Below are 134,284 nucleotides of genomic sequence, written 5' to 3'. Positions count from 1 at the left end.
GTACAAGTTCATACTTCCGTGAAAGTGGTGACGCAGGTAGACAGTGTGGTGAAGAAGGCATCTGGCACACTTGCCTTTTTTGGTCAGGGCATTGAGTACAGGAGTTGGGATGTCATGTTACAACTGTACAAGACATTGGTGAGACTGCACTTGGCGTATTGTGGGCAGTTCTGGTCACCCAGCTATCAGGAAGATATCATTAAACTGGAATCAGTGCAGAAAAGGTGCCCAAGGCTGTTACTAGGAGAGGCTGGATAGGCTGGGACTGTTTCCCAGGAGCGAAGGAGCTGAGGTGTAAATTTCTGGAGATTATAAAATCATGAGGCTCATAGATAAGGTGGATGGTCACAGCATTTTCCTAGGGTAGGGGAGTCTAAAGCTAGAAGGCATAGGTTTATGGTGAGAGGGGAAGGACTTAATAGGGATCCGGGGGCAAGTTTTTCACACAGAGGGTGGTGGGTATGTGTAACGAGCTGTCAGAGAAAGTGGTTTAGAGGGATATGGGCCAAACACAGGCAAATGGGACTTGCTCAAGTAGACAACTTGGTCAGCACGAATGAGTTGGGCCAGAGGGCCTGTTTCCATGCTGTATAACTCTATGTGACTGCAGCAGCTCAAGGAGGCAGCTCACTCACCACCGCCTTCTCAAGGGCAATAGGGATGGGCAATAAATGCTGGCTCAGATCCCAAAAATGAATATATTTTTTAAAATTGTAATGATGGTTATTATGCTGATATGATTGGCAAAGCTTATGATAAAATGTGACCAATGAGATTCTAATCACATGAAGTATTTATTAACTGTAAAAAACAAAGGATTTTATACTCTCTCCGTGGTTCAGGCCAGGAATCGTGTGTCATAATCAGGAGCTCGAATCAGACAGTTCTTCCAGGGTAGATAATTTAACCAAATAAGATACAAAATTCAGAACAGAGATCTGATAAAGATAAAGGTGATTTTAACATTTTAATTATATTTCTCAAGAAATGTTAGCAAAAGGATCTTCGTAAAGAGAAATAGAAAGTAACTGAAAAGCAAAAAACAAAATGCTGGAAATCTGAAACAAAAACTGAAAATGCTCAAAAAATGCAGATGTTGGAGCTCTGAGGTAAAAATGCGGAACACTCAGCAGGTCAGGCAGCATCTGTGGAGGGAGGGGCATTGCAAGAGAAAGAGAGATATAGAGAAAGGGACAGTCTTAATGTTTCAGGTCGATGACTTTTCATCGGTTGGCTCATTCACCTGAAGCATTAACGCTGTTTCCCTCCCACAGGTGCCAGGGGCCCTGTTGAGTGTCTCCAGCATTTTCTGTTTATATTTTGGATCACTGACGTGTTTGGCATGGTGGCAAAATGATGGGTGCTGCGTGGATAAACTGTGTAACATCCTGAAGTTGTTGGTATAAAATCCGCAGCAAATCAACAACACTGAACTTGTCAGAACTAAAAGTTCACTAATGTCACGTAAAGTCAGCCTTATTGATGAAGACACTGCTGCATCTTTGGTAACTTGGTAAGTAGGTTTATTATTGTCACAGATACCGAGGTACAGTGAAAAACTTTGTTTTGCTTACATTGTTTCATTAACAGTTCATTGAGGTAGTACAAGGGAAAACAGTAACAGTCACAGTTACAGAGAAAGTGCAGTGCAGGCAGACAATAAGGTGCAAGGCCACAACGAGGTAGATGAATTATGTTTATCAATGACTGCAGGTTTCCAGTAGGAAAGACCTTGCTGCTTGATCAGAGTTATTTGTAGGAACAGTAGAGGAACTGGATTGTGCTGCTTCTGCCTGATACAGGGGAAGAAACTGGGAGTCAGGAGTGATTACTGGAAAAGGATGAGGGTCAAATTGTACTGGCAGATCCCAGTGATTGAAGCTCAGTCATTTCTTACATGGAAGCAGCATTGCATAGATGCGTGAAGGCCAGACACTTTCTTCCCTGTCCTAGTGCCCATTGACTGACCATCTTGACAAGTATATCAAGCTTTTTAAAGCTATTGAGATTCTGAATTATTATTTATACTTTGTCTCTGCAGCATACACCACGAAAGTCCCTTAGTACTGAATATATCCAGCGTTTTCTGTTTTTATTTCACATGTTTGTGATTTGTTTACAATAAATTTATGAAATGTACAATCATCCCTCTCCCAGTAGGATGAATGATCATCATTTGATTTAATATCATAATCTATATTCACACCCCAATGCTTCAATGAGAAACCAGAGTTGATAAGTGTATTGGCCTCACCTCAATTAACATGTGTAGTATCTGTTGTTTCCCCTCAGTGTGAGGCTGCCAACACAACCCAAGGCAGCTGGTCACAGCTGGAATGGGAGCCAATTACTGACAGAAAGCCAACTAACCATCTCCACCAGAGATAATTCTCCAGCAGTAATATCACACTTTAAAGATGTCAGTTAACAACACACCTTTGTAAGAAGGGGAGGGACTTCAGATGATGGTTGAATTGGTATCGGTATTGGTTTATTATTGTCACTTGTACCGAGGTACAATGAAAAATTTATCTTGCATACTGTTCATACAGATCAATTCATTACACAGTGCATTGAGGTATTACAGAGTGCACTGAGGTAGTACAGGGTAAAAGCAATAACAGAATACAGAGTAAAGTGTCACAGTTACAGGGAAGTGCATTGCAGGTAGACAATAAGGTGCAAGGTCAAACAAGGTAGATTGTGAGATCAAGAGTCCATCTCACCGTATAAGGGAACTGTTCAATAGTCTTATCACAGTGGGATAGAAGCTGTCCTTGAGCCTGGTGGTATGTGCCCTCAGGCTCCTGTATCTTCTGCCTGATGGGAGAGGAAAGAAGGGAGAATGACTTGGGTGGGGGGGGTCTTTGATTATGCTGGCTACTTCATCAAGGCAGCGAGAGGTATAGACAGAGTCCATGGAGGGGAGGTTGGTTTCCGTGATGTGCTGAGCTGTGTCTACAACTCTCTGAAGTTTCTTGTGGTCCTTGCCATACCAAGCCATGATGCATCCAGATAGGATGCTTTCTGTGGTGCATTGATAAAAGTTGGTGAGTGTCAAAGAGGATATGCCAAATTTCGTTAGCCTCCTGAGGAAGTAGAGCCTGAATTGAGAGTATGGCTGAAAAGAATGTATCAACCCAAAAAAATGAATTAGAAGTAGGACTATCAGATATAAAACACTTCGGATGTGCAAAGATATGGTGCTGAATAATGTTTATTCTTTCTGATAGTAACCAATTTTTTTTTTAATGAGATGCTCTAAATGTTTAGTGTGCTCCTTGTAGTTACTATTTGGGTGAGAGGAGATCTGTCAGAGATAAAAAGCAGCAGTTAAGCTTGTGAAAAGTTTTGGAACCTAATGTTGATAGTCAATCCGATAGTTATGATCTTACTAACAGAAGTATTTTTGACAAAGTGAACTCCAAGCTGTCAGGTATTATTGGAACTTCCAACATTATTGGATTAACATGATAATTACATCCCTTGATTGCTTGGAATTGTAAAGGAATTCAGCAACTGACTGATGAACCTTGATTGTGTCAGAATCAGTAAAAATAATTTTCTAAAGATGTAGTGAGCTGCAGCTGATAATCTCAATCATTTATTGCAGCTTCAGAATTGTGGGTTTCCGACTGAGAGTAAGTCTTGTTATCTTAAATTGTGGAGTCCAACCAACATTCTAAGAAAATAAGATGAAAGGAAAACGTGAATCTGCTCTTTGCCTTCTCAATAATGGGCTAACTTGGGATCCAGTTGGTTCTATTAAATTGCCATGTTGCCTTAGCAACAATGAAGTATTTATTTTCCCGCTGAATTGTGGGATATTTTCTGCATTAAAGGTGCTGTATAAATGCAAGCCCTTATTGTTGTTGAATATTATTGAATGCTTTAGATCAAGTTTGTGCTACTTGTGCTGATGTGGTAGTCTTTAGGCACCAGAGGCAATTCACATTTTGTGCTTGATTTTCTTACGGTCTTGTTCTCAATTCTTGCCTCTGTGCATCTGACAATTAAAGCAATTTAAACTACACAACCTTTTAAGTTATAACTTTTTTAACTGGCATCTCGAAACTCAGACCAATGGGTTAAACCCAGATATTTGAATGAATTCTGTTTAGATGTCCTTTGTCAGTAGTTCTCTGAAGAAGTACAGAGCAAGATATATTTTACATAGTGTGTTTTGAAATATTCATTGTTGGTTTGTTCACACTGAACTATTCAGGAGCCGGAGTGCTTGTGACATTAAAGTGTATTTAATCTACACAATTAAGCAGCACGGTAGTGTAGCGGTTAGTGTAACGTTGTTACAGCGTCAGCGACCCAAGTTCAATTCTGCTGTTGTCTGTAATGTACGTTCTCCCTGTGTCTGCGTGGGTTTCCTCTGGGTTCTCTGGTTTCCTCCCACGTTCCAAAGATGTACAGGTTTGAAGCTGTGGGCATGCTATGTTGGCGCTGGAAGAGTGGCCACACTTGTGGGCTGTCCCCAACACATTCTCAGTAATGCAAAAAGACGCATTTCACTGTGTGTTTCGATGTACATGTGACTAATAAATAAATATCTAAATAACTAAACATTGTTAACATAGAGTCATAAAGTCACACAGGACAGAAACAGACCCTTCGCCCCAACTGGTCCATCTAAGCTGGTCCCATTTTGCCCATACTCCTCTCAACATCTCCTGTCCATGTACCTGTCCTCGTGCCTTTTAAATGCTGTCCTTGAATGCTTTGCTCTATCTACCTGATAAGCTCTTCCCTTGACAGAGCTTGGAACAGTTTCAGCAAATCTGACAAGGCCTCCCCTGTGTAGCCAACTGAGTATGACCAGGGCCTGAGTATGACAGTTGTGACCTGGCAGAGGTCACTAATGTTGGGTCACTTATCCTTCCACTGAATGTGGATGGTACTTGGGAAGGAATTGCCTGAAAGGTTGAGCAAGGAATCTGTGTATCACTCTAATCCTGAAGAAATCCAGTGTATATCTTGAATCTGGTTACGTCAGAGACTGCATGTGAGCTGGACTAGCAGGAGATCTTCCAATTTGACAGGCAACTGGTGAAGACTTAACCAGAACCTGTTCCTTGATGAAGATCTAGCAACAGATTTGCCGTTGTTTCCAGTATATGATAAAGGCTCTAATCTTGTCCAATTACAATCCTCCAAAACTTGGTTATAAGTCAAGCTCTCAGTTGGTGACATTCTTAAAAATATTAAAAGGAAGTACCAGCAGGAACATGGTACGCCACCCCTTCAACCTGCCCCTCCATTCAAATATCCACCACTTCCCAGCTCAGCAGCAAGCTGTGTCCAGTTAAACGCAGGAATCTGGAAGTTGCTCCACCATTCCCTGCACAATGGGAGAGGATAGGCTCATCCATTCAGCTGCAGTTGATATTTTGACAGTGTGGTAGGTTTCAATTACTGCCAAAGAACCTTGCTGCTACTGAAAATTTACTCTCCCAAATGTGGAGTCTCATTCCAGACACTAATTATTGTTGGAGGTTTAAAAAAGTAAACATTGAATTCATTTATAAGTTTTTTGCTCTCTCTTAATCCCATCTTTCTACATATCCCTTTATTTCATTTCTGCACTTGAATTAGTTACTTTAATGTCTACTTCCCACAGTACTCTTCATATCGCCTTACTACTAAAGACAAGATTCAGTTCTGTAATATCCCAGTACAGCTGGGGGGTGACCACAAAGCTGGTGCAGGAAATCCAAGAAGTCTTTGTGACCAAGATGTCATGAGTCCACATTAACCGTGAGAGCTTGGTGCTGCCCAATACTCTGGCTTTCATTAGCTCACTAATTTGGGATAAACATACATCTCAGTAGCATGCTGTAACATCTGTAAAAAAAACAAGAATAAGAAAAGTCATTAAGCTCATCTGAGGGTACCACTCTTGTACTCTACCTTTACAACATCAATGATTCTGATGTTTATACAGTATTTATTCTCTTAAAGCCTGGCATATTATTCGAAACGTTTATCATTATTTGAGCACAGAGGCTGTTGATAGTTACGGTTCTAAATTATTCAAATTAATTATCTCCTACTTTGTTGGTAAACTTCAGTATAGAACTTCTGCCTTCCAACTTTAACTGCTATTTCTCAATGGCTTGAGATCTCCTTACTGGTGAAATCTTACTGGCAAAACACTGAGGGCAGACCTGATGGAAGTTTATAAGATTAGGAAAAGCATAGAGAGAGTCAACAACCAGTGTTTTTTTCCCAGGGTCGAAATGTTTAATACTAGAGGGCATGCATTTAAGGTGAGAGGGGTAAAGTTAAAAGCTTGCAGGGCAGGTTTTTTTCACAGAGTGGTGGGTGCCTGGAGTGTGCCACCAGGGGTGGGGGCGGATGCAGATACGATAGAGGCATTTAAAAGGCTTTTGATAGGCACATGGATGTGCAGGGAATGGAGGGATGTGGACCGTGTGCAGGCAGAAGGGATTAGTTTAACTAGGTGTTATTAGCTTAATTAGTTTAGCACAACATCACGGGCTGAAGGGTCCGTTCCTGTGTCGTACTGTTCTATGTTCTATGTTCCAAGGGAGATACTGATTATGACCAAAACAATGCTACGGCCTCAATCTTTTCATCATTGAGGGACTATGAGATTAATGGGATTGAGCAGGTCACTAGGTGGCTATAACCAAGAACTAAGAGACTTGCCAAGATGTATTAACTATACATCTTTCCCCAAAGACAATAGAGCTGAAGTCACTTATTCTATTTACCATTAACAGGACAGGGTAATATCCTTGGTCTGGAATATTTTTAAGCAGAATTTGATAAGATGCTCAAGACGAACCCTAGCTGTCTGATCAGGCTCTCATCAGAAAGCTCACTCCTTCCTGTAGAAAATCCTGCAACGTATGCAATAGTTTGAATAACATATGGAAAGGAAAGTTAAGATTTCAGGTGAGACATTTTTATCAAAACAACATTTTTTCTGTTCAAACGTTGATGTTAAATTCCATATTCATTTCAGATTTTTTTATTACTTGGGGATTGGTGGCACAGTAGTGTAGCGGTTAGCATAACGCTATTACAGCGCCAGTGACCCGGGTTCAATTCTGGCCACAGTCTGTAAGGAATTTGTACATTCTCCCCGTGTCTGCGTGGGTTTCCTCCAGGTGCTCCGGTTTCCTCCCACATTCCAAAGATGTACGGGTTAGGAAGTTGTGGGCATGCTACGTTGGTGTCGGAAGTGTGGCGACACTTGTGGGCTGCCCCCAGAACACTCTACGCAAAAAGATACATTTCACGGTGTGTTTTGATGTACATGTGACTACTAAAGAAATCTTATCTTATTCACCCTTTATTGAATGAAGAAGGTTCATCATATCACAAAGGTGATTCAAAGAATGGTAATGACCATTTTCTGAGGAGGTGACAAGGAGGATTGATGAGGGCAGTGTGGTGGATATTATCTACATGGACTTTAGCAAGGACTTTGGCAAGGTCTTGAATGGTAGGCTGGTCCAGAAGTTTAGAATACATGGGATCAAGGGTGAGATAGCAAATTGGATACAAAATTACCCTGTTGGTAGGAGGGAGAGGATGGTGGTGGAGGGTTACTTTTCAGATTGGAGACCCGCAACCAGCGGTGTGCCGCAGGGATTGGTGCTGGGCCCCTTATTGTTCATTAGCTACTTTGATGATTTGGAAGCGAGTTGGTAAGTTTGCAGATGACACCAAAATTAGTGGTGTGGTGGGCAGTGAAGGAAATTGTCTCGGGATCCAGATCAACTGGGCAAGTGGGCAAGGGAATGGCAGACGGAACTTGACTCAGACACGTGCAAAGTGATGCATTTGGGAAGGCCGGGACATACACAGTGAATGTCAGGGCCCTAGCGGGGGTGTTATCAAAGGGCTAGACCTTGGGGTACAAATAGATAGTTCCCTGAAAGTTGCGATGCAGATAGAGAGTGGTGAAGAAGGCACATTATGCTTGTTTTCGTCGGCTAAGGCGTTGAGTATAGAAGTTGGGATATTATATTACAGTTATACAGATCTTTGGTTAGGCCATCCTTGAAATATTGTGTGCAGTTCTGGTCGCCACACTCCGGGAAGGATGTGAGTAAACTCAAGAGGGTGCAGAAAATATTCACAGGAATGTTGCTGGGAAGGGAGGGAATGAGTTATAAGGGAGTGACTGGATCGCCTGGGACTGTTTTCCCTGGAGCGAAGGAGGCTGAGGGATGACCACATCATGGTTTATAAAATTATGTGGGATAAGGATACGGTAGATAATCACAGTCTTTTTCTGAGGGTAGGGAAGTCTAAAACTAGAGGGCATAGGTTTAGGGTGAGAGGGAGAAGATATAAAGGGACCTAAGGGACAAGTTTTTCACACGGAGGGTGGTGGGTGTATGGAGAGAGCTGCTTGGGGAAGTGGTAGAGGTGGGTACAGTTACAGCATTTAAAAATCTCTTGGACAGGTACATGGATAGGAAAAGCTCAGAGGGATGTGGGACACACACAGGCAAATGGAACTCGCTCAATTAGGCAACTCAGTCAGCATGGATGAGTTGGGCCGAAGGGCCTGTTTCTGTGCACTGTGACTCTATGACCCTAAGTGCTGTGTGCATCAATGTCACAGTGCAGACTCTTTCACTGATGTCTTCTTGTCGCTATCTGAGCACTCTGTTCCCAGTCGTTCTGTGACATAACACAATGTCCTGAACTTAGGCAGGAGATGATTCAGTCTACATCCCAGTGTATGTTATGAAAACCAGCAGGGGCAGGTTGAGTGGGAAGTACATGAATGAACACTGCAACAGGACTTGGGGGAGCTACAATTGTTCTAAATAAATCTAAAAAATTCAGAATTAAATTAGACAAATTGTCAGGGGATCTCTGACAATTTGTTTTTTTTTCTGAAAATTAATCATTACAGAGATGGTGTTATTAAATTACATATTTCTGGAGTGTTATTAGGAGTGTGAGGTCTGAAATCTCCGAAGCAGTGGCATCATACCTTGTATAAGATAATCGGGTCTTCGATCAGGCATAAAACTCCGAGTACAGATGGTTTTAAGGATGCAGAATTACTTTTTTTACTTGAAAATCCAAATCATATGAATGGAAATATGTTTTTATGCATGTGCCATGCTGCATTGTGAAATTCTAAGTGTTTTATCAGAAGTGTTGATGCCTGTATTCCCTGCCACTCTAATACCCCATCCCATTCCCAGTCTGACCGATTGGTCTGTGGCCTCCTGCACTGTTACAATGAGGCCCAACACAAGTTTGGGGAACAGGACCTCATCTTCTGTCAGAGCATGTGGCAGCCTTCTGGACTCAATATTGAATTCAATAACTTTAGGTAACAACTTCTTGGTCGATATCAATTGTCCATCTGTGACATTTGCTCAGCTTGTTTTTTCCATTTTTGTTTCCTCGTGGAGTGGAGGCCACGTCTGACCTGAGCTGCCGGGCACATCCTCCTGCTGTGCATTTCACAACTCCAGCATTCTTTTGTCTGTGTTCTCACTCTGTAACTGCTCCCATTTACTCACTGACCAGGTTACTTTGTTTGCACCTTTATCTCTTCCCACATATGCAGCCTGAACTGCTGAGTATTTCCAGCATTTTCTGTTTTTATGTTGATGCTTGTCCAAAGAATTGTTTCAAAGTGACATTATAGGCACAAACATAGATTCTTGCTTTGTCCTACTGTTTCACACAATACTCAAAGCAATCTATGTCATTCTATCTTTAGAAGCCCCTGTTTTCCTCCACCCCAAATACCAAGTGATCATTTCACCTAATTCATTATTTTGCCAACCAAATTTTTCATCTATTAACTTGGTGGGTGATTCAACGTAGTTAGCCTGTAAGGCAAACTTTTGTTTATTTTCATAATGGAAATGAGTTCAGGCAGAGATGTTTTGTTAAGGTCAATTTCTCCACACATCCTTATGTTGTTTCTGTGTTCGTAAACTTAATCCAATGATTTGAAGTGGTCAGGACTGGAATGGCTTCTGAGGTTAACTGCTGATACTGTCAAAATCCATTTTACAAATGACAAAATAGTACACGTCAAATGTTTGGATTCTACCACGTTTTACATGTTAAGAATGATATAAACAGGGTTACTGGGATCGAAACACTGAAAGCAAATATAAAAAATCCTGGGATTGGTGTCAAATTAAATCCAGTTGTTAAAAGTTATAAAACGTCGTGCAGTTACTTGAATAAACACTTCAAATTCAACAGAAAAGGAACTTTATTAAGCGAGTGCCAGAAATAATCATTAATTTTGTTTTATTACTGTTAAAGTTTCCATCAATTGATACTCTGCAAAGTGAAGTTTCATGTCCAGTTGCCCTTGTCGAGGCTGCGTCCCTGAGTGCACCTGAGAAAGGATATCAGGAATGTGTAATTTTACAATCAGCTTTAATACAGTTGATCCTCAGTTGCACGTGATACGTGAAATATACAACTGTTAACCATGGGAGAAATCTATCTATCTTTTGGATAGTGGTTTTCTTCACATATAGTAAATTATTTCAATTAATTAATGCCAAATTTAGTCAGATTATTGGTAATTAAGGATTTAAGCATTCTGATGTGTCTTCATGGTATCGCAATGCATTTAAATACCAATTAAATATAGGACTTTTATGAAATTGAAGCATAAAAAAGAAATGTATTTTCTAAGTAGTGAGAGACTGTAGAGCTGTAAGATGCAGAGGGATCTGGGTGTCTGAGAACATGATTCACAAGAGGCTGGGATGCAGGTACAGCAAGTTATTAGTGAAGCTAACTGAATGTTATTGCTTCTTGTGAGAGGAATTCAGTACAAAAATATAGAGATAATGCTTCAGTTATATAAGGCATTGCTGAGACCACATCTGGAGTACTGTGTACGATATTGGTGCCTGTAAATGAGGAAGGATATCAATGCAGTGGAAGCAGAGAAGTACTTCGAGAGGTTGGTCATGGCTAGAATTAACTCCTGCCTGAGCAAGGACCTGGACCTGCTGCAGTTTGCCTACTGCCACAACAGGTCAACAGCAGATGCAATCTCACTGGCTCTCCACTCTGCTTTGGAGCACCTAGACAGCAGCAAAACATACGTCGGGCTGCTATTTATCGATTACAGCTTGGCGTTCAACACCATCATCCCCACAGTACTAATCACAAAGCTTCAAACCTGGGCCTCTGCAATTGGATCCTCAACTTCCTTATCGGGAGACTACAGTCATTGCGGATCGGTAGTAACATCTCCTCTACACTGACAATCAGCACAGATGCACCTCCAGGATATGTGCTTAGCCCACTGCTCTACTCTCTCTGCACTCATGACTGTGTGGCTAAGCACAGCTCAAACGTCATCTATAAATTTGCTGATGACACCACTGTTGTTGGTAGAGTTTCAGATGACAACGAGGAGGCGTACAGGAGTGAGATATATCGGCTAGTTGAGTGGTGTTGCAACAACAACCTCTCACTCAATGTCAGCAAGACCAGGGAATTGATTGTGGACTTCGGGAAGGGGAAGTCGGGAGAACACACATCAGTTCTCAGTTAAGGGTCAGTGGGTGAGCGGCTTCAAGTTCCTGGGTGTCACCATCTTGGAGGATCTATCTTGGGCCCAACACATTGATACAATCAGGAAGAAGGCATGCCAGTGGCTCTACTTCGTTAGAAGCTTGAGGAGCTTCTTGAGGAGCTTTGGTAAGCACCAAAGTCTCTCATAAATTGCTATAGATGTACGGTGGAGAGCATTCTGACTGGTTGCATCACAGCCTGGTATGGAGGCTCCAATGCACAGGTTACAACCCTCCCCGCCATCAAGGACATCTTCAAAGAGTGATGCCTCAAGAAGGTGGCATCCATCATTAAGGACCTTCACCATCCGGGACATGCCCTCTTCTCGTTACTACCATCAAGGAGGAGGTACAGGAGCCTGAAGACCAGCACTCAACGATTCAGGAACAGCTTCTTCCCCTCTGTCATCAGATTTCTGAACGGTCCATGAACCCATGAACTCTACCTCGTTATTCCTTTTTGCACTATTTATTTATCTTTGTAATTTATAGTAATTTTATGTCTTTGCACTGTACTTTGCTGCGAAACAAATTTCACATCATCTAACTCAGTGATAATAAATCTGATTCTGGTTCTGAAAATGTTTACTAGAATAATACCTAAAATGAGTCAGTTGCCTCATGAGGAAAGATTAGACAAGCTAAGCTTGTATCCCCTAGAGTTTAGAAAAGTCAGGTGGTGGTTGGTTGAAACATGTAAGGTCCTGGGGGATCTTTACAGTGTGTGTGTGGGGAGAGGATGTTTCTTCATGTGGGAGAATCTATAATTAATGGTCACTATTTAAAAATAAGGGGTCGCCCACTTATGACAGATGAGGTGATTTTTCTCTCTCCCTCAGAGGGTGATAAGTCTTTGGAATTGTCTTCCTTTAGGGCAGGGTGGAAGCGGGGTCTTTGAACATGTATAAGGCAGAGGTAGATGGCTTCTTGATAAGGAATGGGTGAAAAGTTACAGCAGGGAGACGAGAATGCCGAGATGAGGCTGCAGTCAGATTAGCCAGGATTGTATTGAATGGAGGAACAGGCTCGAGGGGTGACCCTAGTTCCTAATTCATCTGTTTCCTTATTCATGTGTTTGTAGAAACATGTGTGAAAATAACTTTGCATTCTTGATGGAAAACGAATTATAATTCAAACTTTAAACTTTATTCAGAATCTGTGACATGCAAATGTACATCCCCACTTAGCCACAAGATGCAAACGTTTGTGCAAAAATCCATGTTTTAAAAAAGGGAAATTCTAATATTTTTGTTATCAACCTTTCTCAATCTTTTTATGCATCTCTGATGAATACAATGAGCTGTATGCGCACCCTGAGTATCTTTGGTGTGTGGGGCTTCTTTCAGTGTGCTTGAGGGGGTTCTTTTTGAATAGAGAGGGCTGTTTGTTACATTCCAGTTTCATACATCCATATAAAGATAAAATAAATCCAAATGTTTGCAACTGAACAGAGTCAAATATCATGTAATTCTATTGGTTTCACAGAACAGTTGTTCATCTTGATTATTGGTTGTTTTTACATGATTACTTTTCAATCACAATCAACCAACCTCAGTTTAGACAGGTCCTGATTTTCCATGTATTCTATACAGCAGTGTGAATGAATGCACCCCTATTTCACCAGATATCCTGGACACCAGATAATTGCATTATACTTCTTCTTGTGACAATTAGGTTCAAGAATTTAATTTTCAGTTGATATATGAAAGCATTTGCCTTGTTATTTCTTTACTTGATAAAGATAACATTGATTCGAGCCCCAGATCATCCTTTGCATTGGAACATAACATGCTTTTATTGTAATAGATTACAATGAAAACTTTGTCTAACCTTGGTTCCTGAGTAAAATATCCAGAAGAAATGTATGCTCCATAAATTTCTATTTTAACAACCAAATGTAATGGCAAACATTAATGGAGGTGATGTAACCCTAGCCTACTTCATTCCAACTACTTTTGGTTATTGTGAATTGATCCTGAAACCACATGAATGTGTCAATATATTCAAATCAATACCTGATCAATGCAGGTACACATCAACGGTTAGTGCAACAATGAAGTGCTTGATGGTAGAAAATGACTCATTGAAGCACATTCTCCCTCTACCACCACTGGACCAAAGGTAAGGTTTGACTTAGCCCAGCCTTTTTACTTGAAGAGTGATTCATTTAGCTACTTCCTTTACTTCAACCTGAAAGAACTGATCAAAGCACTGCTAGAATTTTAGTTTCACCTTTGCAGGAACAATTGGCTTTGGAGTGTTAAGGCACAACAGTATTTCACTCTGCAAACTCTCCTGTTACAGAGTTAGTCAGACTGTTTTATAATTTCAGAACTAACTGGGATAATGTTTATGAGCCACAAGGGAGACCGCAGATGCTTGAAATCTGGAGCAACAAACACAACATGCTGGAGAACTCAGCAGGTCAGGAAGTATCTATGGAGGGAAATGAATAGTCAACGTTTCCAGCTGAGACCCTTCGTCAGGACTTCAACACCATTGTCATGTTATGAGTGGCAGACTTAGGGAAACATTGTGGACTATTGGTCCCATGACCTTCTATATTCTCTATGGTTGTCTTATTCAGTCAATCATTGAGGTGTAGAGATATGGTGACCAACAATCTTTCTTGGGATCTCCCTACTACCAAATACATAGCAACTGCTAAGGTAGGTATTGTGGTCTGGCTACAGTGAAACCCCAAGCAATTTCTGAAATGTTCCTGGACTGGGGAGTCAAACAGATTTTACACATTTCAGACATCAGTCTGCTGGACTGAGGGCCTGGAATTTGACTACAAAGAGAAGGAATAAAGCTGTTTTCATTAACTGCTTGCTTTGGAATTTACTGTAGTCCCTTAAGAGTCAAGCTTGTTGGCTCAGATTGAATTTCTAGAATATTTTCGTTTAATTCAAGTAAATCAGCAATAAAACATTTGCTCATTTGAATAATACAGTACTTTGGGCATTATAACATTCTATTGAAGAACTTTTAATCCATAAGAACCTTTGAGGGTATCATTGAAAGTACATTGCAGTGCAAGGAGGCAATAACGAGCCGCTGTGTATAAAAATAAAGCTTTATAATGGAACTTGTCCTCTTATGTTTTGCTCATTAAATTAGGTTGAGAATAGGAGTGAGTAATGCAATTCATGTCCAACTCCTGGACCGATTCTCATAGTGTTTACCTGCAGTGATGTTGATAGATGTGTTAGAAAGTGTGTGAACAGAAATAATTGTTACCAAGAGAATTATGGGAAGTATAGAAACATATGTGCAAAGAGTTTAGAGACATCTCATTTTCATTAGAGAAAAGAAAACTGACGTTGAATATCATACAGATGTTTAAAAAGTGAAAGGTATGGATGCTTGTGCAATAAGCATGGCATGGTGTTCTGGGGAGATAAAAGTATATATTTCACAAGCTCAAGCAAGGTAAGCAATTAAGAAATCTCCTTTATCCTGTTGCACAATTGTGTACATCTGGACCAGATTTTCAGAGATGATAGCTGATTTCGAATCAATCTGAACTGATATCTGTTGAGGAGGAAGGTTTACAGTTACAGACGTCACTTGGTATTTAGCATTGCATTGCCCAGACAGGACAATGAATATAGGATGGATTCCATAATAGAACAATGAAACTATGCGCCTTGATAGAATAGGACTGATGAGTTAAATGGCCTATCCTGATCCAAACATTATAGAGTCATGGAGCAATACAGCATGGATACAGGCCCTTTGGCCCATCCAGTCCATGCCGACCACGGTGCCCACCCATCTAGTTCCAATTTCCCGTGTTCGGCCCATATCCCTCCAAGCCCCGTCCCTCCATGTACCTGTCCAAGTGCTTCTTAAATGATACTGTTGTACCTGCTTCACCCACTTCCTCTGGCAGCTCGTTCCATACACTCACCACCCTCTGGGTGAAAACATTGACCCTCAGGTTCCTTTTAAATCTTTCCCCTTTCACCCTAAATCCATGCCCCTTAGTTTTGGACTCCACTACCCTGGGAAAAAGACTGTTACCGTCCACCTTATCTATGCCTCTCATAATTTTAAACACTTCTATAAGGTCGACCCTCATTCTCCTACATTCCAAGGAATAAAGACCCAGCCTGGCCAACCTCTCCTTATAATCAGAATCAGAATCAGGTTTATTATCACTGACATATGACGTGAAATTTGTTGTTTTGCGGCAGCAGTACAGTGCAAGACATAAGATCTACAAATTACAAAAATAAATAAATAGTGCAAATAAAAGGAATAACGAGGTGGTGTTCATGGGTTCATGGACCGTTCAGAAATCTGATGGCGGAGGGGAAGAAGCTGTTCCTAAATCATTGAGTTTAGGTCTTCAGGCTCCTGTACCTCCTCCCTGATGGTAGTAATGAGAAGAGGGCAAGTCCCGGATGGTGAGGGTCCTTAATGATGGATGCCGCCTTCTTGAGGAACCACCTCTTGAAGATGTTGTCAGGCCCTCTAGTCCTGGCTGCATCCTCGTAAATATTTTCTGCACTCTTTCCAGTTTAACTACGTCTTTCCTATAACAGGGTGACCAAAACTGTGCACAGTGCTCCAAGTGCAGCCTTATCAATGACTTATACAACTGCAACATTATATTAGTATGTAAGAATAATAGAGATGCCACCAGATATTTAAGCAACCCCAGAGATTCATACTGTTGTAACATAAACATATGTTAATATTAGGAGAAAACTCTCTTCACTTTTTTCCCTTTATTTTAAGTAATGGTTCAATATCCTGCAAAATCACTTCAATTCCAAGAGCTTTTGATCAATAGTTTGAATCCACTAATTGTTGTTAATCCCCAGAGAAAGGAACAAACTAAAACACAATCCCTGATATCTAAACATAAATTATTACTATACATTTGGATGCAACGATGGAGAAATCTGCCTTGTGTATAATGAACATGTGATCTAAATGGTGGGGGAAGGGAAGAAGCAAGACAATGAGGAGAAATATGGTCTTCGAAGCAGTTCAGAATAAATAAAATTGTAGGCATAAAGTATTTTAAGTGGAGAGCAATTTTGTTTTTAAGTCTGGCAAGTACAATCAAGGTTCTTGTAATGTGGTGTCTTGTATTAAATAACCAGAGCTTTGACAATGAAAGCCAAGCACTCTCTAGAAAATTAGATAATGGCCACAAACAAGTGAGTTATTTATGAGGCAACTTATAAATGTTTTCTTGGCTAATATTTGATTTCCTAAAGATGTATTTATCATTCATTATAAATCTACACCAACATGGTTGATAAGTAAGATTCCTGAACTCCTACATGAGGCTTGCCAAAGCTTTCTGCGAGGTTCATACAGATACTGCAACCCTTGATGTGTGGACCCTTGAAGAACATCAGGAACAATATGGTGCTTTGCCTAAAATAAAAATAGAAAATGCTGGAAATACTCATCAGGTCAGTCTGCATCTGTGGGAAGAGAAACAGAGTTCATCCAGAAACATTAACTCTGTTTCTCTTCCCACAGAGGTGGCCTGACCTGCTGAGTATTTCCAGCATTTTCTGTTTTTGTTTTATTTAGATTTCTAGCATCTGCAGATTTTTGTTGCATGGTGCTATGCTTGTTCGTTCTCTAAGGTTTAAAGCTGTAGTGAGTCAGTCACATTGCATTAAATGCCTATTGGATGTAGGGTCAGACTCCTGTGGAGTTTGGTACCAAATGTCCTTACAGTCTGTCGTTAATTCCTTCATGTTCTCTAAGATATGTGGACTGTAGCGAAAGTTATCACCATCACTGCCATTTCTGTTCTCAAATGACAATGCTGGAAGATTTGATGAAATGGGTGCCCAGAGGTTCTATAAGCCAGTTTCCTCAGGAGGCTTGTATATCAGAACAATTCTACAGTCATCTTCTGAGTAGTGCCTATCCCCACTCCCTTATTTGCTTCTCACTCCAGTGGATCTGGTTGCAGGAGTTCCTGAAACCATGAGGTGAGCAATGAAGTTAATTGTGAATCGGATGACAACCTCCGGTGCTTTGCCCGGTTGGCTCTGGTCTACTGTAGGGTGTGGATCCTGAAACAACTATTTAGGACTGTACCATAGTTTTCATGCACTGACTTATGCTGAGAATAAATGGGAAAGGAATTGCTCTTAACTAATTTATTAGCCAGTAGTGTGAATGTCAATGACAATACATGTCAGGCCACCAACAGAACAGTCGTAGACACTTAAGTTAAATCCTTTTCTAATGTCTAATGCAGATCCTACTATCTTAAAACTGAGCCTATCCTTGCCGAAGTCCCACACCACCAGGTTCAAGAACAGCTGCTTCCCTTCAACCATTCGGTTCTTGAACCAACCGGCACAACCCTGATCACTGCCTCAGTACAGCAACACTGGGACTACTTTGACCACCTTGCACTACGACAGATTTTGTTTCTTGTGTTCTAATTGTGTTCTTTCTTGTATAGTTTTGTACAATTTTTATTTTATGTTTTTCTTGTGAATATTGTGTCTAATGCTATGTGCCTGTGCTGCTGCTGCAAGTTTTTCATTGCACCTGTGCACACATGAACTTGTGCAAATGACAATAAACTTGACTTTGACTTTGAAATTAAAATTGAGAAGTTCAGGGTTTGGTATATCATTTAGATCAACAAGGACTCGTGGCAATGAGATGTACTCAGGATCTTTAAAGTTCTTAAAAAAGATTGGACATGTCAATTCTTCTGATTAAAATAACACTTCTGGAAATTATCTTCTGTACACGGAGGGAACTAATTGAGATAGGAATTGGTTTATGAAACTCTTGATTTGATCCTTTTAGCAGCAGTTGTAATGAATTATTCTTCCAAGATGAGGAGCTCTTTATCAATGTTCTAGAGCTTTTGTTGGTAGAAGTAACAGAAGGCACCCCATAGTGGCACAGTGTGAAATACCATTGCCACTGTGTCAATGGGAATGAAATGTCATCAATGAACTGACCTGAAACAAATTATCAATGGAATGTAGGTATGAATGGTAAAGCACTCTGCTAGAGATGAACAGGGAGAATATGAAAGGGGAAAAATTAGGCCAACTTTATATTTTAAAAAGTTATTTTAATTTCAGAGAGAGGAAAAGAGAGGCACAAACTGGCTTTCTAGTGTGGATGTACACAGGTGCATTTGTGCTGTTAATTTTTTATGTTGAAAATAAGCTGAGAGAAATCTGTGTGCAATGGCAGAGTACACACTGCTGGCTAATAAATTAGTTAAGAGCTGTTCCTTCCTTTCAGTGAAGTACAATGTAGAGTCATTATAATGTTATTATGTAGTATCAATTTAGTTGAAAATGAGTTGAATAGATCTTCCTGTTAATTAAATTAATAACTTATCTTTTCAAGTTTTTTTATCTAATGCATTTCGTTTAAATACCACATGCAAATTTATTATTGCGCAATAATATCCTTTTGATGAAATCCTTAATATCTTTACCATTTCTTTGTTCTGTCAATTCTGATTGCAGTTTTGTGTCTGGCTATCTGTTCTTCTGGGGTTCAGCTTTAAGTCACAATTTGCATCTGGATTTTAAGCCAAAGTTAGATGTCATTCACCCCATGTACAAGGTATATTTTCACCTGCTTTGTGCCACTTCTGTGTAACGTCATTGTGGCTCTGTTGTCTCTGAGCCGGAAGGTAAAAGGAGGCACAAATCCCACTCCAGAGATAAAAATCTGAGTTGACTCGCCAGGGGTGTCCTGCTCAAATTGCCAGGGTGTTAGAAGTGATGTCTTTTAGATAGATGTTAAACCAAGCCTCTGCCTGCTCTCTCAGATGGGTGTAACTATGTTGTGGAATGTACCCATGCCTCACCAATTCTATCTCAAGAAAACATCACTAAAATCAGCTTATTGTTTGTGGGAGTTTCTTCTTGTGTTTTTTACATTACAGCAGAGTCTAAACTTTACTACCACTTCATTGCGTTTAAAGGTTTTGTCCCAATGTCATGGGAGGTGTTGTAGAAAAGTAAGGCTTTTGCTTTGCTTTAGAGCCACAGTTCACCATTTCTCATTCAAGTTATGAGTCAACTTTTCATTAACCAGCAATACAATTAAGTCATTTTAAACAGTGTTTTACTCTTCATGGATAAATCATACACCTCCGATATGTTCTGTTGACATTAAGCTCTTAATTCCCATGGTCACTAAGGGAAGTAACAAAGCTTTAAATCATGAAAAACAAGATAGACATGAATAAATCCACTCTTTAAAAGACCGTGATTTGATTAGTCATATCCATAATTAATTAAGCACTAATGGATGTGTATGTACTATATTACCAGACTGAAGATAGCATGGGTAGTTTAAAAATGAATTCAAGGCCTTTTCTGCCCAGTGGTATCCTCCACTTGACAATGCCAAAACCCTATCAATCTTGACATAAGTATTATTTTCCATATTTAACATCTCCCAATATTACAGCATGTTAGTAATTACAATACAGCAAATAACATTGCATTTCCATCAATGATACTCACAGTGAAGAACATGTGCCCACTGTCTGTGAACTTGCTTTAACATGGATGTGGCAACAAATGTTTTTGATGACCATTATTGGTGGTATCTGTCTTTCATTGGAAGGAACCACTTTGACTTACAGGAGATATTCTCAGAGCTACTTATGATACAGAAGGAGGCCACTCAGCCCATTGAGTCTATGCCAGCTCTCAAGGCAATCCCATACCCCCACATTTCCCTATAACCTATTCTCTCACACTTATCCACTAACACTCCTCCTACCACCCACCTGTGCTGGGAGCACTTTACAGTGGCTAATTAACTAACCAGCAGCACATCTTCTGGACGTGGGGGAAACCAGAGCACTCAGGGGAAACCCAAGCAGTCACAGTGAGACCGTGCAAACTCCACCCAGACGGCGCCAGAGGTCAGGATTGAACGTGGTTGGTGGATCAGTGGGACCACTGCTCTACCTGAACTACAACAGCACGTCCTCTAAGTAAACTCTATAATATATTTGCTGAAGGTAAGTATTTAAAATTATGAGAAGCTGGATAGGGTAGATAGAGTCTTTTCCCTGGGTGGAAATATCAAATAATACAGAGCATATGTTTAAAATGAGAGGGGGAGCTTTGTGAGGCAAGTTTCTCATGCAGAGAGTGCCGGGTAAAGTTGTGGAAGCAGATATTACAGCAAAGTTTAAAAGGAATTTAAACAGACACATGAATAGGCAGGGAATGGAGGGATATGGACCATAGGCAGGCAGATGGGATTCGTTTTGGCAGCATGGTTGGCACAGACATGGTGGGCCAAAGGGCCTGTTCCATAGAGTGTACTGTTCTACGTTCTATGTAATGTGCACACCATCTGAACTTGACGTAGCTGAAGACACAACAAGCCTGTATTTGGTTTGACGCACTGCAGTGTTAAGTAGAACTGAGCCCTGTGAAAACAGACATTTTCAGCAACTAACCACTTGTGCAGATCCTCCCACAGTTAGTCACTTCACTTCAGGTATGTGTAACCCTACATTTACAGCAGAAGTATAAGCACATCCAAGTAAGGCGCTTCTCTCCGTGGTTCCCAACGTAAATAAGTTGGTCAGTTGAAGGGATTCTTCTCTTACTTCAAGCAGTTGCATTGCCACATCCTGCACTCCTTGAAATCACTATGTGTTACTTGAGTTCAAAACTGGCCTCTATAGCATGAGTTAAATTCCAGTGAACATAGAATGTAGAACACTGTAGCTCAGGAACAGGCCCTTTGGCCTGCACTGTCTGTGCTGACGTGATGCCAATTGAAACTGCACATCTGTCTGCACATGGTCTATATCCCTCAGTTCCCCCCTCATGTGTCTGTCTAAATGCCTCTTAAACATTGCCGTCATACCTGCTCCCATCACTTTCCCCCAGCAACACATTACAGGCACCCACCACTCTCTGTGTTAAAAAAAACGTGCCATGTAAATCTGCTTTAAACTTTCCCCCTCTCACCTTAAATACATGTCTTCTGGTATTTGACATTTCCATCCTGGAAAAAAGACTCTGAATGTCTACCCTATCTATGCCTCTCATAATTTTATATACTCCCATCAGGTCTCCCCTCAGCCTCCGAGGCTCCAAAGAGAACAGTCCAAGTTTGTCTAATCTCTCATTACAGTTAATACCCTCTAATCCAGGCAACATCCTGGTGAACCTCTTCTGTACCCTCTCCAAAGCCTCCACATCCTTCCTGTAATGGGGCGACCAGGACTGCACACAATGTGGCCTGACCAAAGTTTTACACAGCTGCTTCTGGCTATGCCCCTCATTCATGTAGTTATGTGACAGCCCATGATTCTGTGATAGCCATATCCTTGCACCCTTATGAATCCACTTCAAACTTACTGGATTCCCCATGACTGCCTAACTCTTTCACAACTTACATATTAGAGTACTTCACACAAGTAAATGCAACCTGGGGGCAGCTGTGGATGTGAGGACAGTGGATTCACACATCAGCCAATAGCTAATGATACAGTAGTGCAGAAGGGCATGTTTCTGTCTTACAGAATCAGTTTATTCTCTGAAGGGTAAGAACTCTACTTGCCAAGAACAGCCACATTTCAAAAAAGACCAAAGAGGTAAAGGGCAACAATAAACTAAAAATAAAAAAAAATACAAATCGGCAGAAACTAACAGATCCTGGTGTTTGGCAGAAATAAAACCAGCAGCAAAAGGTAATGAAACAACTGGTAACGTCTGCAAAAACATGAAGAACTTGCAAGGAATATTGAAAGCAAAAAACTTCATCCATATTAAAAAGAAAAGGACTCAGAAGCAAATGGATACTAAAACTGGATAATGTCACCCGTAACTTGCAACTATATCTCACATTTGCTGAGTCACAACAGAGCTTTGCAAAGGTGACTGGGCACTTACTTATAGGCACATTCCCCATTTAAAGCAGCACAGTGAGTAATGTTTGTCTGCCAGGCGATCCAGAGGATTGCTTGGAGGTTATAAATGTGATTTCACTCTAGACTGGAATTACATTCTGCCTGGGACAAACTGCAGTGTGAAAGCTTGATTCAGAAGGGTATTAGGGAATCATAGACTCCTGCATTTCAGTGCTTCAGAATTGGCTTCAGACCTGATGCCTGGGTCTTCCCTCAGTAGGCTTTGAAAATTGTTGGGCATTGAGATGACTGCGGAGGTGTACCTGTAGCTGGTATATACCAGCAACTTCATCTTCAAATTCCACAGCAATTGTGCATTGTTATCCAACGGCCCATTCTGTTTGTGGATGTGCCATCCCAGGGGTGTGGTGTTGAAGTCAGCCTGGCCGAGTGGGTGTGAAACAAACCTCAGCATTATTTGAAGAACAGTGGTGCCATGGACTGGTATCCTGTACACAGTTCACCCCATGAGAAAAACATACATGCAAATGAACTGTGTTGTTAATCTCATTGCCATATTTGGATCTTGCTATGCATTGCACAACTATTGTTCAGCTTTATAAGAAACCTGACTGCATTCAAAGCAAGTCCTTGCATGCGAGGAGCTTTGGGGGATTTTGAACTGGGACAAAGAGATACAACACATTCCTGTCTCCATTTTAGAGCAGGCGCTCTTCAACTTCAGACCCAACAGAGTGCTGTGTAACCATTGTAAACATCTGGGTGCTTTCAGATGATTCTGTTCTGATGGGCTGAAGGGTCTGTTTCCATGCTGTGTGACTCTAAGACTTAGAGGGAGATCATTTGGCCCATTGTGTCTGTACCTGCTCTCAGGAAATTCCCATCAATCCCATTCCCCGTTCATTTCCCTGTGACCTGTTCTCTCTCACGTGCCCGTCCCTCCATTTTCCCTCCTTTCACCCTCTCTCGACCTTTTCATTTCCAACTGCCGACCTTCCCACCATCCCTCCCTCATCTGGTTCCACTCACCTGCCTTTCCTATCAGCTTCCATCATCTGCACCCCTTTGTTGTCTCCACCAGTCACCTCCCAGCCTCCGTCACAAGCTCCACCATTCCCCCCCCCCCACCACCTGCCCATCATCCCCCTCCCCAGCTGGTTCCACCTATCACTTGCCAGCTCCTGCCTCACCCCTCCCCCTCACCTCTTTATACTGCCCATCTCCCCTTTTCACTCTCAGTCCTGATGCAGGAGATTGACCTGAAACATCTGCATCCCTCTGCCCTCTGCCTCCACAGATGCTGCCTGACCCGCTGAGTTCCTCCAGCACTTTGCTTTTTGCTCCAGATCCCAGCATCTGCAATCTCTTGTGTCACCTCAGTTTTCAGAATCAGGTCTATTATCACTGACGTATGTCATGAAATGTGTTGTTTTGCGGCAGCAGTACAGTGCAAGACATAAAAATTACTATAAATTACAAAATAAATAGTGCAAAAAAAAGGAATAACGAGGTAGTGTTCATGGTTCATGCACTGTTCAGAAATCTGATGGTGGAGGGGAAGAAGCTGTTCCTGAATCATTGAGTGTGGGTCTTCAGGCTCCAGTACCTCCTCCCCGATGGTAGTAACGAGTAGAGGGCATGTCCTGGATGGCGGGGAGGGTTGTGTCCGTGATGGAGCTGGCTGAGTCACAACCCTCTGCAGCCTCTTGTGATCCTGCACATTGGAAGCTCCACACCAGGCGGTGATGCGACCCGTCAGAATGCTGTCCTACCATCCCACTGACTAGGGGTAACTCAGTGGCCAGAGAACATATAACATGTCTCTGGGATGTTGGGGGAGACCAGAGCACCTGGGAGAAGCTAACACAGTCACAGGCGCAAATGCAATCTGCACACAGACAGCACCGGCGGTCAGAACAGAGCCTGGGTCACTGGAGCTGTGGGGCAGCAGCTCAGCTGCACTACCCCCTTTTTTAAGAGCAGGACCAGAGCCTGAGTGTCCTGTCGTGAGTAACACTCCAAGGCCTTCCACTTCTTAATATCCTGCTGATATGGAAGCAGCCTGTTCCCCTGCCCTTCCCCTCACCTCCATAGTTCATCCGAAGCCCCATGGGGAGAGGATGCAATGCACGGAGATCACAGTCCATCCCAGACACAACCCTCCCTACCATCCAGGACATCTTCAAGAGGTGGTGCCTTAAGAAGGCGGCATCCATCACTAAGGACCATCACCACCCGGGACATGGCCTCTCCTCATTACTACCATCGGGGAGGAGGTGCAGGAGCCTGAAGACCCACACTCAATGATCCAGAAACAGCTGCTTCCCCTCCGCCATCAGATTTCTGAACAGTCCATGACCCCATGAACACTACCTCTTTATTCCTTCATTTATTTTGTAATTTATAGTAATTTTATGTCTCTGCACTGTACGGCTGCCGCAAAACAACACATTTCACAACATATAAGTCAGTGATAATAAACCCGATTCTGATTCTGAGATGTAGTGTAAAACCTCTGTGCCATCCGGTGAGATCACGCCATAAGTACATGGAAGTAGTGAACAGAATGTCACAGCTGCAGAGAAAGTGCAGTGCAGGTCACTGTGTGTGGGTCTGATGTGTTCCCCGGTGGTCAGTGGGACAACGATGCTGCCGCTGAGAGCTCCGAGTGCAGCTGCCGCCCTGTCCATTTCATTTTGCCCGATGTCATGATTTTTTGCAGGTGCGTCGAGTAGGTGTTAACGCTAAATGCGCCGCATGTTTAATGCACCAACACAGGGTGACATTCGGTGTCTGGGAGTCCGTGTACAGCAGGAACTGTCATACACTTCCCGGTAAACAAGCTCTGGTGTACAGGAATACACCAGGCATGTTAGGAATACAAATTCCATTTAAATCACACCGCTACTATTTAATCCAATCTATTGCAGCAGTCGGTGCGCTTGTAAAGTTAAACAAACTCATGAAATTCACATATTAAACAAAGAAAAATAAATATTAATGGGTCTTACAGGAGCCCGGGCAATGACAATGACGGGAGCTCGGAAGGTTTGCTCTGAGACTGTGGCTTGGGCATTTGGCAGTAGAATTCCAGTAAAGTTTGGAGTACCAAACATGAGCTGAATATTTAAGAATCACAAAGCAATGGAAACTGCTCATGGAATTTTATTTTCCTTCCTTAATATGAATGAATTTATATTTCGCGCGGAAATCATCCCGGTCCAGGACTAATAAGTGAACTTCCGCGGGTAAAAGGAAATCTGTTGGGTCCAAACATCTTTCTGCTGGAGATAAGTTCCCCGACACTGAGATGACCAATCCAGTGATAATTCCCGGACAAAGTGTTTTTGTCTCAACCACCAATACTGACGATATAGGCACAAGGTGAAGTCCTGAACCATTTCACTCTGAACTGGATCGCACTAAACCGAAATCCACCGGCGACGACTCCTGCCCAGAGATTGTGTTGTGATCTGTAATCCTGCGGCTGTGTAAACTGGGAGACTGCCTGCGTTCATATACAGCTGCTGTCATTTGAACATTTGAATCTTTTGTTGTTGCATGGAATCCTTACTGTGCTGAACCGGCCGCGGTGAACCGTCCACACATCCTCAGGGAGGCGATCCCGTCCCGTCTGACGACCAAACCGCCGATTCTCTGGGTTTTGGGAATATTCATAGACTTGGATCCATATCCCCAAACGTGACAAAAACGGAAAGACTCAGCGGGCCAAGCCACGACCGGGAAAAGAACCAGAGATAACGGTTCATGAAAGGTTGACTCTTTTCTCTTCCCACAGATGCTGCCCGACCTGCTGAGTGTTTCTGGCCTTTTGTTTTCAGTTCAGATTTCCAGCATCTGCAGTTGTTTTTTTTAAATGAATTTTCCACAAACGTGAGCCTCGCCCTCACCCTCATACTTATCGTTTTCTGGCATTTTAAGTATTGGAAGTTTTTTTAAACCAATTTTTTTTTTGCATTTTGTTTTTTATCCGTCATACAACCTGGGCCCTGTTTGCAGCTACATTCCCATTTCATCACCTTTGGATTGTGATCGAGTTCCGGTGAAACGGGGAGCATTTATTCATTATTTCAAACTTTCCAAAAGCCGATGTTTTATTGCACAGAGCAGATCAACGCTTCACGGTCTCGTTCACCTAGTCTGACGGGCGCAGCCACAATGCGGTTATAATTTAAAACAACACAATAGTTTTTGAGACCCAAGAGACGGCAGATGCAGGGATCTGGAGTAACACACAATCTGCTGGAGGAACTCAGCGGGTCGAGCAGCATCTGTGGCAGGAAAGGAATTTTCGACGTTTGGGGTCCAGAACCTGCATCAGTCCTGACGTCTACAATTCCTTTCCCTCCACGGATGCTGCCCGACACAATGAGATTTGACTTTGATAATTTTTTCTCCGTTGTCAGCTCAGGGCAATGATGGTTCTGGAACAGAGACGGCGGATGCAGTTAAAATACAACCAACGAAGCTGAAGAACCCGAACGAGCTCTTGCCATTGGTATATTTCTGGGGAACAAGTTCCCCCACTGGGGGTGTGAGGGGAGGGGCAGAATGTGGACGTGTCGAAAGTTACTAACTATTAAATACAACCGCCTTTCACTCCTGAGACACAAGATGCTTGGAATCTGGAGCAAGACACACAAAATGCTGGAGGACCTCAGCGGGTCGGCAGCATCTGTGGAGGGAAATGAACAGGAAGGGTCTCGACCAGAAACGTTGAGTGTTCATTTCCCTCCACAGATGCTGCCCGACCTACTGAGTTCCTGCGGCACTTCGTGCGGCGCCTTTCACTCCTCCCATTCATGTGGGGTTGACTCTTCCAATCTGTCACCTCAGTGTGATCCAAGCCAGCAGCCCCCTGCCCTTGGGCGGAGGTCAGGGCAGCCCTTCCATCCGCGGGAAATCAACCCTTCGCCGACAGCAATATTGGACAAAGCCGACCGGTGTTCACCCAGTGTCCAGTGTTGGAAGGGGCCGGGGTCAGGACGTAAGCCCCCCATCGTTGCAGCCCCCGGCTGGCGAGAGGGAGGGACAGCGGCCGCCCAACGGGAAGGAAACCCGGCGCAGCCCCTGGAGTCAACCGTCCGGAGCTCACAGAGTGATCCAGGGAGAGGTCGAATTTACTCCATCGTCCTTAATGTGCAGGCTTTAAAATAACCTCAGCTCTAAATACCCGTTCACTGTTTTAAATGTCTTCATGTTTAGCCAACAATCCAGAGGGATTATGCAGCTAACAGAATGGAAACCCGTGACCCAGAGTCCAGGCGGCTGTAGAGGCGCGGGAGATGACAGATGCTGGAATCTGGAGCAAAAATCGGGCTGCTGGAGGACTTCAGCGGGTCGGGCAGCAACTGCGGGGGGGGGGGGGGGAAGTTGGGGGAGTGGGCAGTCCAGGTGAAGGGTCTCAACTGTCCACCTCCCTCCACAGACGCTGCCCGACCCGCTGAGTTCCTCCAGCAGCCCGATTTTTGCTCCATGACAATTACGTCGCCTTCCGTTGCCAGGTTCCCTCGCTTTGCGCATCCTTCCGTAAGTGCGTCTTCTGCCCACTTCTTGCAGTTGATAAACTACAAATTATGTGTTTTTTAAAAAAAAAATCCATAGATAATCGAATGCAATGCCCGATGCTCTCCATTAGCGGAACCAGCACAGCACTTTAACATAGTGTTGGATACAACTCTATTTCGAACCCACTGCGTATCCATTTCACAATGAATTATCAATAGACACAGTTTGTAAAGCATCGAATGCAGTCTGTCCGTATGGGAAAGTTGGCAGAAAGGTCCATTTCATCGCCTGGCGCGGGTTAATTACAATTCCAAGACGGTACTAACTTTGCGACAAAAGCAACAGAGGATTTATTTGCTGAGGTTAATTGCTGATCCGTGTACTTCGAGCCAATTGACATCATGAGTCTTGAGGGCATCAACACTAAAGAGGCCAGAAGAAATTAAAGCCAGTCACCTTGACTAATTTGGCATTTACGTGAAGGGAATGGAAGTTTGAAGGGAGGCGAGGTCTCGCCAACAGAAGTAATTCACGCCGAGCTGATGTATTGATGAGATGATTTCGGTGCTTTGCTGCGTGACAACTTTTCGCTGCTACATGATGCACTTGGCGTCAGAAAACGTTCTGTTTGATCTTCACTGTTGCCTTAAGAAAACGAACGCACGGTGACGAACGATGCGTTTTCCGGGGCGATTTATCATTGCTCGCGCCTTCCCAATCGAGTTAAATTTGCGCCTCGTTTCCTGGAGTGGGAGGACGGAGAATCCTCGGGAGCGGCCGGTCCGGAGCGGCCGGTCATTATCTTCACTTCATTATCACCACCAGCAAACATTATTTTCCTCGTTAGGCCATCAGAATTAAGCTGTAAATCATGCCATCTTTCTCGTTAAGGCTGGCTGATCGATAAGTCAATGTAGCGAGGATCAGGTGAAGATTCATGAGGATGCGCATCAGCCCCGCCCCGAGTACACGTCCCGCCCGGGTACACCCACCCCGCCCCGTTATAACAGCCCCGGGTACGTCTTCACACCCCAAATTCATCAATCTTGCCCCGGGTTCACCCTCCCCACTCCAACAGTCTCTCCTCACTAACGCACCAGCCCCGCCCCGGGTACAGCCCACCCGAGTGCACCCTGCCGTCCTACATACACCAAACCCACCCGTGGTACACCCCGTCCCGTTATAAAAGCCCCTTTCCCTGGAAAGACCAATCACGCCCAGGTATATCAGCCCCGCCCGGGCTAAACCAGCCCCGCCCCGGGTACACCAGCCCCGCCCCGGGCACAACGCCCCCGATCCGGGTACACCCCCCTCTCCGGGTATACCCCCCCCCCCGGGTACACCACACACCCGCCCCGGGTACACCAGCCCCTCCCCGGGTACACAACCCCCTCCCCGGGTACACCAGCCCCGTCCCGGGTACAACGCCCCCGACCCAGGTACACCCCCCCTCCCGGGTACACCAGCCCCGACCCGGGTACACCATACCCCCGACCCGGGTACACCCCCCCCCCCCGGGTACACCCCCTCCCCGGGTACACCACACCCCCGCCCCGGGCACACAAGCCCCTCCCCGGGAACACCCTGTTGTTAATTCGAATCTTTCACCTGCATCGGCACTTTCCAACAGTGAGACAACAATTAGGTAACTGAATCTTGTAATTCTGAGCCATCAGCCTTCAGATAAACCGCAGTAAACAAAGTGGACGGACGAGAGAGAGAAAACTTCTCAACAGTTGTCTGACTTGCAGCTCACAGACTCTCCATCTGAACATCTTGCAGAGGTCATAAAGCAACTTTATTTTCAGTGGTGCATAAATTAATTACGCGCATTTAATAACCAAAATATCATTATATTCCCCCCCTAATATCATAAAGGCTTTACGCTAGGGAAACGCTTAATAGTGCAGGGGGCTCTAACAGGCTATTATCTTTGCGTAATGCTATTACAGAACCAATTATGCACCATTATACTTGCTTTTTTTTTGCAGTTTATATGATTTAGCCCAATCCCGCGCCCCGACTTGAAATTTTCAGCGAGTGCTTAAAGCGCAAATTGCAGGAGGCGGGAACCGCGCGGTGTCTGCTCCCGACTCTAATGCGTTTTAGAAATAATTTCATAGCGTCCCCTGCACATCATTTACTGAGGGAAGCGGCGTAAATCGATGCACCCCTTGCTGTGAGTATCATGGAAATGCGTTGATGTGACAGCGACGGACCCGCGGTTTGTGCGCGGCAGCAGGTCGCCAAAGTGCCTCATCGTGGGATTGTGCAGTGAAAGTGGAACGGCGCCGTGAGGGGGAACTGTCACAAGAAGTCGTTCCATCTTCCCCTTGTAGGGAAGGTGTTGCAGGCGGGAGAACGAGGGAGAGGGATGCGTAACTAGCGAAGGGTATTTCAGATTTTTGTCTTTTACAAATGTCAGGCGAATGTGTGCAGCTCAGAAATGACGTTCCGGACCACGTGCGCATTTTGCCAAAACCCAGAGGACCTATCTAAGTTACTCACAGAAGACAATGCTGGAAATAATTAGATTAAGGCCAATTATGCGTGAGATTATAAAGGCAGAGCCTGCCGCAGACAGATAGTGGCATCTGGTCAGTCGCTCGCTGAGGGTCGGCCGCTCGCTGCCGAGAAGGGTTCGCAGCCGCCCTCCGCCCGGATCCAGGTAGCGGCCACTTGCCTCGCCTGTGACAGGAGGCTCTCCCGCCGGGCCGCCCCTCTCCTTCCCGCAGACGGAAACTTTACCGTGGAAACCAGCTGGAGATCATTATCACTATTTCCCGTTTCTTTCTCTCTCAGATACAAAGCCAATTTCGACCAGTCTGGTGTGACACGATGTTCTATTTCCACTGCCCGCCGCAGTTAGACGGGGAGTGTTGTCGGACCAATTCCTGTAAGTACGTTCGGCCGATTCTGTCTGGAACTTGCCGTAAATTATCCGTGTGCAGAAAGAGCGACGGTCCAACTGGACACTGGAGTTGTCAGAAGCACAGTCTGCCAGTGGCCGCCGAGATGTAATAATGTTGTGTTATCTAAATAACGGAATTTTCGCGTTTTATAACGAACGGTTCAGATCCGTGTGTTCCTTTAGAACGTTTCTGTTTTTAAAAAATCATATGGGATGGTCTGCGGTTTTCCGCTCCTGGGCGGTGCGAGAACGCGCATCCAGTGCGCGGTGCCGGATGTCCGCCGGAGACCAAACTCGACCTGCTTTTTATCCAACTGAACAATACTTTGGAGATGGTCAAATGTAACGGCTCACTAACGAGTAACATAAATAAAGATTATGGCAATGCTGAGTGTGGTCTTATCCCGTGTATATATCTGACTTGACGTTTGCTGTGTATTCTTTTCACACTCTTAAAGGTTTGTTGTAAATTATTTATATTTTACAGAATTATTGAAGCTCTGTGGTGCAGTCACCGATATCCATTTAAGACGTGTGCCCTTTCCAGCGCCCGTGTGTCGGGGCCAAGCCTGGTCTGGCGAGAAGCGGGCCACCTGCTTCTGTCGCTGAGGCTACAAAGAAGCCTCCCTTTTAGCCTGAGGGCTAAATTAGGCTTTTCCCATCGCAGATGTTCGGTGTCATGCTTCCAATCAACGCTTTAAAATGTGGTCACGCTCCTCCCTTTGCCTTGCGGCCCTGCATGAATCTTTTATGCTGTTTTGCAAACAAATTATAAACGGGATGGGGTGGGGAATAGATTTATTGGAAGCCTTCACTCCTTGACCGAACGCCGGACTTGGAGCTTCCGATTGGAATTGACGGTCACTGGAATCATTGTCGAGAGGTTCAGGAGATCGGTGTTGAGAGAAACATTTTTTTGATAATCTCAACAATATGCCCTCTCGCTGGATGCTTTTCACACCTCTATTTCAATGGAAATCTGTCATTTGCAAATTATAAACTAAGCAAAACATTCTCCAAGCGAGAGACCTCCTGCACATTTCTCCGACCTGTGGGGATTCTCTCCTGTAACTGTGACTGAACAGACCACAATCTGACCAAGCGAACACTGGAGTGCGATTTTTAAAGCTAATCTTACTTCCTCATGAGATAAAACGTCCCCCCCCCCCCCTCTCTTTAGTAACCTAACCTCACAAGCTTTCCTCAGTGTTTAAAGTCAGTTCTGTTTCTGCTTTCTCAGTGAATTCCAGCGGTTTTGGGGGTCACAGCACCAGCGATTTCGATGACGGTTTCCTCCGGAGAAAGCAACGTCGGAACAGAACAACGTTCACCCTTCAGCAGGTCAGTCCTGCCTCGAGAGGGCTGCTGGTGAAATGCGATTAAAGTACACGCAACCTGTGTGATATTGTTCACCGGGGCTCTCGCCGGTTATAACTTTGCTTCACATCAAACCCATTTTGGAATTATTGCAAATTTAACCATTCACTCGCACACAAATAAAATCAGCAGCATCGGCTGGCAGAGGTTTTGACTGAATTAAGACCAAAAGCAATCCGTCGAAACAAACTACAATTATCTTGAAATCTGACCATTTACAAAGTGTGCGAAATTTGATGACACTTTGCAAATTTATTGCAAATCGCAATCTAACGGGGCAAATTCCGAATCACGATTCTGTCAGTGGTATATGGGAAGATTTGTTTATCAAAAGATGCATTTTCTCCCTCCATTTCAGTTAGAAGCTTTAGAAGCCGTCTTTGCACAGACACACTATCCAGACGTATTCACCAGGGAGGAACTCGCAATGAAGATAAATCTCACTGAAGCAAGAGTCCAGGTAAACGGGCTTTAAAGGAGAGCTCAGACTTTTTGAAGCCGTCAGTGTAAAGTGCATATTTGGCTGGAGATAAAGCAATGAAAGACTATCTGTCATTTATGTGATGCACTTTAATAACGTCAACATAATGTGGAATATTAGATTAGGTTGATTAATCGGTCATTCATAATTAACTAGTGATAATGTTCTACACTAATTTGTCCGTGTCTCTAAGGCACTAAATTACATCAATGCACATCCATTTCCTTGCCTTGAAAAAAGCTCCAAACTATCTCCTAAATTGTGAGCCGAAACTGATTTTCATCTTCTGCTGAATAAGAGCTGGAAGCTGCCTTGTCAATGGAGTTTTAAATTCTCTGGCCGCATGCAATTTAACACAAAGCCAGCAAAATAAAAACTCGTCCCATTTTTAATAAGGGATTGCACAGACTGCATTTATAAAGTCTTTCAGACTGTTGTAGGTGAGATCTATGAGCGAATGTAATTGTAAAGAATTATAACAGTTTGTCTCTGGGTCACGGCCCTATCGTTTTAAACTCAATGAATGCAGCGAGATAATGGAATTCGCTGGCTCTAAATTAGGGATTGTAAACATATTATTCTTCCATAAACGGATTAAGAGATCCTGCTTATTAAATCTAGACATGATTCGTTGTTCACTTGGAGGCATATGATTATTTTTCAATGGAATCCTATTTTAGGTGTGTTTTAAGTGTTTCTCCAACGTCTCCTGCTCCCCTACTGTCTAAAAAGAAACTGCAAATTAAGATAAATGTAGCAATTAGGGACATTCAGGACGGGCAGCCCGCGACTTTGTGCGGGAAGGTGCAGGGGTGAGATAGCAAATGGAGACAATTACCCTGCAAACTGGAGCTTGAGCTTTTCAATCGTCGTTTTATTTTCTTGAGACAAAAGGGGACTAGAAAAACAAAGCCACTAAAAACACGCGATGTGGAATCTGTAGGCCACTAAAATATGATTAATGCGTTAGGAAGCCCAGCCTTAATCGAAGCTGATGTTGTCAAACAATCACTAAATAGGATATAAACGACTTCATCATGCATGTTACTCTGTCGCAGACTGTCAGTGGAAAGTCATTAAAATATGATAATGAAAAATTGCTCAATTAAATGTTGTTATAAGCCAATGACCTTCATTCAATTATGATGCAAGAAGTTGTCTGCATCTGGTCCACACTTAACTGACCCAAGTTTACATGATTATAAAGTCATTAATATCTTTGTGAATCTAACAGCAATTTAAACCGCGCATACATAATAGCGGAAGGACTGCGATCCACTCTTCTCCAAGTATCGGTCGCCAAATTTAGCGAAAACGGACTAAATTAATGATTTTTTTTTACAAAAAAACCTCCGAACTATATTTATTGCCTTTTGATCGAACGTATATCGGACGGTCATCAACAAGGCGATATTGTCCTTCAGAAAAATTGAGAGAGAAGCAGTCGGGGTTTCGGGGCTGGGAGTGTTTGTGAGTGCGGTGGGGTCGGGGTGGGTGTTTCCCGCAGCAGGGAAAGTCCTCGCATTTCACCTTGTTAACAGAATCGTAGAATTCCAGAATAGCTGCTGAGTGTATGCGGGAATTCGGGAACAGGCCAGTGTCCTCGGAGCTCAGCCAGACTTTCGTTTGAACGAAAGTCTCGCGGTCCCAATCGACAACCCGACCAGTTGTCACCGGGCGAGGAAAGCGCAGGCGGTGGATGCTGGAACGCGGGCTCAGTCCCCGACCTTGTGTTGGCAGGTGTGGTTCCAAAACCGAAGAGCGAAGTGGAGGAAGACGGAGAGAGGGAGTGCGGAGCAGGAGGCGGCGAAGGAGATTTCAGGAGAAGCATCGCCGCCCATGAGGAACATGAACTCTCCCTCCCAAATGGAGCAAAGCAGGAACAAGAAGGAGTCTTTAGAAATGCAACAAAAGTAAGAGCAAAGTCTGAACCAGCTGCTGGTGCCTTGCTTGTCGCATCAGAGACGTTCATGTTTGAGGTGTTTGTGATGGTCCCGCTAACGCTGCGTTTCTTTCAGCCTCAGCAGGGCGGTGGGTCCGGCCGGGCCCTTCTTCCCTTCGTGTCTGCCCACCACACTCCTCAACACCGCCACCTACGCCCAAGCTCTCACCCAAGTTGCAACGTTGAAAGGTGAGCTTTGATCATTTCCAGATCAAATCTGCAGCCCCACCCTCCCCCCGCCCCGGGGGGCGGGTCAGGAGGGAGAGGGAGGAATTGGTTCCGACATTTGGGGATAGAGCGAAAGCCAAGGCCGGTGTTCAGCGGGACACCCACTCCAAATACTGAGCCAGTGAGGCTGCCCAGCCCCAGATTATGGGTGGCGCCTTGTTCCTCCTTCCTGCACCCCAGGAGGCCAGTGGGAACCCCGCCGGCAGAGCGGCCGAGGCTGTGGTGTTGCCCGCACTGGGGTGGCAGAGACCGAGCGGTGCCAATGGTTTCCTGCTGCTAAAACCGTCCCAGGTCTGAGCCCCAAGTGTCTTCAATGAAGAGAATCTTGAAATAAGGTTTTTAATAACTTGTTGGGCTTCTGTGAACTCTCTGGACCAGTGACAGGGAGACCTGGCTTTGGACAGTTCCACCTGATCACAAAAGTGGGTGGAATTTTCCACGTTATCGCAACCTCGTGCGAATAATCCAGAAATATTCAGAAGTAGGATCCAAAGGTGTCATTAGTTGGGAGGACGGAGTGTGTCCGTCCGCAGAGCCAAAGGCCGGTTGTTGGATTAAATACTTCCAAGTACGAGAAAAGTGCTTTGTAATTCGCGCTGTGGACTTTGTTTTCTCAGCACAGAAACTCCGAGCAGGCGGTGGGACTGCCTCCGTCCCTTCACGCCCGCTGATTCCCCCCCATCGATGCCCCGAAGAAACATCACATCGCCCATTCGGTGTAAAGCGAATCGTTGGCGGCTGCAGTAACTGCACCGACTCGCTCGCAGAGCAGCCTCCGGGCGCGGGGTTGTTTTCAGACACCACTGATGCTGTCTCCTTGCTGATCCAACCGAGCTCTGATTTTAAAATATTAAATGCGGCTAGGAATAAAGTGAAGATCAGGTACGACCTGTTACTCACCCGGAGAGGAGTGGAGCGGTGTGCGCAGATTGGACAGGTGGTCCCGTGAAAAAAATAACTGATTTGATTCCGTTTTAATTATTGATCAACAAAAGTGCACTAGAGTTAGTGGTAACACATAAAGTGTGAGCCATTGTATGGGCGGTGAGAGTTCATTCGTCCTTGTCTGAACTGTAGCATTCCCTATCTGCTCACGGCCTTTGATAGCAAAACAGACTAGAACCTGTACTTGGCTTATCGTGTATTAGTTGTTACTTCCAATATTTGTAGTACAAACTAACGAATGTGTTGGAGACGGAGAACAATCTGAAATGATTGTATTTGAATCAGACTGACCAAATATAATTGTTTCTCTTCGGTTATAGCATCAGTAGAAACAGAGTTAGAGTTATTCTTGGCATTTTATCATGTGTTCTCGTTAGCTGGTGCAGAGTGAAGCAAAGCACGATAGATTTTCCCTGTTGCTTCAGGTTTGATGTTGGTTTACTGCAAATGACGTGTTTATAGCGTGGAGATACACTACAAACCAAGCTACACTAAAGTACCAACAGATCTGTAAATCAGTCACAGATGGAGCCACTGGAGAAATTATGTACAGGTACACGTGTTTACCATAACAATAGCATTGTTCCTCCCAGTTACTGTGGTAGCTAATGAACAGCTCTGTTGCCAGTTACACAATCCTCAAGCCTCTTTGGCCACAGATAGTTATCAGGAAATACGAAGCAAATTTCTCTCCAGATAATCCCAATAGGTTGATCGAGTCTTCAGAAGTTTTGTGAGCCAGACTTGGTAGGGTTCAACGTCCAGACCAGATTATGTTTATTGAATTGACAAAGTAAGCAAAATGTCATAACGTCATTAGTAGTAATTGGTTAAATTCACAAGCTGGACTCTGAACAAAAATTAGACATAAAGAGTCATACAGCAATTCATGAATCAATTTAATACAAATTACTGTTCTGGGCAGTTGACTATATTGCAGTACAGGTGATGTGATAATTCTGTGCAACTCCAGAGCACTCAGTCCAAACAGGCGGGGTGAAACACCAGTGCTCAGATATATCCCTCCAGTCTGGACTAATCAGTGGGGTGAACTGTCTGAGATCAGGCTTGTTTATAACACTGAGGAATCTCGGTGAAAAGGAAGGTTCCCTTGTGCAAGTCACAGCCTGTTGTTGAAGAACCCAATGGCACGATTAGACAACCAAAGTGGCACTCAGTATATGGTGCTCATATTCGATCAACGATGCAAATTGGGGTTGAACATTTAAAGTCATTCCTGTACAGTACAACCCTATTCATTTCAGAGTATATCAAACAACTTTCAGACTTTTTATTGATATTTAAGCCTTCCTACATTTTTTATTAATGGAAATTTAGGCATAAGTTTAGATCAAAATCCAGAATTCTTTCAAAAGTAGCCATTTGCAGCCATTGAGGTTTGAACTTCAGTTTTTAAGTACAACAGCATTGATGTACTGAGGGTAGTGTCACTTTGGAATGAGGCAGAGGATTACATGCAATGAGCTGTGGATTTGCCAGACTCATTACATGACGGGAAAGAATTCTATTTTGAAGAAGCTGATATTTAATCCATTAGATGTTGATAAATATCATAATAACTAATAATGTTTGGAATGCACATCCTAATGTTGTATCTGGGTTTGATTGCCAGTCTGGTAATATTATGACTTCTCATATCTTCAACAAATATTGAGCATAATTTGGGTGTAACATAGTGAGAACATAAATTAATTACCATCAGGATGTTGCAGTTCCCTGGATGGCACAGAAAAGTTTCTTTGAATTTGTGCATGTTTTCTGTTTATTACTGCACATGTTTGCTTATACTGGTCAGGTTGATGTTCATGCTATGGAGCGTGTGCTGCCATGAGGTTCAAGCAACCTGGTTCTTTCCATGTTTATAATTGATATTGCAGAGTTTTTTAGATCTATTATTACTTCAGAATGTCAGTTATATTGGTAACTAATGTTTGAGATCAATGGAAATTACTGACAGAATTTGCTGAAGTTTTTGTGGCCTGTGAAAAGCTTGGATATTATGGCATTTAACATGCACACAAGTTATTAAAACTCTGCAAAATGGAGAAATAAGTATTTGTATATAATTCTGAAAGATACTTGAGAATTTTGTGTAAAACAATAATATTTTTATTAATAGTACAAAAGAGAATGGTTTTACCTGTTATACCTCAATATACTTGAAATTTGAGGAAAAGCAAAAAAATCCTAAAGGAAACTATCTCCATTGGACAAATGGATTTTTTTTTAAAAAAATGCCTTAACTACTTTTATATTGGGCCTTGGTAAGACCATGGAGAACTGTTCACAGTTATGGATATACTTGCCCCAGAGGGACTGCAATGATTGTTCCCAGACTGATTCCAATGATAGAAGGACTGTTGTATGAGGAGAAATGGGCTCAGCTCAGCCTGTATTCACTGGAGTTTAGTAGAATGGTGCAGAAACTCTCATTGAAACATATAATGTTCTGACAGGCTCAACACATCATATGCAGGGAGGATGTTCCCCTTGACTGGGGGTAGTCTAGAACCAAGTATCACAGTCACAGGACAAGGGATAAGACATTGAGGATGGAAATAAGAAGTTTCTTTACTCAGAAGCTGGTGGAGCTGTGGAATTCATTTCCAAAGAGGTCAATGGAGCCCAAGTCACTGCATATATTTAAGAAGGCAATGGATAGGTTTCTAGACATAAAGCCTCAAGGAGCAGAGAGAGAGAACAGGAATGTGGTATTGTGAAAGAGGGCCAGCTGCGATCCCATTGAATGGTGGAGCAGGCTGAGAGCTGACTGGCCTACCACTGTTCCTGCTTTTCTATGTTCTATGAATCAGGGACGTGACCAATCAGGACACACCCCAGCACTGGGAAACCACCTCTGACCTCGGCAGCTTAGGTTATGTTTGCTTTAATGTATTTGATTGCAGATGTTTATATGGATGGTGCCCATCTTTCTGTAAAGAAGGGAATTTCCCGTCAAGACCTTTGCTACACTTAAATGACCTCCAGACCTATGAATACAGTAAGGAAACAAATTCTAAAGGTGTGTAAGAAGGGCAAAAGCAGTAAAGAATACCCAGACCATGAAAGCTCTTCATTGTAGCTAATTTCCTGCATTTTCCCCATTTTTGAATATGGAATCCTTGTAACTGATATCATTGAATGGATGACAATCTGGAAAACATCCCCTATCTCAGTTTTTACCTTTGATCATGCACCTGATTGTAGAGATGAGAAGCCTGACAGCATTATTTGAGGCATTCCAGATGGCTACAGCTTGGAGAAGCAAAAGTAGAGCAGCTTTTGATCCACTGTCAAATGTATCTGGGTAGATACCTTGGCAGGTAAAGGATCAAGCTGAAGTGAGCTACCCCCTGTACTTCAACACCCTGTCAATACCCAGTGCCTCACTCAGAGTATGGTGCCAAAGGGGCAGGGATACCTGTGTATTAGAACTTCCATATCACAGTAGATATCGAAGGTGAAAAAGGGAAGGGAAAGATCTTTGCAAAGTGGATTTTAAACTTGCTGTGGGAATAAAGTTAGGATTGTGCACTTTTCTTGCTATAAACTCTGCCAACATTTCCATTTCTATTTTAGTTGGCAAGTTAACAATCCTTTATTAGGTGCCTTAACTTTATGGAACTGGAAGGCAGCTTTGTTTGAACCATGTGAAGACATGCAAGATATTACTCAACCCAATGTTCCTCGTTCCCACAATTACCGATGTAAAGGTATCCTTGAGCAGTTAGGTGATTATGATGAAGTACGTTAACTTGGGCCTTAGCAATGCAGATTGTTTTGAAGAGTTGATGACTCTCCTTACCAAGAGGTCACTTTGCACCAGATTGACTTAATTATTTGGAGCAGTGATTCTTTCAATTGTTTCAAGAAGAAAAGAAACATCTGTTTTAATTTTACCAAACAATGACCTGTACTTGGTCCAATAATACAGCTAATTTTTATTTATGATGTTTGTTAGTAAAATACATTTTCATTAAGATGGTGTCACGTTAAAATAGCAGCTAGCCAGCTGATCTGGGTTGTCTTGGGTTGACAGGTATAATTAGAAACAGCACATTGTTGCATTGCCTAACATGGAACTGTTTTCAAATTTATTGAAATGGATACAAAATACAACATGAATTACTCAAGAGTGCATCGTTTTCCAGTCCCAAGATGTTTTAGGCAGCCACGTCACTGTATAAATGATAAAGTTTGCAGAATGCAACATTTCCATCTGTAAAGAAACATTCCTAAGGTACTTGTGTTTATTTTAGGAAATTCCCTGTGTTCCTGCTGCTCGCCAGATCCAATGGGGCTGTCCTTTCTGCCACCATATGGCTGCCAGAGTAATCGAACGGCCAGCGTGGCAGCACTGCGGATGAAAGCACGTGAACACTCTGAGGCCGTGCTCCAGTCTGCCAACCTGCTTCCGCCATCCAACAGCAGCCCCGCCGTTGGACCAAAGGTTTCCTTGGACGGTGACCAGGAGAAGGCAAGCCACCCCAAAGAAAAGATTGAGAGTGAAAGAAGCCTATGAGCAGAAGAACAGAAGCATAACTGTAGAGCTAACACTTGAGATCACTTTAGGACATCATTGTGAATGTTCTCTGATTCTAACGATGCTGGATCTACCCTATGATCAAGTTGTGACTCCGTCTGTACAAAAGCTAAGATGTTCTTACCTGAGTCAAAGCCAAAAGATGTAAATAGATGGATTCTGGACTTTTGCAGCATAATAGTTGCCTGCCTTTGTTTCTTTTAACCATGTTCATTCCCCTCTTGGATTAATGGGAAGGTAGAAACCTGCTAGAGTTGCCGTGCTGTGGCTCTGGAGTTGGTGTGGATGATGAATGTCACAAACCACTTCCTCAGAACACATGCAATTTTAACTATTCTCTGCTCACCATGCAGGGAGGAGATTATAATCACAGGCAGGTAAGTCATCACAGACCAAATGTGAAAACACACAGTAACTGCAGGTTTCTGATAAATTTGCATACACAAGTGGTTGTTCTGCAAGATTGGACCTTTGGTGTGCAATAAAGCTCCAAGCTTCTAGGTCATTATGATATAGTAGATTTCTATTAAGTGGATAAACTGTTAACAGGAATTCATTTAAAATATTAATAGCACAATTTCTGGTATACTTTCCACTGCAATAGGATTTATGAATTTAATTTATGCTGTTAATTTTAACTTGAAGTTCTGATGAAATATGAATACTGTAACAGTTACAAGGAGTGAGATATAACAGGACTCTATGTATTGTGGGCTGTAAATACCATTAAAATGTGTGATTTTAGGAAGAAGAAATCTTGCATTTAGTTAAGGGGAAACTGAAAATGAAGCAGTAAAATGTAAAGGTCCTAAATTTGGAAAAAAGTCTTCATTGTTGCTACTTTATTTTAACAAGTATTCATAAATTGGGTGTTTTACTGAGAAAGGACAAGTGGGCACACCAAGAATCAGATCTCTAAATTCTGCAGCAATATTCCACTGCAATTTCTTTAAATAGCCTCTTTCTTTGATTAATTGCCATATGCTGGGACAAATTGTGCATCCCAATCTTTAATTATCAAGTTAATACCCTTTCCTTCCAAAATATGATTAACTTGCTTAAAATTCAACTTTATATGATCTGGGTTCTTGTAACCTAACTTTCAAATTTAATTGTTTGATTAAATTTGTATTTCCAACAGAAAGGTACATAAATAAATGACCGTTGAACAAATTAAGAATACTTAACAGCATTGCATCCGAAAAGTAGTTACACTGATTAAATTTTCTGTCCTTGTGGATTTTCAGGAAATTACTTTTGATCGTCAATAACACAATTAAGTAAACTACACGCACATTAGCATGAATAATTGATAAGAAATTATGTATCACCACGAAGTACTGATTTAATAATTCATGATGCGACACTAGTGACTATTGCCATTCTGGATAACGTGGAACTCTTGCCTGAAGCTTGAGGCAGTGTGCAATTACAGGGGGTGGAAGGTGGAAGGTTGTGTATTTATGATGCATGGTTTAACCTCTTTGTTTAAAAAATAAATTAATAAAGATTAAAAAGCTATTGAGATGGCTCAATTTATTTAACAGGACAATAAGCATTAGTTAAAGAATTAAATCATCCCACAGATCTGTTCTTACAGTCGGTGCTTTTGAAGTACTCAACACACTAACCTGTTTTACTAATGGCAATTTCATCCTTGTAAATATTGTTTTTGAAACTCCAGTGGAACTGTGAATTCCATTTTGAATCCCAAAGCTTTTAAAGTTATTTGACTAGGATCTGATCAATTGCCAATCAATTTTGAGCATCTCAGCTGTAAATCATTAAAATACTATTCTTTTGAAATGCAGTGAATCTTGCAGTATCACAATATGGTGAATACTATAAAGCTTATTCAGCAACTCTGTAAAAGCATGGACATCATTCCTTTCTGCTTTATCGAATATCATTTCCGACCTCACTGTCAGTAATATTTCATGGTTGAACTATTCCAGTGTCTGGTGCTCCTCACTGCCAATCACTTCATTTAATTATTTAGGCTCCGTGTTCTTGATGCATTGTAACTGTTCGATTGCATTGGTGTGAGCACAAAAGGAAAAGATTCCAGATCGGTTGGAGTTTAAACAATTGGATGTTAATAACTTGGGAAGGGCTGTGTGGGTGGGAAAGAATTTTATTTCTGAAATCCTTCTATTCCACCCACAATGATCTTAAACCACTGACTAATGCTGGGGTCTGTCTACGATGCTGTTTGGCATTTGGAGCCAAAAGTAAACTGCTGGAGGAACTCAGCAGGTCGAGCAGCATCTGTTGGGGGGAAGGAATTGTCAACATTTTGGGTCGAGACCCTGGATCAGCGCCTGCTGCTCGGCCTGCTGTGTTCTCCCGACAGTTTGCTTTTTGCTCCAGATTCTAAGATCTCCATTCGCTCATGTCTCCTGTTTGGCATTTGCTCCCTAGTCAATATTAAATTTTTGCAACGCTGGTTGTTTGCTGGTTCATGGGGGTCGTTTGCAATTGTGCACCTAGGTTCTTATTCTCCACTTTTGTCAGCCTATATTTGTGAGGTTGGTCAGTTCTACACTGGGACTTTCCTGATCTTTATTGTCTTTGACAGACACTAAAAACAGTTCACACGATAACCTGGACTAATGTTTTAAATTATATGGAAGCTTATGTAATGTGTTAATTTTATGGCTGAGGTTCTCCCTGTTACTGTGTGGGTTTCCCCACTATGCTTCAGTCTGCTCCTACATCCTAAAGACCTGCCATGTGTTTAATTGGCCACTGTAACTTACTCCTACTGCAGGTAAGAATAAACAGGGAGTTGAGAGGCATGGGAGGGAGTAATTTGCAGGATTACTGGGAAATAAGGAATGGGACTAATGGGATTCCTCTGCTGGGATATGACATGTACTTGATGGACTGAATGGCCCTCTCATATGCTGTTATAAGTAAGATAAAACAATTGAAAATTTCACAACAATGGTGTCTGCTCACTGGTCAGAGCTGTGGAGAACAATTGAAACAATCTCTGAACAAAAATTCATGGGAAGTCAAAAACTGGTTTCCTAATTTCAGGCTCATTTGGAGGAACCGTCCATTCTTAAAGTTAGTATCTTAATTCATTCCTTGCAAACAGGGTTTACTGGCAGGGCTGCCAGTTATTACCTGTCATAGTCGCTCTTGGGAAGTTGATGGAGACTATATGCTCCCGAATGCTTTTGTTGGACAGTTCTATGACTTTGTCCTACTGCAATAAAGAAAAAAGTATTGTTTGAGATCAGGAGACATTGTTGAATTTGAAGGTGATAAAGTTCCCATGAAGCTGCTGCTCTGGCTGTTCCATTTGGTGGAGAATTGTGGATCTGGGAAGAGCTGCTTGCGAACATCCAGTGGAGACTGCAACTACACTGGTGTTTGCCCTTTGCTTTTGAGAATGTCTGTTGCTGGATCCACTCATTTGCTGACATTCATGTCTACTGAACCACTTTATAACCATGTTGCATCAGCCCATACTTCTTTACAAGGTGGTAACAGGACCTGAGCTTACATTAACATTGCAATAGAATGTTCACTTTTTAAAATCCTGAGTGTGTGCACCAAGTTGCAATTTTTGGAAGTAACAAACCAATTTCATAATGTCTTGTTGCACTGGTCCAGAGCTCATGGGGCAAACTCGGCAGCATTCGCTGTCATTGTTCTGTCAAGCTGACGGCGACTTTGGGAATTTGCTGGACGTGCAGCTTACAGCAGAAATCCCAGAGCTGCAGTGTGAGATGCAGCATGTTGTCACAGAATGCATCGTTCTCAGCTCCTCCATTGCAATCAATCTGACATCACCGGAACCGAGAGCAATTTCACCTTTTTGCAAGCTGCTCGATATAAAATGTGCTTTGCAGTCCATAATGTTTAATATTCTAAAAATTAATTTATGCAGTGTATTAGAACGTAGAACATAGAACAGTACAGCACAGTACGGACCCCTCAGCCCACCATGTTGTGCCAAGCTACATGAACACATCCTCCATGATCAATCTAACCCTTCCCTCCTGCACAGCCCATCACCATCCATTTTTCTTACTTCCATGTACCTGTCTAAGAGCTTTTTAAATGTCCCTATTGTATCAGCCTCTACCACCACCCCGGCAGTGCATTCTAGGCACCCATCACTCTCTGTGTAAAAAAACCTACCTCTGGCATCTCCCCTGAACATTCCTCCTCTGACCTTAAATAGATGTCCTCTGGTATTGGCCATTACCGCCCTGAGGAAAAGGTGCTGGCTGTCCATTCTATCTATGCCCCTCATAATCTTATATACCTCTATCAAGTTGCCTCTCATTCTACGTCACTCCAAAGAGAAAAGCCCTAGCTCTCTCAACCTTTCCTTATAAGACATGTTCTCTAATCCAGGCAGCATCCTGGTAAATCTCCTCTGCACCTTCTGTAAAGCTTCCACATCCTTCCTATAATGAAGCGACCAGAACTGGACACAATAAGTGTGGTCTAACCAGAGTTCTATAGAGCTGCAACATTACCTTGTGGCTCTTGAACTCAATCCCCTGACTAATGAAGGCCAGCACACCATACGCCTTCTTAACCACCCTATTAACTTGCACAGCAGCTTTGAGGGATTTATGGACTTGGACCCCAAGATCCCTCTGTTCCTGCACACTGCTCAGAATCCTGCCATTAACCTTGTACTCTGCCTTCATATTTGTTCTTCCAAAATGTATCACTTCACAATTTTCCAGATTGAACTCCATCTGCCACTTCTCTGCCCAACTCTGCATCCTGTCTATATCCCTTTGTAACCTACGACAACCTTCTACACTATCCACAACACTTCCAACTTTCATGTCATCCACAAACTTATTACCCCATCCCTCCACTTCCTCATCCAAGTCATTTATAAAAATCACAAAGAGCAAGGGTCCCAGAACGGGTCCCTGCGGAAGTCCGACCTCCAGGCAGAATGCTTTCCATATACTGCCACCCTCTGCTGTCTGTAGGCAAATCAAGTCCGAATCCACACAGCCAAGTTTCCATGGACCCCATGCCTCATGATTTTCTGGATGAGCCTACCATGGGGAACCTTGTCAAACGCCTTATACACCATATCCACCACACTACCTTCATCAATTTGTTTTGTCACCTCCTTGAAAAACTCAATTAGGCTTGTGAGGTACCACCTGTCCCTACAAATTCATGCTGACTATCCCTATAAGATTATGCTTCTCCAAATGCTCATAAATTCTGTCCCTAAGAATCCTCTCCAACAGTTTGCCCACCACTGACACAAGACTCACTGGTCTATAATTCCCAGGATTATCCTTATTACCTTTCTTGAACAAGGGAACAACATTTGCCATCCTCCAATCCTCTGGTACCACTCCTGTGGCCAGGGAGGACTCAAAGATCTTTGTTAGTGCTCCAGCAATCTCTTCCCTCACCTCCTGTAGTAACCTGTGGTATATCCCGTCCGGGCCCGGGGACTTATCTATCCTAATGTTTTTCAGAAGCTCCACACTACCTCTTTCTTAACCTCAACATGCTCCAGCACATTAACCTGTTCTATGCTGACCTCACATTCATCAAAGTCTCTCTCCCTGGTGAACACTGAAGCAAAGTATTCATTCATTAAGGACCTCCCCTACCTCTTTAATTCTACTCGCCAAGGCCTTCTCATGTCCCCCTTCAAGCTCTCCTAAGTCCCTTCTTAAGCTCGTTCCTGGCTACCTTGTAATTCTCAAGAGCCCTGCCTGAATTTTGCTTTCTGAAGCTTAAATATGCTTCCTTCTTCTGCTTGACTAAATATTTCACCTCACTTGTCAACTATGGTTCTTTTACCCTGCCTTCCTTTCCCTGTATCAGTGGGACAAACCCATCCAGAACCCCATGCAAGTGTTCCCTAAACAGCCTCCACATTTCTTCTGTGCATTTCCCTGAGAATATTTGTTCCCAATTTATGATCCCAAGATCCTGCCTAATACGGTTGTAATTAGCCTTCACCCAATTAAAAACTTCCCATATTTTCTTCTCCTATCCCTGTCCATGGCTATGTGAAAGGTCAGGGAGTTGTGGTCACTATCTCCGAAATGCTCGCCCACTGAGAGGTCTGTCACCTGACCAGGTTCATTGCCTAGTACTAGAATCTTGAAATCCTTTATATTCTATAATAATCATGCTACTTGCATGATTATTATAGAATATAAAGGATTTCAAGACTTTCTAATGTTTTTAATAGTTACCTTATTCTACTTTTGTATTCCGTCTTTGTTTACCATTCTGTACCATGGTTTATAAAAAAAACTTACTGATTTGTTTTATGAGGGGATGATTTAATGTGTCAGCTGCTTAGCCAAGCTGAGGACATCAGAATGGCTGAGGTGACCCCTTTGCACAGGTGACTGCCAGCATTGGGGAAAGAGCAAATTTTTAATATGGAGATTGCTGCATTGTTGTGGAGATCTTTATTTAAGAGCAACTGGACATTTCATTGCTTCATCTTTGAATGCAAATTTTGATGACTCTGGTACCTTGATTTTAATTTTTAAAAAAGAATGATTTTCAATGGAACTTGAAAAGTGTCAAACTTTTCAGAAGTGCTTTACGTTCTGATATTTTTTTCCTGTAAAACCAAGGAAGGTGGATACTTGCAGTGACCTAGGGATTTGCCACCCTCACTCAGATACCCCGTTGACCTACACATGTCTGCTTGCTGACTGTGTCCTTCACCCAAACAGCAAGATGCAGTGCAGTTGGGGCATGTAGGTGGGGACACAGTAAGCCCCATGCAGAAAAACGTTGAGAAGATCATTGATGGATGATGAAGCCCTGACGCCAGCTTTACCTTCTGCTCCAGCTGTCCAGCACTGAGGATGCTGCTGAATGCATTGTGAATCAGACTGAACATTTGGAATCATTTAAAAATTATTAAAATTGAGAAGCAATTAAAAAAATCAATAACAAATTAAATAATAATTAAAACAATAGTGCAAACACAGCTAATTAGCATACAGAGCTTACCTTATTTTACCCTTTCTTCCTCTAATGACTGGAATTGCGACCTCCGTACCAGTTCTAACCCGGCACAGACTCTGTGAGCTAAGACAATGGTACAAGCGCTGGGAATCTCAGCAAGTCCTATCCCGCCCTTGAATTCCACACAGGGTCCAGTAGTGGAATGCACCCACAGATTCACCAGCTGTTAACAATTTCAAGTCTGAAGACCCAAACTCAACGATTCAGGAACAGCTTCTTCCCCTCCGCCATCAGATTTCTGAATGGTCCATGAACCCATGAACAGTACCTCATTATTCCTTTATTTTGCACTATTTATTTTCGTAACTTATTGGTAATTTTATATCTTTGCACTGTACTGCTGATGGAAAACAATAAATTTCACGTCATATAAGTCAGTCATAATAAATCTGATGCTGATTCTGATTCTGAAAGTCTTTCACCTGCATGTGCCAAAATCTGGAACTTGCTGGCATTTACGAGGGTAAATATCAGCAGGTTATTGCAGAACTGTTGGCCTTCGCCAGCACAGTCTGACTCATTGATGCCAACAAAGATTTACCACTATAACATTAACCAAGGTCAGAAGAACTCAGATCCCCCCTCATCCTTCTAAACTCCAGTGAGTACAAGCCCAGAGCCATCAAACACTCCTCATATGTTAACCCTTTCATTCCCAGAATCATTCTCGTAAACCTTCTCTGGACCATCTCCAACATCAGCACATCCTTCCTTAGATATGGGGCCCAAAACTGCTCACAATACTTCAAATATAGTCTGACCAACACCTTATAAAGCTTTAGTATTACATCCTTGCTTTTATGTTCTAGTCCTTTCGAAATGAATGCCAACATTGCATTTGCCTTCCTTACTACCAACTCAACCTGCAAGTTAACCTTTAGAGAATCCTGCACTGGGACTCCAAGTCCTTTTGCGCCCCTGATTTCTGAATTTGTTTCCCGTTTAGAAAATAGTCTACGTTTTTATTCCTTCTACCAAAGTGCATGACCGTTCACTTCCCTACGCTGTGTTCCATCTGCCACTTCTTTGCCCATTCTCCCAACCTGTCCAAGTCCTTCTGCAGACTCCCTGCTTCCTCAACACCACCTGCCCCTCCACCTACAGTATCTTTGTATCATCCACAAAGCCATCAATTCTGTCATCCAGATCATTAACAAATAACATGAAAAGTAGCGGACCCAACACCAACCCTTGTGGAACAACACTAGTCACTGGCAGCCAACCAGAGAAGGCCCCCTTTATGACCACTCTTTGCCTTCTGCCAGTCAGCCAATGTTCTATCCATGCTAGTACCTTTCCTGTAATACCATGGGCTCCTGTCTTGCTTAGCTGCCTCATGTGCGGCACCTTGTCAAAGGACTTCTGAAAATCCAAGTAAGCAACATCCACTGACTCTCCTTTGTCTATCCTGCCTGTTACTTCCTCAAAGAATTCCAACAGATTTGTCAGGCACGATCTCCCCTTAAGGAAACCATGCTGACTTTAGCCTATCTTGTCATGTGCTTCCAAGTATCCTTAAACCTCATCCTTAATAATGGACTCTAACATCTTACCAACCACTGAAGTCAGGTTAACTGGCCTCTAATTTCCTGTCTTTTGCCTCCCTCCCTTCTTGAAGAGTAGAGTGGCAGTTGCAATTTTCCGGTCCTCTGCAACCATTCCTGAATCTAGTGATTCTTGAAAGATCACTACTAATTCCTCCACAATCTCCTCAGCTCCCTCTTTCAGAACCCTGGGGTGTAGTCCATCCAGTCCAGGTGACTCATCTACCTTCAGACCTTTCAGCTTCTCAAGCACCTTCTCCTCAGTAATCGTGACTATGCTCACTTCTGCCCCTGACTCTCGAATTTCTGGCATGTTGCTGGTGTCTCCCACGGTGAAGACTGACACAGAGTACACATTCAGTTCATCCACCATTTCTTTCTTCCCCATTACTACCTCTCCAGCATCATTTTCCAGCGGTCTGATGTCCACTCTTGCCTCTCTTTTACTCTTTATATCTGAAAATACTTTTGGTATACTCTTTTATATTATTGGCTATAATTGGCTTCATATTTCATCTTTTCTTCCCTTCTTGCTTTTTTAGTTGCCTTCTGTTGGTTTTTAAAAGCTTCCCAATCCTCTAGCTTCCAACTAACTTTTGCAATATTGTATGCCCTCCCTTTTGCTTTTATGTTGTCTTTGACTTCCCTTGTCAGCCACGGTTGCCTCATCCTCCCTTTAGAATGCTCCTTCTTCTTTGAGATGAACTGATCCTGCATCTTCCGAATTACTCCCAGAAACTCCTGCCTTTGCTGCTCTACCGTCATCCCTGCTGGGGTCCCCTTCCAATCAACTTTGGCCAGCTCCTCTCTCATGCCTCTGTAGTTACATTTACTCAAGTGTAACACTGATACATCTGATTTAGCTTCTCTCTCTCAAACTGCAGGGTGAATTCTATCATATTATGATCACTGTCGTCCAAGGGTCCCTTTACCTTAAGCTCCCTAATCAAATCTGGTACATTGCACAGCACCAAATCCAGAATTTCCCTAGTGGGCTTGACCACAAGCTGCTCTAAAAAGCCATCTCGTAGGCATTCTACAAATTCCTTCTTGTGGGATTCAATGCCAACCTGATTTTGCCAATCTACCTGCATATTGAAATCCCCCATCACCACCGTAACATTGCCCTTTTTACATGCCTTTTCTATCTCCTGTTGTAATTTGTACCCCACATCCTGGCTACCATTCAGAGGCCTGTATATAATTCCCATCAGGGTCTTTTTACCCTTGCAGTTTCTTAACTCTGCCCACAAGGATTCTACATCTTCTGATCCCATGTCACTTTTTGCTAAGGATTTGATTTCATTTTTACCAACAGAGCCACCGCACCCCCTCTGCCCACCTGCCTGTCTTTTCGATAGGATGTGTTTCCTTGGATGTTTAGTCCCAGCTGTGATTTTCTTTCAACCATGACTCTGTGATGCCCACAACATCATCCCTGCTGATTTCTAACTGCGCTATGAGCTTATCTACCTTATTTCGTAAGCTGCGTGCATTCATATATAACACCTTCAGTCCTGTGTTCACCACCCTTCTTCTCAAATTTGTCTCCATGTTGCCTGAAGTTAAGTTCTTATCCTTTTCTCAAATTTCTGTCTTATTCTTTACTCTGGAGTATTCAGTAACCTCTCCTGCACTCACCTTCCCTTTTACTTTATCCATACTCTTCCAAATTGTTCCCTCTCCAATTGTTATCAACTGCCCTTGGTTTCTTTCTGCCATTAACTTACACCAGGGGTAATCTACAGTGGCTAATTAATGTACCAGCACATCTTTGGGATGTGGGAGGAAACTGGAGTTCTTGGCAGAAATGCATGCGGTCAAAGGGAGAGCGTGCAAACTCCACACAGACGACACCCAAGATCTGAACTCAAGGCTGGCTCTGCAGTTGGATGATGATGAGTTGAATGACAGGGAAGATCATCAATTAATGTGTCCTGGACTTGCAGTGAGTCCCTTCAGAACCACTCGTCACAGCAGGAAAGTTCAAGTTTGACTTGACTGACATTAATGAATTGACAAGAAAAAAAATCTAAAATAGATAAATATAACAACAATGCTTCTTAATTGTTCAAATGCTCCAAATTAATGGAAATTAATTATTCAGATCAGTTAAAACTCCATTATTATTGAACAATATAAGTGCCAGAGTAGTGAAGGTGAACCACATGTGCCTGGATCTTCATTTTGCCGAGGAATTTCCAGATCATTTCATTATCAAACAATGCAACCACTTGATATTTGTAGATATTTTTAATTATCTCCTGGCTTCTCACTGGGTGTCTTCACTGATTTTGGATCATTTTTTAGTGCAGATCAGGAAGAGAGATCGAACACTTAACAAAATTTTTGCAATCCGAGCATCATTCACTCTCAGATCAGATGTATCACCCAGTTAGAGCAGGGAATTTCCGACGCTTTGCCCCAACAGTGTCAGAAGAGCATCTGTAGCTTCAAATGTAAATTGTTTCCTTATTTATTGGCAATTTTGAACTGTAGAGATGAAACCAGTTTAAAACAGGATTAGGGAAAAACAATGTTACCTCAGTATGAGAGGAGGTAATGAATTAGTATCTTTTGTGTCTGCAATCATGACAGAAATTTATGGCACAGAAGCAGGCCATTCAGCTCATTATTCCCATGCTGACCGCAAATAGATGTTACCCATACAGTTAATGCAAAAGTATGAAAAAAATACTGCAGATGCTGGAAATCTGCAACAAAACCAGAAAATACTAGAAACGCTCAGTAGGTCAGGCAGCAGCTGTGGAAAGGAAACCAGTCAACGCTTTGGGTCTGTGATCCTTCATCAGAACTGGTTCTCAGTTACATAGAACAGTACAGCACAATACAGGCCCTTTGGACCACAACGTTTTGCCAACCTTTAAACCTCACCTAAGACTATCTAACCCCTTCTTCCCACATATCCCTCTATTTTAAATTCCTCCATATGCCTATCTAGTAATCTCTTGAATTTGACCAACGTACCTGCCTCCACCACTGCCCCAGGCAGCGCATTCCACGCCCCAACCACTCTCTGGGTAAAAAACCTCCCTCTGATATCTTCCTTGAACTTTCCACCCATTACTTTAAAGCCATGCCCTCTTGTATTGAGCATTGGTGCCCTGGGAAAGAGGTGCTGGCTGTCCACTCTATCTATTCCTCTTAATATTTTGTACACCTCTATCATGTCTCCTCTCATCCTCCTTCTCTCCAATGAGTAAAGCCCCAGCTCCCTTAGTCTCTCCTCATAATCCATACTCTCTAAACCAGGCAGCATCCTGGTCAATGTCCTCTGCACCCTTTCCAACGCTTCCACATCCTTCCTATAATGAGGCGACCAGAACTGGGCACAGTTCTTACACTACAATTCTTTCCACGGATGCTGCCTGACCTGCTGAGTATTTTCAGCATTTTCCGTTTCTGAATGCAAAAATTATCCCGGATTCCCAACCTGGCACAGGAAGCGTATTCCACGGGACAGAGAAGTCTCGCCATGGTTCTGTGGTAATGTAATGGTTACATTACTGGACTTGCAGCCAGAATTCTAGACCACTGATTCAGAGACATGAGTTCAACTCCCATATTGGCAGGTGAGGAGTTTAAATTCAAGTTAATAAATAAATCTGCATTTAAATAAATCTGTAAAGGACCTGGATTTTTGTAGAAAGCAAAGGAAATCTACCTCTGTGTGAGTCCAGACCTACTCTGGAGGTTTTGGAGAGGGTGCAGAAGAGGATTACCAGGATGCTGCCTGGATTAGAGGGTATGAGCTGTAAGGAAACATAGAACATTACAGCACAGTACAGGCCCTTCAGGCCACGATGTTGTGCCAACATTTTATCTTGCTCTAATACCTATCTAACCTTTCCCTCCCACAGAGCCCCCCATTTCTCTATCATTCATTTGTCTATCTAAGACAGGTTGGACAAACTTGGGTTGTTCTCCCTAGAGTGTTGGAGGCTGAGGGGAGACCTGATAGAGGTTTTTAAAATCATGAGAAGCATAGATAATCTTTTCCCCAGGGTCGAAATATCAAACACCAGAAGACATTCTTTTAAGGTTAGAGGGGGGAAGTTTAAAGATGACATAAGGGGCAAGTTTTTTATGTAGAGAGTGGTAGGTGCCTGGACTGGGTTACCAGGGGTAGTAGTGGAAGCAGGCAGTTTGGTGGAGGTTGAGAGGCTTTTAGACAGACACATGAATATGAAGAGAATGAGGGTTATGGATGATACACAGGAGGAGGACATTTAATATAAACTGATATCATGATTGGCACAACATTGTGGGCCAAATGGGTTGTCCAGTGTTGTACCATTCTATGTTCACTCATGTGGTTGTCTCTTTTCTGCTCCTGTGTTCAGGGGCAATCAGGAAGAAACAATAGATGGAGGCAGGGCCAGTGATGTCTGCATCTGCTGAGTGCATAAAAACTAGTCTAGGACAGGAACTAACAAGCCCCACAACTCCTCATGTCAACACTTAATGCCTGGCTGGCTCACTCGGTAATTTTAGACTTTTTTATATATTTATTTGAAACATGAAACAGCATTGCTTTCTAACTCTTCATGAGTTACCACATCCTGTACAAGCTAAACCCTGTACAATTGCTCTAGGAGTGCATCTTCATCAAAACCAATGGAAGGAGCTTAGATCCATTTCAGAGATTTAAGAAAGAAAATCAATTATTTTTCTTGTCCATCTCACTTTACTGTTCTGCAGTTACTTATACAATGGCTATAAAGTGTATCACAGTAATAAATAATACAACAATTGAACTAAACATGCCTAATATGTAAAGAAATGCTTTTCAATGGATACCTCAATCCCTTTGTTTTTAATTAGGTCTCATATTATATTTGCAGATACAAAATAGTAAATTTATATTTTATGTTTCTACCTGAATATTCAAATTATTTCCACACTGAATGAGATCATCACAGAGTACAATTCAATCCTTTGAGTGCCACTAAAGAATTATTAAGATTTACACATCAGTTTCAAGAGTTCTGCCCCAGGGCCTCTACGTAATTATTCATTCATGTGTGGAAAGCTGGCGCTTGAATTAAGTTTTAATATTAGCAGCATTTACTGATCACTTACTCATCCATGTGTTTTAGCAGGAGATTTTTTTAAAAATCTGTTCTTTGCCTTTGAGTAAAATATATTGCCTGGTTTGTTTCATTTTTTTATAATACAAGTACAAATATTGATTCAGTGAATAAGCTGCATGTTGTTAAGTACATCCTGTGATGCTGCAAATAAGCTGTTATTAAAAACTGATTGGAAGAACAAACAGACATTAATGTTTGTACATTTTCTTCTGTTATTTCTGAAGCAGACCTATGCTGGAACAAACTCCCCAGTTCCACTCTGTGGGAGACTGAGGGCTCAGTCTGGGAAAGAGTCTCAAAGGCTCAGCTTCAATTTCTTCCTCTTTCTTCTGGAAGGTCCTGAAATCTGCAGGTCTCCCTGCCTTTGTTCTTCAGTGGCCATCCTACCCCACGATAATCATTTCTCAACTATTATTTATGCGTGTTCACTCTGACTCCAGCAAGGGGACAGGGATTTGCAAAGCGTAGGTGGGCTACACGCCTTTCCAATTAGGTGGTTTGACCATAACATAAAACAAAGAACAGCACAGGAGCAGGCCCTTCAGACCATGTGTCAGTGCTGAGCAGGATGTCAAATTGAACTAATCCCTTCTGCCTGTATGTGATCCAAATCCCTCCACTTCCCTGCATGTTCATGTGCCTAAAAGCCTCTTAAATGCCACTGTTGTATTTGCTTCCAGCACTACCCCTGGCAGCACGTTCCAGGCACCCACCGCTCCCTGTGTAAAAAAACCTGCCCTGCACATCTCCGTTAAACTTTTCCCATCTTACCTTACAGCTATGCCCTCTAGTTCTTGACATTTCTCCCCTGGGAAAAAGATTCTGGCTGTCTACTCTATCTATGCCTCTCATAATTTTATAAACTTCTATCAGGTCTCCCCTCAGCCTCCAATATTCCAGAGAAAACAACCCGAGTTTGTCCAACCTCTCCTTATACTCACACCGTTTAATCCAGGCGCATTCTGGTAAACCTCTTCTGAACCCTCTCCAAAACCTCTACATCCTTCCTGTAATGGGGCAGCCAGAGCTGCACACAATTACACAAAGTGCGACCTAACCGAACTTTTATATAACTGCAACATAACTACAGTAAAACTCCAATCATCCAGCACCCTGAGGACATTGATGGTGTCAGTGGCAGATTTTCTGGATGATTCGAGGTGACTTCTAGTGACACACAAATGCACTCTTGTTTCACGTTATACAGCAGTATAATGGTATACAGTAGGTTTAAAGGGAGTGGGCAATAGAACATACTTGCAAGTTTCAGCTTGAATGTTTCACATTGACCCCTGGTGTTCCTGACCCCAGCCCCCACCGCACACCCACCCACCCACACTCCTGACCCCGTCCCTGACCCTGGCCACACTCTGGACCCTGGTTCTGGCTGCACACCCGCTCACAGTGTGGATCCCCTGCTCACACTCAGATGCCGAATGTCAGGATTTCTCAGCAACCATTTGCTGGATTATCTGAGTTAACTGTATCATGCTGCCATGCTGACTGAGATTTATCATCTCAACGTTAATTGAAGATCAAACCCAGGACTCGCCTTGATCTGGGCAGAGAACATATAATTGATATACCCTTGGAAGAGAGGAGAAATTGCTGGATAGGAACTGTGAATAAATAATGTTCATGGAATTATACCCCAAACTGCTCATAATGTGGACATTTTTTCTTTGCTTATCTGACAGAAATTCTAACTGCACTTTTAACACATAACAGCCTACTCATACAGAAATAAAATGATTACATTTACCTTGTTCATGCAGAAGGAATAGAAATCATTTAAATATGTCAGCACTTGTTTAGTCCAATGATTTTTAGCTGTTTTTTCACTTATGCAAAATACTTTGGCTTTCTGTAACATACCTGTTATTTCATTTTGTACGGTTATTTCATTCGATTGTACTTACCTGCCCTTGATTTCCTGCACAACACTTATTGTTTATCGGTACTCTGGAGCAAAAATGAAACAATATTGATTTCTGGTCAAACAGAGTCTCCATTTTAGCTTCAGAACCCTTTGCATGATTGATTTAGAGTTAGTATTGTCACTGGTTATCTTTTGGACAAAGATTGTAAAGCGATAGCACAGCAATATGAGCATTGCATAAAAGAACATCTCCAGTGTATTACAGAGGGTTGGCCACATCATTCCCATATCAGTTATGATTTTCTTCGGGGAAATATTATGCCAGTTTCATGAACATAGACACAAATGCTGAGTAAGAGATTGAGGATAGTTTTGACTGGAGAGTGACACAACCGAGGCACTGAGCGCAATGCTACATTTTTACCCTTCCTATTGCCTTAGTCTGAGGAGTCAAACCAGCTTTGTAGCTGATTCCCAAAAGACTATTGGCTAAAATTACCCCGCTGCATTTGTATCATAGGTTGGACTGAATTGTTGAATTTTTAGTTTTGTGTAGCAATGCTACGTTTCCTTCCAGAGTCCTGGTTAGGTAATTACTACTTTTTCTCTGGAAGCAGGGATAATGAATGTTACAATTTGTGTCCTTTCAGAGATGATGCCACAAAGAATGAAGGTCACCGCCATGTGAAGGCAATGGTCTTTACAAAGCTCAAATGTACTTGAATATTGCAAGGTGTCCCTCAGCACAGCGACAATGTAAGCACCCATGGTATTTCACTCTTGAGTGGACCTCTTATAAGCTAAAAGATGAACTTCTGATCTCCCAATCTACCTCGTCATGGCCCTTGCACTTTATTTGTCGATCTGAGCTGCACTTTTTCTGTAACTGTAATACAAAATTCTGCACTCTGTTCTTTTTACTAACTTGATGTAATTATATATAGAATGATCATGCAAACAAAAGCTTCTCTCTATATCTTGATACACGTGACAATAAGAAACCAATTCATCAATTTAGTGTAGGATGTTCAACATGGTATATCACTCCTGAAACAAATCTTACATGTATTTCCTAGAGTCATAGAGTCTAACTGCACAGAAATGGACCCTTCAGCCCATCATATCCATGCTGTCTATCAAGTAACCATCTATACTAATCTCATTTACCAGCACTTGGTCCATAGCTTTCTATATCTTGGTGACTCAAATACTTAAATGTTGTGACACTACTTGTCTCCACCATTTCCTCAGGCAGGGTGTTTCAGATTCCGTATCCTTCTGGGTGAAAAAGTTCCTCCTTTGATCCCCTCTGAACCTTTTACCCCTGACCCTAAACTTCTGCTCCCTACTATGGAGACACCTTTGCTCTGGGGAAAAGTTTCCTCCTCTCTACCTCATATATCCCCCTCAAAATTTTGTAAACCTCCATTGGGTCCTCCTCAACCTCCTCCGCTCCAAGGAAAACAGACGCAGCCTCTCCAGTCTCTCTGCATAACTGAAACGCTCCACCCCAGGCAATATCCTGGTGACTTTTCTCTGAACGCTCATGTCCTTCTTACACCATACTGACCAGAACTGTGCACAAAACTCCAGCTGTGGCCTAACTAATGTTTCATTAAGTTGTTTCATAACTTCCCTGCTCTTATGTTTAATGTCCTGGCTAATGAAGGCAAATATCCTGTACACCTTCTTCACCACTTCGTCTACCTGTGCTGCCGCATTCGGGGATCCTTGGATTTGTAGACCATGTTCCCTCTGTTCCTCAATGCTTCCTTGTGCCCTTCCATTCATCATCTATGTCCTACATCTACTAGGTCTTCCCAAGGTGTCGTCCTGAGTTTCCTGCTGAGTTAAACTATCACAACAGAATTGGGACACAAGAGATTGCAGATGCTGGGATCTGGAGCAAAAAGCAAAGTGCTGGAGGAACTCAGCGGGTCAGGCAGCATCTGTGGAGGCAGAGGGCAGAGGGATGCAGATGTTTCAGGTCAATCTCCTGCATCAGGACTGAGAGTGGAAAGGGGAGATGGGCAGTATAAAGAGGTGAGGGGGAGGGGTGAGGCAGGAGCTGGCAAGTGATAGGTGGAACCAGCTGGGGGGGGGGGATGATGGGCAGGTGGTGGGGGGGGGAATGGTGGAGCTTGTGACGGAGGCTGGGAGGTGACTGGTGGAGACAACAAAGGGGTGCAGATGATGGAAGCTGATAGGAAAGGCAGGTGAGTGGAACCAGATGAGGGAGGGATGGTGGGAAGGTCGGCAGTTGGAAATGAAAAGGTCGAGAGAGGGTGAAAGGAGGGAAAATGGAGGGACGGGCACGTGAGAGAGAACAGGTCACAGGGAAATGAACGGGGAATGGGATTGATGGGAATTTCCTGAGAGCAGGTACAGACACAATGGGCCAAATGATCTCCCTCTAAGTCTTAGAGTCACACAGCATGGAAACAGACCCTTCAGCCCATCAGAACAGAATCATCTGAAAGCACCCAGATGTTTACAATGGTTAGACAGCACTCTGTTGGGACGGTCAACGTTTCGGGTTGAGAACCTGCATCGGGACTGAGAGTGCAGAGGGAAGGTAGCCAGTATGTGCAAGTGAGAGAGAGAGGCGAGACAGTGGCTGGTGGGGCGGTGGGGGGGGATGGTGGTGCAGGATCATGGCAGATGGAGCCAGTGTTGGGGGGGAGAGGGGAGTGTTGAGACAAGAGGCTGGTAGGTAATAGGTGAATCAGTGTTTGTATAATGCATAAGATGCTGTGCAAGGAACCAATCTCATGCCAGAGTATCTTGGAGCTTTACCTGGGACAGGTTCAATTCCTTGCAGCCTCCATATAATGAGCAGTTAATTAATCCCAACTGGTACCTTATTGAAGGGCAAACTCTTGTGCATCTGCAGAATGGGGTACCACACAATTAATGAGTGGGTAGTGTGTCACTCACCAGCTGCAACGATAGCACCTTGTGAATAAGAGTGTCAGAGCGGATGGTGATACTTGTACGCAGCGATTCCTTGAATAAACCGACAGAAAATGTCACTTTCTCTGGCTTTGATCTGTCGCTTCCTGGAGACTTGTTACTTCTTGATGGTGTAAGACTTGTACTTAGTGAAGAGTGATGCCACAAGGGGTGATGTTCCTTTTGTGTGAAAGCTGTGCTTTTTTTTATTGTCATTATAAGGCTGCCTCAGGTAGGTAGCATGATGCAGCAGGTTTCAGATGAATGTTGTGCCCAGTTGGAGCTCACTATCAGCAGACCTGATATACGGTCATTAATTTGTGAAGATGATACCTGGTGTTCAGTATTAAGTGCAGCTAACAGGAAAGTAGCAGGAAGTGGAGCAAGACAGCATTTCAGATCCGAGGTTTCCCAATTTCTGGGAGGAATCAAGAGTATAGAGGGCCAAGACATTGTAACTAGATAGTCTGTGAAAACCTACATAAAAATCTATAGAAAAGCAGAAAACATTGGAAACATTCAGCAGGTCAGGCAGCGTCTGTGGAGAGAGAACTAATGTTTCAGGTCAAAGAACTTTCATCAGAACTGTGAAAATGTATAAAAAAAAGCTCATTGTAAGTTGCAGAGAGGTGGGGGGGGGAAGAATAACAGGAATGTCTGTGATGGGGGAGGACTGACAGTGACTACATGAGACAACTGCTGGAGAGAGGGTGCAGAAGGCTCAGTATTCACAGCTGATCTGTCTGGAGTGGGGGTGGGGGTGGTTGTGCTGTAAGTTGTACAAAAATGAGAACAGCAGAGGGAGATCAGAAGGAGTGCTGGAGATGTAAAATACAGAACATAGTAGTTGCTTGAAATTGGAAATAAAAATGGATGTTGGAAATACCTAGCAGGTCAGGCAGCATCTGTAGAGAGAGATAGAGAGAGACTGAGTTAATGTTACAGGTTAATGAGCTTGTATCAGAACTGGCCAATTCTGACACAAGATGAGAAGGTTGGTTATCCAGAGCCATTGAATTCAATACCGAGGCTGTAGGCTGCCTGAATGGAAGGTGAGTGGCATTCCTTGACCTTACATTAGGGTTTGTTGGAATAGTGTCAGAGTCTGAGATCAGATGGACAACTGGAAGCTCATGGTAACCCTTGTGGACTGAATGGAAGTGTTCTGCACAGACGTCACTCAGTTTGTGCTTGGTTTTCCCAGTGCAGAGAAGACCACATCATGAGCACACTAAATTAAAAGAAATGCCAGTGAGCCGCTGCTTTATCTGTGAGGAGTGTTTGGGTCTCAAATAAAATAGTTTTAGGCAGGTGAACAGGAAGGACAAAGCTATAAGGAGAGAATGAGCAAAGTTTGGTTGTTTTCTCTGGAGTGTTGGAGGCTGAGGGAAGATCTGAGAAAGTTATATCAAATTATGAGAGACATAGATAGAGCAGAAAGAGTAGAGTCTTTTTCCCACAATGGAAATACCAAGTACAAGAGGACATGAGTTTAAGGTGAGAAGGGAAAAGTTTAAAGGAGATTTGTGAGGCAATGTTTTTTACACAGAGCATGGTGGGTGCCTGGAACGGGCTGCCAGGGGAGGTGGTGGACGCAGATACAATAACAATATTTGAGAGGCATTTAGACAGACACATTAGCATGCAGGGAGTGGAGGGATATGGACCACGTGCAGGACAATAGAGTCATAGAGTTATACAGCATGGAAACAGGCCCTTCGGCCCAACTGGTCTGTGCTGACCAGGAAGTCCCCTCCAAGCTAGTCCCATTTGCCTGTATTTGGGCTATAACCTTCTGAACCTTTCCAATCCATGTACCTGTCCAACTGTCTTTCAAAAGTTGTTATTGTATCCACTTCGTCCACCAGCTCATTCCACATACATACCACCCTGTGTGTAAAAAAAGTTGCCCCTCACGTTCCGATTAAATCTTTCCCCCCTCACCCTAAACCTATGCCCCTTAGTTCTTGATTCCCCAACCCTGGGAAAAAGACCGAGTGCATTCACACTATCTATGCCCCTCATGATTTTATACACCTCTATAAGATCACCTCTCAGTCTCCTAAGTTCTAAGGAATAAAGTCCTAGCCTGTAACTCAGTCCCTTAAGTCCTGGCAACATCCTTGTGAATCTTTTCTGCACTCTTTCCAGTTTAATAACATCTTTCCTATAGCAGGGTGTCCAAAATTGAACACAGTTCTCCAAGTGCAGCCTCATCAGCGTCCTGTACAACTGCACCATGACCTCCCAACTGGTATCTGATTAAATTGGCAGCACAGACATGGTGGGCCGAAGGGCCTGTTCCTGTGCTATACTGTTCTATGTTCTATGTATCAAACACTTCCCTTGGGAGTGAGGTCAATATCTAGGGGACTTGAATTTATGCTAATAAGAAGAGGGTTAAGAAAGGAGCTACGAAAAGGAGCACATGTGGAACTCACTGCCTGAGTGATTGGTGGAGGACAAAATATTTATTGCATTTAAAAAGTACCCAGATGAGCACTTCAAGAGCCATGACTTAAGGGTGAGAGCTGGGGAGTGGGAGTAATCTAAGTTGCTGCATTTTCTGCTGGCATGATGACAGTGGTCCAAATAGTTTTCTTCTTCATCATGGATGCCTGTGATCTTATGAAATCCAGGATGGTTATTAATGGTCTGTGCAAGGCAGGAGCTTCTGGACTTCTGAGTTACCTTTAGTGAGACATTATCACAATGCATTTATAGAAACTATAACATTCCCCCTGTTGCACCAGCCCTCTAGGTCAGTGCACCAAGAAATGAAGTCTGTGAGGATAGTTCAACACTACTTCTGCTTGTGCTGATGAGGGGAGATGTGGGAGGAGTTCTGGAAGTTTACTGTCAGGGAGAATGGCCTCTTGATGACATGACTATCCCTTGCAAGATTCATACTGCATATAATTTGAATCACGTTCTTTAATGAAAAAGATTAGGAAACAATTCTAGTGGAGTATTTGGAATCTTAAACTCTTTATTAAAGTGTATATTTTCTCTTTACTGTATAGTTCTACAGGAAACAGCAACCTCTAGTGCCTGATCCAAGTGAACATTGTTCATGACTCATTAACTCCTTTTCACTCACTGACCTCTCTGTGACATTCATGGCTCTTAGCTCACCTTTCCTTCCGATTTCAAATTCTTATCTTCATGTTTAACATTTTCTGAAGCCTCCTCCATCCCTAAATCCCCCCCGAACTCTGCATACACCATTGATCCCTTCACTCTGATTGGCCATTCATTGCCATACTGGTGTCTCCAGTAACGACGTGCTGCCGGCAGTGTTACCTTAGAGGCCCAGCCTGCACAAGTACCTCAGCAACAAAGCACAGTGAGTTGTACACCACTGTGAATTGGGAAAGATGTCTAAGCAGCCTTGTTTTTAGATGTTACACAACAGAATAATAAATTTTGCAGTGAACCTGATAAGTTTAAAGGGTGTGTGGTAAAGAGAACCAGCTGAGTCAGGTGCCAAACCAAAGGGATTCCTGAATAGTTGGATCAACACTACCTCACAGTCAGATCTCCGAGTGTCAGCCATGTCCCTTTAAACAACGAGCTAAATATCACACTAGCATGATGTGCTCCAGGTTATATAGAGACTATCCCATGTTAGTCTGTGGTTATGGCTCAGGGCTCCAACTAATGTGACGAAAGATGGAAATAGATGTTTTGTGAATGGTTTAGTTATTCCATAAGGTCTAATCTCATGGTCAGTGCAAGTTCACCCAGAACGTTCTGCTTTGGGTAAAACTGATTTTTGCTCAACCTAAAAAACTGGGTGTTGGTTGATCCAATTTCTGGGCTGTTTTCTCCTCAGGCAATATCTACCCAAGTTCGCCAGAAATGTCTGGGTGGTCCTTGCTTTCCTTCTCAGCCTAGAGAACACCAATTGTGACCTTTCTCCTCTCCACCAGTAACCCACTGAGTTCAGTGAAGGTAGAGACCTGAACTTTAACAGGATGCTCCCATTTACCCACCATAATCACAGGATAAGTACGTCGCCTCAAGAAAAAGTGATAAATGTGAGAATGATTACACTATCATATTGTCCAATGGTAGGCAGGAAGAAGCCGTTTGGAATTTTATAGCCCAGAGAACAAACCTGCCACTTACTAGTATTTAAGGCTCGACTCTGCATCGCGTGGTACGTTTAGCTCCACCTAGCCATTAGGATTGGCGGCAAACTGGCTCCAGGTGTAAACATAAATCATTCCGGCTGTATGGGAAAATGGTGAGAAAATGGCAGCATATGTTTGCAACACCGTCCGACTGGTTAAGAAATGTAAGTTACTTTCACCCTTGGCTGGGACATAGTCCACACCTTAATTCACACTTTTCCCAAATTACAACCTACAGTAAAGCTCCAGTTATTCAGCTTGCTCCAGACTAACAGATTTTCCAGATAATACTCCAACACACTTTTAAATCACTTATTTTTAGAAGTTACACATTAGAATAATAAATTTTCTAGTGAACCCCGTAAGTTTAAAGAGAGGGCAGGAAACAGAACCAGGTGAGCCAGTTAGGGATTTTCCAATAGTCAGATAACAGATTATCAGAGTTTTATTATAGTATATTTGGAGCTAATGGATTCTGAAAACACTCATTGAATAAGATTGGTCTCTGGGTACGTATTAAGCATACAGTAGAGATACATGTAGTGGGGAGTCAAACGAATTGGCATATTGGAACTTTATGTACCGGTTTTCTGAGGGAGAAATAGAGATCCTCAGAGGTTGACTATAGTTCAAGCAGTTTTAGTTTGAATTCAAATTCAAGCCAGCCTGACTGGGGATGTTCTGGTAAATATTACACGTTGGAGGGGCGTTAGAACTTTTCTCAGTGGGAGAGGGTACTTGGGGTTAGCGCCGGTCTTGGGCAACAGAAGGAATGACGCAGCATGGCACTCTGAACTTAGTATCAGATTTAACAAAGTATTTCATCTTTCAGTCAAGAACCATCTACATTCCGCCCATCCCTCGTGCAGTGGGAAAACGTCGCAGCCTGTGCAGCTTCACAAAGCCTGAAATATGGTACCTATCATGGACAGTTATGTGACCAAGCCCGTCCAATCCTTAATCAGTTACTACTCCTCCTTCATTAAGAAATGATGCATCTTTTACACAACTTTTGTTTCTTTATTTCCAATCTCTGATGCCACATCTAATTTAACATCTGAAATAGTTAAGAACCACCATACAACGCAGCACATGTATGGAAGACTCCCTATGTAATTTCTGACTTGCTCAACAGACACCGATAAAGTCTTTAAATGGCTGCGATTCCCTCCAGTGCAGGGCGATCACAGCTTTCATTACCTTTGCGCTAATTGTTTTCGATGGCAATATCCTCCAGTTCCCCCATGACAATTAATTCCAAACTGTGGTCTTCTGGTTGCATCTGACTGTTCATTGCATTGCACCAAGTCTCCTTTTCACTACCCGCCCTGCTCCCAGTGAGACAATCATAAAGTGTCTCAATATACGGCTGATTTTCTTGTTCCTCTGTGTCCCCCAAACCAAAGTTAGTCCGCTCATTCAAAGACTCCTCCTCTTTCTGTAGCTCCAGGAGAACTGCGGGTGCTGACATTTGCGAAGGAGGCCGGAGAGTTGGCATCAGTGGGAAGGACAGAAAGCCAGGATATAGCACGTAGGAAGTATTAAAAAAATCTAGTGTGGTGTTCTGACCTGTTGAGGGTATGGACACCTGGAAATAATTCCCAGTTTCTGGATCATACAATGTCTTTCTCTGCACTTGGATGGGAATATCTACAACAAAGTATTGACCAGTTTCAGGATCTTGAAGTAATTTCCGTTGGCTTAATGGAAATGAATGTACAGATGCAATGGACTGTGCATTATTTAATGCCGGGCTGTTGCGGAGGGCTGAGAAATCATACGAAGTGAGTTGCTGTTGAGGAACTGGAGGGCAAACAGTGGGCAGTGGTGATGTGGGTACACTTGGGGGAGACATCGGCAGACTTGAGAGAGCAGGGTCAGTTTCTGCACCGTCACTGCTCTGCTTTCTCTGCTTGTTCTCGGTCCTTTTCCTCCTGGTCGCCAGTTTCTTGGCCCGACGCAATGCTTTTTCCGACTTTGGAGGAACAACGGGTGGTTTTCCTGCTGCTTTTGAATCTAGACTGCATGTTGATTCTGGTCTTGGGTTGGGAGTCACTGAACTGGCCAAAGGCATCTCACTTGAGCCAGGTTTGGCACCGTCTGGGATTTCGTTTGATGTTAACACGGTTGGTGTTTCCTTAAAAGTGTTCACGTCTCCACCTTCACCTGCTCCCTTGGGGAGAATTAGCTTTACCGGTTTCGTTCCTGTGGATGTTTTCAGTGCATTATCTTTGACTTTGGACAGAGCATGCCTCGGGGAAGTCGGGATGTTACTTCCTGGCCTGTCTTCTTCCTGCTTTGAGAAAATGCTGTAGAATTTTTCTTCACACATGCCCGCAGAACCACTGTCCTTTGTTCTCTGCTCTGTTAAACCTCTTGACATTTCCTGTTGGGAATGACTTTGAAACATCATCGGTGTGTTTTGTTTCTCCCCTCCCCTCTCAGAGCTTGTCGTCGGGTCACTCAGTGCATAATACTGCAATTCATTCTTTTCAAAGTTTTTGTCATTCTCAGCTGCGGGGCGACTTTTCGTGGTTCCAGTGCACGGCTCTCTCGAGTGGTTAACCACCGCTTGCTCTGGGCCCTGGGAGTGGCTGTTACCTAAGTCAATGTAGGACTTTAAATCATGCCTAGTTTTGTCTTCTCTTGTGGAATGGGAAGACCCCCAATGGCTGGACGCACTCTGGTCCCTGGTTGGGCAACCAGCATCCTGCACTCTCTGTGATGTCAACTTTCCCTCCTGCCTTCTGGAGTGCCTCTCGTGTGGCCGTATCTCTTTCTGTGGGTGGCTGACTAGGTCATATTCAGGCTTTCTGTTACCATGGAACCGACTCTGTTTTTGCTCTGCCTTTTCTTGCGCAATTACTGCTCTCTCTGGGCTACCACTTGCAGACACTGAGTCCTTCTGTAAAGTCGTTGTGGAGTGATCTGCTTTCTCTTTTGCAGTCAGTTTATTCAGCTGATGTGCAACCCTTCTCTCCAGACCTCTGCCTGCATGAACCTCTGATGCTGTCATGGCTGACTGAGGTCTGGAACTTTTTGTTCTCCAGCCGGGGTAGCTCCCACCTTCTTTAACCGTCTGTGGTGATCGTAGGTTTAGATAATCATCATTCTTCCATGCGTCCAGCTCAGCTTTAGGAACCACTGCAGCTTTAAGGTAGTCAGCAGTGGGTCTGACATCAGCGGCATTGGGCACTGTGTCGTGTTTTCGCTGCTCACTGGTGTCAGTCACAATGTTTTCCCTGATACCCAGCCGAACCGGAGCGGAGGATGTTCTTGCGCTGATGTTTTGATGAACATAGTGCTTGTTTTTTGCGGGCTCAGAGACGCTTTGTGGAGTACCGGCAGATGAATAGGTGGATTTTACTCGTTTCCTGACATCCTTCAGGTTGTACATCAGACTTGTTGCTTTGCTTTTATAGCCTAAAAATGATTGGTTGTCACTTCTGATCTCATCGCCTTGATTGGTGCACGGATGAAGGAGGGGCGGTGTCACCACGATTGGCTGGTTTTTGGATCTTTCTATTCCATTTGGATTGGCGACAACACTCGGCGCCAGGAGCTTCGAAATACAGAAGGAAGGGCTCTCCTCTTGAGGAATCGGCGCAGCCAATGTTGCAGCTTCAGTCACAGGTGGACTTTTCGTGGAGGGTTCATCCACACTCACTAACTCAGCCTCCATTTGCTTTTTGTACAACGGGTACCTTGAGTTTCTCCACAGCTGAAAACCTTTCGCCTCGACCCCATTTTCGACTGTGCCTCCACTGTCCTCTTCAGGTCTAACCATCTGCGAACTATCACCCCGATCTTGGTTTACTTTGGCAGCGTGGTGTTTCTCTTCAGACACGGGTGCATGGAAATTTGTGTCTTTGTTACTGGGTGAACAGTTCACTGCATTCTGCATCATGCTAGCTTTGACTTTGTTTGGAGACTTTGCTTGCACTAATGAAGGGGCTTGTTTCTGAGTTATGATATTTTCATCAGAACCCTGCAAGTGAACATTGGACTGAAGGTTGGCGTTATGTGTTTCAGGTGGAGTATCCTCTTCAAACAGAGATTTACTGTGATCCTGCCAGGATTTGAATGCACTGCACTCACTATGAAGAAAGCTGTTCTTTGTATCCAACTTCTTAAGCCTGTTGACCTTTTCAGACAAGGTTTTATCGAATTTTGTACCAGAATGGTGAAGATTCTTAAAGTCAGTGGGTTTTCGATACTGTGAGGACTTCAGATATCCTAAAATATTGGTTTTGCCGCCTTTGTCTTGCGGCTGGTGTTTTTTATTTATCCAATAATTTTCTTGACAAGTAGCAGAAAAGCTTGACTTCTCTCTGTGCAAGTTGACGATGGCTGACGCGTCGAATTGCGCAATGTTTTTAATGGCGTCTTCCCCTGGTGGTTCAGGGTGTGAAGCTGGCTTCCCACTGAGTGCCTCAGTCCCTGTGAAATCTCTATCATTTTGATCAAAAGCTCCAACCAGTGAAGAAACCTTTGGCTTCTGCTGATACTTCTGATTTGACTCCATGGCTTCAATTAGGAAGCCATTTCCCATGTTACATTTGTCACCTTTCGCTTCTCCAACAGAATATTGTCCTGTTGATTCCTGGAATGTCTCAGGCAACTCTTTTGGTTGTTTCTTGATTAGTTTTGGTGACATATTACAGTTTTTCAATTCGCCTGCAGAATGCTTTTTCCCTTCTGTGCCTGGGGCAGCATGATTCACATTGACAGCTGACGGTGAACTGTGCACCTCAGACTCATTGCACATACCTTCTTCTACAACACACAAGCTCTTAAAAGCACGCTCTGTAAGACTACTTACTTCTCTGTCTGCTTCATCCAAAATGCTCCCAACACTTGATGTATCACTAAAACCATCCACGGGTTTAGAATGTCCCTGCATGACTTTTGTTTTAGCTGAACCTCTGTTATTAAGTGTGTCCATGGCTTGGGTCTGTTCCCCGGACTCTGTTTTGTTGAGGTGGTTCTGCTCTGTGTTTCTACAATACTTTGCTTTGTGCTCAAGATCTTTGAAGCTTCTTCATCCTTCATCCATTCAGATACCAGGTCATGAAACAAGAATTTCTTTCCTGTGTGAAGAAAAACATTGCTTCTGTTTAAATTGAACACTTGAAAGGTTTATCGTATTGATATATGTCACCATAACAGCACAACTGCACAGTTACATTTCAAGATGGGAAAAGTGGAGAGTACAGGTGCTTACAACATAATGGCAAATTGGTAAGTTAATCTGTAAATTGATTTATTATTGTCACACATACCGAGGTACAGTGAAAAACTTTGTCTTGCATGCCATCCATACAGATAATTTCATCACATCAGTGCATTGAGGCAGTACAATAACAGAATGCAGAATAAAGTGTTACAGTTACAGAGAAAGTGCAGTGCAGGCAAACAGTAAGGTGTAAGGCCATGATGAGGTAGATTGTGAGGTCAAGAGTCCATCTTATCACTGAGGGACTGTTCAATAGTCTTATAACAGCAGATGGAAGCTGTCCTTGAGCCTGATGGTACAACTGGTTTGGTACAACTGGCTGGGTTTCAAAGCACAGATCAGTCCATGACTGGGCATTCCAGTTGTGGATGGCAGACATTACTGAAGCAGATGGGCTTTTGCAATAATTTAGTTACTGTTCACCATGTTCACCATTAATGAGAACCCCTGACTTCCTTGGGCAAAGACATCACCAGAGTTCACCTCAGCTGACTCCTCCCAGTGACTGAAGAGTTGCTCTGGGAATCACTGTGTGGTTCCATCATCCAGAGGCACAGTGCATGTGATCTTCACCATGTGACAACTCCAAGAGAAATACAGGGAGCAGCACCAACCACTGTGCATGGCCTTCTTTGACCTCATTAAAGCCTTTGACTCCATTAGTTAGGAGGCACTGTAGAGCACCCTCCCCCAGAAATTTATCACCATCTTATGTTTGCTCCAGGTGGCAAGCAAGACATGACACCAACCAATGGGTCTACAGGAGAATCAATCTTAGTGCAAACCAGTGTCAAACAAAGATGAGTCACTTTTCTCGATCTTTCTCACTGCAACATTGCACTCCACCTCCAACAAACTTCCTGGGGGAGTGCAGCTAATCTTTATAATGAATGGGAGGCTGTCAATGAGTGGCGACTACGTTCCGGGAACAAGGTTACCCAAATTTCAGAGTTCAATGTCTTCCACCGAACTGCCCTCACTGCCATGCACAATAAAGGTTCACAATAAGACCCTGAAATTGTGGATCACTTCCCACATATTGGGAACCACCTCTCAGCAAAGGCAGACATCCATCCCTGAATTTCACCATTGCCTTTAATTAATTTGATTGATTGAGGGAAAGGGTATTCAGAGATCAAGAACTGGCACCAAACTGCAATGATCTCTGGCCTCCTGTATACCTCTGAGATGTGGACTACAAACAACAGGCATCTCAAGGCACAGGAGAAACATCACCAATGCTGCCTCTGCAAAGTTCTCCAAGGGTGAGCAAACCAATGTCAGCATCCTCTCCCAGCCTATCATCCCCACCAATGAGGCCTCTGTCAGTTATGTTGGGCAGGCTGTTCACATCCCCAACACCTGACTCTTGAAACTGATATTCTACTGCAAGCTCTGGTGAGACAAAATTACCAGGTGGGCACAGGAAAAAAATCCAAGGATGAAGAGGTGTAACACCCCCACCGACTCCTGGGAACCTCTGGCCCACGACTGCTTGAGGGGGAGAAGCAGCAGTGGGGATGGGATTGAGAACCTTGAGGTCATGCCACAGGCACACACGGAAGCCCTGATTAAACGATGGAAGGAGCACCCCAGCTACCCACCTGCCCTCTCTGTAAGTCACCTCCTATCCCATCTATGGAAGACTACACTTCCCATATTGACTTCATTAGCCACTTTGAAGGATTGTCTAACAAGTTTTTAAATTTCAATTTGCAGATCCTGAGATTCAACTTGTATCTCAGGATCACCAGTGCAAGCCTCTGGATTCCTGGTTAAAATGCAATGGAAAATATGAACATCTGCACCTATTCACCAAACCTCCATTTGACTTTCAACTTGTTCTACATTAAATTCATGATTTCACCATATGAGGAAATCTAACCTTCACTTATCTCACTAACATCTTCCTTACTTCTTCACTAAACAGAATCCTCAACAGTCTCTGCTGCTTCCTTATTGATTCAATCCTAACCCTAACCTCCTCTCTCCATGCCCCTTCCTGCTCCCTCCCACAGATCACCATTTGAGGCACGGCTGCCACCTGCCTTGTCCACTTGCTCAAACCAACCAGGGGGGCATTAAACCCTCTGTTTATATTTATATTCTAGCTCTATGGTCTATTTCCTAACTTCATACATTTTACCTTCCTTATCCTTCCCTGAACTGAGGAACTTGGAGGATGGCAATAGGTGTAAAATCTGTTGTGACGACATTTGAAAAACAAGAAAATGCCTCAATAATAAAGAAATTCTTAGCTTCAAAACCTGCCTATTCAGTCAATTCAGTTTTCTGCACTATCATTTTGTCATATGGGCAAAAGTATAATTGTGTACAGAACGGAATTATGAAATTGATAAATTCTGATCACTCAGATGGGGAAACATAGTGTATCTTAAAATATTTAATAAAATTAAAGAGGCATTGACATATTTTCTATCATTTTGTATTGTTGTGTTTAACTCATATTATGCAAAAAATATGTGGTCTTATGCAGTCAAATTACCATGAATAGAAATGTGACTGATTATAATTCAAGGCTTGCTTTCAATCCCACAGACCTTGAGTTAAGTAACAGTAAACATGTTTAATTTTTCATTTGTGTTTGGATACAATAATCCATCTTCTCTTCTCTCATTTAATTAATAAACAGGCAGATGTGTGGGAATGAGGGCAGACAACTCAATCTATATTTACCTAAGAATCAAATTCACATTCACTTAATCACACACAGAAAACAAAAATTGCATTTCAGTGACTGGAAATGATTTACTTCATAAGTCAGGTGAATTTAACATGGATCTTATCTTAAAATCAGGATCAGAATAATTGATCTTACTGGCAATCAGACTTCGGATAAAGTATCGGTTAACTGTGTCCTTCCTTGGAGTTGTGTGTGCAAGAAAGCATGGGTAGGAATCAGGGCTGGCAATAGTGTAGTCTTCCCTTTGCCTTGTGTGCTTACTGGGAGAGCTGAGTATTGGTTAACTCTTTGTTCCATCTCAAGAATGTCCTGTCAATTGCTAGGGTATAGTCTCAGGCATGCTGGTCACCTACCTCTACCTGTTGTGAAGCTTTGCAACAGATGGTGTTTCAATCTCAAGGTGGAGCATTTAGCCCCCTGAGATTCTCTAATGCTTTATCCCTTGTAATTGGGATTTTTGTAAGTTCTACCATGTTATTTGAAATTAGCCTGTTTGATATCTTGGGGATATTCGCAATGTCTTCCTTGGTGAAGACTCGTGCAAAAAATTTATTCAACATACCTGCCATTTCTTTGTTTGCTGTCATTAATTCACCAGCCTTGTTTTCATGCTGACCATTATAGACTGTTTGAATATCTGCTACTGTTCCTCTACTGACCTGTCTCTTAGGTTACCTGCCTGACTCCACCCATACCTCAGTATCTACAGACAAGCACAGTCTACCACAAGTTCTTTGATATACCAAATGAGAAGTGACAGTTCACCTATCCAGGATCACAGCACCAGAGTGCTGGTGCGCACCCCCACCCAAACAGCAGAGAGACTAATGCTGGGTGCAAAGCCTCAGAATAAAGGGATGTCCCTTTAGAACTGAAATGAGGAGGAATTACTTCAGCCAGAGGGTGGTTAATCTGAGGAATTCATTGCCACAGAGGGCTGTAGAGGCCAAGTCATTACATGTATTTAAGGCAGGGATTGATAGGTTCTGGATTGGTGAGGGGGGGGGGGGGGTTAAGAGTTACAGGGGGAAGGTGGGAGAATGGGGTTGAAAAAAAATCAGCCAGGATTGAATGGTGGAGCAGACTCGAGGGGCTGAATGGTGTAATTCTGCCCCTTTGTCTTCTGGTCTAAAGGCCAGGGTCAATGGAAACACTGGGAACATTTCTTCTGACTCCTCTTGGGAAACAAAAAATTTCTGAAGACCACAATAAATCACAGCACACTAATAAAAATGGCTTAAATTTATATTGTTTCCTGAGAGACTTGGAGCAAAAGCATTCTCATGGAGACAGAAACAGCAACCAGTGTGCACAAACAGTGAATGGGCAGATTGTGCAAAGTCCTCCACATCCATTCGCAAGAAAAGTGAACCAACATCCTCAGCACTGAGGGCATGACTACACTCAGTCAACTCCATTGGGCAGGTCATGTCATTCCCACGTCCAACACCAGATTCCCCAAACAGACAATCTACTCCGCTCTCCATCACAGGTGGGTATTACCTGATGGATAGTGGAAAAAAATGGAAAAGATTCAAGGATGTTTTCAAAGTCTCCTTGAAACATTCCAACTGACTCCTGGGAATCCCTGGCCAGTGACCATTGGAAGTGGAGAAGGAATACTCGGGATGCCTCAAGGACCTGCAGTCCCTGTGTGAGAGTGGACAGAAGCCTTGAGCAAACACTGGAAGAGTGTCCACCCTCATAAACCGCCCACCCCATCAAGTACAGCTGCCCCATCTATGGAAGAGTTCGTGGTCCCCACATTGGCCTAACCAGTCACCTCAGAAGCCACAGAGCTGGAGTGGCATACTTGATCCTGAGGGACTGCCTAAGAAGGAGAAGATTCTGCATCTTGTTGGTTGGTTGAAGGAGATTGGCCAAATGCTGGGATAAATCACAATGGCATGGGACCCATTTGAGCTGATGGACCTCAGCTTCAGATTTATTAGTTGTACTTAGCTACCCTGAGGGCCTAAATATCTGTATTTCCACAAGAAGAGGGAAATAAGATCATTCTTTCTATGGGTCTCTCTTACACAACTCATGGTAATCAAAGGATGAGTTGGCAATCCACCCTTCTCTCTAGTCCCTGAGCACCATGGCAAATTGTACCATCCCTAAGTGTCTCACCATCCAACCAACCATCTTGGATTGAGGCTGGGATCAGCTCAGTGTAATGCTCAGTGCCAGGTTGGGAAGGGTGTTTACTTATAAGCTAAGCTTTTTCTATCTTAAACAAGTCCCAATAATGTAGTAATTATGGAATTGGAGGTGAGATGAATTACATATTCACCTATTTGAAATCTGGCTTCAAATCCAGCTCAGCATGATGGCATGTGAGGGCTTTATCTAAAATGGATTAGGCTGGTCTCAATCCAGTCCAAAGGCTCTGTCGAGGTCAGCAGTGACTGGCAACCAAAGCAGGGAAGTGGGGAAAGTGCCACTAGTCATACTTGGAGTAACTTAGAGGTGAGGTGTGTTGTCAGCCAGAATAAGATGAACTTTGCTGTGCCAGTAACTCTAACACCGGGACCTATGCACACCAGGTACTGGAAAGGAAACCATTCCGGTCTGTGGCACCTACAGTCTCACCTTGTGCCTGAACCCAACAGGTCAGATCCAAGGAAACATGGGAGTAAAATATTCCTTACAAAACGAGAGCTTTAAACTGATCATTTAACAACATGCTTACTTATGTGATGGGTTACAGAATCTCGAAGTTCTATCTGAATTGTGACTGAATATACCTAAATTATTCATAAATGTTGATAATTGCATAGAAAGCACTATAAAGTTAATTAATAAACAAAATGCCTAATGGCAGTTATTATCAACATATATGATAACGTAACCTTCAGGTTGTATCAAGGGATCTTGTTTGTTAGATTTCAAATAAAGCTCCTTTTCCGATTAGTTATATTTAATTTACAATTCTCTCTTGGATCCTCAAATATTTTTAATTTAAATATGTTTGAATCTTACAGAATCCTAGGATTTTATTTGGTCAAGTTTTTCTTTTGTTTCCTGATTTTTGAAATAAACGGGGAATGAATTATTTGAAGAGTTTACAGTGAAGGTCTTTGACAAGGCTTGTGTGCTGACAAGTGTCCTGCCAGTAGAAGGCAGACTGGTCCATAAAGTACAGGATCTCCTCATCGAATGCTACCTAGTGAAGTATCGAGGTACAGGGCCAGCTGAAAAAGTTTCAAGAGCATGTTAATGACTGAAATTCAATCTTGCTCCTAGTCAGTAACAGTGACACATTATACATAATTAAACAGTCTGTAACAGGTGTTGCAGGTTCTCCATGCTTTCAATCTTGGCTGTGGCACTTTGGGCCACCAGAATTCTTCCTGGATAGATCAGTGACTACAGATGTGCTCCTCCTTGTCTCCTCCAGGCTGCCCCCCGGTGGTCTCACTGAGAACTGGTGAAATTCTTGCAGAGATTCCAGGCCTGAACCCCTGCAGCCAACGGCTCAGCTATGAGACCATAATGTGTTATTGTGGCTTTGGAACTTAAATATAACTTGGCAGAACTTTCCACCATGACTTGGCATCACAAAGATGCAACTGGAGTAATCATATTAAGAAATATTTGGAGAAAGTGTTCCAGCATGCCAATAAGAAGCTTGGTATCATAGAAAATTTATATCATGGAAGGAGGTTATTTGGCCCATCATGTCTGTGCTGGCTGAAAAACAGCTACCCATCTAACTTGACTTTCCATAACTGGGTGGGTCCATAGCCTTGGTCATGGCTCTCCAAGTATCTATGCCCCTTGTAATTTTATACACGTTGAGAAAAATGAAAATAAGGCATAGACAGGGTGAATGCACACAGTCTTTTCCCCAGGGTTGGGGGAATCAAGGACTAGAGGGCATAGGTTTAAGATGAGAGGGGAGAGATTTAACAGGAACCTGAGGGGCAACTTCTTCACCCAGAGGGTGGTCAGTATATGGAATGAGCTGCCAGAGGAAGTGGTTGAGGCAGGTACATTAACAACATTTAAAAGGTACTTGGACAGGTACATGGATAGGAAAGGTTTAGAGGGAAATGGGCCAAATGTGGGCAAATGGGACTGGCTTAGATGGGCATCTTGGTTGGCATGGACCAGTTGGGCTGAAAGGCATTTCCATGCTGTATGACTCAATTACTTTACACATCCTTTCATGCCAAGATTTCCGAGCCCATACCATGCCCTGAGAGAATTTTATTTCCCATCATCTCCCAACGTTCTGCCAATTGCCATTCACCCCCCCCCCCCCGGTTTTTGACCCCTCTGCTAAGGGAAACAGGCCCTTCTTATTATCCTCTCCAGGCCCCCCATAATTTTACGCACTCACAAACTTCTCATTGCTCAGTGCACACTCCAGCACCCTGGAGTGCGCACTGTTGTGCAATGTGGGAGGAAAGCCTGAGCCAGTTGTTTGGTCATTGCCGTTCCATGGACAACCAGCAGGTTCGCTTATGACCTATGCCACTGAGATTCCAAGAGGAGCCGACGAACCTGGGCCAATGTATCTGGTACCCACGGCAGGAAATGACACCATGTTTTTTGTACAGATTTATCCACTTAAGTTTCCAAGTCCAAATGAAACTCCATGTCTATATTTTACAAGGGTCTTAAAATGTGATTGCCACTTATAAACAGATGACTCATTTTTGTTTCAAATCCAGTTGAATAATCAATGGCACAATTTTACAAGACTGAGACAAAGCTTTGGTCTTAAACATACCTGCTTTGTCAGCTGAAGCAGCAGGGTTTGTGTGCATTCCGTCCAGGTTCCTGTACACTTAAAGCCTCTTGTCACACCTTCATTTGGTCTCATTGCTGCCCTTCTAGAGGGAGAAGTTAAATTTAGTTCAATGAACAAGATCCTTTGCTTGTAAAACTTTGATGAAATGTAGCTGTGACCTTCAGCCATTTTGGCACCACTTGTACTCTCCGAGTACATGGAGAACAAGCTCATTATTAATATCAGAAATGCTGATTGCAAGCTCAAGCTAGATAAAATAAGCATGCCTAATCTTAAACTGCTAATCTTTGATACTTAAAGTAATATACACAGGATTCACAATTGGAGAGGAAGCAGAACATCTGCTGTTGGTTGGACGAAGTCCAGTTTTCTTCCCGATTGAGGATTATCTTCTTGTCTTTCCTCAGATTTGTTTCCAAAGTTGAGGTGAGGTTCAAGCGGTGCCTCTGGCCTTGCTTTACTAACAGGTGGAGCAGTCAGTGTCAGTTTGACCATGAGACTTTCACTCTCAAGTTCATTCCTGTCTCCATCAACAACACAAACTTCCTTCTTAACAGGAGGCCACGAGAGGGCACACGTAACCTGATTGATTCTTTTGTTCTGACTCAAGGCTGAGTTGGCTGAGGTGTGTGCGTCCTGTGTAGAACAGCATTGAAACCCATGGTCATCCTCACCTCCATGGCTCAGCTACAGAGGCAGAACCGTAGCGCTGCTAGAAGTTGGCTTTTGCCACGTTAGCAGCGTCAACAGTGAGCAGTGTTTAATTTCACTTAGCTCAATCACAACCTAAAGTGTTAGCGTGGTTTGCAATGAGGTCTAGTCCAGACAGGGCAACAGGTGAAGTGGGTGTTAAGTCAGGCGGATAGTGATGTGGAATCAGTTTGGGTTGAAGTCATGAACAGCAGGGGAAGGAACAGCTCGGGTGGGAGTGGCCTATAAACCCCCAGAATGTGACCTCTCAATAGGTCCGAGCATAATGGGGAAATATCAAGGGTATGTTTGAAGAGAACTGGAATTATCATGAAAGATTTTAATCTACATATTAATTGGACAAACCAAACTGGCAGGGCAAAGGGGAAGAATTGGTGGAATGCGACAGGGATTGCTCTTTAGCGCAGTACGTTGTGGAGTCTAGCCGGGAACGGGCTAGTTTAGATTTGATCTTGTGTAACGAGGAAGGTTTAATGAGGGATCTTGTGGTGAAAGATCCCCTAGGATATGATAGAATTCCAAATGCAGTTTGAGGATGAACACCATAGGTCCATAGCCAGTGTCTTCAATTTAAATAAGGTATGAGGAAGGAGTCGTCCAAGACAGAGTGGGTAAGTAAGCTAAGAGACAGGTCAGTAGAGGAACAGTAGCAGATATTCAAACAGTCTACGATGCTCAGCACGAAAGCAAGGCCGGTGAATTAATGACAGCAAACAAAGAAATAGCAGATATGTTGATTAAATTTCTTGCATGAATCTTCACCGAGGAAGACATTGCGAATATCCCTGAGATATCAAACGGGCTAATTTCAAATAACATGGTAGAACTCACAAAAATCCCAATTACAAGGGATAAAGTATTGGAGAATCTCGGGGGGCTAAAAGTGGACAAGTCCACAGGACCCAATGGGTTTTAAAGGAAGTGGCTCCAGAGATAATGGACTCATTAGTTGAAATTTTTCATATCTTGCTAGATTCCAGGAGGGTACCAGATGATTGGAAAACAGCCAATGTAACTCTCTTGTTCAAAAACGGAGAAAGGCAGGAGGCAGGGAACTATGGGCCAGTTAATTTAACGGCTATTATTGGCAAGATGCTGAGAGTCAATAATTAAAGAGGAAATAGCTAATCAATTAGGAAAGCTGAATATAATTAAACCTAGTCAGCTTGGATTTATGAAAGGTAAAACATGTTTGACAAATTTGCTCAAATTCTTAAAGAGAGAGTTGATCTAGGGGAACCTGTAGATGTTGTGTCTTTAGATTTCCAGAAGGCATTTGACAAAGTACCACATAGGATGCTAGTGCATAAATTAAAAGCCCATAGTATTGGAGGAAGTGCACTGGTATAAATTGAAAACTGGCTGTCTCATAGAAAACAGAGTTGGAATAAATGGGTTCTTTCCAGACTGGAAGGAGATAACTAGAGGAGTACCCCAAGGATCAGTTCTTGGCCTGTAATTGTTTGCTATTTACATTAATGACCTGGAGGAAGGAACAGTGTGTAAAGTTTCCAAATTTGGAAGGGCATGTTGCAATAAAGATAGTGTGACTCTGCAACAGGATATCATATTGAGTGATTGGGCAGAGACCTGGCAAATGGAGCTTAGTGTGAGGCTATTCACTTTGGTAAGAGGAATCAAAAGGCAGATTATTACCTAAGTGGAGAGAGACTGCAAGTGAATGAAGTTCAGAGGGACTGAGGTGTTCCAGTGCATGAATCACAAAAAGCTGGCAGGCAGATCCAACAAGTAGCTAAGAAGACAGACAGCATTTTGGCCTTCATTTCAAAGTGGTTGGAGTTTTAAAATAGGGAGGTTTTTTTGCAATTGTACAGGGTGTTGGTGAGGCCTCACCTGGAATACTGCACACACTTTTGGTTCCCTCACCTAAACAAAGAAACAGTAACATTGGAGGCAGTCCAAAGGAGAAACACTGGGCTAATTTCTGAGATGAAAGGGTTGTCCTACCAAGAGAAACTATGTAGTTTGGGCCTGGAGTTTAGAAAAATGAGGATTGACCTGATTCAAACATATAAGATCCCAAGTGGGCTTGACAGGGAGCATGTTTTCACTCGTGGGAGAGTCATGAACAGGGGGGCTTAACTACAAGACAAGGGGACAGTCATTTAAAACTGAGGTACATAGAAGTTTCTTCCGGCAGAGGGTGGTGAATCACTGGAATTTTCCGTCCCTGCAGGTGGTGGAGAATGTTTGATGGATTGAGGAATAGAGGGGTATGGAGAACTGGCACAGAAGAGGAGTTGAGGCCAGCAAAGATCAGCTGTGATCATATTGAATGGTGGGACAGGCTTGAAGGGTTTACTGGCCTACTCCTGCTGCTAGTTTCTGTGTTGTTGTGTTGAGTGTTAATATACAGCTCCTATGGAGTGGAACTATTGCACGTACAACTCGCATATTGAGTCACTGGGATGGATGCATTGTGTGCACTCTTAATATTCTGACATTATGCAATGAAGTAAACATTGGATTTGTGGGTTAGGATTAGCAGCAGATCCTGTTCTAGATTCAGTAAGGTCATGGCTAATCCCAGTTTCACATTCCCACATCAATCTTTAACTCCATTGCTTACCAAGTATTTATCTACCTTTGCCTTGAAACTATACAAAGATGCCACCATCTTTTGAGGAAGAGAGTTGAGTGAAATCTTTATCCTTATGTCTGCTTTAAATGGAAGAATGCTTATTTTTAAACTGTGAACCCAAGTTCTAGATTCTCCCAAAACAGGAAACATTTTCTTCAAACCCACGATGTCAAGACCCCTCAATATTTCCATTGTCCTCTCTCACCTTTCAAAGTACAAACCCAGACTGTCTAACCTTTCCTCATAAGACAACCTGCCCATTCCAGACATGAGTCTATTTGACCCTTTCTGAACTCCTACCAATGAATTAACATCCTTCCTTAAATAATGAGGCCAACATTGCACACCATATTCTAGATGTGGGCTCACCAATGCTCTATATAAATGAAGCATAACCTTGCCACTGTTGATTTCAATTCTCCTCATAATGAATGATATCAGTTACCTCTTATTACCTACAGTACTTGCCATTAGCCTTTGATGAATCATGAACGGGCACACCACATGAGGTGTTGCATCAAAGGTCATCACAGAAAATAAATGCTCACGGTGTTGCTCTGAATCTCAGAGCTCGGCATCCTCTCAGCAGTTAGATAACATGCTTTTCTTATTTTTTCTGCCGAGATGGACGATTTCACATTCTCCCACATTATACTCCATTTACCAGATCTTTGCCCACTCACTTAGCCCTTTGCAGTCCCGATGCAGGATTTCAACCCAAAACGCTGAGAATTCCTTTCTCCGCACAGATGCTGCTCGACCCGTTGAGTTCCTCCAGCAGCCCCTTGCATTCTCCTTATGCCCTCTTTGTAACTTACTTTCCTACCCATCTTTGTGTCATTAGCAAACTAAGCAACCATACCTTTTGTGCCTTCCTCCAAATCATTTATATGAATCATTAAAAAGTTGAGGCCCCAGCACTGCTCCCTGTGACATACTGTTTGCTACATCTTGCCAATCAGAAAATAAAACAATTTTCCCACCTCTGTTTCCCGTCAGCCAGTGAATCTTCTATCCATAACAACATGTTACCTCCCACACCATGAGTTTTTATTTTCTGCAATAACCTTTGATGCGATATCTCATCAAATGCCTTCTGGAAATCTAACTATAGGACATCAACCAGCTCCCCTTTAGCACAGCACACAATGTTTCCTTAAAATATTCAATAAATTTTGGCAAACATGATTTCCCTTTCTCAAAACCACGTTGACTTTGTCTGATTACCTTGAATTTTCCTTTGTGTTTGGCTATAACATGTTTAATAATAGGTTCTATCATTTTCCCAATGACAGATGTTGAGTTAACTGGCCTGCTGTTTCCTATTATCTGTCTCTCTTTCTTTTCGAATAAAGGAGTTTCATTTGCTATTTTGCAATCTAGTGGACCCGTCCTGAATCCAGGGATTTTCTGAACACTAAAACCAAAGAATCAACTATCTCACTAGCCTTTTGAAGTTACCTCAGGGGTGTACCTTATAACATTTGAGTTCAAGTTGTATTGGAAATCCCCTAACAGTGCTGTACAGTCTAAGACTAAATCATCCTAAACTGTTTGACTGTCATTGGCTGTCTCAATCTTTGATCATTGTTGATTGAATAACTGATAAGGATATTTAAAAAGGCTTGTTGGAGCTCTTTGACTAGGTGAATCTGTAGGAGACCTAAGTCAATTCCTTTTACAAGAAATTACCAGTACACTCCAATCCAATTTTTCTGATGCTGTACTAGATGGAGACAATATACAATGTGACAGGCAACCCTCCCACCACAGTGTCTTCAACAACAGGGAATCAGAATCAAAATCAGATTTATTATCACTGACATATGACGTGAAATTTGTGGTTTGCGGCAGCAGTACAGTGCAAGACATAAAATCTATAGATTACAAAAATAAATAACTAATGCAAAAAAATGGAATAATGAGGTAGTGTTCATGGATTCACGGATCATTCAGAAATCTGATGGCAGAGGGGAAGAAGCTGTTTCTGAATTAATGAGTGTGGGCCTTCAAGCTCCTGTACCTCCTCCCTGATGGTAGTAATGAGAACAGGGCATGTCCCGGATAACGAGGGTCCTTAATGATAGATGCCACCTTCTTGAGGCACCGCCTCTTGAAGATGTTTTCGATGGTGGAGAGGGTTGTGTCCGTGTTGGAGCTGGCTGAGTCTACAACCCTCTGCAGCCTTTTGCAATCCTGTACGTTGGAGGCTCCATACCAGGCTGTGATACAACCAGTCAGAAGGCTCTCCACCGTACATCTATAGAAATTTATAAGACCCTTTGGTGACATACTAAATCTCCTCAAACTCCTAATGAAGTAGAGCCGCTGGCATGCCTTCTTCATGATTGCATCAATGTGTTGGGCCCAGGATAGATCCTCTGAGATGCTGACACCCAGGAACTTGAAGCTGCTCACCCTTCCCACCACTGACCACTCAATGAGGACTGGGGTGTGTTCTCCTGACTTCCCCAGGCCCCAGCTCAGGAACATGAACACACTCAGTTATATAAATACACTTGGATTCCAAGGTACACCAGTACACTCAGTTCTATGATATAGCTGGATACCAAAGGTATATTAGTGCACTCTATTTTATGAGTACATTTGGATAACAAAGTAAACTAGTGTACTCAGTTATATGAATATACCTGGATACAAAGGTAGACCCGTGCATTCAGGTACTCCCAGGTACAGTTTTATTTCATATTTCCGGCACCTGCAGTTTTTTTTTGCCTTCCGATTTACCACCACCCCTCTTCCAGGTTGAAAGCGTTAACTCTGTTTTTCTCCCCACAGTTGCTGCCTGATATGCATGCCAGCATTTTCTGCTTTCAGCCATGTAGACCGGCCTACTCAGGTACTGAGTGACTGGGGTAAACTGGTGCACTCAGTACCAAAGAAGACCAATACACTCAGGCATTCATGCACCCTAGTACATGAGGCACTCAGTTATACTTGTGCAGACAGGGATACAAGGACACTTAGATGGTCGGGTACACGGGAACATAATATATTTGGGTACACTACTACAGTCAGGTCTACTCGTGCAGTCAGGTATCAAGGTACCTTTGTACATTAAGGTTCACTGATAGACTCAGGTACTGGGTGCACAAGGTTACTCAGGTACTTTAGTACACACAGCCACACAAGTACACACAGGTATCAAAGTACACTAGCACATTCATGCATTTAAGTACACTGCTACACTCAGGCACATTGGTGTATTTAGGAAATGTGTTACACTGTGTGCTACTACACTCAGGGGCACTGGGAAAACTTTGACACCCTGGGAATTCTGTTTCACTCTACATGAGTGCACTCAGGGGCACCACTGTACCTGGGCACACTGGTCTATTTAGGAATTGTGTTACACTTACACAAGTACACTCAGTTACTCTAGAACATTCTGATCATCAGAGACACAAGTACAATCAGATACCACCAAACATTCTGTACTCAGGTGCTCAGGTATTCAGGTACAATAATACACGCGTATACTTTGGAACACTAATAATCAGGTACATTAGCATACTTGGTACCAAGGGACACTGGAACACTTGTGTACTCAAGTACATAAGCAATCCCAGATAGTCAGGTGCACTGTTATACTCAGGTACACTTGTGGACTCAGGTATTCAGTTAAAGAAATACACTGAAGTACCAAGGCACATGAGCAACTCAGATAATTCAGTGCACAAATATACTCAGGTTCACTCAGGTATTAAGTATAGTGGTACACTCAGGCACTCAGCTGTGCCAGCACTCTCAGCATCCCAAGTACACTTGTACATTTTCATACTCAAGTGTACAAGAACACTTGGCTATGCTAGTACACTCTGGTACCAAAATTAATTCGGTGCACTGATGTGCTCATTCCTCTTATCCAACTATTTATCACAGAAGAGATGCTTGCCACAATAATCACTACTTTTCAAAAGTAGTTCATTGATTTCAAAGTACCTTGGATTTTCTGAAAGATTCTATATAAATGCAGGTCTTTATTTAATGATTAGATAAAGTAATGATGCTAAGATTGGTGGTCAATGCACAGCTGTTGAAGATGTTGGGGAGTCCATGGCTGGAATGATTAAGATCCAAAACCTTTTGCACTTGTAATGATTCCAGAAACAACATTATCTTGGACTCTGATGCACTGTAAGGATACCAACTCTGGTTGGATTTAATCCTGGTATTTTTGTCAGGTGATCTCCTGCATCCAAACAGCTCAAACAGCCTTCTATGTCCCTATATTTTTGTAACTAATAAATTAAAGTTTTCAAAGCAAATAAAGAAAATGCACAATCTTTTAAACACCTCTATTTATGTCCCCATCTCTGCTGGAGGGGTGGCAGCCTGAAATAGGAGAGGAATTTCTGTGCCTGCTTTTATTGCATGAAGTTGCTATAGTTCTGTTCCCTCTATTTTGCTTACTGAGAAAATTGGTCCTGTCCAGGCGCCTCGGTAAAGCAACCAGCATAATAAAAGACCCCACCCACCCCAGACATTCTCTTTACTCCCCTCTCCAATTTGGGCAGGAGATACAAAAGCCTGAAAGCACGTACCACCGGGCTCAAGGACGGCTTCTACCCCATTGTTATAAGATTACTGAATGGTTCTCTTGTACAAAATAGACTCTTGACCTCACAATCTAATTCATTATGACCTTGCACTTTATTGTCTACCTGCACTGCACTTTCTCTGTAGCTGTTACACTGACCTTGTACTACCTCAATGCACTGTGTAATGAATTGACCTGTACGAACGGTATGCAAGACGAGTTTTTCACTGTACCTCGGTACGTGTGACAACAATAAACCAATTCCAATACTACTGTACAGTTGACTGTGGTAAGCCTTACCTTCACACCCCTCCACCTCACTGGCTGATGGTGCTGTCATCACAGTCAGTCACACTACATGCACTTTAAAGAGTGAAGTGCGTTTTACACTGCCTTCAAGATCTAATTCTGTTGAACTCCATTGGATCTCAGTGGTGTGCACAATACACTGACTCTGCAAGAGCAGATGGAATCCTTAGAGTACTTCATAGCTGAGTACCTGTGTACCTTGGTACCTGATTTGCCTTAATACCGGTGACCACAATACATGTCGAGATCAATTTCTTTTAAATGGGTAGCTCCTCTATTGCAGAGAATCTTCTGACAAAGTCACACACACCAGTTAACAGCATGAAATATGCAAATAATATGTCTTCCAACATGAATAATTATGTGCGAGTTCCTGTGAGTTAATGTGCTCTTTAAGAGGATCGCACCTTACCAATGCTGGCGCACAGCCTTGGTTTGTAAAGGATGATCATTGAAATCATTTCAGGGCAATGACATATCAGTCTTCACACAGAACTATTACTGCTGAGCCTGTTTAAAGTGTTTGACGTGTTATGTCAGTGAAGCTTGTGACTAATAGACACATCAGGCACAGCTAAATTTGCAAATTACAAGTGCATGCAGTTATCTTCGTTGGACTTAGATCTTTCAGGCAGATAACCTGATATAGTTTCAACAGAAGACTTATTGACAGCCAGTTTATCTCCTAATCATTGGTGCATGGCTCTAGATTTACAGTGTGGGAGTTGAATGAACCACATAACAATAGCTTAGATTTAACATAGATATCATAGTTGACCCGCTGAGTTCCTCCAGCAGATTGTTTGTTGCTCTAGATTCCAGCATCCGCAGTCTCTGATGTCTCCATTAAAAAATCACAAGTTGCATCACAGAAATAGAATCAAATAAACATTTGCACTGAGCCATATAAAGGCAGGTGGCCATCTGTTAAACAGGTAGGTCTTGAGGAGAGCCTCAATGGAAGAGAGAACGACAGCCAGAGGTGTTCAGAGTGGCAATTCCGGAGTTTAGGAGCTAAAGGTTCAGGGATGCCTGATACCTGAGGCAACTGGAGATGCACAAGAGGCTAGAAATAGAGGAGCCCAAAGTTTTTAAATAATTGTAGGGTGAGAAATAATCTTCTGAAATAGGGAGGCAATCAATGGGTTTTATGCCTGGATTTGCTTGGACATACTTGTTGTATATTAGTGGCTATATTTCCTGGCTCATTAGTGGCATGGAACAGGATTCTATCTGCCCATGTATAGGTTACTTTAACTTTAAAATTCATCACTGTATAACAGTAACCATAAGAAATTCATGGACTGCTTGATGTTCAGTGTAGGGGATTCATTGCTGAAGTGAGTCAAATCCATTCATGCAGACACAGGAGACTGCAGACCATGGAATCTGGAGCAAACACAAACTGCTGGAGGAACTCAGTGGATTAGGCAGCGTCTGCGGAGGGAAAGGGATAGTCAACATTTTGGCTCCTGATGCAGGGTGTTGACCTGGAACCTCGACTATCCCTCTGCCTCCGCAGATGGTGCCTGACCCGCTGAGATCCTCCAGCAGTCTGCTTCTCGCTTCAAATCAACTTGTGCTTCCTGTGGGCTGAATCAACTCCCCACTGTGAAAGTTCAGCAAACCCACTGCACATAGTTCAATCCTTAGATGGGACTGTGTTTAGAATGAAGAGTCAAACATGGGTCTGCAGGTGAAGATCCCAGTCAAAGGTGGCTGCTGTGATCGAGCATATTTCATTTTGGACCAAGAGTTGCCAGCCACCCCCATGGATCAGTAAAGAGAATCTCACTCTAGTTGCACCTTCCCTGATGTCATGGAAAGCCCAGGTTTATATTGGTGAGACACTGAGCCCTGGTCAGTCTGGTCCTACTGTCCCTGGAACTGCTTTGTTGAGTATAAAAGCAGAGAGAATCGAGAACACATGAGAACTGAGTCAACAACACCTCGTTCCGCAGCACACAAAGGCACCCATTCCACAGCAGCCTCAGGTATTCACAGCAATATACTTGTGGAGACAATCGGGGAGGAAAGGGGATGGTATTTGATGGTCAGTATAGACATGGTGGGCCGAAGGGCCTGCTTCAGTGCTGTTTGACGATAACTTGATCAATCTTTTTTGCAATAGCTCTGGGAATATACTTTCCTACACCAGGATTTTTGCTTATTGTTAGTTTGTTTGCAGCACAGATATGTTTATAGAAAAAGATCATTAGTTTTATTGGCAAATTGTTGTCAAGTAGCTTTATCACTTATAACATGAAAAATAAATGTGAAAAATTTTAGACCATAATAAGACCATAAGACATAGGAGCAGAATTAGGCTATTCAGCCCGTCGAGTCTGCTCCGCCATTCAACCATGGCTAATTTCTTCTTCCTGCCTTCTCCCCGTAACCTTTGACACCCTTATTAATCAAGAACCTATCAATCTCTGCTTTAAATATACCCAATGACTTGGCCTCCACAGCCCTCTGTGGCAATGAATTCCACAGATTCCCCACCCTCTGGCTAAAGAAATTCCTCCTCATCTCTGTTCTAAAGGGAGGTCCTTCTATTCTGTGCCCACTGGTCCTAGACTCTCCCACCACTGGAAACATCTCCATGTCCATTCTGTCCAGGCCTTTCAACGTTCAGTAGATTTCAATGAGATCCCCCCTCATCCTTCTAAACTCCAGCGAGTACAGGTCCAGAGCCATCAAACGCTCCTCATAGGTTAACCTTTCATCCCCAAGATCATTCTTGTAAACCTTCTCTGGACCCTCTCCAATGCCAGCGCATCCTTTCTTAGATACGGGGCCCAAAACTGCTCACAATACTCCAAATGTGGTCTGACCAACGCCTTATAAAGCCTCAGCATTACATCTTTGCTTTTATATTCTAGTCCTCTCAAAATGAATGCTAACATTGCATTTGCCTTCCTTACTGCCGACTCAACCTGCAAGTTAACCTTTAGTGAATCCTGCACTAGGACTCCCAAGTCCCTTTGCACCTCCGATTTCTGAATTCTCTCCCCATTTAGAAAATAGTCTACACCTTTATTCCTTCTACCAAAGTGCATGACCGTTCACTTCCCTGCGCTGTGTTCCATCTGCCACTTCTTTGCCCATTCTCCCAACCTGTCCAAGTCCTTCTGCAGACTCCCTGCTTCCTCAACACTACTTGTCCCTCCACCTATCTTTGTACCATTCCCCTCTCGCCTTAAATCTACGTCCTCTAGTTTTGGAGTATTGTTGCAGTTCTGGTCGTCCGGCTATAGGAGGGATGTCATTAAGCTGGAAAGGGGGCAGAAAAGTTTCACAAGGATGTTGCTGGGACTGGAGGGCTTGAGTTATGAGGAGAGATTGGATAGGTTGGGTCTGTTTTCCATGAAGTGAAGGAGGCTGAGAGGAGACTATTATGTACATAAAATTACGAGAGGCATAGAGAGGGTAGATAGCCAGAGTCCGTTTCCCATGGTAGAGGTGTCTAATGCTCAAGGGCATAGGTTTCACGTGAGGAAGAGGAGGTTTAAAGGGGATCTGAGAGGGAATTTTTTCACAAGAGTAGTTGGTATTTGAAATGAGCTGCCAGAGGAGGAGGTGGAGGCAGGAACAGTAACAACATTTAAGAGACACCTGGACAGGTACTTGAATGAGCAGGGCACAGAGGGAGATGGGATTAATGCAGGCAGGTGGGATTAGTATAGATAGACATGATGATTGGCATAGACATGATGGGCCGAAGGGCCTGGTTCTATGCTGTACAACTCTATGACTCTAAGGTTATTCAATTAGCAGAAAACTATAATTGCCAAGTGGGAGCAGTTCCAAGGAACTTCCCAGGATTGGTCATGGAAAGAGGAAGATTTAAGTAGATGCCAATTTATCCTTTCTTACTTGTGGCCTTTAACACTGGAAGAATGCAAATCCTTCCAATTGTTTTCTTTCAGGTAATTATTATACAGTTAAACTATGTGATTGGCTTCTATCAAGAGTGAACTATCTGCTGTTAATGTGCTTTGGTTCTGTGATCGTTCTGCATTCAGTTTAAAACCAGACAATATGTTGCTCAATGGCCAGAGACAGGAGGAGATATCAGCTCCACAAGGGATAATAAGAACTGGGGGAGGAGGCATTATGACAAACATAAAAGAAAAGCACAATCTCCAATCTATTACATGCAGAGGGCAAGACCTTCACTGTGAGCCACCATTCTCTCACCCTTGGATCACTGGCTTGGATATTGCAGTGATGATGGCAACAAGGCGACGTGTTGCCCCTTGAAACTGACATCAACTGAGATTTTTGCGTATTTGTAGCTGAAAAGAAATCCTGAAGTTGCTGTCAGTGTTTAGCAATCCTCCATCAGGTGCTCTGCCTACAACAAAATTATTAGAATGCATGTGAATTTAAACTATTTAGTGAACTAGTTCCATTGTAAAATACTCTGAAAATATTACGTTTAGTTACCACAAGCCTAAGTGAGCTTCCATGTCAAAATAAGCTGTAATATTACATCATCTATTCAGGGCCGGACTGTTTGCTAGTTGTATATTTGTATAATATAATGCCCTTACAAATATATTTTAAAATATCAAGTTTATGATTTTCCAATTTCTAATTCACTCATGCATATGTTCCAATCTTCATTTAGCCCTCTGTATAAAGTTAAAAATACAGTTATAAATCTCTGTTTCCTGACTGCGAGGGTATGATTGGCTGTTCAGCCAGTTTGATGTCACTGCAGCAGCTGGGTTCCATTAATTCCTTTGAATTGATGCCTGCTACCAGGAGGTAGCAGCAAGGGGGACATTCTTTGTTGCAGAAGTTGCTGGATTTTTTCTGGGGAGCTTTCTTCAAGGTCAACAACAAGTACTGGAACTTCACCACTGATCCAAATTCTGGGCAGTTTTAAATGGATACTGTTATATCAGCAATTGGCTTGCTGATGTATTTCCCATCAGGTTAATGACTTTCAGGGTCCTTTAGGAGAGGTTGGACAAACTTGGGTTGTTTTCTCTGGAGCGTCGGAGGCTGAGGGGAGACCTGGTAGAAGTTTATAAAATCATGAGAGGCAGAGATAGGGTAGGCAGTCAAAATCTTTTTCCTAGGGTAGAAATGTCAAATACTAGAGGACATGCATCTCAGGTGAAGGGGGGAAAGTTTAAAGGAGATGTGAGGGGCAAGTTTATTTTACACAGAGAGTGGTGGGTGCCTGAATAGGCCACCAGTTGCTGTGGTGGAACAGATACGATAGTGGTGTTCAAGAGGCTTTTAGAAAGATGCATGAATATGCAGGGAGTGGAGGGATATGGATAAACTGCAGGCAGGAGATTTAGTTTAATTTGGCATGGTGTTTGGCACAGACATCATGGGCTGAAGGGCCTGTTCCTGTGCTGTACTGTTCTATGTTCTAGTCTGTACAGCTACAAATGTATCTCACTGGTTCCTCTGGACTGGTGTCCCAAGCACTGGAGGCTGGGGAAGGGAGGGAGTGACGGGTGCAGTCGGACTGGTTGGTGCATGCAGCGTCAGGCAGGATTCTGAATCTGTTAATGGGAGCTCTACAACTGGACAGTTGCATGAATCCTGGCCACAGCTTTCTTCCAGGTTTGTCTGCAGTTTGCGTATTCTTTGCTCTACAAAACCTTAGTCTAAATAAAAAATCTTTAAATATACGTGAAGTCTTTTAGGTAGAGTAAAAATGCATTTAACAAGCTAAGGAATTCAGAAAATAAGCATAGAATGTCCAGGCTTTGTCTTGTTTGTCTTAATGCCACCTAGTGTTCACACAAAGTTGAATCAATGTACCATTAATGTCTATATAACTGAAAGGCTTAAGACGAATACCAAGACCAAAGTCTTCCAACGAGATTGATGAGATATCTTACTTATACCCATTGTTCATCAAAAGGTACCAAATTATCCATGGTGTTTCAACCCATTTCACCCTTGTGAAGGTGGTTCATCAGCAGGGGATTTTGTCCTTTCGGATTCCTCCATTAGTCAGGTAGCTGACACCTGGGCTGCATCAGACAACCAGTACAAAGGTGCGCTAGGATTCTCTGAAGGCAACTTTAGCTGTTTCCTTTCCAATACTGATGTCAAATTTCCATCCTGCCATCCAAGATTATCCCATGAGCTTATTCCAGACAGCTGCTTGTTCTCTTTTCCAGTCTCCCTGAGTATTTGTACATAAAGGGTTACCTTCGTTACAAACTTTTCCTGATGGCCAACCTCCTTGAACTATTTCTCTGGATGTTACATCTCTGATTGACTGTCTCATTCCTCTGATAATCATGCTGGCCTTTGGTCAATTGATTTAATACACAGCTATTGTATTTATTCAAATCAGGGTACAAGCAACCAAGTTGTTAAACAACTTATTTCATGTCACTGACTTCACCAATTACAATTGAGAGAAGGATGGAATTTTTTTGCAACTTTTTTGAATGCCTCCCACATTACAACAGCAACCACACTTCAATGGCTGTGCAGAGTCTAGGGAGGCTCTGAGATTGTGAAAGGTCCTGTAAAAATGCAAGCCTGTTTTTTTTCACTCACTTTTACAGTTTAAATTGAAGTAGGTTGAACAACTAATTATTAACAATCAATAGTGGGATTCAGCTTGCTGAATTATCTCCCTTTAATTGCCACAACCATCGCAGACTCACAATCCAATACAGTAAGCCACTCATTCTACTGAGTTAGTACTGGTTTAAAAAGAGTGAACCACTTAATCCCACCACCAGCACCGGATGTGTAGCCCTGCAGATCACAGCTCTTTAAGTATGCATCCCCAAGTTCCTTTAAAATACGATGAGGGTCTCTACCGTTCTGTCAGGCAGTGAGTTCCAGATTTTTACCACCCTCTAAGTGATTATTTTTCTACCATTTCCCATCTAATCTTTGCATTGATTACTTTATACTTCTGCCCCATGTTTTTGATTTCTCTGCCAAGGCCCATTTATTCCATCTGGACCCCTCACAACATTACACAGCTCAATTATGTCTTCTCTCATCCTTCTCTATTCCAGCTAAAACAATCCCAGTCTGTCCAATCTTTTCTCAGATTTACAGTCTTGGCAATTTGTCATAAACCTCCTCTGCCCCGTCTCCAGTGCAATCCCACCTTGCCTGCAGTGACATAAGTGGGCACAGTTGGTTTGCTGCATTCTCACCCGGCACAGTGCACACTTCAAATTGAGGAATATACGTGCTGCCTGGGTCAGTGTTTTTAAAATTCCAGGTGCAGTAGCATAGTGATTAAAATATAGGGCCAGCACCCAGAGGACTGGACAACTGATCCAGAAACATGAGCTCAAATCCCACCAAGACAGCTGGGATATTTAAGCTCAACTTAGGGCAGGCGTGGTAGTGTGGTGTAACGCTATTACAGCGCCAGTGACCCAGGTTCAATTCCAGCTGCTGTCTGTGAGGAGTTTGTACGTTCTCCCTGTGTCTGCATGGGTTTCCTCCGGGTGCTCCGGTTTCCTCCCACATTCCAGACGTACAGGTTAGGAAGTTGTGGGCATGCTATGTTGGCGCCAGAAGCATGCGACACTTGTGGGCTGCCCCCAGAACACTCTACGCAAAAGGTGTGTGTTTCTATATACATGTGACTAATAAAGATATTAATATATATATTATCAAGTAATTATGTAGAATTAAATAAATAACTGCTCTCAGTAGTGCTGCCCCTGAAATGACCCGATGGTTGTAAAAAAGTCATTGGCCCAGTAATGTCGTTCAGGGAAGGGACCCAGTCTGCCTATATGTGACTCCATACCCACTTATGACTCTTAACTTTCTCAGTTCAGGAAGTCAAGGATGGACAATAAACGCTGGCATTCCCAGTATGGTTCACAGCCAGGAAATGAATAAGAAAAAAATTGGTGTTGCTGGTCTCACTGATGCAAAAACTGAAACTAACTGAAGTGAGGTGTTCCTGCTGGTTAATTCACCAGCGATAATCCTGTGCCTGTGAATGGGTTATCAATGGTATTAGGGCATCATTTCAAAGCCAGTTACAATCCAGAGGAGGCTTGAAACACAGACTGCGTGAGCAGCTGTAGACTAAGCGCCTTTGGTTCTGCGCTCACACCACCTCAGTGAGGAGAGAAGGGAGGGCATGGTTGTCATGGTTTCATCTGCTGAACCAGTCAGACAGTTATAAATAGTCATTGAAGAACAAACAGGCTTTGATTTCCATAGAACCTCTCATGAGCTCACAAAGCACTCACAGCCATTAACTGCTTTCGATGTGTAATCGCTGGTGTAATGTAGAGGGATAAACGTCAATCAACGCGTGCATGGCAAGATTCCACAGTTAACGAGATAATTGAATAATTAATGAGATAAATGAATAATTAAGCATGTTGATTAGGAGTAAGTCTTAATCAGAACACTTCAGAGGGTTCCAAAGACAAAAAAATGCTGAAAGTATTCAGCAGGTGAGGGACCATCCATGAAACAGTCAAAGTTTTAGGTCAATAGACCTTCATCAGAGCTGGAGAACGGAGAATAGAAGTGAGTATTACATTGCAGGGAGGGTGAGGGGTGAAGCTGAGTGTGTGTGATAAGGTAGAAACCAAAGAGTCAAAGTAACATTTACTTTAAATTCCTGCAGTTAGAGGCAGAAACAAAAAAAAGTTAAAACCAAGCTATCCAGCAAAAATTGTGGGATCTTTCACATCCCTGGTGCCTCTGATGGTTCATGTCCCCCTGAACTGCACTGGCTCCCAGAACAATTTCATTTTGAAGTTTCTGTAGTGGATCTTAAACCCACCATCTTCTGACTCAGGGGATTGGTGACCTCCTGAGCCATGTTCTAATTCAATAATATTCTGAGAGAGCATGACAGGGGAGATACTGAGAGAAGGTTTACTCTTGTGGGGGTCAAATCTACAACCGGGAGCATAGTTTTAGAATAAAAGTGGTCGCCCACTTAAGACAGAAATGAAGAAGAATTTCTTCTCTCAGAGGGTTGTAAATCTCTGTAAATCTATACTCTGAGAAGTTGTGGAGGCCATCGATGAACATAGTCGAAGACGAGATTGACAGATTTTTGTACCATTGAAGAATGGAGAGTTCTGGGGATCAGGCAGGAAAGTGGAGCAGAGACCAAGATCAGCCATGATCTTATGGAACAGCACAGCAGCTGAAGGGGCCGAATGCTCAACTCCTGCTCCTGCTTCTTGTGTACTTCTGGCTGGATCACCTTGAATCAGGCTCTGTTAGCAGCATGTGGGTGTGTTCCTGCTCAACAGTTCTTCCCTCAAACATCAATTAAACACCCCCAGCCTTTGCTAAGTTTGTATTTTGGCAAACAGCAGTGTGGCTCCTGACTTTTGGCAATGCTGCCTTTGACGTACTTAAATTGTGGTGTGAATTCTGCAATAAAATACTGAGGAGCACAACAGTCTGTTTTACAGTGATCATTGCCAATATTGTCCCTGCAGTGGATTTCAAGGGCTTGTCTATTTGCTGTTGGGGGACTAGAGATGAAAGGTGGTTGAATTGGCACCTTTTATGGAGTGATTATGGTGGGTATTCTTTCCACTGCCCCAAGGAAAGACTGAAGGGAACACTAAATCCCATCTGGAATTATTTCACTCAACTGCTGCCTCATTTAGCTTCAAAAACAAGCACAGAAATAGGAACTGGAACAATATTGCAATTTGTTTTTTACATGTAGAACTGAGGCTCTCCTCACTAGTTACTGTTGATATCACTCAACAAAGACTGGTGTTTCCAAGTTACATAAATCTTCCAGCAAACAGCAGCTTACAATTAGAGCCATGTACATATTCACAACATTGCTTCATCCCCCAAAGAAATCCACACCAGTGATACGGACAGGAATGGTTGCTGAGCATATAAAAATATGAGCTTTTAATTCCCAGCATGCTGGTATATAGCACACTCAAAGTGCAAACAATATGATTCATCAGGAAGGGAGAATGTTATCTGGACACTTTGATCCAGGAACAATCACGCTGAGGTTGGCCAGTAGCCAGGAGCAGAAGGACGTGAATGCAATGCGGGCAGGTACAGGGACCCAGGAGATGGTGACGCTGGAGCCTCAGCCTTTGATCTTCCCCAACAGGTACAAGTATTTCATAATTCTGAGTGAATATACACTCCATTGAGAAATAAAGAATCTATGGGAACAGTGATCCATCTGTGGCTAACAAAAGAAAGGTGGAGTTAGATTGAAAGAAAAGGTTCAAAACATTGCAAAGTACAGAAGGATGATTGAGGAATGGGAGAACTTTAGAGACTAAAGTTCTAAACCATGACAAAAAGTTGACAGAGGGAAAAAGCAGAACATGAGTGAGGAATATGAAGCCAATTGTAAAGCTTCTACAAGCATGGTTCTAAATGGGGAGACTGCATTGGTTATCTTCCAAAATTCCCAAGATTCCAGAAAGTCCTAATCAGGAAAGGAGGGAGAGTTACATAAACCTTCCAGCAAACAGCAATTTACAATTAGAGCCATATACAAACTCACAACATTGCTGCAAGCTCCTAAGAAATCTGTGGTTGCTGAGCATATAAAAATGTGAGCTTTTAATTCACAGTGCAGACTCTGAGCATGCCTTGTACTAGCATGCTGTGAATTAAAATTCTGTCTGTATCACTGGTGTGGATTTCTTGGGAGGATGAAGCAATGTTGTGAATTTGCAGTTGGGTGGATTTCATAATGTTACTCACTTCACTGGAAGAAGAGAAAAAGATTTTTTTCCAGAGAAATGGTGAGAAATCAGTCAACGTTGTCGTCTTGAGAGATCTGGGCGGTTGGCTCACGAGATGCAGGACGTCAAGATGCAGAACAAAACAGAGGTCGAAGCAGGATGCAGCTAGTCAGCCTCTCAAACCCGCTGTGCTGTTCAATACCATCGTGACTGATCTTTTATCTCATCACCATTTTCCTGCACTAATCCCACATTCCCTGATTACTGCATCACCGTTATAATGTGCTTCCCTAATTTCCCAATTTATACTCTGCCTTACATTACTGTCATCTCTTGCCAAATACAACTCAAAGAATGGTCCGTACCTATTGCTGTCTCTGAGCCCAGATCTCTCCTTCCCTCTGCCTTCATTCTGTTCTTTACTATCAGGACTACCTTTGCCTATCATTGTGCCAATCTCTTCTCAATTGCTCTGGCAACTTTAATTCCCAGCCTCTGCAACCATGCCTCAGTGACTACCTTTGCCTATCATTGTGCCAATCTCTTCTCAATTGCTCTGGCAACTTTAATTCCCAGCCTCTGCAACCATGCCATCACTCTTAGATTTGACCCATTTATTTCTATTTCTGCTATTAATTCACCCACCTTGTTATTAATACAAACATATGAATTAGGAGTCAGAGTAGCCTGCCCTGCCGTTCAACATTCGCAGCTGACCTGATTATAACCTCACCTCGCACTTCTGTGTACCCACAGCTTATCAAGTATCAACCTCTGCCTTAAAAATATTCAAAGACTCTACCTCCACCACTCTTTCAGGATGAGAGTTCCAAAGGTGCATCTCTCTGAAAGAAACAAAAATCACCCCATCTCTTCATTATTTTTAAACAATGATCCCCAAGTTCTAGGTTCTGCCACAAAAGGAAATAATCTCTCCACATTCACTCTGTTAAGATGTCTCAGTGCCTTGCATACTTCAACAATCATTCATCTAAACTTTTCTTAACACTCCATGCCTTCAGATAAAGAGCCTTCAGTCTTGACTTTGTACCAATTTTTCCTGCTCTGATGGAGGTCCATTCTTACGTTTGTCGGTGATGTTCCTTGCTGGCAGACTCTGGGTATCATTACAATGCACTGTCATTTTGTCCCCTCTCTTTCTAAATGTCCCTTCACCAGAACACACACCTCGCCCCCCCCCCCCATAACACTATTTAGTTTAATGCCTTAGATAAATCCCTAGTTATTCAATTCAACTAGATACTGTCTCAGTCTGAATATATTGAAGCCTGTCTCAATGGACAGCGGTCCTCAGAGGAGGGATTTGGAAAGACTGGCTGACATATACTGGAATGAGGAAGAATGAGGGATGCTCTCAGTGAGAGAGATTCTGAGAGGGATTGATAGGGTTGATGCTGAAAGGGTGTTCTCTCAAGTGGTGGTGATGGGGTTGGAGTCTATAACCAGAGGAGATAGGGTTGAGGTAGGTTTAGAGGGGACCCAAGAAATAATTGTTTCATCCAAGGGTTGTTTGGAATCTGGATGCACTGTCTGGTTTGTTGGTGGAGGCAGAGCCAACATTTAAGAATTATTTATATTATTACTTGAGTCTACAAGGCATAGAAGGCTATGGACCAAATTAAGGTAACTGGGATTGGTATAGGTTGGTAGTTGGTGGTTGACATGGTGGACTTGTATGACTTGCTGATCAAGTAGTAACCAGAAGAAGGAACATGTTTACATCACACCTCAGAGCTCCTCTATTAAGATTCAAAGTGACTTGCACACAAATTACTTTTGAAATGGACAGTACTGCAAAGAAGCAATATCTCAGTCACTTTAACAGTCAGCCTAATCTCACCAAGAACGTTACTTGCTTTTAAAGTGTGTTTGATGGCGTATTGATGGCTAGAAACTGAGAGAACGTCTTCATCTTTCATAAAGTGTGGACTTGAGCCGTTAGAGCTTCAGTTGATCAACCCATCCGAAACCATCACATTTAACGGTGCCTTAGTGCACTCATCATGTTGGAGAGTTCCCACACTCGGGCTTGAATCTTTCAGGCTCAGAGGGGACAGTCACCAGCTAACCAAGGCTGATGCTGAAGTCCCACAAATAGAAAGTTATGAGAGGGTATTTGACTTTCAGCAATAGTGATTCAGCTGTCTGTTGTCCTCAGCTTTGGATTTTCAAATCCACCGATTTCTCTAAAAATTGGGAGAGGCAGCAGACAGCTGAGGGATCTCGACCTGAAATGTCAACTGTCCATTTCCTTCCACAGATGCTGACTGACCCACTGAGTTCCTCCAGCAGCTCATTTTTTGCAGTTGAATCCACCTTATTGTTTTTACACAATTATCAAGATTGAAAATTGACACCAAGTTGATCTGCATTTTTCTGTAAAATAAAATGTGTTAAGAATTGTTTTGCATTAACACTGGATAAACAGTCACACTCAGAAGGGTATAAGGGCCTTTGAGATACAGTGCTGAACACTGTAGGGCAGGAAGGGTTTGCAGACATCCGTATCATTTGGCAAAGGCAGCAAGGAATCCACTGGTTTGTTGGCTGATGTTAATGCACAGGATGTGTGCAAACCAGACGTCACATATTCACACAGCTTGACCAACAAAGGGCATCAAAATGGATCTGATTGCACCCAGTTAAGCACATTGGGAGATAGGAGGTGTTGTACAAATGCAAGTTGTGTGACTAAAATGATTAATCACATTGAACACGTTGAATTCGGAAAGTACCTGATTTAAGGCAGACATTTTACATACATTAATTTTCTTCTAATAGAGTGGATTAGGTTACTGAGTATTTCAGAGGGAGAGATCTCCAACTGTTATTCAGTAAAAAAAATTCAAATCCATTCCCCAGGAGCTCAGACAAGGCCTGGCTAGATTATTCAAAAAAAAGATCAGGAAGCTCTCAAACTCCGGGTGTCTCAGATCCTCGGATCACGTAAGAGAAAGTCCTAAATTGTGTCCTTGAGCTAACAAAATGAACGAGCAGATCTGATTCACCGAGGGTTGGAAAAAGTGATATGTTCGATCCAGACAGAGAAGATGATTTCATTGCTGCTATTTGTAGCATCTGTGGTGTAGCATCTGTTTTATTAATTGAGAATCCACGGTGAAAGGCAAAGACCCATCATGCAGGTTAAGAGGACTGATCGAAGATAAATTAGTATTAGTGAATGAGTGAGGCAAAGCTTGTGTTGTTAAAGAGTTGTATAATTTCAGCAAAGCTCTGGGTCCAGTGCCCAGAAATTGAAGCCATGCCAACCAGTGTCATGGATCAAAGAGTAACTGGTGCAGAAACAGCAAAGGCTCTATGTGGGCTAGAACAGAGTGCAGGCAGTACCCGATGGCTGCACAAATGTGTATGTTACTTGAAAGTACAAACATAAAACTGCTATCTTCAAATTAATGGTGGCACTTGGCTGGAAGAAATGCAGAGGAAGAGACCAGGAAAGTTGGCAGGTTTGCTGAGGGGTCCTTTGGAGAGATTTGGTGGAATGAAAGGACCCTACAACAAACTGGAGGAAGACTGGTCAAACGAGGAAGCCCTTAGATAGATTAAGGAGCCCAGCTGATAAATGGATGAAGCAATTGACTGTGATAAGGTTCTGAGACCGCAAAATGGCAAAATGAAAAAGCAGGGACATCATTGTTGGGACATGAAACAAACTATTCTGGTTACTGTGAAATGCCATCATAAAATCTGGGAACAAGTCTTCACTGGTGGTCTCATTTTGTTCATGTTTTATAATTTCACTGAAATGACCACCACAAGGAAACTTTCATGTTCGTATTTAAGATGTTATCCATAGTGGCCAGAGTCATTCTCCCCTCCACTGAGCCGAGGCTTCAGGCCCTGAGGTAGATCCACGTGAGAGGAAGTCAAAAGAAAAGACTGAGTTGGTAATTAAGGAGGTACCAACCAATGAGTAGCAACCGATCAACACTCACCATTCCACGCCGCGCCCATCTCCATCCTGTAAACAGGCGTGGCTGGATTCAAGGTGCCACATACCTTGCTGGCTGAATGAAGGTTTGTCCTGGTTCAGGAAGTAATACGTGGAGTGGCGGGGAGAGGGCAGGGGTGGTGGGGGCAGGATTAGCCCAGGGTTTGGGCAACCTGGATTCAAGCAAAACTCAAACTCAGGAACACATGAAAACAGGAGCAGGAGTTGGCCACCAGCTCCCTCAAGCCTGCCCAGCCATTCAATATCATCATGACTGATCTATGCTGGCCTCAACTACTCTTCTGTGCCAGTTCCCCATAACCCTCACTTCCTCAACCTTTCAAATATTTATCTACCTCCACCTTAACTATATCTAATGATCCGGCCTCCACCACCCTTGGGGGCAGAGAATTCCAGAGATTCACCATCCTCTGTGAGAAGAAATTTCTATGTAGCTCAATTTTAAATGACTGGCCCATTGCGGTTATGTCCCTTTGTTCATGACCCTCCCATGTGGAAACATCTCAACATCTACCCTGTCAATCCTCCTTGGGATTGAATAAGGTCAACCCTTGTTCTTTTAAACTCCAAGGAACACAGGTCCAAACGACTTAGTCTCTCTTGGTAGGACAACTGTCTCATCCCAGGATTGAGCCTGGTGAATCTCCTTTGGACTGCCTCCAAAGTTACTAAATCTTTTTTATTTTAGCTAAGGGACCAAAAGTGTGTGCAGTATTCCAGGTGAGGCCTCACCAACACCCTGTACAGTTGCAACAAAACCTCCCTTTTTTAAAGCTCTAACCCCTTTGCAATGAAGGTCAAAATGCTGTTTGTCTTAACTACGTGTTGGACCTGCCTGCCAGCTTTTTGTGATTCATGCACCAGAACACCCCGATCCCTCTGAACCACTCACTTGCCGTCTCTCTCCATTTAGCACATTCTCAGTAACGCAAGAAGACACATTTCACTGTGTTTCGATGTACATGTGACTAATAAATAAATATCTTAGATAATAATCACCTTTTGATTCCCCTCACCGAAATGCACGACCTCACACTTCCCCACATTAAACTCCAGTCTACACCCAGTCACTCAATCCATCCACGTTCCATCACAGAGCCCCAACATCCTCATCACATTCCCTCCACCTGTTTTCTTAACAACGAGGACCGAAATGAAACAGAAGATGCGATTCATCCAGACAAAGGAGTCAACACAAAACATTGACTTGACTGTGGATGGTTTTGAAGACTTACTTCCCCAGAATTAATCAATCCCTGGCTGTTTTATCTTCTATCCACACTTTACCTCTTTGTACAGACCACATGCTTGTTTCATGATATATACATTATTCAATCCAAAAAAGCTCCATCAAGCAGTTCTTTAGGATGTGTAGTTGTGAATGTGGTTTTGTGAAAGGAGAAACTTGTCGGCCAGCTTGAAGTGTCTTGTTAGGCAGTGTGACGGTGTGATCCGTAAACCTGCCTTCCCTAGAACCAAAGAAAATACTGTTATCAGCAACAGAGATGAGTATTTGACTGTGACATAGAACGTTACCCCGCCACCAGCAACTGGAGGAGAAGAAATGAAAGAGTAGTCAGTCCTTTGAGGCGGTGTGGAAGTGCCGCATGAGGAACACGCCTGATCCGTTGCTTATTGCCTGTTCCAGGAGTATGTCAGGTCAGGCACGGCTGCTGGTGAGAGAGATGTAGTGATTGGCATGTAAAATTCTGGGGAACAGCCCAGGAGAAGATCAAGGGGAAGAAAATCAATTCAGTTCTATTATGATCCAGTTTCCATGAGCAAATCTCTTCAATTATTTAAATCATAATCAAATTGGATTGAATTGTATCATTTATTACTTTCACTTATGTTTTTACCACCCTGAGGGAGGGACACCATTTACACGGCAAACTCTGTTCAGCAAGAACCGAGAGCAGAAATCCTGGGCAGCGACACTCACGAATATATTGCAGATTACCAGTCCCACGTTCCTGAGCATACTGCGGTCTTCCTCTGTACAGGACTTTGCACAAAGAAGACCAACGTTTATGTAACACCTAACCACAACCTTGAGATGTCAAATGCATTATACAACCAATGGAGTACTTTTGAATGTACTGTTGAAACACTGCAGCCAATGGGGTGTGTAGACAGACCCCACAATGTGATAATAACCAGATTCAGTATTGATTGATTGAGGGATACGTGGAGGGTACAAGGGGGAGTGGGTCCTGTTGTGGAAGGTGGGGCTCAGGGGTCGGTATCTTGGTTGTTGAGGGTGGGGGTCAGGCAGAGTTGTTTCTGATGCGGAGGGTGGGGTTCAGGTATTGAGGTCCTGTATTGGGGTGTGGTTCGGGGGTCAGGGATGCTGTTTCGGGGTGGGTTCAGGGTCCTGTTTCTGGAGTCCTTGATAGCAAAGAAGGTTATCTGAGGATACAACGGGATGTAGATCAACTGGAAATTTGGCCAGAGCAATGGCAGATAAAATTTAATCCAGACAAGTGGGTCAAATACTGTTAGGAAATAGAGTAAATGGCAGGGACCTTGGGAACGTTGATGCACAGAGAGACCTTGGGATGCAAATCCGTAGCTGAAAGTGGCGACACAGATAGACAACTTAGTGAAGAAGGCATTTTGTAGGCTTGCCTTTGTAGGCCAAGGCATTGAGTACAAGAGTCATGTTGTAGCTGTAAAAACATTGGTTAGACTGCATTTGGAGTATTGTGTACAGTTCTGATCGCCAAACTACAGGAAGGATGTGGTAGCAATAGAAAGAGTGAAGAAGAGACTCACCAGGATGTTGTCTGGAACGGAGGACTGGAGGTATAAGGAGAGATTGGACAGGCTGGCTTTGTTCTCACTGGAACGTAGGGGACTGAGGGGAGACCTTATTGAGGTTTTCTAAATTAAGAGGGGCATAGAGAGGATAGGTAGTCAGAATCTATTTCCCAGGATAGGGGAGTCTAGAACTAGAGGGCACAGGTTTAAGGTGAGAGGAATTTAAAGGAAACCTGAGGGGTGAGAGGGTAGTGGTGATCTGGAACGAGCTACCAGAGGAGGTGGTGGAGGCAGATACAATTACAACATTTAAAGGGTATTTGGACAGGTACTTGAATAGGAAAGGAGTAGAGGGATATGGGCCTAATGCAGGTAAATGGGACTAGTGTAGACAGACCTCACGGTCGGCATGGACACGGTGGTCTGAAAGAGTCTGTTTCTGTGCCTTACGATTCTATGATCTGAGAATGCACCAAAGTCACAATGCTGTGACAACTATCTTTACAACAACTATGTAATTGGCGATCAGATGGATTCCATGACTCCAGTTTCAGGGTCTCCACTGAAAATTTTAACCACCCCTCTGCCTCCACAGATGCTGCCTGACCCACTGAGTTCCAGCAGCAGTTTGTTTTTTGCTCCAGATTCCAGCATCTGCTGTCTCTTGTGTCTCCAAGGAATCACGTGATGATCACACACTCAAATACCTTTTGTACTGTTGGACAAGGAGAAATGTTAACTCAGAAACCTGCTCTGTTTTAACTTAAACCCATGGATCCTTGACCCGGTTCAATCAGCTGCACCTTTGCAGTTCTTTCTGACCACTGTGCTGAAGTGAGAGCCTGGATTATAGAGTCTGACTCCTGTGGGTGTTGCTGTCCACATGGAGTAGATTTCTTCTGAATACTTCTGCATGTTCACATGGCTGCCAATGCTACAAGTTCATGCAGCCTGGCTGAGCTTCTGCAGTTAACACAGACAAGATCAGACCAGCTGAAAAACCAGCCTCTGTAACTTTCGATTCAGAGGTGAGAATGCAATCAACTGAGCTACAAGAAAGACAGATCCATGCTCAGTGGGCGTAACCAACTGCCTTATCTAAATTGGGAGCATTATGCATCCGCTACTCTATATAAATTCAGAACAATTTACAATGACAGAAGCATTTAAGAGATTTGCACAATTTATCACATGTCAGTAGAAACGCCTCTTGTGTATCGCTCTCCAGGATAAACTGCTAGACTGATGCTTTCATATGAGGCATTAAACCAAAGCTCAAACTGACCTCTCCACTCGATATGAATGCCTATGGCATGGGCATTTTCCCTGGTGTATTATCTTTCAACCAACATCACCAAAGCAGACAAATTCTTATTCCACAGAACTCATTCAGTTTCACCATGGATGTTCAATCCCTCTAGACTTCTGTCCCACACCAGGATTGTCTGAGAGCCCTTCACTTTTCCTTGAACAAAGGCCCAATCAATCATTGCCTGGCTGAACTTATTCTGAAATTCAGCAACTTCTCCTTCAACTGCTCTGCCCAAGACCGCAAGAAATTGCAGAGAGTTGTGGACGCAGCCCAGTCCATCACGCAATCCAGCCTCCCCTCCGTTGACTCCGTCTACACTTCCCACTGCCTTGCGAAAGCAACATAATCAAGGACCCCTCCCACCCTGGTCATTCTCCCTTCTCCCCTCTCCTGCTGGGCAGAAGATATAAAAGCTTGAAAGCACGTTCCACCATACTCAAGGACAACTTCTATTTCTCTGTTTTCAGACTCTTGAACAGACCTCTCATACGATAAAGATGAACTCTCGACCTCCCAATCCACCTCGTCATGGCCCTTGCACTTTATTTGTCTACACTTTCTCTGTAGCTGCAACACTATATTCTGCATTCTGTTTTCTTTTTACTACCTCGAAGTACTTTCGTACGGCATGACCTACCTAAACGGTACACGAACAAAAGTCTTCTACTGTATTTCGATACACCTGACAATAAAAGAACAATTCAAATCCAATACCAAACCACTCACTTTCCCCAAATCAGAAGTACAGCTTTGGGAATGTACATATGGGCCGCACTTTTGCCTGCCTCTTTGTGGGATACATCGAGAGGGGATGGGAGCAGAAATGCAGGAAGTAAAGTAGATGTGTTTGAGAGCCCTGTCAACTATAGTGGAGGGAAAGCCACGGTTAAGGAAAAAGGAAGATCTCTCAGAAGCACTGGACATTCCAGACATCCTAACCAGCCAGAGATATGCAGTTCTTCAAATGTAGTCATTGTCCACATGCAGGGGAACAACCTATTAATCTGAAATCATTTCCCTCACACAGAATTAAACAGCTGGCCAGAACATTTATTCATCAGTTGAGGGATAAATATTCATGGATTCACCAGACGAAGCTCCCCAGCTCCACTTCACATCGTGCCCATGGGATCTTCTACCAGATGGGGCAAATTGGGCTTTATTGGAAGGGAGGCACTTCCGAGGGTGTAGCTCCCCCACATAATCTGCGCCAGCACTTAATGCACCACGTGCTCGGCACTAGAGTGCGCCTTTAGCTGAAAATCTTCTGTTTTTGGGGGAATAGTGTTAGTCACAGGACCACTCATTGAGGAAGCTGTGGGTTTCTGTCTAATTCCCATGGATATGATTTAGAGAGGATTGGGGAGTGTTTTTAGTCATTTCAGCCCCCAAAATAACTGGACCTTCATTATTAACTCTGTTTCCCACTCTGCAGATGCTGCCCAGCCTTCCGAGTATTTCCAGCATCTTCTACTTTTATTCAGAAGTTATTTTGCATTTTAATTCAGACTTTGCAGAGTTTAGTTTTGTGCTTACTGGGCAACCATCCTGTTGGTGTTTTTGGGGCTGGGCTGTGTGGAGCGCTCGCTGACACTGCACACTTCATGTTGCTCTCTTTCTCTGCAAGGGCACCACCTTTTCTGGTTTGCAAAAGCAGAGTGGAAATGTGGGCTACCAACGCATACTGGACACATTACTGCAGGGTACTGTTATACTAAACAGCGGAGGAAAGTACTCTAACTATACTGGGACTGATGGATTCCCTGAGAGCTGGCATAGACTCGGTTGACTGAATGGCCTCTCTATGTTGTGAGCAATATGTATAGTATATAAGAGAACTCGATCAGACGCAGAGACAATCCAGTTTAAAGAGACAGATCAGCACAGGGCAGTCATGCAGTCAGCCCTAATTACGTCTACGGATAAGATAGTTTACCTCCTGCTTCCAAAGCTGGAGTGTTGAAGGGTAAAACTGAACTGTGAGACTCTGGCATCACCCATTTTTCACTATTAACTGTTCTCCGACACTTGGGATCAAATGAATCATAAATACGAGGTCTGACCGGTTGACATTTAAAACATGAATCTCAGACCTAAAGAGTGAGATGATTTACTTTCCATCTGTGAATGTGGGAGGCAGCCTAGAGCAGCCCAGTCTGGTGGCTGAGAATGAAGAGATCTGGGGGCAGTAGTGGAGTCTCTCATTCACCGACAACCTTGAACAAGGGGGCATGGTTACGTCGCAGGGACCTGTCATTTAAAACCGAAGTGCTTTGGAATTTCTTCTGGCAGAGGGTGGTGAACCTCTGGAATTCTTAACGTGGAGATAGATTGAAAGATCGGGGATGGAGGGCTATGGGGAAGTGGAAATTTCTTCACTCAAAAGGCGGTGAATCTTTGGAATTCTCAATCCCAGAAGGACATGGGGGCTCAGTTACTGAATTCATTCAAAATAGAAATCGATCAATTCTGAATACTAATGGTTAGTGTAGGAAAATGAGGCTTGGGGCAGATCAGTCATGATCACATTGAATGGTAGGGCTGGTTTGAGGGGCCGAGTGGTCTACTCCTGCTCCTTTTTACTTGTGTATCTTGTGGGAGAGAAATGTGGCTTTTCCCACAACAGCTAAATGCACGTAGGAGCGTTGGGGCAGTGGGAGGAAAATGGGGCTGAGAGGGTAAAATAAATCAGCCATGATCGAATGGTAGAGCAGACTCAATGGGCCGAATGGCCAAATTCTGCTCCTAAGTCTTATGGTCTTATGAGTGGGGAGCAGAGGTGGATAACACTCACCTTTCCCTCACTATCCTTGAGTGCTGGGCATTAGCTGGTCCATCACACGATCCATGACTACCTCCATGCAACAGAATCCAATCCCTTTAAAGCTGCCGCTTTGGTTTAGGTAACCACCAAATTAAACATGACTGCAGGACTTGGATGTAAAATCTAAAAGGCAGCTTGAGGATTGAAACAGTAGTTCCACAATGGCTGATTTGTACGATGGTCTTCCTGATAGGGTAGTAAAGGCAGAAACAATGGATTCATTCAGAATAAGCTGCAGGTGGACAGAGAAGGGGGTCGGAGGCTTCTTGAGGGTCAGGCTGACAAGGTGAAAAAGCCACAAAATTAACTTCCACGTGAAAGGATCTTACCCTCTGAGCTGGGCTCAAGGGCAGAGTTTATGGGTGATTTAATTGAGGGTTAAAGGATGGTGGGATATATTCTGTTTCTGTGGACAAATTTCCTCATTTAGTAGATTAGCAAGGACCACGGTTCACAATCCGAATATGTGTTGGGTTAGGGCTATGTTGAGTGGTCTACTATATTCCTTACTCAGCTCTCAGGTCAATCATCCCAGCTCAAGGACATCACTACAGGAGCTCAATGAGCTTTATTCATACGTTCAGAAGTAGGGAAGATTGCCGACAAAAGACAAACTGCTGGAGGAACTCAGCGGGTCGGGCAGCAACTGTGGAGGGAAGGGGATAGTTGATGTTTCAGGTTGAGACCATCCATCAGTTCTATTCCCTCCCCCCTCACAGATGCTGCCTGACCCACTGAGTTCCTCCAGCAGTTTGCTTTTTTTTGCTCCAGATTCCGGCATCCGCAGTCCAAAATTGCTGACAATTGCACAATGTTCAATTCCATTCTAAGCTCCTCAATAAATGAATCACTCCATTCCTACGTGGAGGAAGGCTTACTAGATTTTAGATGTGTTTTCACCAGAGTTTAGAAAAATGAGAGGAGATCTTATTTAACCTTCTGAAGCTCTGACAAGGCTTGACAGGCTGGACACAGGGAGGATATTTCTCCTGCCTGGGGAGTCCAGACCAGTTTCAATATAGAGCGCCATCCAGGACCGAGATGAGAAAATTCTTCTCATCTCGGTCCTGAATGTTGGTGAATATTTGATGAACCTTTGGAATTATCAGTCCCTGTAGGCTGTGGAGGCTTGGTTACTGAGTTATTTCAAAATAGAAATTGATAGATTTCTGTATATTAAAGGAATCAAGGGATAGGGGGTTAGTGAAGGAAAAAGGTGCTGAGGTAAAAGGTCAGCCATGCTCTTGCTGAATGGCCAATGGCCTATTCTAGATCATATTTCTGATGTTCTCATGGCACAGACAAGATAAGTGGCAAGTAACATTCCCAGTCAGGGAAGGAACAACTCCACCAAGAGAGAGTCTAACCACCTACCCTTGACAGTCAGAGACATCACCACCACAAAGTCCCCCGTCATCAACGTCCTGGGGGTCACCAATGACCAGATACTCATTGGAACAGTCACAAAAGTACTACAGCTACAAAAGCAGGACAGAGGCTGGGATGAGTGACTCAACTCCTGATGCCCTCAGGAAATGACTGGTTTTGCTTTTAGGTAGTACAGGGGCTTTATCCTTTCTTATGGAATGATGGCCACTGCCCCTTGACCCCATTGGAAGCACATTCCAGAGGCAGGAGTGCAAGGTGCAGATCCTGGAACATTGAGGACAGAACAAGCTGCTGAGGACATGACTCCACTGCAATGTGTTGTGCAGGGTGGGCTGTGGGGCCCAGTGGGCCCTTCTCTCTCCAGTGTGAGCTGGATGGGTTAAATGGCCTCCGTCTTTGTGAAATATAACTGTGGTGCAACGATAGAGATGGAAGAGTAGAGATCTGATGTTGCTGGAACAGGAGTCAGAGAAAACTCTTTATGCCACATCACTCCTCTCTATGTTCCTGTATTTAGGACATGGTCAATTTCCACTCTGAATCGCAGAGTCATAGAGTTATACAGCAGAAAAACAGGCCCTTTGGTCCAACACCCATGCTGACCAAGGTGCCGATCTGAACTAGTCCCGTTTGCCTGCGTTTGGCCCATATCCCTTTAAATATTTCCTATTCATGTACCTGTCCAAGTGTCTTTTAAATATTGTCATTGTTCCTGCCTCAACCACTTCCTCTGGCAGCTCATTCCATATACTGACCATCCTGTGTATGAAAAACTTGCCCCTCAGGTCCCCTCTCACCTTAAACCTATACCCACTAGGTTTAGGCTCCCCTACCATGGGAAAAAGACTCCCCTACCAGTCTTTTTCCCATGGTAGGGGAGTCTAAACCCCTCATGATTTTATAAACCTCAATAAGGTCATCCCTCAGCCTCCATCTCTCCATCCAGTGAAAACAGTCCTAGCCTATCCATCCTCTCCTTGTAGCTCAAGCCCTGGTCCTGGAAACATCCTGGTGAATCTTTACTGCACCCTCTCTCACTTAAACAAAAACAGCGAGGATTCACATCAAAATCAAAAGAACAAAGCAACAGAGCACCAAACACAAACTATATATTTACTGATTTTAGTCCATTTGAGGTGTTAGTTGTTTTTTTTATTTCCATGGATTCCAATCTGTTTGTCATATTTTAGATTCAAACTTAGCCTGAGTACATTGACAAATAAATACAGAGGACTTCTTTGGATGTCCAACAACCATGCTGCACAAATCAATGACTTCAGTCTGTTTAAATTACCTTAGGTGCAAAGAATCAAAGGTTTGGTTCCACAGGTTGGCTTCACCATCATGTAGAGTGAATGATTCAGTCACACGATTCATTTAGTCACATTTTATACCATTCTTTAACAAATTTTCACCGACAGTACAACCCTTTCTGGACCTGACTTTCCAGATGTTGGATCTCCAATGGTCATCAGCCAAGCTATCATTCATGATGTGTTAATCTGAATTGAGTTCAGCAGGCTGTTTAACCAGTGGAGCCATCGTAGTCAGGCTTGGAGACACGAGGGACTGCAGATGTTGGCATATGGATCCACCAGCAATCTGCTGGAGGGACTCAGCAGAATGAGCAGAATCAGTGTGGGGGGTGGGGGGGGAGGAATTGTCAACATTTCAGGTCGAAACCCTGCATCAGGACTGAGAGTGGAGAGGGGAGATAGCTGGTATAAAGAGGAAAGGTGGAGAGTTGGTGGACTTGGGGCTGGGGTGGGGGGGGGGGGAAGGGGGTTGAAGGATGAAGGGTGACGGGCAGATCGAGTCAGATAGGGGAGGGGGAAGGGTGGAGTTGGGCGACATGATAGATGGAGGCAGAGAAAAGAAAGAAGAAAGATGGAGGCAGGAAAGAGGTGGGGGGAGGGGGTGTGTAAGGTGAGGGTGAGGGTGAACGTGGAGACAGCTGCTGAGGTTAGGCCTGAACTGTCAGGTGCACAAATGGACCAGTAGAAGGATCCCGGCCAACAAGGGGCACATGCCAGCTATGTTTCATTCTCCTAGCTGTGCCATTAAGGGCAATTGTTTCTAGCTCTCCTTCACCCAGGTGAATTAACTGGGCACATACTGCAAATCCACCTGACCTGCGGGGCTTGCCTACTGTACCGACTGTTCTTTGCAAATTTCAATTCTTTACAGCGGTTCCCACATTAAAGTCCTGCACAGTGTGAAAATAAAAACAAAGTTAAATCCAGCTGGAGAGCTTAACACCACGAGGTTGCTGGAGGGGCGAAGGCCATTCAGTGCATCCTGGTTTAACATCAAGGGTCCCTTATCTTTGAATCTGATTGCTTCCTACAAAATTCCTGCAACTTTATCTCTGCAATTCTATCTGCAAACCTATGGATTTTGGCTTCTCAAATTGGGCAGTCCATCTCCCAGCTGAGGCAGAGCAACTAGGAGTCAAACTGAATCCAGAGCAAAAAATGCTGTGTTCCTCCAGCACTTTTTGGGTATTGCTGGAGGAAGTTAGTGGGGCAGGCAGCATCTGCGGTGGCAAAGGGATGGTCGATGGTTCGTTGGTCGAGACCTAAAATGTCAACTATTCCTTTGCTCCACAGATGCTGATCGACCCACCGAGTTCCTCCAGCAGTTGTATTTTGCTCCAGATTCCAGCATCTGCAGTCTTTTGTGTCTCCGACTGAACCCAAACCCAACCAGTGTTTGGATTCCTCTCTCCACGTCAATGCTCATTTTCAGTCTGGTTAGCCAAGATGTTTCCTGCCCACTTGCCAATTCAACATTCTTTAATCATCAGTCTGCTGAGGACAGGATAAAGCTCTTTCAAGACACAGAATTTCACAAATACAGGCAGACAGCAGGAAAAAAGTGGAGGAGCCATTTTCACTTTCTCTGTTATGGTACGTTCATTAACAAAGCAAAATGGGGAAGCAATGTGTCACTTTACATAATGCAAACAGATCTGAGGTTTCGAGCTATGTTATTATAGCACAATTCTATCTTTTGTCCATATATTTAACTTCAGACAATTTATCCTTCTCCGTGAAGGGATATGATTGTTTCTACGATGTTTCAGCTTCACAAGTAAAACAGGTCCTGTAATAGTTACAGTACGAGACAAACATTACAGCCACCGTCTTATCACACTGCCAGATAGGTCTCACATCAGAACTCAGCTTCCCGATCAGCCGACCAAATAAGCACAAAAAAAAACACAAGGAGTCAAAGATAAAAATTCTTAACTCCAACCAAAAGAGAACGGAAAGTGTTTTTAAATCAGCATTGCCTTGGAAATGTTCCCAACAAAAAATGATTTTCTTCTGCCTTGTAGCTGGCTGTGATGGTTCAATGTCAGAGGGTGGAGTTTTAATTGCTGTCCAGCTTTCAAAATGTGGAGTTATTGCAATTGTCAGTGTCTGAACTTAGAACGTGATGAAGACCATTATCACTCACACTTGAACTAGTGTTCTAGACATTTTCATAATAATAATATAACACGGCAATATATGTTACCATGCAGTTAGCATTAGGTGATCATAAGATTAAGGATATATAAAGCAGACAAAGAAACCAAATAAAATGTAATAAATTCACTACAATTACAACAGGCGCTAAAGGTGCCAGTGAGGCTGCAGGATACACAAACATACAATTGGAAACAGAGAGACCACTTGCCCATCGAGCTGCCTCCATCATTCAATAAGGTCATGGCTGATCTGATGATGACCTTAACCCTGTATTCCCGTTCACCCTCAGTGATCTTTTACATGCTTGCCTGTTAACATCTTCCTTAAAAATATTCAGAGACTCCGCTTCCACTACCCTTTGGGGAAGAGAGTTCCAAAACTTATAACCCTCAGAGAGAGAAAAAAAATTGCTTCATCTTTATCTCAAACAGACAATCCCTTATTTTCAAACAGTGACCCCAAGTTCGAGATTCTCCCAACAAGAGGAGCGATCCCTCCATACCACCTGTCAGGACCCCATAGGATTTTAAATGTTTCAATCAAGTCTTCTCTCACTCCTCTAAACTCAAGTGGAGATATGCCTATTGTGGAATAAAGATTGAGATGCCTGAAGTCATGGACTAATGTGCAAGGATACAGATGGTGTAAGTGAGGGTATATCATTGTCCTCCACTTCCGCACTACTCCACATGCCCACACACCTCCTAATCCCACACTGTTGCCTGGCACCAAGCCACAATAGGAAGCTCCTGCCCTCTGAACTAATTCAGTTGTTTTGAGTAAAACAGAAATCCTTCCTCACTTGTGAAAGCAACAGAGTTTGTGGCAAAGTTTGACTTTAAATGAGAGTTTACACATGTTTCTATTAAAATCCAAATTCACCCAGTGTTGCTTGTGTTCTTCAGTACAAGCTCTGCCTTTACTTAGCCTGCAACATGTGTTCTTTGTCATGTAATAGTTTAATACAAACTGAAAATTTGTTTTAAAATACTTGCTCCACTATGCAATAGTGTAAGTGGAACTAACACATATATACTAATACAAATTAATTCACACTAACACATATGAATTACATAAACATACAATATTTAATTAAAAGTCAAGAAGATAATTTGTATTTCAGCTAACCAGCCCCTAGTTGACATCTGGTCCTGAGATCATTTCTGTTTCTGCAAAATCTGCGTGATTCGGAGTTCTTGTTTTACCAGTGTCACATCCTGCTGTAACACTGACCACCACTCCCTTCAAATGAAGGGAAACCTTTTAAGTGAATTCACAATATATACCAAATTTAATCCAAAAAATCTACAAGCTATTAGAAATCAGATTAATTGTACTGAATTACTTTTTCCTATCTGCAGTTAAAGTTTTATCCACTTATACAATACTCTTATGAAGAATTAAGAGATTTTTAAAAAATGTTGCCACATGAAAATGACTGAAAGATTAACTTACCATCACTGGTTTTTTCCTGGTAATAAGTTAAAGTGTCTTCATTCCTAATCCTTCCTTGGCCTTAGTTTTCTGTTATACTTTTCATTCAGTTCAGAGCAGCTGTGTTGAAAGCAAGTGATTTCTGTTACTCTTGTGTCATCTTACCGCACTAAAAACAATATCAAAGGAAGGTACTTGCCAAACTTCTTGAAGATCTTGGGTGATCCAGCAGAAGGGAGTGAAAAATTACAGGGGGAGGTAGCTTCAGGAAAGGCAACTTAAATAGATCCCCTAAAAGCAGAAACCAAAAAGAGTTGATCAGATGGAGAAGCTAGTGCATGCATGGCAGTGCTGTCAGTGTCGAGTATCACACAGATGAAACAAACAGGCTGGTCAGCTATTTTTATATTTGGATAGCTATTTTGATGACCCTACTTACTCTACTAGAATGAACCTCTCTGATGCAATTAAAACATTAAGTCCCTCTCTGAAGCATAACAAATCCCCATGCATGTTCTGATTGGGATGTGCTTTATTTCCTAATAATTTGTTTTTGTGTACTTTAAAATGACTCAAGGCTTTCCACACAAGCAGCATATGATCCTTGGGCACATCTCTGTCCTGTAAATAGAACAGTTGCATCATCGGGTCAAAATAAGTGTGCTCATATCTCGGCAGACTAACAGTCATCAACTGGGACAAGGTCTGAGCTTTCCAGTACAGTACACCATCTCGTCACTCCTTGTGTGAACACGAGGGAGTTGTGCTTTTGTAAATGCTTCATCAGGTCCCTCAGTAAATCCTGTAACAAGTCACTGCTGTTCATTAGTCCTGGGTATATAGAGCCAGGCTTGTGTATGCTTCAAACAGATGAAGTAATATGCATTTTTAACTATGGAAAATTGTTTCTAGTGATAACTCCACCCCCCCAGTTCTTCTGCTTGCAACTTCAAGACTATTTGCCCACCTGATCTGGGGTGAACCAAAACCAGAAAGAAATTAATGGGGCATTTCTCTTTTAAGAGTTTCAGACACTTGTGTTTCAATAAAGAGCGTCAGAAGATGTGGTCAGGATATCACAAGTAAGAGAACAGCACGCTTTCCAGTTCTCTGCCTGGTCAAGTAATTCCCTGTCCAGCCCTGTATGCAGTGAAGCAATACTATAATAGGCGATGGATTTGGTGGCTAAGTTCCCAGGAGCCTTCAGCACAGTGATCTCACAGTGCAGCCTGATGGACATTAACACATGTGGTGGAATGGGGACTGGGGGGGGGGGGGTGCGGTGGGGAAGCGATCAGACATCAGCCACTGATTCAGGAAGGAAGGCAGACATTAACTGGTCCACTGCCACACCGTTGCGAGAGAGTCAGAATCGCAGGCAGCCGGTTCTGCCAGACATCGATTCAGGGTCTTTTGAAGTCAAATGTTTAACAACAATGACGTGCATTTACACAGCAGCATCTTTGGAAATATGTCCCAAGGCCCTTAGCCAAGGCATGAGGAAAGCATTCACTGTAGGAGAGAGACCCAAAGCCCGGTGACAGAGGAAGCTTTAATCAAGGTGAGGGAGGTACCAAGGTGAGGCATTTTGGGAGACACAAGAGGCTGCAGAAGCTGGTGTCTGAATCAAAAAATAAGCTGCTGGAGGAACTCAAAGGGGCTCAGGCAGCACCTGTGGAGGGAAATGGACAGTCGATATTTCAGGTCAAGACCCTTTTAGGAAGTGGATTTCACTCAGTGTACTCTAGCGTTTGAAGGCTTGCTCCCTTTGAAGGGACAAATCACAGTCATGAATGGGAGGTTTGGAGGCAGGGAAGAACAAGAGCTTGAGGAACACAAGGGTTATATTAACATCAAACCCATATAAACTGTCTCCTGAGGATGGACCTCCCACCTCTCCATCCATGCTTCCAGAATTACACCCTTTTCTCATGGATTTCCATGGATCTTCTGTAAAGAAAAGGTGGGTAAGCACCACTGCAGCCTGAGAAATTGATCGAGTGTAGGGGTGAACTCACTGAGGGACTGCGACGAGTAAAAGAAAATCTGGAGGTAGGAAGTGAGAGAAACGATTTCCTCTTGTTGTCAGTGCATCACAAGACTTTAAAACCTGAACCAGGCCATGGAGTCTGACACACTTCCCCGAGCTGGAATTCTCCCCCAAAAGGTGAGTTGGGTAATTGGAAGTTAAGCACATTATCCATGATCCAACAGAATGGGGAAGAGGCAGAGGGGCTGAGTGGCTTTCTCCTGTTTCCATGGAACAGCTCAGAAGGGCTGTTCCCTTCTGGCAACTGCTCTGCCCGGGACCGCAAGAAACTGCAGAGAGTTGTGGAAACAGCTCAGCACATTACGGAAACCAGCCTCCCCTCTATGGACTCTGTCTACACTTTTCACTGCCTTGATAAAGCAGCCAGCATAATCAAAGACCCCACCCACCCCAGACATTCTCTCTTCTCCCCGCTCTCATCAGGCAGAAGATACAAAAGCCTGAAAGCACGTACCACCAGGCTCAAAGACGGCTTCTATCCCGTTATCCTGTTGTTATATGACTACTGAATGATTCCCTAGTACAATAAGGTGGACTCTAGACCTCACAATCCACCTCGTTATGACCTTGCACCTTATTGTCTGCCTGCACTGCACTTTCTCTGTAACTGCATCACTTTATTATGCATTCTGTATTGTTTTACCCTGTACTACCTCAATGCACTGTGTGATGAATTGATCTGTATGAACGGCATGCAAGACAAGGTTTTCACTGTACCTTGGTAATAATAAACCAATTTACCAAAAAGTTCACAGAATCTTCTGCTACCCAAGGACCTTACACACTTCTGTATCAAGGGCCCTTGGGGTGCAAGTTCATAGCTCCCTCAAAGTGGTGACACTGATGGATAGGGTAGTGAAGAAGACATTCAGCAGGCTTGTCTTAAAGGCAGGGGCATTGAGTATAAGAGTTGGGATGTCATGTCGCAGCTGTACAAAACATTGGTCAGGCTGCGTGGAGTATTGTGAACAGTTCTGGTCACCACGCTGCAGGAAGGATGTGGTAGCATTAGGAAGAGTGCAGGAGAGCTTCACGAGGATGTTGCCTGGAATGAAGTGCTGTAGTTATAAGGAGAGAATGGACAGGCTGGGTTTGTTCTCATTTGAACGTAGGAGGCTGAGGGGTGACCTTACTGAGGTTTATAAAATTATGAGGGGCACAGACACACCAGATGGAGTATTTTTCCTGGGCTGGAGAAGTCAAAAACTAGAGAGCACAGGTTTAAGGTGAGAGAGGAACAATTTAAAGGGAACCTGAGGGGCAACTTTTACACAGAGAGGACAGTGGGTGTGTGGAACGAGCTGCCAGAGGAAGTGGCAGAGGTGGGTATAATTATGATGTTTAAAAGACATTTGGACAGGTTCATGGATAGGAAAGGTTTAGAGGAATATGGGCCAAATGCAGGCAAATGGCATTCGTGCAGACAGGTATCTTGGTTGGCATGGACTAGTTGGGCCGAAGGGCTTGTTTCCATGCTGTATACTCTGTGACTTTATGAATTATGAGGCTGTGGAAGGTAACACAGAAAAGCAAATCTTTCTTTCCTTCGCAGCTGAAGATTAGTTTCACTGGAATGGGCTAAGTTGGGAACATGAACAACTTAGGCTCAAATGTGGGATTAAATGTGAGAAAGGGAGACAGAGAGACAACTGAGGGAATGTGAACAACTTAAGAGCATATCATGTCATCACTGTGTGACTGGAACACACCCCTCGCTCTTTTCCAAAGCATCTTCCACTCTTGGACTTGGAAGTGATAATCTCTAGTTAATACCAATGTACCATGGTTGCGTGAAGCAATCCATCTCCAGAGACACTTGCTCCGGAGATACATATTCTACTTCTACTTCTCAAGTATCTTTTTTCCCTTCTAAGATCCCATTGCCATTTGGCACTTGTTGCTTCCATTATAGAGGAGCAGATATTCTTAATTAATCATTGTAGCTCCATTGTGGTTCAATACTGTCCGAGGTTTAAATAAGGGAACATGTCTCTTAGAATTGACCAAATGTAGTGAGAGAATACAATGTTACATTACATTAACTAGGCATTATTCACAAAATATTAATCTAACTGCTATTACTTTCATGCACTTCCTGTTCTTCTTCAAAAAATTAACCCTTCCAAGGGTGAAATATCAATGCAGGTTTTGTACCATGCCTTCTGCTACACAGTTGTGGTAAATCAGAATTCCTGCAATCTGGGTGTTTTAGCCACCATTGCCAACTAGGACCTCAGGACTGGGGACTTGGCTTGCAGAACAGGATCTAAATTTAGACGGTAGGGTGCCAAGGGTAATGGGGATTGGGCAGGAAAGGGGAGTTGAGGAAAAGATCAGATCGACTGTGAACTGACTGAATGATGGAACAAGCTCAAGAGGCCACAGGAGCTGTTCCTGCTCAATTCTTATTCACATCAGGAAAGCATAAAATTGTCCCAAATTTCCTCCTCCTCCAGATGTCAGCCATTGATTCTCTGCACATTAACTATCCTCTACTATTTCATTAAGGTTTTGATTGCAGTCCAAGGGCTTGTTGGCAGTCTGGAGCTCAATCCCTTCTCTATCTGATGTCTCTACTTAGATACGCTCTAGTAGCAAATACTGGTTTGCTTCAATGGAAATTGGGGCACTAACCCTTTGCAGCTGAGATGGAGGGAATCAGAGGAGTGATGCAGTTTTAAAAAGGCTAACAGTTACTCGAAATGCAAGATCACTTGTTGACAACAAAGCAGAAGGAGCCAGAAGTCCAAGGGCATCAGAGGATGAATGGAAAGGTTCTAGGCCATGTACCAAGTTGCAGTTGGAAGAAGTGGGAGCAGGAAGAGCCTCTCTTCATTCATAAAGGGACGGAGGCAGTAAGCTGGAAGCTACAGGCCAGTTAGCTTTATTGTTAAAGATGTTCTAGCAGAGCACCTAGAAAAATTCAGGGCAGGAATGGATATTGAATATTCCTGGTTTTCAGTGTTTTAAAAGGAAGAGGGAGGGGGGGGAGAAGAGGAGGAGGGGTGGCGATACTGGTCAGGGACAATATTACAGCTGCAGAAAGGGTGGATAATGTAGAAGGATCCTCTCTAGAGTCAGTATGGGTGGAAGTTAGGAACAAGAAAGGAGCAGTTACTCTACTGGGAGTATTCTATAGGCCCCCCGGTAGCAGTAGGGATACTGAGGAGCAGATCGGGAGGCAGATTTTGGAAAGATGCAAAAATAACAGGGTTATTATAATGGGAGACTTCAACTTCCTAAATATTGATTGGCACCTGCTTAGTGCCAAAGGTTTAGACGGGTCGGAGTTTGTTAAGTGTGTCCAGGACGGATTCCTGTCACAGTATGTTGACAGGCCGACTAGAGGGAATGCCATATTAGATCTAGTTTTAGGTAATGAACTTGGTCAGATGACAGATCTATTGGTGGGGGAGTATTTGGGGGACAGTGACCATTGCTCCATAACCTTTAGAATTGTCATGGACAGGGATAGGAGCAAAGAGGACGGGAAGATATTTAATTGGGGAAAGGCGAATTATGAGGCTATAAGGTGAGAACTTGAGAGTGTGAATTGGGATGACATTTTTGAAGGGAAATGTACTATAGAGATGTGGTTGATGTTCAGAGATCTCTTGCAGGATGTTAGGGATAAATTTGTCCCGGTGAGGCAGAGAAGGAATGGCAGGGTGAAGGAACCATGGGTGACAAGAGAGGTGGAACAACTAGTTAGGAACAAAGAGGCAGCATACATAAGGTGTAAGCAGCAAGGATCAGACAGGGCTGGTGAGGGATATAGAGTAGCAAGGAGGGAACTTAAGAAGGGGCTGAGGAGAGCGAGAAGGGGACGTGAAAAGGCTTTGGCGAGTAGGGTTAAGGAGAATCCCAAGGCTTTTTACTCGTACGTGAAGAGCAGAAGGATAGCTAGAGTAAAGGTAGGTCCAATTAAAGACAAAGGTGGGAAGCTGTGCCTGGAAGCTGTGGAAGTGGGTGAAGTTCTCAGTGAATACTTCTCTTCAGTATTCACCAAGGTGAGGGGTCTTGATGACGCTGAGGACAATGTTGGTAAGGGTAATGTTCTAGAGTATATAGATATCAAGAGAGAGGATGTGTTGGAGCTGTTAGAAAATATTGGGACGGTTAAGTCCCTGGGGCCTGATGGAATATTCCCCAGGCTGCTTCGTGAGGCTAGGGAGGAGATTGCTGAACCGTAGGTTAGGATCTTTGAGTCCTCATTGTCCACGGGGATGGTACCGGAGGATTGGAGGGTGGCGAATGTTGTCCCCTTATTCAAAAAAGGTAGTAGGGATAGTCCAGGGAATTACAGACCAGTGAGCCTTACATCTGTGGTGGGTAAGCTGCTAGAAAGGATTCTAAGAGATAGGATCTGTGATCATTTAGAGAATCATGGACTGATTAGGGACAGCCAGCATGGATTTGTGAAGGGAAGACCTTGCCTCACAAGCCTGATAGGGTTCTTTGAGGAAGTGACCAGGAAGATTGATGAGGGTAGTGCGGTGGATGTGGTCTACATTGGATTTTAGTAAGGTGTTTGACAAGGTTCCGCATGGTAGGCTTCTTCAGAAGGTCAGAGGCCAAGGAATCCAGGGGAGCTTGCCTGTAGAATACAGAGGGTTGTGGTGGAGGGAGTGCATTCGGATTGGAGGGCTGTGACTAGTGGTGTCCCACAGGGATTGGTTCTGGGACCTCTACTTTTTGAGATATTTATTAATGACTTAGATGAGGGGGTGGAAGGGTGGGTTAGCAAGTTTGCAGATGACACAAAGATCGGTGGTGTTGTGGATAGTGTGGAGGGCTGTCGAAGCTTACAGAAGGATATTGACAGGATGCAGAGCTGGGCTGACAAGTGGCAGATGGAGTTCAATCTGCAGAAGTGTGAGGTGGTACACTTTGGAAGGACAATCTCCAAGGCGGAATACAAGGTAAATGGCAGGATTCTGGGCAGTGTAGAGGAGCAGAGGGATCTGGGGGTTCATATCCACAGATCACTGAAAGTTGCCACACAGGTGGATAGGGTAGTTAAGAAAGCTTGTGGGGTGTTAGCTTTCATGAGTTGTGGGATCAAGTTTAAGAGCCGCGAAGTGATGATGCAGCTTTACAAAACGGTTAGACCACACTTAGAGTACTCTGTACAGTTCTGGTCACCTCATTATAGGAAGGATGTGGAGGCATTGGAAAGGGTGCAGAGGAGATCTACCAGGATGCTGCCTGGATTAGAGAGTATGGATTATGAGGAGAGACTAAAGGAGCTGGGGCTTTACTGTTTGGAGAGGAGGAGGATGAGTGGAGACATGATAGAGGTGTACAAAATATTAAGAGGAATAGATAGAGTGGACAGCCAGTGCCTCTTTCCCAGGGCACCAATGCTCAATGCGAGAGGGCATGGTTTTAAGGTAATGGGGGGGGGGAGGGGCTGGAGTTCAAGGGAGACATCAGAGGGAGGTTTTTCACCCAGAGAGTGGTTGGTGCATGGAATGCGCTGCCTGGGGTGGTGGTGGAGGCTGATACATTGGTCAAGTTCAAGAGATTGTTAGATAAGCATATGGAGGAATTTAAGATAGAGGGATATGTGGGAGGAAGGGGTTAGATAGTCTTAGGAGTGGTTTGAAGGTCGGCACAACATGGTGGGCCAAAGGGCCTGTATTCTGCTGTCTTGTTCTATGTTTCTATCGGACGAAGTCAAAATGGTTTAGTGAAAGGGAATCATGTTAGACCAATTTATTGGAGTTTTTTTTGAAGGATTAATATGTGCCGTGGATAAAGGGGAACTAGTCAATATACTAATATTTACAGAAGGTATTTGACAAGTTGCTGCATCGAAGCATATGGAAAATAAAAGCTTGTGGTGTAGAAGGTAACATATCAGTGAAGACAAAAGATTGGCTGGCAAATAGGAAACAGAGTGGGCATAAATGGGTCTTTTTCTGATTGGTAAGGTTTAATTGGATCAGTGCTGAAGGCTTCACTTTTGACAATTTATTCAAGTGACTTGGTTGCAACATTTGGTGATGACACAAAGGCGGACAGGAGAGTAAGTTGTGAAGAGACTACAACAGTGTAAATGTAAATCAGCAAAATGCTGAGGTTGAAAATCTGAAATAAATGAAAAGTCTTTGACCTGAAACACCAATTCTGTTTCTCTTTCTATAGATGCTGCCTGACCTGCTGAAAGTATCTACCATTTTCTGCTTTGGTTACAGAGGTAGGTTAAGTGTGTTTGCACAGATTTGGCGGATGGAGTATAACGTAGGAAAAGGTGAAATTTTCCATTTTGGGAGGCAGCATAAAAAAAAGTATTGGATATTCTGTAAGAGATTGCAGAGATCTGGGATACAGAGGGATCTGGAAGTCCAGGTGCAGGATTTGTAAAATGCTGGAATTCAGGTACATCAAGAAATTAGGAGAGATAGCAGAATGTTATTCTTCATTGTGAAGGGAATGGAACACAAACATAGGGAGGTTCTATTTCAGATACAGAACATTGCTGAGACCACATCAGGAACACTCTATGTAGTATAGGTCTGCTTATTTCAAGAAGTATACTAATGTATTGGAAACAGTTTAGGGGAACTTTAGCGGACTGGTAAAAAAAATGAAAGGGGGCCTCTAATTCCACATACAACTATGGCATAAATAGTTTAAACCTTAACTACAGAAAGAAATAACCCAGAATAATTAATCTAATTTCTAATAGGATTTGAATATATCATAACATTTTTGGATCAAGGTTAGTTTCACTTTGACACTGGTAACATAAGAGCTCAGAATCACATCAGTTATACAGAAACAGAAATGAAACTAGGTGCTGCTTAGCTGAAATACAAATTACCACCTTGTCATTTAATTAATTGTGATGTAATTTTGTAATCATTTTGTGCTAGTGTCTACGTGTTAGTGTATTATTTTTGCATAGTGGTGCAGGTACTTTAAAAGCAAATTTTAAGTTTGGTCAGAACTATTACGCGACAAAGAACACATGGTGCAGGCTAACTAAATGCAGAGTTTGTGCAGGGTATGAAGAACACAAACAACACTGGGTGAATTTGGATTTTAATAGAAACATGTGTAAACGTTCATTAAAATCAAACTTTGCTTCCATAAGTGAACAAGGATTTCTGGTGTTTTAGATTTTACACATGACTAAATTAGTTCAGACAGCAGGAACTTCCCATTGTAGCTTGATCTCAGGGGTGAGAGGAGACTTGATTAAAACATATGAAACCCTGTGGGCTCTTGACAGGCAGATGTGGAGAAGATGTTTCTTCTAGTGGGAGAGCCTAGAACTAAAAATAAATTGCTGCCCAGTTCAGAAATGAATTAAAGCAATTTTCTTCCTCACAGAGGGAAGTCGGTCTTTGGATCTCTCTATCCCAATGGGCAGCAGAAGCAGAGTCTTGAAATGTCTTTAAGGAGGAGTAAACGGATACTTGAAAAGCAAGGGGGTGAAAGGTTAGTGTGGGTACACAGAAATGTGGAGTTGAGCTTATAGGCTTAAATTCCCTTACAGGACTGGCTGTCTGAATGAACACAAGACTTCTGCCATTCCAAGAACTGCAATGCAGTGACCTTACAAGGATGAATAAGATCACTCAATGTTCAGGTGCTAACATACACAGATTATTGTATCCAAGCTGAAATCTGCTCGTGGAATCCTCTTCCACTGGCATAATTGAAAGTTAATTTCGGAAATAGTTCAGCATGCATGCATACATTACAACATTGTGCATTGTGTCTACAAGGGAGGCCGAGCTTCTGCCCCCGTCTCTCTCAGCACCAGTATAGATTCAAGGCACTAGCATTTAAAAATGTATTTCAATCTGCCACCATCCCATAATAATATATTTCAGATGGAATCCAGATGGATGATGTCTACACTGTTCTTTGAAAGAGATTAATATGCAATTATACTTCATTCCCAAACATTTCAAAGGTGACTGGCCAGCTAGGAGTAAGCTAGCAAGTACAATACGATAGCAGGGTGATTATAACAATATCCTGGAGACCACAAAGTTTTTTTTAAAGCAGAGGTTGATAGGTTCTTGATTAGTAAGGGCATCAAAGGCTACGGAGAGAGGGCAGTAGAATGGGGTTGAGGGGGAAAAATATATCAGCCATGATCAAATGGCAGAGCAGACTCGATGGGCCGAAAGGCCTAATTCTGCTCCTATATCTTGTGGTCTAAAACCTGCCACTTGCAGACTGAATTCAGTTCAATAAGTAAATCTATCGGTAATGGGGGCAGAGGGAGGGGAGTCAGAGAGGGATCAGTTTACAATCGAGTGGTGCAGCAAGTAAAGCTACTGCCTCACAGTTCAACCAACTGGGGTTTGATCCTGAGCTATGGTGCTGTCTGCAAGGAGGTTACACATTGTCCCTGTAACAGTGAGGGTTTCCTCCCATTGATGGGCTTGCTGATAGCTAATTAACTACTGTAAGTTATGTCGTGAAGTGGAGGGAGCTCATGTGTACATGAGACAAATAGGTTACGGTGAGATAAGTTAGGGATTGATGGGATTGTTCCGAGAGCTGGCAGAGACTCGAGGGGGTGAATGGCCTTCTCCTATGTTGTGAGGCAATACAGGAATAGCTAGCTACAGGTCCTGCTTAGGTTACAAATGCCTGACTTGTGTACAGCCCGTACATACAGACCAGTGTTTGGGAGATCGGAGGGATGGAGTTATCGGCATCTTCTGTGGGTGGGAACACGGTTTGTGGCCACATTTCCAACTTGCAGACTGTCCGGGTTATAAGCAGGCCACAGGAATGGAACTCCGTCATGACCTGGGAACAACCTGTAAGAGCCACAGTGTGGTTCATAGTCCCTCAAAATGCTCTCACAAGCCATGAAGGCAGCTCATTGCCATCCTAGTAGGGGCAGTAAATACTGACCCCATGGCACTGCCTTTATCTTGTGAATAAATAAAATACAGCTGTAATCCAATCAAGGAGTTGCTTTCATGTTCCAATGTATATCAATGGTTACGTGAAACTATGATCAATAGAATTAGTTGAAACTGACCAAGGGGAAATTGATTTATGATCACACCTCTGTGTTTATCCATCGTGAAGTCAATTAAAGATTATTCTAGTCCATTACCTCTGTTTCACAGTCACAGCTACAGAGCAGTGACTGTGCTAAAGATTTTCTCTGATCAACGTGACTCCGCAGGTCAAAGACCATGTTCCCTGACCCAGGATCACCCTGTGATTAACTCAAGAGCAGGAGGGAAACAGTTTAACATAGAGAAAGAAATGCAAGTTGTTTCAAGAAATCCTGGGCCTTAATGTTTGAATTAATTATTTGAATGAGCTGAGGCTGTGGAAATGCATTAAAGAAAAGAACACATCAGATTAGTTGCTCTATGACTTCTGAAGAATGGGGGTAATTCCAAGACATATTGGTCTTGTGTTCCAATGCAAACAATGTGGCTTAGCTCAGATCTGGCCTCCAATTTTAATCTTCAATATGGGAGAAGATTTTCTAAGTGTGTACTTCAGCTGTAAACAGAGCTATATAATGTGCTCTGATACTCAACATAATCACATTCATGGAACAGAGACTTTTGTGAGCCAAATGGAAGAGATGTAACTACCCGGATTTGATTACATTACAATCAGGAAAGATGGATTTTATCTTTTCAAAAAAATCCTTATTTCATCCAGAGAAGAAAAATCTTGCCTGGGCTTGTTAAGTGGGAAGTTGACAGTATGTATTATTAGTAGTTAGGTGTTAGTGTTATTGGGAGTTAGTAGTAATTCATTTTAATTTCCAGGCCAATAAATGACAGACAAGAACTGTCATTATCAACACCAACACGAATCTCCATTCCGTCATTCATGTCTCAAAACCTTTGAAAGGAGAATAACAATAAATCTGACATTGTCCCAGAGAGCTCACAGAGCCAGAGAGTCATGCAGTATGGGCACAGGTCATTTGGACCACTGAGTCCACACCAACCATCAAGCACACATTGACAGTAGTTCCATGTTTCCATCAATTCCCCCAGATTTTACCACTCAACTACGCACTAGGAGCAATTTATTATGGTTAATTAATCCACCAACCTCCATGACTTTGAGATGTGGATGGAAACCAGAGCACCCAGGGGAAACCCATGTGGTCACAGAGTGAATGTACAAACTTCACACGGACAGCACTGGAGATCAGGATCGAACCCAGATCACCGGTGCTCTACTAGCTTCTCCACGGTGCTAGTTGATTTTAAGAAGGGACAAGAGAAAGAAACAAAGCAGCTGGAAGTTCAGAGGTCATAGTTAGGGAGCTACAACACTTCCATGGCTGCAAAGAAAGATGGTTATGGTTGTCGAAGGTCAATCATCCCAGCATCAGGACCACTGCAGGGAAGTGTACTGGGCCCAAACATCTTCAGCTGCTTCACCGATCCCTTCCTTCCATCATAAAATTAGAAGTGGGGATGTTCGCTGATGATTGTGCCATGTTCAGTTCCATTCTCAACCCCTCAGCAAATGAAGCTGTCCACTCCTGGGTGCTGTAAAACCTGGAGAACATTCAGGCATAGGCTGCTAAATGGAAAGTGGCATTTGTGTCATAGAAATGCCGTGCAATGACCATCATCAACAAGAGTCTCATCACCTACCCTTGACACTCAATATATAAGCAGCACCTAAGCCTCACATCTTGTGGATCACCATTGACCAGAAGCACAACTTGATCAGCCCCATAAATACCATGGCAACAAAAGAGGTTGGTTATCCTCTGGCAAGTGACTGACCTCCAGACACAGTAAAGCCTTTCCACTATCTACAAGACATGAGTCAGAAGCTATGGAAGACTGTCCACTTGCCTGGATGAGTGCTGCTCCAACAACAATGCAGAAACTTGAAACTATCCAAGAAGCTCACTTGACTGGCCTCCAACACACCAACCCACACATTCAGTCCCTCCACAGCAGGCTGACCTACATTGGCTCCCAATCCATCAAAGCCTCAATTAATTAACTCTCATCCTCATTTCCAAATCCTGCCATGGATCATCCCTCTTGGTGTAAACAGCTCTGCAATGCTGAAGGGCGAGTCACTCCTATGCTCCTCCGTTTCAGTCCCTTGGGCATGTCCCATACTGCCTTCAGGCCTTAATGGACGGCTTTGGTCCTTCCTTATTTGTTGTTTTGTTTTCAGAATTGGGTGTTTCTGGTAAGGCCAGAATTTATTGCACAGCTCCAATTGCCCTCAAGAAGATGGTGGTGACCCACTTTCTTGAACTGTTGTCGTCCTTCTAATGAAGGTAACACCCCAGTCTGGGCGGTGTTGGTGGAGAACCCTTGATTGATACCTACTGTCCATTTTGGAGATGGCTCCACTGGTGGAAGGACTGAATGTTCAGGTTGGTATGTTGGGGCCAGTCAACAGAGCTTCCTGGATGGTCTCAAGTTTCTGCAACTTTGAAAACATATTTTTTGAATCTCCAGAATGTAAAGATAACAAGTTCATGAGAATCAAATAAACAGTACACAGATTATGAAATAGATACACAGAGTTGAAGAATAGCCTTGGCAAGTCTCCATCATTGTGTTCAGTGAAAAGAACACGCTTGTTATGCTGTATTCGTTTCTGGGGTTGATGCCTCAGGGGGACATCCAAACATCTTGGAGTTGGACTACTGGAATACATTTTGATTACCGGCACAGTAGTGTAGTGGTTAGCATAATGCTTTAACAGTGTCAGCAACCCAGGTTCAATTCCCCCGCTGTCTGTAAGGAGTTTGTACGTTCTCCCCATGTCTGCATGGGTTTTTTTTTCGGTTTCCTCCCACGTTCCGAAGACATACGGGTTAGGAGCTATGGGCGTGCTATGTTGGCGCTGGAAGAGTGGCGACACTTGTGGGCTGCCCCCAGAACACTCTACGCAATAAGATGCATTTCACTGTGTGTTTTGATATACATGTGACTAATAAAGAAATATCTTTATCTTTACTATCATGTTGGTGCTTCTGTTGAAGTCAAGCACAACTAATGGGAGAAACTGAACTCTGAGAAACTTCAGTGGATTGGTCTTCTGGATGGTTCACTGCTGTCTGGGACTCAGTAATACAGATCCAGGAAGTTTCTATTTGATCTTGGTTTCTGCTAGTTTTCTGGATCTCTACTTAAGAATCATCAAAACCAATCTGATACACTGATGTTCTTTACGATAGGATATCTGCTTATCGAGACAGTGAATCAAGTAAGTGTAAATGTTTCGTGTTCTACAAAATATCATACAATTGTACAGGCAAGAAACGGGCCCTTTCAGCCCATCTCATCCATGCCGACCATGATGCCTGTCTATGCTAATTTCATCTGTCTGCTCTCGGCCTGTATTCCTGAACACCTTTCCTATCCAGGTACCTGTCCAAATGCCTCTCAAACATTGTAACTGTATCTGCCTCCACCACCTCCTCTGGCAGCTTGTTCCAGATACCCACCACCATCTGTGAAAAACTTACCCCTCAGATCTCCTTTAAATTTCTCCCATGTCATCCTAAAGCTGTTCTCCCTTGTTCTAGACTCCCCTGCTCTGGGGAAAAGACTGACTATCTATCCTATCTATGCCCTTCTATGCCGCACCTCAGCCTCCTATGTTCCAGTGAGAACAAACCCAACCAATCTCTCTGTATAACTACAGCCCCATATTCCAGGCAACATCGAGAACATCTTCAAGAGGTGGTGCCTCAAGATGGCGGCATCCCTCATTAAGGACCCTCACCATCCGGAACATGCCCTCTTCTCATTACTACCATCAGGGAGGAGGTACGGGAGCCTGAAGACTCTCACTCAACAATTCAGGAACAGCTTCTTCCCCTCTGCCATCAGATTTCTGAACGGTCCATGAACCCATGAACACTAGCTCACTATTCCTTATTTATTTTTGTAATTTATGGATTTTTATGCCTTTGCACTGTCCTGCTGCTGCAAAACAACAAATTTCACATCCCATGTCAGTGATAATAAATCTGATTCTGACATTCTGTTGAATCTCTCCTGCACTCTTTCATATGGAAGTGAAAACTGTGGACTTCCTCTGAGCTACATAAAATGTGTGATTTTCTTATCCTTGGAGGGGTGCTTGGACATGCAATGGCAACCACACCGGTTGGGCAATTGGTCCAATTCTAGGGGCCACAGGAAAGGTATGAAGGCTTCCAAGAGGTTGCAGGGGTGAGAGACTTTAGTTATGTGGACAGGCTGCAGAAGGTGTGGTTGTTCTCAGAACAGAGGAGGTTGCAAGGAGATCTGATGGAGTAATCTGAGATCATTAAGAATATAGATAGGGTGAAGTTACTCCCCTTGGTACCAATGTGCGTACAGCAAGCTCCCACAGTCAGCCTTGATAATCCTCAGATAAGCTGTTTAGCTTTGATTGATGGATAAGCATCATCAGGAGCCCTGAGTAAATCCACTGCTCTTCAAGATTAACCTGTCGTCTCCCACATCTACCCAAGAGACTAGCTGGGCTCCACTTCAGTATCCCCATCTGTAAAACTGCCAACGATGGCATCTCCACAGGCAGACACTGAGGGAGTGCTGCATACAGGCCCGGCGTGGATCTCTGGGAGTTTTCTAGACTGGTACTTGAGTCCACATCCTGCTGGCTGAAGGGACACGTGATCCAGTGGGCTGCAGCTGATACTGAGCTGCTGGCTCAGTCAACCAACATTACCTGCGAAAGAGAAATATTGCCTTGCAACTCTGAAAAACCTTGCAAGTGGTGTGAACTTTGCTGCTTCCTGAAGTTGTATCCTCTCTACAAAACATTGGCCTTTTGATGGAGACACAAGAAACATCAGATGCTGGAATCTGGAGCAACACACAAGATGCTGGAGGAACTCAGTGGGTCAGGCAGCATTTGTGGAGGGAAATGGACAGTCGATGTTTCAGGTCGAGACCCTTCATCTGGATCTCACTTCCCTCCGTTCCCTCTATGTTGCTCCACAGATGCTGCCTGACCCGCTGAGTTCCTCTCGCATCTTGTAGGTTTGCCCTTTTGATGTTTTGCACTCTCTAGCCACCTCCTGCTGCTGCCCAATTGTCATCCCATTAACAGTCAGAAAGCAATGCACCTTAAGTAACTTATCCCCACTGACAGTGAGGGTTTTAGTTAACATTACTTCATCCACACTGCTGGTGGAGTTGTACTGAGTAGCTTCAAGCACTGCTGGCTTCTCATTTCTTTCCTGTTGAATCACTTCAGTTGAACCAAGAGAGACAGCTCAGTTGTAGTCATGAAATGAATAGTGAGGTATATTTGGACAGCACCGGGGCAGTGCGTCCAGTCCAGAACTGACACAAAGCAAACCAACTTTGCGGTGAGCCAGACTGTGGGCAGACTGTAGGAAAGCTCCCACAAGTGCCACTTTAAACCCCTACCCATTGCCCATACCAGGTCTCACATTTTGGACCTTAACCAGGAGCAGCTCCTGACAGCTGACCACAGCAGCTTGGAGTTGAATGAGCTCACTGTGGAGTGTGACTGGAGTATGTCAGAAGCTCACGCCAAAGTAACTCAGAGGCACCAGAAAAATACTTAGTCTCCTCCTGTTTGAACTGTGTTGCAACATTAGCAGATTTTATAAAAACATTTCATCCCAGACATTCTCTCTTCTTCCCTCTCCCATGAGGCAGAAGATACAAAAGCTTGAGAATATGTACCACCAGGCTGAAGGACAGCTTCTATCCCGCTGTCATTGGACTCTTGGACAGACCTCTCACATGCTAAAGGTGAACTCTTCATCTTTCAACCTACCTCATCATGGCCTTTGCACCTTGTTGTCTACCTGCACTGCATTTTCTCTGTATCTTTAACATTATATTCTGCATCGTTTTCGTTTTACTACCTTGACATACTGATGTGTGGCATGATCCATCTGGATCGTGCACAAACAAAAGCTTTTCACTGGATCTCGGTACATGTCACAATAATAAAACAATAACTATGTTAATTTTACAACAACAACTTTCCCCTGCCCAGAAATTGAGGGGAACAGGTTGGAGAATGAATTTTGTCCCCAGATGAGTGAAGCATTCCTTTAGTATTCAGAAGTTCTACTGCACTGACCGTCAGTGACCTCACCTAACAAACAAGTACTGAGGCTGCAAGGTTCTCACCTGAAGGCCCCGTGATGACCTCATTTTCCTGGCTCAGGATCAGCGTCAGGAAAGTCAAAACAAACCTCTACCTGATCCCCCTTACACACGTGGGTGCTGTTCCTGCAGTGATGCCGTCTTAACTCAGCTGCTGACAAACAATGTACCACTGCTCACACTGACACAAGGTTTCACATCTGGCTGGTGAGGCCACACCTGCAGTACTGCATGCAGTTCTGCTCTCCTTACTTGAGGAAAGATATATTGGCTTTGGAGGCGGCGCAGGTTGATTATGGAGATGAGGGGGTTAGCCTATGAGGAGAGATTGAGTCACCTGGGACTATACTCACTGGAATTCAGAAGAATGAGAGGGGATCTTGTAGAAATATATAAAATTATGAAAGATTACAGACAGGAAAGTTGTTTCCACTGGTAGGTGAGACTAGAACTAGGGGGAGTTCTAGATTCGGGGGGGGGGGTAGATTTAGGACAGAGATGAGGAGAAACTGTTTTTCCCAGGGAGTAGTGAATCTGTGGAATTCTCTGCTCAGGGAAGCAGCAGAGACTATCTCATTAAATATATTTAAGACACAGTACAGGAATGAAGGGTTCTGGGGAAAAGGCAGGTAGGTGGATCTGAGTCCACGGCCAGATCAGCCATGATCTCATTGAATGGCAGAGCAGCCTCAACGGGCCGGATGGCCTATTCCTGCTCCTAGTTCTCATGCTCAGGAGTCTGGCCATCTCCACAGAAACATGCCCAGCTCTGGTCAGGAGCAATCGGCAGACGGGAATAAAAATTCAAGATTTGAAATTGGTAATAACGAGCATTCTGGTATGCTGTACGTTGGTGTGTGTGTGTGAGAGAGAGAGAGAGAGAGGGAGAGGGAGAGAGGGTATTTTGCAATGAACACATTCAGAACAGGGGTTTGGAGAAACAAAGGACCGCAGATGCTGGAATCCAGATGCAAAACACGATGATGCTGGAGGAACTCAGCAGGCCAGGCAGCATCCGTGGAGAAAAGCAGGCGGTCAACGTTTCTGGTCAGGACCCTTCTTCAGGACTGAAGATAGGAAAAGGGGAAGCCCAGTTTATAGGAGGGAAAAGCAGAGCAGTGATAGGGGAGGCGGGGTGGGCAAAGGGAGGCGATTGGTAGATGCAGGTAAGAGATAGTCATAGGAGAGGGGTTTGACAGCCAATCCATTGGGAATAGATTCACAGGTTGATTTTATCCCCTCTATCACAGCTTGAAGCAGCATCAGCCTCTGACGTCAATGAGAGAAGAACAACTCTTCAGGTTTAGCCTTTGGGGGGGGGGGGGGGGGAGGTTTCAGCAATGAACGTCAACAGCAAGGTACTTACCCAAGCTGGATCCTTCCTGTCCACTGGTCACCGCAGCAACACGCCGGGATGCTGGAGCGATGCTTCAACCATCTTCAAAGGACGAAACCAGTTCTCCAACCTGTTGCCCCTCAATTTCATTCAGGAAGCATCCGAGATCTGTGCGGAGATTGTGTGAAGGAAGACAGGTTAGGGCCATTTTGTCGCGGTCTTGCATTTGCCAACAGTCACGTCCAGGAAGCCGCTTCCAGATACAGCAGCAAAACACATCCACAATATCGGGAGCTGCCTTCCTCAGCCCGGAACACCGCGGGACTGCTCCCTCCCACCTACCGGCACTGAGCTACGCCAAGCCACTCAAACCTGGTCTGAATTGCAAGCTCAACCGGACTGAAGACACAGCAGTGCAGAGTTGGAGCAGAGGGTCCCGGGGAAGCGGGGCGGGTTCACCTTCCAGCGGAACCTTTTGGGGCGAGGGTTCACCTGTAAAGCATTAATCCCCGTCCTCCCCGGGGCTTGGAGACCCCTCGGCATCCCCGCCGCTCTGCACAAGGTCTGCCCGGGTCTGGGGCGATTTGTCCGTGTTAACAGCGCGGCCGGACGGTCAGTGTCCTGCCCCTGTCCGTTCAACTGATGCTCGGAGGTAGCCGATAGCCTCAGCCACGGTCCAACAGAGCACTCGTGATTTTGCACACTTCCCACATAATTTGGCGCGCTGCAATAATCGTGTTGTTATCACCCCCGGAATAAACACTGCAGCGGATTTCCATCCTGAGGACGCAGGTGCAATGAATATTTTTCCGCACGGACCTGCGAATTGTTCAAAGATAACCGCATTATCAGCGCCGGTCTGCCGCAGAACGAGTTGGGACAGCGCTCACCTCCCGCCCGGACCCCGCTGCTCCCGGGCCCGGTCACCAGAAGGGTTGGGTGCGGGCGCCCAGGCTGTGCTTCCCCGGCCGGCGGAGCTCGGAGCACGGAGCACGGAGCAGCTCGGTGCGCTTTTCCAGGTTACGTCAATCCTGCGGGGATCCAGCGGGAACATCTTGCGTCGTGCGAGGGGGGGAGGGAGAGGAGAGAGAGCCCGTCACTGTTTCCCTGCCAATCCCGTGGGAGCCTCGGTCAACCTGTCCCGAGATAAACCAGGTCAGAGCCCCGCCGCACCTCAGGTGCAGGGCTGGAGCTGGGCGCTTCTCCTGCTGCTGACGCAAGTTACGCTGCAGGCTTCACACTGCTCACCGGGCAGTCACTGGTCACCTACTGACTGACCCACAGTCCGGGGGTCTGGAGATGTCCTACCAAGGGTGCCAGTCACTGGTCACCTACTGACTGACCCACAGCAGTCCAGGGATTGAGTCAAGTCGAGTTTGTCATTGCATAAGTACAACGAGGTACAGGTACAATGAAAAGCTTGCTTGCAGCAGCATCACAGACAACACATAGGTGATGGAATCAAAGGCTCATGAGGTCACTAAAGGCCATGCACAGTGGCTGGTGCTGCCCCTGCCTTTCTCCTGGAGTTGATGTGCAGTGAGGATCACTGTGCCTCTGGAGGGGTGGAATGTATGATATAATTCAGAGAGCAGCTCTTCACCTCTGCTGTATGTCTCAGACCCGGACTGCCAAGGCACTGGAGAGCTGTCACCAACACTGACTACACCAAATTCTCCAGATTCACTGTCCAAACCAACATCAATGTCCTCTCCCAGGTCAACTTTGCACACAGTCAGGTAAGCCACATCATCTGCATGTCTGAAACAGACCCTCCATTCTGAGATCTGTTGTGGGAAGGTGAACGGTGGAAGAGATTCAAAGATGTGGTCAGAATCTAGATGAAAAACACGATGATGCTGGAGGAACTCAGCAAGCCCAACATATAGGAGGGAAAAGCAGAGCAGTGATAGGTGGACAAAAGAGGGCAGGCAGGGTGGGCACAGGGTGGTGATAGGTAGATGCAGGTAAAAGATAGTGATGGGCAGGTGCGGGGTAGGAGGGGAGAGCAGATCCACCAGGGGATGGGTCAAAGGTAAGGAGAGAAAGGGGAAAACAAGGGGGGTAGAAAAAAAGAGAGAGGCTTGGAAAGGGAAGAAGAGAAGCATGGTAGGGGAAGGGGGTGGGGATTCCCTAAAGTGGGAGTATTCAATGTTTAGGCCGTCGGGCTGCAAGGTTCCAAGACGGAACATCTGAAGTCCTTTGTTTCTCTGTTTCTATGGTCAGAATCTGCTTGTGAAAGTTTAACATTCCCACTGACTCATGGGAATCCCAGCTCATGCATTCTCAAAGTGGGGAAGCGGCATTTGAGATGGTTTTGAGAACTCAATTCCATGCAGCAGGTGAACATTGAAGCCCAGCAGAAAAAACAAGCTGCCTCATAAATGACCTGCTCCCTCGGCTATCTCTGCCACATCTCTGTCAGTCTGAGGCTCCACATCTGGCACCTCAGAACCCACAGAACTGGAGTGGAAGCAAGTCCTCCTCAACCCCAAGGGACTGCCCAGCTAGTTGTGTAACCTGGTGGTTGTGGATTTTGTGTCTTTCAGCATGTTGGTCCTTGCAAGTGCACTCATGCTGAACTTAGGCTGAGGTGATGAGGAACAAGCATAAAGCAAGTACCAGGGCATCTGTACCCAAACCTGGTTTCACTACACCATGCAATAACATCTGTCCAGTAGCTTGGATTATAAGAATACAGCTGTGGATCGGGGTGAGTTTGAGGGACTGAATCATCTCCATGTTCCAGGCACAGGTAGAGCTGGGAAGTCACGAACACACTTGGCATCTTTGAGGAAAGGATTGGCTGCTGAGATGGGAGATGTTAGTGTTTCGGTGTGAATTACCATGGGAAGAATGGGTTCAGTTACCAGAATCAGGTTTATTATCACTGACATATGCCATGAAATGTGTTGTTTTGCGGCAGCAGTACAGTGCAAGACATAAAAATTACTATAAGTTACAAAAATAAATAAATAGTGCAAAAGAGGAATAACGAGGTGGTGTTCATGGGTTCATGGACCGTTCAGAAATCTGATGGTGGAGGGGAAGAAGCTGATGGTAGTAATGAGAAGAGGGCACGTCCAGGGTGGTGAGGGTCCTTAGTGATGGATACCGCCTTCTTGAGCCACTGCCTCTTGAAGATGTCCTCGATGGTGGGGAGGGTTGTGTCCGTGATGGAGCTGGCTGAGTCTACAACCCTCTGCAGCCTCTTTCGATCCTGCACATTGGAGCCTCCATACCAGGCGGTGATGCAACCAGTCAGAGTGCTCTCCACCGTACATCAGTAGGAATTTGCCAGAGTCTTTGGTGACAGACCGAATCGCCATACGACTATAAGGCATAGGAGCAGAATTAGGCCATTCAGCCCACCGAGTCTGCACCACCATTCGATCACGGCTGATTTATTTTTCCCTCTCAACCCCATTCTCCTGCCTTCTCCCCGTAACCTTTGACACCCTCACTAATCAAGAACCTTTCAATCTCCACTTTAAATATACCCCATGACTTGGCCTCCACAGCCCTCTGTGACAATGAATTCCACAGATTCACCACCCTCTGGCTGAAGAAATTCCTCATCTCGGCTCTAAAGCAATGTCCTTCTATTCTGAGGCTGTGCCCTCTGGTCCTAGACTCTCCCACTACTGCAAACATCCTCTCCACGTCCACTCTATCCAGGCCTTTCAATATTCGGTAGGGTTCAATAGGATCCCCCTTCATCCTTCTAAATTCCAGCGAGTACAGGGTCAGAGCTATCAAACACTCCTCATACATTAACCCTTTCATTCTCGGGATCATTCTTGTAAACCTCGTTTGGACCGTCTCCAACACCAGCACATCCTTCCTTTGATATGGAACCAAACCTGCTCACAATACTCCAAATGTGGTCTGGCCAACGCCTTATAAAGCCTCAACATTACATCCTTGCTTCTATATTCTAGCCCTCTCAAAATTAATGCTAACATTATATTTGCCTTCCTTACTACCA

The 134,284-nt window shown here is 43.6% G+C and overlaps 2 protein-coding genes across 6 annotated transcripts; one reads left to right on the top strand and one right to left on the bottom strand.

Annotated features, from left to right (window-relative positions):
- Positions 1–29,920: 29,920 nt before the first annotated feature.
- Positions 29,921–41,963, top strand: drgx (dorsal root ganglia homeobox). 3 transcript variants are annotated; one of them, XM_052041596.1, is made up of 8 exons: positions 29,921–30,157; positions 30,781–30,874; positions 32,130–32,230; positions 32,625–32,726; positions 34,488–34,660; positions 34,766–34,878; positions 35,535–35,799; positions 40,143–41,916. In XM_052041596.1, exons 2-8 carry the CDS (start codon positions 30,817–30,819, stop codon positions 40,216–40,218), a joined length of 888 nt encoding a protein of 295 aa, XP_051897556.1. In that variant the 5' UTR covers positions 29,921–30,157; positions 30,781–30,816; the 3' UTR covers positions 40,219–41,916. The 3 variants fall into 3 exon arrangements, with proteins under 3 accessions (XP_051897556.1, XP_051897557.1, XP_051897559.1); XM_052041597.1 differs by lacking the exon at positions 35,535–35,799; XM_052041599.1 differs by lacking the exons at positions 29,921–30,157; positions 35,535–35,799 and adding an exon at positions 30,571–30,646 and having other exon boundaries at positions 40,143–41,963.
- Positions 41,964–64,061: 22,098 nt separating this feature from the next.
- Positions 64,062–131,778, bottom strand: LOC127584607 (cardiac-enriched FHL2-interacting protein). Of its 3 annotated transcripts, XM_052041393.1 has the most exons (6): positions 131,187–131,778; positions 130,327–130,464; positions 111,831–111,929; positions 99,902–100,083; positions 75,738–75,840; positions 64,062–68,146 (listed from the first exon to the last, which is right to left on the bottom strand). In XM_052041393.1, exon 6 carries the CDS (start codon positions 67,999–68,001, stop codon positions 64,264–64,266), a length of 3,738 nt encoding a protein of 1,245 aa, XP_051897353.1. In that variant the 5' UTR covers positions 68,002–68,146; positions 75,738–75,840; positions 99,902–100,083; positions 111,831–111,929; positions 130,327–130,464; positions 131,187–131,778; the 3' UTR covers positions 64,062–64,263. The 3 variants fall into 3 exon arrangements, with proteins under 3 accessions (XP_051897353.1, XP_051897351.1, XP_051897354.1); XM_052041391.1 differs by lacking the exon at positions 99,902–100,083; XM_052041394.1 differs by lacking the exons at positions 99,902–100,083; positions 111,831–111,929; positions 130,327–130,464; positions 131,187–131,778 and adding an exon at positions 88,145–88,188.
- Positions 131,779–134,284: the final 2,506 nt, after the last annotated feature.

This window comes from Pristis pectinata, chromosome 30, assembly GCF_009764475.1.
Source record: "Pristis pectinata isolate sPriPec2 chromosome 30, sPriPec2.1.pri, whole genome shotgun sequence".
NCBI classification, from domain to species: domain Eukaryota; kingdom Metazoa; phylum Chordata; class Chondrichthyes; order Rhinopristiformes; family Pristidae; genus Pristis; species Pristis pectinata.
This window is presented reverse-complemented; position numbering and strand designations above follow the sequence as displayed.

Bases quoted from the DNA above. Each gene is read 5' to 3' on its own strand.
- LOC127584607 (XM_052041393.1), bottom strand. From the start codon at position 68,001: ATGGACACACTTAATAACAGAGGTTCAGCTAAAACAAAAGTCATGCAG.
- drgx (XM_052041596.1), top strand. From the start codon at position 30,817: ATGTTCTATTTCCACTGCCCGCCGCAGTTAGACGGGGAGTGTTGTCGG. The intron at 32,231-32,624 runs GTCAGTCCTGCC...CCTCCATTTCAG, and splicing joins CAACGTTCACCCTTCAGCAG to TTAGAAGCTTTAGAAGCCGT. The intron at 34,879-35,534 runs GTGAGCTTTGAT...TTGTTTTCTCAG, and splicing joins CCAAGTTGCAACGTTGAAAG to CACAGAAACTCCGAGCAGGC.